Source organism: Candoia aspera, chromosome 2, assembly GCF_035149785.1.
Source record: "Candoia aspera isolate rCanAsp1 chromosome 2, rCanAsp1.hap2, whole genome shotgun sequence".
Taxonomy (NCBI): domain Eukaryota; kingdom Metazoa; phylum Chordata; class Lepidosauria; order Squamata; family Boidae; genus Candoia; species Candoia aspera.
In genome coordinates, this window is record NC_086154.1 from 67,893,065 (window position 1) to 68,037,243 (window position 144,179).

The 144,179-nt window shown below is 38.8% G+C and overlaps 4 protein-coding genes across 7 annotated transcripts in view; 2 read left to right on the forward strand and 2 right to left on the reverse strand.

Moving 5' to 3' along the window:
* Positions 1-8,559: 8,559 nt before the first annotated feature.
* Positions 8,560-78,715, forward strand: CLINT1 (clathrin interactor 1). Of its 2 annotated transcripts, XM_063292130.1 has the most exons (12): positions 8,560-8,830; positions 46,007-46,111; positions 46,887-46,983; positions 48,573-48,681; positions 49,584-49,748; positions 52,905-53,082; positions 59,020-59,269; positions 63,653-63,725; positions 69,122-69,208; positions 74,143-74,438; positions 75,456-75,660; positions 76,936-78,715. In XM_063292130.1, exons 1-12 carry the CDS (start codon positions 8,790-8,792, stop codon positions 77,301-77,303), a joined length of 1,974 nt encoding a protein of 657 aa, XP_063148200.1. In that variant the 5' UTR covers positions 8,560-8,789; the 3' UTR covers positions 77,304-78,715. The 2 variants fall into 2 exon arrangements, with proteins under 2 accessions (XP_063148200.1, XP_063148201.1); XM_063292131.1 differs by lacking the exon at positions 69,122-69,208.
* A 16,857-nt stretch (positions 78,716-95,572) lies between these two features.
* LSM11 (LSM11, U7 small nuclear RNA associated) lies at positions 95,573-112,155 on the reverse strand. Its single transcript, XM_063292132.1, has 4 exons — positions 111,423-112,155; positions 105,083-105,222; positions 104,591-104,674; positions 95,573-101,502 (listed from the first exon to the last, which is right to left on the reverse strand). The coding sequence occupies exons 1-4, from the start codon at positions 112,138-112,140 to the stop codon at positions 101,113-101,115; spliced, it is 1,332 nt and encodes a 443-aa protein (XP_063148202.1). The 5' UTR covers positions 112,141-112,155; the 3' UTR covers positions 95,573-101,112.
* A 5,592-nt stretch (positions 112,156-117,747) lies between these two features.
* Positions 117,748-129,958, reverse strand: THG1L (tRNA-histidine guanylyltransferase 1 like). 3 transcript variants are annotated; one of them, XM_063292134.1, is made up of 6 exons: positions 129,585-129,958; positions 125,807-125,983; positions 123,305-123,474; positions 122,473-122,561; positions 120,942-121,049; positions 117,748-118,091 (listed from the first exon to the last, which is right to left on the reverse strand). In XM_063292134.1, exons 1-6 carry the CDS (start codon positions 129,956-129,958, stop codon positions 117,930-117,932), a joined length of 1,080 nt encoding a protein of 359 aa, XP_063148204.1. In that variant the 3' UTR covers positions 117,748-117,929. The 3 variants fall into 3 exon arrangements, with proteins under 3 accessions (XP_063148204.1, XP_063148205.1, XP_063148206.1); XM_063292135.1 differs by having other exon boundaries at positions 129,679-129,777; XM_063292136.1 differs by lacking the exon at positions 129,585-129,958 and having other exon boundaries at positions 123,305-123,379; positions 125,807-125,978.
* Positions 129,959-130,083: 125 nt separating this feature from the next.
* SOX30 (SRY-box transcription factor 30) overlaps positions 130,084-144,179 on the forward strand; it is a 20,685-nt gene continuing 6,589 nt past the window's right edge. The window contains exons 1-3 of the mRNA XM_063292133.1: positions 130,084-131,425; positions 139,470-139,709; positions 141,057-141,293. Of these exons, the coding sequence (XP_063148203.1) occupies positions 130,444-131,425; positions 139,470-139,709; positions 141,057-141,293 (1,459 nt within the window). The 5' untranslated portion in view covers positions 130,084-130,443. The remainder of the gene's footprint in view (positions 131,426-139,469; positions 139,710-141,056; positions 141,294-144,179) is intronic.

Consider the following 144,179-nt stretch of genomic DNA (forward strand, 5'->3'; position numbering starts at 1 on the left):
AGTTCTGGAAATATAAATTTAATCTATAAAAGCTTAAACAACAGTTTCCATTCCTTTTTAGAATTTATTTGTTCAATTTATAAGATATCTTAACATCCAAGTGACTCTCAGGAACAAACAACATATTGAACTGAAAAAAATAAGTAGAAAAAATTGTAATCAACAATAAAAAAACATAATGTATTTTTAAAACAGGGAATGAAACAGCATGAATGCCAAATTATAATATCCTACTCAGTGTAGGATCCCAAATTGCCTTGTCGCACAACCTCTTGGAAAGCCACATTTTAAGGGCTTTCCTAAATAGCACCAGGGTTGGGGCCCTGCAGACTTCGGAGGGGGGGATATTATTGTACGGGGCAGGGGTGGTAATGGAAAAGCACATCTTTCAAGCTATGCTATTTAGAAGGACCCAACTCTTCTCCCAGGCTTTGGAGTAGGGTGGTTGTTGAGTCAAGATGCGCTTTTCTGTGGCTACCCCTGCCTCGTGCAATAATATTCCCCACTGCAGCTTGTAACTTCCAAGTGGTCTTCAAGGGCAATCTTTGAGTTGCTCTTCGAGTGAGATGTGCAGTGACAAAATTTGAAATATAAAATATAATAAATAAATAAATATCATGCAGAACAGGTTGTAATAGTCCAAATGTGAGATGACTAAGTCTGAGTGGTTGTAAATAGGGCCTCCCAATACAGGAAAGGGCATAACTGAGCACGAGATGAATACCTGCAAAGGCTCTCCTGGCCATGGCTGCCACCTGCTCCTCAAGCAATAGCTCAGGAGAACCTCCAAATTATGCACAACTTCCATCTAGGGGAATGATACTCCATCAAGAACTAAAGGCTCTGCAAACAGGGAATCCATGAATCCACAGCCACTTAGTCTTACTAGGTTAAGCTTAAGGCTTTTCAAGAGATAGAGATTTCTTAGTAAGCAGATCAACTAGGTAAAATTTATCTTAAAACTGGAAATAATTTAAGCTGCTGTACTGGGTTAAATGACTCAGCAGAAGCCAAATTAAATAGTGCTGCCTTGTGGTGGGAGGACATGTGATTATTCCCATAAAGAAAAAGATGAAGAAGCTTGTCTGCCATTTCGTACAGAAAAATATGATTTCAGGGTTAAATTGTGGAAATATCAATGTTGGATTGAAATCAGAGCCCTTGATACTTTAGAGAATTGCCACGGTACTAGATTCAATTTATGAACTGATTATGAACTAATTTATGAATGTATTTATTTATTTATTTATTTTATCGTATCATATTTTTATCACCGCCCAACTAATTTCATGTTTCAGTAGCATTGTCTCCTTTTCAACTAGCTAGTTATCAATTGTTTCTTGTGAACTTACCTTCCACCTCTAACAGTCTTTTGCTTGTTCTAAAAATCTCTGGTCTAACATAAAGGAGAGTAATGGCACAAATATTACTCAATAATTAAATCCCAACATACTCAATAGGAACTACTTTCTAGAAAGAATGTTTAGGCAAGCAGCCTAAAATTACTCAGCTTTAATGCAGTCAGAAGGAAAATATTTATTTTGGCCAGCTTCATACAAATAAAGGATAGGATAGTAATTTTTGTCAGGCCTGGATGACTTTGTTTTGTAGCCATGGATTTATCAGCTACTGTAATTCACTGCTTATGAGTAGTGTGGCATTATTCAATGGTGCTCTGTTTCACCTCTTTCTTCCAATATCTGTCCCATTATAAAATGGACACAGTTTATGTTATGTTATTTGAGAGAATAACTCCACATAGTGAGGTGCAGAACAAATGAAATTTGACAACTGCCTAAGCTCCTGAAAATAAAATCTACAGATATGAACTTCAAAAGCTGCATCTCTTACTGCTTATTTAAAATTTAGATACTAAAAAGTGTATAGAAGGTGAGATAACATTCAGATTTGTTGTTGTTGTTGTTGTTTATTCGTTTAGTCGCTTCCGACTCTTCGTGACTTCATGGACCAGCCCACGCCAGAGCTTCCTGTCGGTCGTCAACACCCCCAGCTCCCCCAGGGACAAGTCTGTCACCTCTAGAATATCATCCATCCATCTTGCCCTTGGTCGGCCCCTCTTCCTTTTGCCTTCCACTCTCCCTAGCATCAACATCTTCTCCAGGCTGTCCTGTCTTCTCATTATGTGGCCAAAGTATTTCAGTTTTGCCTTTAATATCATTCCCTCAAGTGAGCAGTCTGGCTTTATTTCCTGGAGGATGGACTGGTTTGATCTTCTTGCAGTCCAAGGCACTCTCAGAATTTTCCTCCAACACCACAGTTCAAAAGCATCGATCTTCCTTCTCTCAGCCTTCCTTATGGTCCAGCTCTCGCAGCCATATGTTACTACGGGGAACACCCTTGCTTTAACTATGCGGGCCTTTGTTGTCAGTGTGATGTCTCTGCTCTTAACTATTCAGTTATTAACTATTCAACTATTCACTGCTCTTAACATTCAAATAGGTTGTTAAATACAGTAGGGACATAAGTCTAATCCAGTATTATGCTTGATTAGAGTATGCTTAGATGGTAAATGGAAAAACATCCCAGAAGACAGAAGTGGCAAACCATGACTGTACTGCTGCCTAGAAAACTGCATGGACATCTCCAGGGAATGAAATTCAACTTGAAGGAAATTTGACCATTTTAAAGGAATATAAGGCTCTAAGGTTCTTGCATACGTTCTTCTTTCTAAAGCCTCACGTCCTTGGTTTCTCACTGTAGGAAGGCACTCTGAGGCCTCTACTCGTTTTTACTAGAACAGAAGTAAAATCATATGCCAATCAGGAGTTCTGATAACACAGGACCCTAGTTTGTGTGGAAGTTACTATCCATATAGTAACTACCCATACACAGATGTTGTTGTTGTTGTTTATTTGTTCAGTCGCTTCCGACTCTTCGTGACTTCACGAACCAGCCCACGCCAGAGCTTCCTGTCGGTCGTCAACACCCCCAGCTCCCCCAGGGACGAGTCCGTCACCTCTAGAATATCATCCATCCACCTTGCCCTTGGTCAGCCCCTCTTCCTTTTGCCCTCCACTCTCCCTAGCATCAGCATCTTCTCCAGGGTGTCCTGTCTTCTCATTATGTGGCCAAAGTATTTCAGTTTTGCCTTTAATATCATTCCCTCAAGTGAGCAGTCTGGCTTTATTTCCTGGAGGATGGACTGGTTGGATCTTCTTGCAGTCCAAGGCACTCTCAGAATTTTCCTCCAACACCACAGTTCCAAAGCATCGATCTTCCTTCGCTCAGCCTTCCTTATGGTCCAGCTCTCGCAGCCATATGTTACTACAGGGAACACCATTGCTTTAACTATGCGGGCCTTTGTTGTCAGTGTGATGTCTCTGCTCTTAACTATTTTATCGAGATTTGTCATTGCTCTTCTTCCAAGGATTAAGCATCTTCTGATTTCCTGACTGCAGTCAGCATCTGCAGTAATCTTCGCACCTAGAAGTACAAAGTCTTTCACTGCTTCTACATTTTCTCCCTCTATTTGCCACTTATCAATCAAGCTGGTTGCCATAATCTTGGTTTTTTTGAGGTTTAGCTGCAAGCCAGCTTTTGCACTTTCTTCTTTCACCTTCATCATAACGCTCCTCAGTTCCTCTTCGCTTTCAGCCATCAAAGTGGTATCATCTGCATATCTGAGATTGTTAATGTTTCTTCCAGCAATTTTAACTCCAGCCTTGGATTCCTCAAGCCCAGCATGTCGCATGATGTGTTCTGCGTACAAGTTGAATAGGTAGGGTGAGAGTATACAGCCCTGCCGTACTCCTTTCCCAATCTTAAACCAGTCCGTTGTTCCGGTCTGTTCTTACTGTTGCTACTTAGTCGTTATACAGATTCTTCAGGAGGCATACAAGATGACTTGGTATCCCCATACCACTAAGAACTTGCCACAATTTGTTATGGTCCAAACAGTCAAAGGCTTTAGAATAGTCAATAAAACAGAAATAGGTGTTTTTCTGAAACTCCCTGGCTTTTTCCATTATCCAGCGGATATTGGCAATTTGGTCCCTAGTTCCTCTGCCTTTTCTAAACCCAGCTTGTACATCTGGCAATTCTCGCTCCATGAATTGCTGAAGTCTACCTGGCAGGATCTTGAGCATTACCTTACTGGCATGTGAGATGAGTGCCACTGTTCGATAGTTTGAACATTCTTTAGTGTTTCCCTTTTTTGGTATGGGGATATAAGTTGATTTTTTCCAGTCTGATGGCCATTCTTGTGTTTTCCAAATTTGCTGGCATATAGCATGCATTACCTTGACAGCATCCTCTTGCAAGATTTTGAACAGTTCAGCTGGGATGCCGTTGTCTCCTGCTGCCTTGTTATTAGCAATGCTTCTTAAGGCCCATTCAACCTCACTCTTCAGGATGTCTGGCTCTAGCTCACTGACCACACCATCAAAGTTATCCCCGATATTGTTATCCTTCCTATACAGGTCTTCTGTATATTCTTGCCACCTTTTCTTGATCTCTTCTTCTTCTGTTAGGTCCTTGCCATCTTTGTTTTTGATCATACCCATTTCTGCCTGGAATTTACCTCCAATGTTTCTAATTTTCTGGAAGAGGTCTCTTGTCCTTCCTATTCTATTCTCTTCTTCCACTTCCACGCATTGCTTGTTTAAAAATAATTCCTTATCTCTTCTGGCTAACCTCTGGAATTTTGCATTTAATTGGGCATATCTCCCCCTATTGCTGTTGCCTTTTGCTTTCCTTCTTTCTTGGGCTATTTCTAGTGTCTCAGCAGACAGCCATTTTGCCTTCTTGGTTTTCTCTTTCTTTGGGATGTATTTTGTTGCCACCTCCTGAACAATGTTGCGAACTTCTGTCCAGAGTTCTTCCGGGACTCTATCTACTAAGTCCAGTCGCTTAAATCGATTCTTCACCTCCACTGCATATTCCTTAGGAATATTAGTGAGCTCATATCTAGTTGATCTGTGAGTCTTCCCTAATCTCTTTAGTCTGATCCTAAATTGTGCAAGAAGTTCGTGATCGGAACTACAGTCAGCTCCAGGTCTTGTTTTTACTGACTGTATAGATGTCTGCCACCTTTGTCTGCAAAGGATGTAGTCAATCTGATTTCGGTGTTGTCCATCCGGTGAAGTCCATGTATAAAGCCGTCTCTTAGGTTGTTGGAAGAGAGTGTTTGTTATGCAGAGTGAGTTGTCTTGGCAAAATTCTATCAGCCTATGTCCTGCTTCGTTTTGTTCTCCCAGGCCATGCTTACCTGTAATTCCAGGTGTCATTTGACTGCCCATCTTAGCATTCCAGTCTCCTGTGATGAAAATAACATCTCTTTTAGGCGTGTTGTCCAGTAGGTGCTGCAGATCCTCATAGAACTGCTCTACTTCAGCTTCTTCAGCATCTGTGGTCGGGGCGTATATTTGGATCACTGTGATGTTAGATGGCTTGCCCTGAATTCGAATTGAGATCATTCTATCGTTTTTTAGATTGTATCCAAGCACTGCTTTAGCCACTTTACTATTAATTATGAAGGCTGCTCCATTGCTTCTGTGGTCCTCTTGTCCACAGTAGTAGATCTGGTGGTCATTTGATGTGAAGTGGCCCATTCCAGTCCATTTCAGTTCACTGACGCCCAAAATGTCTATCTTTAATCTTGACATCTCACCAATAACCACATCCAATTTGCCCTGGCTCATAGATCTTACATTCCAGGTTCCAATGGTGTGTTGATCCTTAGAACATTGGATTTGCCGTTCACCACCAGCACCGTCAGCCGCTAGCTGTCCTTTCGGCTTTGAGCTAGCTGCGTCATCACGTCTGGGGCTAGTTGAACTCATCCTCTGTTCCTCCCCAGTAGCATTTTGACCATCTTCCGACCTGGGGGTCTCATCTTCCGATGGTATACTGACATATCTCTGGTTGTACTGATCCATTTAGTTTTCACGGCAAGAATACTGGGGTGGGTTGCCATTACCTTCCCCAGGGATCGCATTTAGTCTGACCTCTCTGTCATGACCTTCCCGTCTTGGGTGGCCTTTCACGGTTTAGCTCATGGCATCATTGAGGTGCTCAAGCTCCAGCACCACAAGGTAACGATCCTTTGCTGAAGCATACACAGATAGATTCTCCCTATTCAATAGAGAGAGATTGTGGATGACATGAAAAGGGATAATGCACAGCACAGTGGTAGAAGTAGGTTCATAGGAGGAATCTAGTTCTTGACACCACCTGATCTCATACAGTTCTGTCTTTTGTTAAGATCATCAGCTTTGGTAAGAAAAAGCTGGAAAGAGGCAGGCAAAGAAAGTGAACCTCAGCTGGACTAAGACCATCTCAGATCAATGTGGCTGCAACATTGTGAACAAATTAATGTTTCCAAATACTGTACTTTTCAAACCCCACACAGAACGAGTTCTAATAATCTAATTCAGGAATAACAAAAAGCTCTGGTAATCCTAGGTAATTTTGAAGAGTATGGGGATAATAGGTTTTAGTATAAAATAAAATTTCAGACCTATTAACAACTGGTACTATATTATATGAAGAAACTACATATGGTTAGATTCAGTTGTGGCATAACTATTCAAGGTATAATCCTTAAAAGGCAATTTGTAAAATCTGGTTTTGAAAGCCCATGTATATGGGATATAAATTGGGATGACATTACAAGATACTACTTTAGAATTCTACTTCTATATTTTATTGTATAAAAATCAATCTACTGCATCAGCTGCCTGTTTACAGAATCATACAAGTATGATGGCTGACACAAGAAAGGACTAAGCTGGAATCATCTGAGGTGGAACCTCAGTGAGACAGGCAGCAGGGCAAAATAATAATAGTAGAGGCAAAAGGCAGCTGGAGTGGGGGTGGAAAACAGGGGAGAGATAAGCAGATTGTCAAAATGGTGTTGGTCCTCTGCTCTGTGGTCTTTTGTGTTTGTGCATGGCTGCTTCAGTCAAGTCAAGAGGACTTGGATGGGTGAAGCTGGTAAAAAGTAGTATTTCTTTTCTCTAGCTAACACCCACTTTATCTCAAAGTTACACAGCCCCCTTACTCTGCCTCCTCCTCTTCTTCCTTAGAAAATCAAATGGGCATCAGAGACATGACGTGTGAACCTTCTGCAATATGATTTTTAATTATTTGTCAATTATGGCCCTTTTTAGATATGTCAGCCTTATACTTTAGGAAAACCCACTGCGAGCTTATCCAAAACAACTGCTACTCTGCACGTCTGTGACCTTCTCATAAATTACCATTTTCTTTATGGTAGCTGTTCACTTGCAAGGTCCTTCTTTATCAGTGAAAAGGCCATTAGAAGGAACCTAAAAAGCCTCTGCCCAACTGTATTAAGGGCTAAGAGGGAAATAAATCTTGTTAAAGATGATTCTGTAAGAATCTTGGAAGAATTATTTTCTGTTTGAGGTAGATGGGAAAAGCCTGACATTAGCTCTTCAAGGTCTTCTCATAACTTCTTTCAGCCTACAATAATAGCCTAAGAAATTGAGCCTATTTCAATTGCTGTATATAACACTGGGATCTCTTCTGTGGTTGTTTCATCTAAAAGAAGCAGAAAAAGCATGAAGCTTCAGCTAATTACTTATCTTTACATGTAACTTGTCAAGAATGTGGCCTGAACTAGTTTAGGGGACATCTGATGCTGGGCTTTCCGACAAAAGACAAAGAATCACGAGTCACTCTCTCTCAGCCCAACTCACCTCACAGGGTTGTTGGTGTGGGGAAAATAGGAGGAGGAAGGAGTATTAGGTATGTTCGCTGCCTTGAGTTATTTATAAAAATAATAAAGGCAGGATAGAAAATAAATAAAATAAATAGAGGTAATGTCATTTAACCTTATGAGCAAAACTTATGCATAACTGCTACATATTAATCCTTGTTGAATCCAGATTAGAGCTGGTAGACTTGGAGCATTTCCATAAATCAGTTATCTGAGAGTAGTCTGGCACATTCAGGAAAGAACAATTAAGCTCCTTCTTCACCTTCTGCAAGTAGTATGATAAACAAGGTCTGAATTTTCCCTTGTGATGGCATGCCAAAAAATAACTACTTAAATGGAACAGGCTAACTGGAAATAATTTGCTATCTTTAAAAGTACACATAATTTTTAATATATAAGTATAGCTTTGTGTCCAATTAGCACTAATTTAGGTACTTTAAGAATAAAGATTCTAGTTTTGGATCACTGAACAAGCTTCAGTACCTTAGAAACAAAAATATGAAATTAAACAGTTACATCTCTTCCTTGTAGCTGCTTCGGCAGACAAACATAGTTAGATGGACATTCAGCTGCTGAAACCTTTAATCTACAATTTACTTAAAGCTGCATCATTATGACTTCCCTTAAGAACTACCTTCCTTCCGTGTAACTTCCACTAAACCCTTGCGACTAAGATAGCAATTATTAAAAACTTCAATTCCCAGCAAGCATTGCGGGACAGGCCCTTTTCTAAATCCTTCCAACAGGTACAAGAGCCCGGAAGATTCCCAGGATGCCGCGCGATGGAATGCCCTGCCTTTCCTATTCTCTAACAGGCAGCGTCGTTTCTACAGTACAGTACTGCGTTGCGTCCAGACTTCATGTCCCAGCAGGCTTTGCGACCATGAGCTGCCGGTTTCCGGAGGCAGAACCGAGTTTGTCTCTCTGTGCCGTTGGCGAAACTGGGGAGGTGGCGAGGCTAGACGGGCCTGGCCTGGCGATTCCGTGGCTGAAGAGCTGCTAGCTGGGCTCCGAGTGGAAGGAGAAGTCTGGGGAATTAAGAGGGGCCTAGACCGGGAGAGAGTCTCTCGGCGGCACCACCGCCACGATGCTCAATATGTGGAAAGTACGGGAGCTGGTGGACAAGGCGTGAGTAATATGGGGTGCCAAGGAAAGACCTGGGTCTCTTGTGGGCTCCCCCATCCCTCCTGGGAAAGTCACCCAGATTCATGCCTGTAATTGGTTTACTTTCGTCTCCGCCGCAGCCTCTCTCCCGCTGGCCACGGCTTCAGGTGCCTCGTCCCCAGACCAAGAGAAGATCCCCCTTGTAATGCCTCCTGCTAGGTTCTAGCCAAGATCCCATCCATGCTGGCTCTTTTCTTTGGGTTGCCTCTCCCGCCTCATGTATAGTTTATAAGTCGTCGCTGAAACTTCCTTTCTTTCAGCTGCTGTAACTGATATTTACCTGTTGGCGCTTTGCGTGTCGTGTGGGGTTTAGCCACCCCCACCATCCTATCCCTGGTCTCAGGTCCCATCTCGTTGCCCCTTCATTGACTGAATTCAGTAATGCCCTAGCCACTTAGAGGGTGCTTCACTTGGATTCCCATGGGCTTATCAGTTTGTACCAGTCTCCCCGCTACACACATTGTTTTGGTAGTTGCCTCTGGCTGATCTGAGTATTTTCTCCCAGGGAGGAATCGGGTTTAGCATTATTGTTTCTTATCTTGCCAGTTCCCATCCCCCGCCCAGTATATTCATGTGCAATCCTTCACGGGAGTGTGTGTCTTCCTGAATCTGTGTGTGCTGGTGAGGCGTAATTTCACATAGAAAGATGCCAGTTCATACAGCGTTCAAAGTTTCTAGGGGTATACAGAAATTCACCTCTGGCCTCCATATCTAACATTGTCTCCTTATTACCCTGCTATTCTGCTAAGCCTGCAAAAAGAGAAGGGGGAAAAGGATAGTGATGGCGGAAGTAAAATAACTTGCTATCTTTGGCAAAGGTGTGGTTACCGTGTGTAAGAGATACAGTTATGGGCTTGTTGCATTTCTGTAATTAAACCTTTGGGTTTCTAGCATAGCTGCCACAGTAACACTGATATCTGTCAGTAATGCACAGGCTGGATAAATTCAGTAATGTGCTACCTTTGCTTGACAGAAGGAAGCCAAACTTTCATTGATATCCATGTCACCTAAAAAAAAGTGTAGAATGGAACTTGTTTCTTGAAACATAATTTCAAGATCAGTAGCTCTCAGAAATTTTACATCATTAAGAACTGGTAAATTGTTCCTGCCATCAGCACCTTGTACAGATAAGTACAATGCCCAAGTTTGACTTTTGTAAAGTGAGAAGCAAAGGTGATATTTAGGAACCTTTTGAAGAAGTTGTTGCTGCTGCTGTTGTCTGAACAAGCTACATTTATTTTTGATGTCTTGGTTTTTGATACAAATGGGCATACTTTTAGGGAGTTGTGCATAAAGTACACAAACAAAATACTTGTTTTCTTGTTCTTGAGAAATAGAGTGGATTCATCTTCCAATCTTTGCTCACAATTGAGTTAGGAAGGAAGTTGATTCTGCCAGAAATGTCTGTTTCACAAAATGATTCACTGATGAATTTAATTTAATACCACCTCTTTATGTTCCATATGGATAATATTATAGAAGTGTATTGCATAGAGTCAAATTTAGGTATAATCTTCCCTCCCTTGAAACAGTTAAAATAACACTACAATCTCAGAAACATGGGAAAAAACGGTGTGCTTAAATCTTCACACGGGACTTTGCTTTCTGACAGAAAGCACATGCCCTCTACAAACTCTGTGACAGAAATGTGAGATGGCTAGAATGGCTTCCTGCTGTTAAATAAAAATAATAGTACAGTTAAACCTCAATTTAACAGACATCAATAAAGAGGGCTTAACATGCAGTAGACATAAATGTCCAAATTTACACCATTTGTATCATTCCATTGTTGTTTAAATTATATAAGGTGCACAAATTACAATCTGAGTAATTTACCTAGTGGCATCATTGTGCAAATGGCATAAATTGCTATACAGGTAGTCCTCACTTAACAACCATTTGTTTAGTGATGGTTTGGACTTACGACAATGCTAAAAAACAACTTACAACCAGTCCTAACACTTATGACCATTGCAGTGTCCCTGCAGTCACATGATCACGATTTGGGTGCTTGGCAACTGGTTTGCATTTATGACTGTTACAGCATCCCGTGGTCATATAATAGCCATTTTCTACCTTCCCAGCTGGCTTTTGGCAAGCAAAATCAATGGGGAGCCACACGGTTCATTTAACGACCACCTGGTTTTCTTAACAACTGCTTCAAAAATGGTCATAAAATCGGGTCAGATTCACTTAATGACCCTTTCACTTAGCAACCTAAATTCTAGGCCCAATTGTGGTCATTAAGTGAGGACTACCTGTACTTGTTTACTTTCCTATTTAACAGACATTTGTGAATAGTTGATGCCCTTTCATTAGTCTGTTGAAATGAGATTTTACTGCAGATCACATTTATTCAATGATCATATTATTTCAAAGCAAAATTTTAGGTACTTTTCAACTTGAAATTAGTTTTGACCTTGGAATTCCTTGCTATTGTTCACTAACAATTGATACCTGGATTCTTGGAAACCAAAGGATTGAAAATATGTTTGGAAAGTTGTCATGAAGAATAATTTTTATGAGTTTTATTTTTGTAAAGCCTAGTATCTTTCTTGGTTGTGACTGCCTTAGCCAAAACATGCTAAACTGAAGGTAATAGGTTATTGTAATTTATGTTTCTGAGTTCATATCTTTGAGGCTCATCAACAAGTATAAATGTATTTAGAAATTTCGGTTTATTTTGATTCTCCTTCATTATCAGCCTTATTTGTCCAGAATGTAGTTAGCGTTCTGTTCTGCATTTTTAAAAATCATTTTAATATACAAAAAGAAAGGGAAAAAAGTATAAAAACAAGAGAAAACAAGAGAAATGATGTATGTAAAAACAATCAGCTCAGATTTTAAACCCTCCATTAAACCATGACTGCAAAGAATAATGTTTATCAAATTTTCCATTATGTTCGTAAAGAGCCACTTCTTAAACAGAAAGCAAACATCAATCCAAAGTTGTAAATCTGAGGTAGCACTAACTTTTTACTGCAAAAGAGTAATTGTGTTTGTTTGTTTTTGCTATACCTCATGCTTGATAAGTCGATAGTTCATCACATAGTGATTAATTTAGTGGTAAATTCCAAAATGTTGGCATATAATTAAAATCACATTCACTTTTTAAAATCGTACCAGTAATCCCAAATCTTATTAACTTATTATTAAATTAATAAATATATATTATTAAGGTGTTGGTTATAACCTTTAAAGCCCTACATGGCATAGGACCAGGATACCTGAGGGACGGCCTCATCCCCATCACATTGACCTGTCCCACCCAGTCAGGCAGAGAGGGCATGCTACGGACCCCTTCTGTTAAAGAGCTCCATCTGACGGGGTCACAGAAGCGTGGCTTCTCCGCAGTAGCTCCTGCCCTTTGGAACATCCTCCCCCCAGAGGTGAGACAGACCCCTTCACTCCTGGACTTCCGCAAACAATTTAAGACCTGGTTTTGTCACCACACCTGGGGCGGGAGGGAGAATAGTCACTCCTGGGGATGGCTAGCTCCCTAGAATGGCCCTGTTTTATTTGCAGGTTTACAGAGAACTTTTAGCCATCTGGTTTCCATCATATTTATATTTTATTATACGCTATATTTATTGTATAGCTTTATATTGCATTGTTTTAACTGCTTTATTGTAAACCACCCAGAGTCCGTCCTCAGAGGGAGATGGGCGCTGATAAATTTGATAAATAAATAAATAACCAACTTATGGATATTAAATCAAAAGGGGCAACAGTGGAACAAACCCTTATGATATGTGTACGTGTCTCTTCCATGATTTTACATTTCCAACATAATGAAGTTGACCACCAACTTGAGATGTGTAAAAATATGGGGAAGGAAGTACCTTGTTGAATTAATCTCATCTTAAGATCATAAGAAACATCCTTAACATTTTTTTAGGCCCTTAGTGTTTCAGATTTCTTGCAAATAAGCAATATCTACTTCAGCGATAACTTGTATGCCCTGGCAAATACAGGTAGTCCTTGTTTAGCGACTGTTCGCAGTTACAACGGTGATGAAAAAGTAACTTTGCGACCAGTCCTTCCATTTATGACCTTCTCAGGTCTGTAAAGCAAAGGAAAGCCAAAGTAGATCATAACCACAGTTGCAGTTTCACTTAGTGACTGCTTCACTAAGCAACTGAGTTGCTGGTCCCAATTGTGGTCAGTAAACAAGAACTACCTGTACTTCATTTTTTCTTACCTAGTGCCACAAGTAGATAATTCTGTAGTTGTATGTAGAATTTATATGTCTCATTTCAACATAACTGGTAGGTTAAATAAATTGTAATTGTAAAAATACAGCATCAAAATTAATATATCAATAAAACAGCAGATACCACACGTAAAAATGGCATGCATATATATAAGAAAGCAGAGTAGATTGGCTAGGTTCACAGAAAAGGGTTCATTGTCATTCTGAACAATTCACAATCAGTGGATGGACTACTCCTGTGAAAGAAATAGCTTCTGCATGTCATTCCAGAGTGACAGAACTTCACCAGGGTTTTTTTTTAAGTGTTGCATGTGAACCAGGACTCCCTGTTTGTTCCTCTCCTAACAAATGAGAGTTTGAAGCCAAAATTTGACCTTATTTTCTAAAATTCAAACAACAAGCTAGGAATTTCAGTTTTATTACACAGTATTTTTTTCCCTTTGGGATGAGTTCTTGGTTACATTTCTCTTGTTGGCAGAAAGAAGGAAACTGGAGTATGTTTTTCAGAACCTTTCTAGAGTACAAAAAGGTAGAGTTCACCACAATTCTAGTTTATGAGGTTATAGAACACAGCCTTTATCTACTTCAGCTTTCCTAAAGTTGGTGTCTCTCCAGAAAACAACTAAGGCAACATAGCACTAAACGTGGCAAATTTCTGCCATAGGATTGCCTTGCAGAAAAGGACTTCCTTTCTGGAACTACCCACCTACATTCTTGAAGGCCCATCGATAAGTTTCTCAACTCAAAAAAGCTACTAGGGACTGTAATAATGTCAGATTTAATATAGATTTAACTTTTTCACAAATAAGCTCTATATTTACCTTATTGGGCCTTTCAGCATTGAAAATGTCTTTTCTGTATAATTTGGGTAGCAACTCTTGTCTAAAGATTGCTGCATTTTATTCTTTTTCTGTTTGACAATAAGAATCTTGTTCAAATATCCCTGGGTTTTAAGCACCATTAAATTAGATAAAGTGCATAGAGGTTTTTTATTTGTCTATTTATTTATAGATTAAATTTATAAGCTACCCAACTTATAGTAATGCAGAGTACAAGATAAAAATAATCCAATACAGTGCAAAATAGGTGATAACCTGGAAATTAACGTACCAAACACATGAATAGGATTCCCACAGAGGTGCACACTTCCAAACACCTAGAGAAGAAGCCATGTTTTCAAAGCCCACTTAAAGAATGGAAAGATTGAGGCAAGGGGGATAGTATTTCAGAGGGCAGGTGTCACAGCTGAGAAGACACACCAGTCCCATCCCAGCTGATGATGCAGTTTTAAAGTTGGGACCTGAAGAATACTCACTTTGTCAGATCTTACCAGATAGGTAGAAACAGTGAGAGAAAGGTGGTCCCTTGGATAGCCAGTCCCAAGGCCATGAAGGACTTTATAAGCCACAACCACCACCTTGAATGTCACCTGGAAGAACAAGTGCAACTTGTGCAACAGAAGTGTTACATAAGTGTACCAAGGTGTATCCATAACTTCCCGGGCCACTGTATTCTGGCTTGATTGTAACTTCCAAGTAGTCTTCACAGGCAGTATACTCCTATGCGCTCTATGTGGGGCTGACTATAGTATGAGTGAACATGTAAAGGGATTCCCAATCCAAGAAAGGGCACAGTTGGCACACCATACAAATTTGGGGGAAAGCCCCCTGGCCACAGCTTCCACATGCTCTTTGAGCAGGAGCTGTGCATCCAGGAGAACCCCCAAATTGTATCCTAGTTCTGTCCAATGGAGAGCTACCCCATTTAAAACTTCATGTAGATGGTGCTTCAGACTTAACCTCTCCCACCTCCATCAAAACTGACTGGACCAGCTTCAGAGAAAGAATCACTGTAACACCATGCCTCCCACTCCTGGTCCCTGCATTTGGGCGAGAAGAATACCATAATTGAAGGCTGCTGAGAGGTCAAGGAGAACCAGGACATTTGCACCACCGCCAGAGCTCATCAACAAGCGCAGTCAGTATAGTTTCCATGGCCTGGCCTGAAACCTGACTGAAAATGCTCCAGATAATCTGTTTCCTCCAGGTAGAGTGATGGGAGCCCATGGGTGTTTGTTGGGGCATCCCAGGAGGATGATTGAGGCACTGGGTTTTTATGGTTTTGTGGTTTTATTGTTGTGAGCTGCCAGAAGTTGTGCTCTAGAATGAGCAGCCATACAAATATTTTGAATGAATGAATGAGCAAGACCAACTATTGTATTAGCTATTCAGAACATTTTATTCTGAATGAATTCATCTTGTGCTCTGGCCCAGTGCCCAGGGGAAGCATCATGTAGGATTGGGGCTATCCAAACCTTCAGTGGAATGGTGTTCCATAGGCAGGTGCTAAATGTAGAGGTATTTGGAGTGCTAACAAAATAACTTGCATTGTTCTGCTGCTATATATATAGGTAGGATTTTTTAATTTTTAATTATATACCTTTTTACTTCTAATGGAGTAGCTCACATAGTGTGGTGTTTAGAAATAATTTATCATAGAAGTAGTACCAACTATCACAATAGTTCCACAAGAATTCCTCCAGTGAATCAATTTTATAGTGAGCTATTATCTGCCTTAGGGTGTACTTGCTTCTTGCAGCTCTCTCATTTGAATGTTTTTATCCTTTCTGCTGTCTTTTAAGTTAAGTTTAAACTTTAGTGGTTGAAACAACATAACCTTTGATTTTATGAGCTTGAAAACAGTTCTTCAGTACGTGAAATTTCAATGAAGCAGTTAACAACTTGACTGAAAGACAGAAATATTTACCTCAAGCTAGACAGGACTTAGTTAATTTGGAAGCTAAAATATTTTAATTCTACTTCATCAAAAACTATTTTTTTTAAATGCCAAATTAATCAACTTTGTGAAATACTATCCAAGTATTTTGGCACTTAAAAAAAAATTTTTTTTCACTGAAGTTATTCCTGTCCTGTCCTGTCCTGTCCTGTCCTGTCCTGTCCTGTCCTGCCCTCCTCTTCCCTTCTAAAAACCATGCTGTACTCTAATTCTATTTTTGTTGCAGAGTTATTGCTACTATTTTATATATTGTGAATATTTAGAATTTCTTCCTTTTCAGACTTGTTGAACAAGATACTTTTCATTGCTTTCCCTTAAATTAAAAGATTGTGCAAAGAAGCCTTGGGGAACCTCCCCCCCCCCAAAGTCATTAGCGTTTTCATCTTCTAAATTAATATTCCTTGATTCATTTCACAGCAAAAAAAAAAAAGTTGCTCCAGTGTTATTGGCAAGCTCCTACTAAATTATGTTTCACCTATCTGAATTGGTCTATTCAATAGCTCTGTAGCAACATTAATAGTGAATTGGTCTATTCAGGCTCTGTAGCAACATTAACAGTGGAATGTAGTGACAGTTCAAAATTTACTTAGTGTTCTATTGGTTTTCAGTATTTAAGTGATAACTAGGCAGAAAAGACTAAGGAGTACTAGAGAAATATTAAAGTTTAAAAAATTAAAAAGTAAGAATATTCTTAGTTTGAAATATATATGCATGTATAATTCCCTTGATGATCCATATCACCAACATTTACTCAATTAATTTTGGCAAACTTAATGAATTTTGGCAATGCTCATATTTATTATAATTTAGCTGTTAGATTTATATCCCATCTTTCACACAGAAGGTCAAGATGCTGCCCTCCTCCTGTTTTTGTTTTTTTTTAAATCCCCACAATAAAAACCTTGTTAGATGGGTTTGGCTGACAGAGATTGGCCCAGAGTCACCCAGTAAGCTTCTGTGGCTGAGGGTGTGTTAGAATTTGAGTCTTCCCATTCCTAATCCCAAACAATCACTACACTACACTGGCTCTCTCAATCATATGAAGCTAAACTCTGACTTACCAAATTTAATTAATTAAATGTTCAGGCTTGGTGAGCTGCTGAAGTACAGCAACAAAAAAATGTTTTGGAACTAAGGAGCTTACTGCTTATGAGCTACATCTAATGCAATTGAGTGGATTTGTGTTCATACAACAGGTCTTCCTCTCACTCTTTGCCTACTTGTTCCTGTCCCCAAATTTGACTTTTTTTTTTTTGAGTCCTTGGACATCTAAAACAGATATGGGGTGACATTCATGGAAGAAGAAAAATCCATTATGTTGGCAGATTCAGCTCTGTTGATGGATGGATGTTTGGATGCAATTACATGTCACCATTGGATTGCTTCATAAACAATGACATAGCTTTCCCTGAGGTTTTGACAAGAAAGCTTAGTTTCCTATTATGAGTTATAGTTATACAGGCAACTGAGTGGGTTAGTAAAGGAGAGGTAGAATGTTCCATGTTTTCTGTACGTCCAGCAGAAAAACCAAGCAGTTTAGCTCAAGGTGGAGTCTCAGCCTCTGCATGGGAGTTAAGTTTAGGGGCAAAGTTTCTGAAGGCAGAGATGTCAGTTAGGTCAACAATCAACAATGCTCAACTTCAAAGCTAAGAAATGCAGAGCAAAAAGACCTTTGAACAATGGAAGGGATGGGAGAAAGAAGTCTCATAATTAAACCCTAGTGGCTATAAAATGGGAATTGCACCTTCTAGCTGTTAGATGTCATGTGTTGGAGAGCCCTAAGTCGAGTATGAGCTTAGTCAAATGATGCCAAGAGTTTTGCCAGTGAGGGGGACACTCTGTGCCTGATTTAAATCTATAGCTGACTGTGGCAAGGATGTGTGTTCAGACGTGTGGGGGTGTGTGTGTGTGTGAGAGAGAGAGAGAGAGAGAAAGATAAAAGTCTGTTTGTAATATAATAACTTCTGTGGGCTTTTTTTCCCAAGGTAAAATAAAAGTGTGATTAAGCTTTACACAGAACTAGAAATAATCTTTTGAAGAGTGTAAGGAAACTAAATATGATAAAGATGCATTGGTGATAAGGCCTAAGAGTGACTTGCATCATCACAGTGATGGGTTGGTTTGTTGGTTTTGTTTTTGTTGGTTGGTTGGTTTTTCGCAATTATTTTACTTACTTTAATTTTCAAACTCATATGGGTACTTGTATTTTTCTATTCAGAAGCTGCAGAGAATATACAGTATTTTTTCATTGCATTGCATCAGCACAGTGCTAGCAGAACCATAAAAGTGCTGAATTATTTAAAGCAGTTAAAACTGCAACCAGCAGAAGTGATTTAATATATTAATATGTTAAAATTATAAATAATGGCACACATATGACTATATTATACATTATTTTAGTTTTACAACCTTGGCCTTGCATCTATTTGTCACTGCATACATTTTTTCATACTCCTTATATTTTATTCTGATTTCAATAACCACAGTTTAGTGTCCAAATCTTTAAAAAGTATAGGCTACACTGGAAAATTGGAGGGAAAAGGTTCCAGAAGAAAATAATGGTAAACTACTTCCTTGCTGTTGCCAAGAAAGCTCCATGGATTTGAGCTGGACTCAAAGGAATCTTTGATTTTTTGAGAAGCTGTATTTAGTGTTAAACAATGGCTTGTTAGTTCAGAACACAATAAGCTATGAACTTAAAATAATATCAAAATTTTTCTGAAGGTATTTGCAAGTTTGGGAGTTGGGTATTGAAACAACTAGATAGAGAACATTGACTCCATTCAGAGCTGAACTGTATTGCCAGCATGCTTCTAAACTTGGCCTGTTAAATAATAGGGAAATGAAGATGAGACTGATTAACATACCTTATAAAAATCCTTGGTTTAAAAAAAAATTGAAATCATATTTTTAAAAACTATAATAGAAACTTCTCTGAAATTTTAATTTTAAACTCAGATTTCAACTTACTTTTTAAAGTAAGTTTTTTTTCATAAAATCAGATTTATTTTTTTATGATTTTTTTCTTTTATCATGGATATTTATCCATCAAAGGATTAGATACAGGATTAGTAAGTAAATAAATAAGTTTATTGGTGTAACCACAGGTCATAACATAGGAATGCCATAAAATAATAATAAAACAATAAAATAGTGAAATTATAAAATAGAGTAATAGAAGTAGTATTAGAAGTAAAAAGGTTACAACAAAATAAAGCCAAAGCGACAACTAAGAACTTAAGTATTTCTTTCTTAGTTTCAATGCCAGCAGAGCAAAAGTAGCAACTTGGTTCTTGACAGTTGGAAACACATCTGCAAGAAGATAGTTCAGTTTTTCGAGATTGGAGCCCTTGAGTTCATAATGGATAACATCCTCCACTTGACCACTACCACAAGGACAGGGGCGTTGTTCAACAGGAAGCTTACAAAATCTCCCTTCAAGATATGGGGAGGGCATAGTTTGCAGGCGAAGGCATGTTAAAGCCCTTCTCAGTGAAGCGGTGGTTATGTTAACCAGGTACTGGAAGAGTCTTCAATGTTTTTTATAATGATGATACCAAGATGAAAATTTGGATAATTGTACTGCAATGACATCTTTATTAGCATCTCTTTCAAAAAACCAATCTCTAATATTTTCTCTATTTCAAGATCTAAGTTCTCCCAAAGGTGGTAGGGAATACATTTGTAGAATGGGTAAGGAAAGTTTAGTCCATTGATTCCCATCTGTGTAATGGAGAAGACAGAGTTTGGCAAGATGGGATTCTTGAAGGCTTTCTAGTTGCTTACAGTGCTCTAACAATGCAGGTTGTATTCTAATGGCAATGGAAGATAGCCTTACCTCTTCCTTAAATAGGTAGCAGAGCTGCCCTGGGGGAGGTTCAAGATCTTCCTTATGATTGTTTTGGACTACTTCCAATTGGGCAATGACCTTCTCATCCCACCCCCAAATCTCAGCCCAATACAGCATCTGGGCTATCACCTTGCCTTGGAATATTTTAAGTGCAGGGGCTACCAATTTCCCTCCTTTAGAATAAAAAAATGTCAGGACCTACTGTACACTGGGCAATTGCCAAGACAATAGATAAGTATGCTTTCCATGAAAGGGACTTATGAAAGGTGATGCCCAAATATTTAAAAGAGAGACATTGCTCTATTTGTTGGGCATTAATTGTGCATCTGTGTTAAATATTACTTTTGCCCAAAACTACTACCTTTGTTTTGTTACAATTTATCTTCAGTCTTTCCCTTTCATAGCAGCTTGTCTGGCCAGTAATCTTCAAAGGCCAATCTTAGTACAGGAAATAAGAGCCATGTCATCAGCATATATTAACACTGAAATGTTCTGTCCATTGAGTGAGGGGGAGAAAAATCTTTGTGATTTCATGGCCAGTACAATATCATTAATATAGAAGTTAAATAAGAAGGGAACAAGTAACAATCCTATTTAACTCCTCTCTCAAATAAGATATGGTCTGACTAGGACCCTTGTGGGCCCATTCTTACTCAAGCTGCAATGTCAGTATGTAGTTCAATAATTAGTTTAAGAAAGCGCTTATCGATATATGTCTTAGCTAGTTTCTCCCATAGTCGAGACCTGTCAATGGAATCAAAGGCAGAGGTAAGGTCAATAAAAGCAACATAGTGTTGTTTTGTACGCCCATTGGTATAGTTCTGAATAAGGGCCTTCAAAGAAGCAGTCATCTACTGTGCTATGTTCTTTTTGAAACTCTGCCTGTTCTGGATAAAAGAGTTTTGTTTCTTCCACCCAATCTTCTAATTTATTCAGAAGATGTCTCGCATAGAACTTAGAAGAAATATCTAGCAGACTAATTGGGCGATAATTGGCAGGCTTCTGCCAGTTGCCCTTTTTAAAGATTGAGTATATTATACTTTGTTTCCAGGTACAACACATGTTTTATCTATTTTTGAGAAGAATCTAGTCAGGGTGGGGACTCCCCAGGAATCATTCATCTTATATACCTCTGGAGGAATCATCTCCTCTCCAAGAGCTTTTCCAAGGGCCAAGGTTGAAATCAGCTGTTTACACTCAGATTTTGAGATAGCTGGCCACTCTGGTAGTATGCTTAGCTCAGTACAGGTAGTCCTAACTTAACAGCCATTTGTTCAGTGATGGTTCAGACTTAACGATGGTGCTGGAAAAAACCAACCTACAACCAGTTCTCACATGACCGTCGCAGTGTCCCCGCAGTCATGTGATCATGATTTATGTGCTTGGCAACCGGTTTGCATTTATGACCATCACAGCGTCCCGTAGTCAAGTGATTGCCATTTGGGTCTAATTTTGTGCTGAGATACATGCATGGGGCATAGTGCGGTGTGTGGAACTACCATAATCCACCAGTTCCCAGAATTTCCTCTCATTTTTTGAATTAAGCTGAGGCCAAGTTCCCTCCGTTGATCCCTATAGTAGGATAACTAATTAGTCTTTATTAATTCCTTATATTGGCATTGAAATTGGATCAATAACTGAATCAAGGAATCTGCCCTTTCCTCTCTAACTCTCCTCAATACAGGATTACATTGGGTAGATTTGCAACGAATACTAAACTGTGGATTTATAAGCGAAGATTTGAAGTGAGCTCATTTAAAGTTTTCCATGTTTTTGAAGCATATGGAAACCCACAAAACGATAAAGCATTCAGACAGAGTGGCAAATATGACAGGTAGTGGTAGTATGAGCCTCTGACTTGCAATGTTCCTTCTTTTGTGCTGACAAAGGAAGGCATTTTGAAATTTGATTTTCTACTTAATGATAATCATTGAACAGACCGACAAGGTCTACACATAATGTTGACCCATTATATAGTTTGCCAGATCCTCAGAAAATCTATCACACCAGGACAAAAAGATGCAATATGAATATTTTTCCTCACTACATTAAATCATCGGTTTACATAACATACTGATCGCATGTACTGCTACATAGACCTATCCCAAGTGTAAGGTGAATTTAATCATATTGCTGTAATGCTTTATTCTGTATCATTAGGTGTTACAACGATGTTCCTTCCACTTGCTCTGTACTAAAAAGAAAGTAAACTTTGTTGGTTCTAGATGTAAGTGCAGAGATATATTAATATTTTTGACAGGCGGGACAAGTTTGTTTTTTCTTTTAGATATTACTGTAGTTTTGAAAAGCATATTTTGTTAGGATTTTTAGGGATATTATCACCAATTCAAAGAAATGTTTGTCATGATATGATTGAAATCCTTTTGATATCCACGTATGTAAGCCCACCACAGAGGCGGTCAGACTAAATGATACTGAGAGGATGTGCTAAACAACTATTTTTGCTGGCCATCCTGGGTGCCTAACGGAGAGATAGTAATTAGCCAATGAACTGTAAATATCTTTTTTACTTACTGCTACAATTAAATATACTGAAGTTCAGCACTTGATCTCAAACAACAAAATGAACTGAGGCATACCCATTACTGCTTTAGAATAGCATTCCTCAAACTTGGTATCCTCCAATTGGTGAATTACAATTCCCCAAATTCTCAGTAATGATCATGATGGCTAGGGAATCCTGGGAGGTGAAGTCCATACCTTTGAAGAGCACCAGACTGAGGAAGTCTTTTTTAGGACTTTAATTTCCCAAGCACAAATATGTAGTATGGATATATGAATATCTGAGAGGTTTGGGAAGGACCATTAGTACCTGGAAAAATTCAGAAAACATTTTCTTCTTTTGTCTTCGGACAGAAAATACTTTTTTCTGTAGTAGTAATGAGTGGGGAAAAGAAACTTGTAATCAATATTTTAAAACACAGTTTTAATAGTGAATGCATACCTAACAGTCAAAAGGAGGCAACATTGCTACTCAGTTTGACTATTGCAAATATCAGGGCTTTGTCTCAGTGTTGTGACTTTCTCAACATACATACAACCAGAATGTAAAAAAACTTCATATATATGATTCAGAAGTACACTTTTGGAGTCTGCCAAGCATATTGTTCCTGCAATATGGTAGTTAAGGTTCTGTGCAACATAACCTCTGACTATCATGAGTACTGATGGCGAGCAGGAGGGGGCCCCTATCCAAGGGGGAAAACGCATGCCTGGTACTGAGGAGTTAAGCAGCCATTCAAAGAGACACAGATCAGACCCGCCTTAACTTTGGGGTTTATCTGTCTGGGTTTTCCCACGCCTTTTCAGTTTGTTAGGATTCTGTCTTATGTAGCAGTAATAAACACTAGAAACCTACTCCTCGTCTCAGCATGATTCCTGACTGTTAGGACATCAATCCTAACAAACTCCTACTCCCATTGAAAGAGGGAGGAACAAAGAAAAATAAAGGAGAGACATTTGGAAAATTTCTTCGGAAAATCAGGAATCACACTGAGACGAGGAGTAGGTCTCTAGTGCTTATTACTGCTACATAAGACAGAATCCTAACAAACTGAAGAAGCGTGGGAGAACCCAGACAGATAAACCCCAAAAGTCAAGGCGGGTCTGATCTGTGTCTCTTTGAATGGCTGCTTAACTCCTCAGTACTACGCATGCGTTTTCCCCCCTGGATAGAGGCCCCCTCCTGCTCGCCATCAGTGCTCATGACATCAGGTCTGTTCTGTGTCTCTTTGAATGGCTGCTTAACTCCTCAGTACTACGCAGGCGTTTTCCCCCCCGGATAGAGGCCCCCTCCTGCTCGCCATCAGTACTCATGACACTGACTCATGTTTGTATGTCTCAGATTCCTCTGTTTTCTCTATCAACTGGAAAATTCTGGTGACTAATTACAAATGTTTTGTATTATTTGTGAATCAAATCAGTAGTAGATCTGACTGTACTATTCCCTTTTTTTTTTTCTTTTCCTACATCAGTGACTACGTAAGTTATAGCTCTTCTTGTAATCTTGTTTTCTTTCAGTTACCAAGCCAACATATACTTTATGGCTATATATAATTAGTTACCTGTCTCAAAGTTGATTATTATAAGCTAGTTTTAAGGAGAGCCAGTTTTCTGCAAATTCAGTGGGAGTCAGCTCTGTATTTTCTTCTTGCTCCCTTTTCCATTCATTTCTGGTCATATGGTGAAATTTATTTCAGTTTTACTGGTGAGCAGTTCACAATAACACCACACAATTATTTTGACCTCCAACATAATCTGTAATCATCCCTGTAGTGAGCATGTCCCATGGAATTTCACGAAATTGCCTCTCTGGCATGAGCCATTAGTGATTAAGTTCTATTTCTTGGCCCCCAAAAGTACATATTCAGTTACAGTGAGTCTGTCTGTCTGTATATTTATACATACATACATACATACACATGCATACATGTAAAATGAATCATAAAAGTCAGTTTACATTATTCAGCTAATGGTAAAATTACATCTTCATATTTTATCGCCTGTTATTTGACTTTCCTAAAAACAATCTTTTTATACGGTCATTAAATTTTACCTTGCATTGAAGATTTATTTTAGTTACTATAAACACTCTTAAAGCAGAGATCACTTTGATCATGGTAAACGAGACATTTAACCTTTAACTATATAAATTAACCTCTTCTGGTGCTATATTGAAGAACAGTGACCTATTTTGGTGTTCTGAACAATCATGCATTTATATGCAGAAAGTTGATGATTGGTTTGTCCTGCCTAATTATGTCTCCTCTGCTCTTCTATAGTACAAACTGGGGAGTGACATTTTATAAAGCTAGATAATAAAATAATTCTGTCCTTCAGATTGTTGCATGCAGTGGTTTCCCTAGGCCATTGTGCTCAGAAGTTTAAGAGTATTTGGTACCAAAATAAATATATTGTAAATTAAAGTTTAATTCTTATAGAGAGTTGGTTTAAATATATGTGTTTCTAAAAAAGGAACAGCCAAGTTCTAAACTTCTGGCATTTGTATAGGGGCTGCTTTTCCTATGACTTACTTAAACTTAAATGTATGTATCTGTAACTTCAGTCCCTGCAGCAGGAGGAAGTACACTTGGTGGAATTTTGGCTGATAAGCTAAGCAAAGTTGGCCCTGATTAGTACTTGGGTGGGAGACCTCCAGTGAACACCAAGACTGTAAGTTAGACTGGAAAGTCAGAAGACATCCCTAAAGAAGGCAGTGACAAACCACTTCAATGTAGGTGTCAAGAATACTACATCAACATGTCCATGAAGTCACCAAGACTGAAGTTTAACTTGAAGACTATCTTTTTGCGACATGCATATCACTAAATAAGAATGCCATTAAATTAAGAGGCTTTTGTGAATATCCTTTTTTTTTTTTTGGTGCCTTCAAGTCAGTGTTGACTTCTAGCAACTGCCTGCCCTAGTCTCTGCAGTTTTCTTGGCAACATTTTCAGAAGTGATTTGCCCTTGCCTTCTTCCTTGGGCTGAAAGAGACTATCCCAAGGTCACCCAACTGGCTTTGTGCCTAAGGCGAGACTAGAACTCATAGTCTCCAGCCTGGTGCCTTAACCATTACACCAAACTGGCTTTCTTATGTAAATTAGAGACATTAAAAGCTAATTATATTGTACCTTTCATATATCAGAGTAGCCTTATTGTATAGTCAGATATACGGCAGGCCCCAACACTTCTTGACTTTAGGAAAGCCATTAAGACCTGGCCCTTCCTCCAGACATTAGGGGCCAGCTGGGTGGAAGTCCCCTTGTGATTGTTTTGTTATTGTTGCCATATATTTGGCATTTATACATTGCTTATTGTTATGTGGGTTGTCTTTTTCCCTCTTTGATTTATTGTTTGTTTTTGTGCTGTACACCACCCTGGTTGAGTTGGGCGGCCTTATAAATCTTATAAATAAATAAATAGTCATGGTTCTGGATCAGCCTGTATCATCTTGATGTCTTCTGATGAACTAAATCATGGTAGGTGGATTAGATTAACACCACCGCCACCCATGGTTCCTGAACAGTATGATCAAAAGATGTTTTAGGTCTTCTATCTGTAACCTGCACAACTGTTTAGATACTTGCCAAATTACCACTTGTCTTCTGAGAGATTACCTCTTCTCCCTTTATTGTCTCTTATCTGTGATGATGTATGCAGCCTTTTCTCCTCAATCATTGTGCCTTTTTCAAAAAGTTGAAAAGGTCTGTCAGTGAATTGTTGATGCCCATTGTAAGCTGCTGTTACTAAGTTAATAATCAGAATACAAAAATAAAATGCCTTTGCTGTTTGTTTCTCTGGCCCTAGATGACTGACTTGATTTTATGTACTGTTCATCAGTTGTTCTTTTGTGTGTTCTTTACTATGTAGAGCTTAATTTGAGTTTATTCACCTAAATATCTAATCTTAACTCTGAAACCTATTTTCAGTTACAGGGTTTAAGCCAACTTCATTTTAAAAAAAATAAAAAATTAAACATTTCATTTTTTTTGAATTTTTTTATTTGAGAAATAAAAAATGTACGAGACTCAAAAGATCGTTGAAATATCATAATATTTGGCAGCCCCATCCCTAAGGTCTCCTACAAGAATGCCAAAATCTTGAGAGATTTTGACAATCTTGTCTGAAAATTCTCTTCAATTGTCTGAAATCTTGCAGGGTTTCAAACCAGAACACTTTGTGAGATTTTGGCTTTTTTTTTTTTTTAATGAAGAAGCAATTTCAAAAAATAATAATTTGGAGACTTTGTATGCATCATCCGGGGTATTTTTGCACTGTGTTGGTCACCTATGTCGCCACCATCTGGTGGTCCTAATCTGGTAGTATGAAGAAAGCACTTTTGGACTTTGTAGGTATGAAGAAAAGTATAAGTAACTGAGTGGTTAAATGTTATGAAGCTTGCAGCAAAGCCATGGTTAAAATTCTCCTGAATCAAGAAACTGCTAATTCTTGGTCTGCACCATTTGAACTTCTACTGGGTATTGTAAATAAGGCAGAACACACAATACGGCTTTTAACCCAAAACTAATTACCAGTCTATCTTTCCAACGCATTGTGTAACTTCTAATCAGGTCAGTTCTTTGCTTTCTTTTTTTCTTTTTCCCGCAAATATCTTCTGTATAAACACTTGTGCTGTCTAAATTCTACCTGAATACCACATGAAGTCTATTAGCTGGAATTAAAGGGCAGCATGGGTTGCAGAATTAGTGAAAAGCACTAGCTCTTAAGTTTAGATAAATTGGTATGTGGCAGCATGAGATGCTTTGTTCACTTTAAATGGAGATGTTAAAGGAGGGCATTAATTCTCTCTGGCCCTTTATTGGTGAATGCACTTCACTATTTAGGAGGGAGAGTAGAATTTTTCATGGTCTGTTTCTCCCTGTAGTTTTTGGTAACTACATGGTGATGGTTTTGTGCAGCCAATAGTGAATGCCTCTGAATTGCTTTGAACTGTCTTAACTTTTCTTACACACATCAAGGGGAAAATAAATCCCCCTACTTCTTGCTTAGAGGCTGCTTAAAAAATCAGTCATCTGTTCCAGGCCTCTAGACTTCATGCATTTAATTTGACAGTGGAGAATAAGACTAGTGGTGACACTGATAGTAATGGCTTTGCAGGATAGCGCTGTGGCAATGTGTGTGAGGTGATATTAAAGGCCATCTGCCAGAAGTAACCATTTAAAGAAGTTTAGCGATATGCATTTAATATGCAGCAGCATCTTGAAATGTATAGTTCAGTGCCAGCCATTTCTGGGTCTTAAGAATGCAAAATGCAAAAACATGTCCCAATTCCATAAGCTATCTGCATGTATTTTGCATAGACTCTCCTTTTCTATTTTTTATATTCTTCTTCCTTTTCATATTGCTCCTTGTCCATGTTATAGCCTTCTGGTTTATGAGCATAATTGAATCTAACAACATTCTTACTTGTTTTGGAATAGCATTGATGTACTAATAAGTTCTTACTCCTCTCCATTCGTGTTATTTCATGAGGCCTCTGTATATTGGGACCTCCCCAAAACTAAGCAGTCCTAAAAACCTACAGCACCCTAGAGGGTGTTGCAGCCTTATGGCTATGTACTTATGTTCCATCTTATAACATAAAAATATGTTTCACATAGTAGTCAAGGGAGAGATTGTCTAGTCAATGTATTTCTTCATTTGACTAATGAACACATAGGTGAATGGAAGGGAGCAGTTAAAAGTAGAACATTCCTCCAAGTTCAGTACAAGTTGAAAAAACAGCTGAATGAGGAAGAATTAGGAGTAATGCTGTGTATTATACCCCATGAAGGGAAAAAATGAGGGCCTGAAGTCAGTATATCATGCTGGTAACTGACTGTGACCATCAGATCTTCCCCAGATACCATGAAGGGAATTACCATGAGCTTCACAAATAAATTACTTCCCCTTTGGTGAGGGAAAGACTCCTGTTGGGTTGCAGAACTGTAAGTCTGGCTTACAGATCAAAAGAGAGAAAGACAATCCCTATTATTCTAAAAAGACTATTGTTGTTATTGATATTATTATTACCATGATTATGCATTGTATTTCTAATTGCGCCAATAACCAAAGTACTATTAGTGATTACAGCATTACTTAGAAACATTAAATACATCAAACACTTTTTGGACTTTTTGGTACTCCTGCTACTGCAGGTAGGGATCAGAGAGTACCTTTCCTGAGGACAGTTGCTTTTCCTCACATAGCAGTTTGTACTGAAATGGAAGAGGAGGGCCTCATGCCTAACTGGTGAAAGCCCCAGTATATGGAGATTATTAAATTGAGAAGTGTGCTGTCAGCCTCACTTGTTGAAAGAAGCAGTGACTAGAAAGGTCACTATCTCACTGTCTGCAGCAGCTTCACCTGAGTTGGAGTTCTTATAACAAATGGTCGAAGAACAGCTGTTTTCCATTTTTGTCCTTAGGGAGAGAAAAAAGCAGGGGAAACCCCCAGATCATACACTTTTGCAAAGCTTAGAAAATGTCAACACAATTTTCAGGTAGGAGCAGTGCAGTTAACTAAGTTAATAGCTTGTGAAAGCTAGCAAGAATTCTAGTCAGTGTAAAACTAGATTGCCTGGATTCCAGTCTTAAATTGTCTGGTAAATGGAAAAAAAAAAGTTTTTTTCCCCTGCCACATAAAAAGAGAACTGTGGACTTCAGCCATGATTGCTACTTATGTAGTAATAATAATTCTATATAATACTAAATCATAATGTGGGTTGTTTGCTTTTGGCTTGGCGTGATGTGCAAATCAGGCCATAAATGGTTTCAAAATCTAATTTTTAGAGTTTTGCTGAGTTTTAGGCAGTCACACTTAGAGATAAATTATCACTATATCTTTGAAGATATGTGATGCAATGAGGGGGAGAACTGGTGAAATGCATGCATTTATTTATGCGTTTGTGCTACATATGCATTATTTATACTTATACATATATTTTGTTGTCAAGATGTAAAGTTCATTTTGTTTTCAGTTATCTTTGCTAGGATTAGCAAATGGGCAGTGATAAAGTTTGATAAATAAAATAAATAAATTACAATGGTACCTCATTTGTGTGTACCTACAACTTTGCAATATGATTTTTTGTTTCATAATTATGGCCATGCATTAGATACATGCAGGTAGTACTCGACTTACAACCATTCATTTAGTGACTGTTTGAAGTTACAACGGTGCGGGAAAAAGTGACTTATGATCAGGCCTTGCACTTACAATCGTCACAGCATCCCGTGGTCACATGATCACCATCTGTTTCCAACAAGCAAAATCAATGGCAAACCGCATGGTTCACTTGACAATCACATGATTCACTTAACGACCACTGCTTTGCTTAACAGCGACCACAAAAAATATTATAAAATTGGGTGCAGTCAGGTGATGCCTCACTTAATAACCGCACTGTTTAACAATGAATTTTCTGATCCCTGTTGTTGTAACTCGAAGACTACCTGTATTTTTGTTGGAGTGTTTCTTGGCTGAACAGAACAATCCATTGGTGGGTTAATATACATATCCTTTTACCTGCTTGTCATGGCCAGAGAAGAAGCACCTTTGGATGACTGGGTGAATTGGAGCAGTACCTCTGGACTGCTAAATTAGTGGCAGGGGAGTTATTATTTAGAAATTCAGTTGTGTCGTTTCCCATTTACAGCTCACTTTTCCATTTGTTGAACATTCAGAATGGTTTCCAACATAAAACTATACAGGATTAGATCTTGTCAATATTCCATAAATTTGCAAAAGTAGAAGTACTCCTTTCAAGATGCTTGGTTTTCAGTCATCACATTTCAGTTTATAATTTAGGTAATAAAGATTACTATAAATATTACTATATTTTACCCATGTCCTAGTGGCCTCTAGCATTCAGCTGCTCTCCTTTTTATTTCAATCTTGGGATCAGATCTCTGCATGCAGCTTTGTCTCCATGATACCGGTTTCCCCTTTGAAATGAATGGGGCAGTCTCTAAAAACTATAAAGACAGGCACTCTTGTCTGTCTATTGCACAGCACAAAAGAGACCTTGGTAGGTAGTTTTTACTGTCTTCAAAAGTTGTTTATGCCTTGCATCTCATCTCACATTATAACTTCTTAAATGTGTTTGCTAACAGGTGTCTGTAAATGGAATCATCTCACTGTATAAGGCACAATGGTTATTTGAGAAATGTGTGCCACCAGTCTCAGAAATGATATCTCTGAAACATGTAGAGGCTTAATTAGTTGACCTGGAGATAAACAGGGCATAGCCTCTTAAAGGAAATAGCAATACAAGGAAGTATGGTTGTGACAGACTACTAAAAGGCTAATTGTCTTTTGTACCTGAGTGAAATAATAACAGAATTTGGAATGAAACTTGGAACTTCCTGAAAATACAGTGGCCAGTGTAGTTGTTGCAGCATATGCTTGTATATCTAATGCAAAAGTTGTAAAGGTGCAAGGTATCTTTAAAAATTACCTTTTTATGGATAAACTGTGTGGCAGGCAATGAGGCAGGCCATTATATTAACAAGTTTGCACAGGAATGGCTTTACTGACTGCCTAAGAACTTAAGCCAGAGAAGAGAAAATAGCATTATAGTAGTTAAAAACTAATCATCAATGAAGTTAAAAATAATCTTTATGCATGACATACTATTGTCAGGTTATTTTAATAGCATAATTTTGGATACTTCTCTTTATGGAAATTGAAAGTAAAACTTGTTACCTTTTTTTGGGCAGCATTATAAAGGCCTTATGGAAACCTGCCAAAGACAATATAGAATATATTAAATTTGACCAAGAGATAGTGCCCACCATACTGTACCATTTATTTGCTTTTTAAAAATTAGTTTTATGAACTTAGCAGGATTCATGGCAAGTAAAAATTGACAACAAGGCAGGGATCATTCCTTATCAGTATTTATACAGCTTCTTCCTTAGGCAGTTGCCTCCTTCTTCCCCCCTTCCAGCTTAAAAAAAAAAAGATAAACCACATTAAATATATGATAATAAAGCCAGAATACAGTGTTCAAATTATTTTGTCAACCTTTGTTATTATTTTTTTTTCTTTTTTGGTGCCTCCGAGTCAGTGTTGACTCCTGACAACTGCCTGGACAACTCCCCACAGTTTTCTTGGCAAGATTTTGGAAGTGGTTTGCCATTGCCTCCTTAGGGCTGAGGGAAAGTGACTGGCCCAAGGTCACCCAGCTGGCTTTGTGCCTCAGGCACGACTAAAACTCACAGTCTCCCAGTTTCTAGCCTGGTACCTTAGCAGCGAGTCCAAACTAGCTCTTGTTAAGTTTACTTAGAAAATAATTTCAGAAAATTGTTTTCATAATTTGAATGAGGATTTCCAAAATGTTGTGATAAAGCTACGTGCATGTGTGTATTCTTTTCTAACTCTTATGTATGTATGCATACGTGCATGCATTCATGCAGGATGGAGCGTAGGATGTTCCTTCTGAAATTTGGTAGCCAATTTTTGCAAGGAGGAAAAGCAGTATTCAGAGATAGATTACTTCTTTCTCTCCCTGCGGCTTTGGTATTGGATTTCATAGGCAATTGTATTTCTTTATACATCTAGTCCCATAGCAGCTATTGCCAGGAAGAAAAACCTTTAAGGTCAAATTTTAATGTTGATCATGAAAAGCCTTTTGTTGAAATTTTGTTTTAGCAACATATTAGTAAGCAGTGGTCCAAACACTTGCTCTGTGTGGAATCATATTGCAGATTCTTCAACACTTGAATAGGAAAATAAAGAGCTATGTATACTGAAAGTTCATATGTAACGTATTAGTGCAGCATTATTGGTTTTAGCTAAATTTTAAAAACTCAGTGAAATATTTTTAACTTCAAAGTTATATTTGAATTCAAACTCAGAAAGCTCATCCCATCTCTTTGAGTAGTTCTGTTATATTAGCTTTCTTCTAGGTAATATATTTTAAAGATATTGGCACTACAAATCCCAGAATCCTTAGATAGCTTTACAGTTGGGAATTCTGAGAACTGCAATTCCGTAGTATCTGGAGATCACCAGGTGATTTTACATATTTGAGGGCTTAGAAATATCAAACAGACTATGAAGCAATAAAAGATACCTAAGAATTCAGGCAGCTACTTCTAGAGAAAAAGAAATCTTTACATGGTGGAGAACAGAACATGAAACTAACTAGCTTTAAAATCTTGACTAAATAGGCCATGATATGCATGATTTTTAAACATCCCTTTTCCTGCCATTTTATTCTTTTTTTCTGAGCAGCCAAATAAGCTAGGAAACTGCAATTTGGAAACTAAACTGCAATTTGCCATAGCTACAGCAACCATGTGAATGCTAACTGCAGTTTCTTGGCTTATTTCAGAAAAAGAGAGGAACACTGCGCCAAGGGAATAAAAATATTTTACACAGCCATACACTGATGATTCCTGTGCTTATATGCATTAACAGAATGTAAACTGTTGGGATTTGCATGTAGCGTATATATGAAGAGCTGCCAATGCTTTAGGGAAGAAGGGTTGTTGTAGTTAGAATATGGCTGATTTCACTGTGGTGTGGGTAATCAGCTTGAAACAGCTTTGAATCCCCAGTGTATTTAACTCAAGGAATTCTGTGCAATATTCAAAGTTTATGAATAGTTTCAGTCTCCACAATTTATTTATTTTCAAACATCTGCACTGCCCGCTTCAGTAGCTGGATGGAATTGGGTCTGCTTTGTTATGATTATCTTTGGTATTCTAACAATTCAGCCTATGCTTCCTATTCCTCCCCAGATACTTTTGTTTTAAACTTTATTTGGCTGTTAAATTGGCAGCAGAATATAATGGTCATATGCTCTTTATTTTTTTGAGAAACCTTAATCTACTGTAATCTCTAATGGATAAGGTCCAAGATAGCAGTTAACTGCCGTCAATGAACTAATCCAGTCATTTCAGAAACTCCATTGAACAGCTTAATCCTGTACAAGGGTCAGGTGTTTGGATTAGTCAATACCCTTGCTTTACATTTGTACCATTTTTGTTTCAGCAAATTTTGCAAATTCATGTTGGTCATTAAAAAAAAAACCCGCTAGATTCTTTTGTGCCTTGTGTTTTTCTGAGAAATGCTGTACAGTTAGGAGAAATCAGAAACTATATTATAAAGCCTTCATAGAGTTATTTCAAGCACAGTATAAATAGTTGCAGTACAACTCTGGGTGGCTCACAACAATAAAACCATAAAACGAAAACTGAAAACCCAGCACCTCGATTATCCCCCTGGGATGCCCCAACAATCATCCAGAGACACCGTCACTCTACCCCAGCGCCTGGGTAAAGGGGTGAAGAGCCAGGTCTTGATGGCCTTCCGGAAGGCTAAAGGAGGAGGGGCCTGCTGGATTGCCGGGGGAGGGTGTTCCACAAGGAAGGGGCAGCCACGGTCCCACTAGATGGCAAAATTTCAGGGAAGGAACCTGGAGCATACCTACCCTATCTGATCTGGTAGTGCAAGTGAAAATTGATTTTTACTTGGACTGAGCAAGTTATAATTTAAACAAACCATAATGCTGAGAGTTTGGATTCAGTGAAGCATAAAAGGAAGGGAAGGAAAGCATGCAGTCCTGGAATCTAGGTAGTACGAAGTCGTAGTTTCTCATATCTGTGAACCAGGCTGCTGCTTTTATTTAGACAAGTGGGTAGTTTCGGTAACTTCAAGCAAACTCTCTTGTATCGTGTCTCTGCTCTTCGGCTGTGTATACAATGTTGCTGTCCCAAACTGTGTGACACTCTATATAAAATCCCCAAATAGAAAACATACTGTTATTTCTCCCAGAACTGGCTTCGTAAAAATCCTTGAATGTTACAAGTTAAAAAAAAAAGGCAAAACAGCATAGCTGTAAATTCATTTTAAAAGCAGTACCTTATAGAGTGGGGGAATACATGGTAAGCTGGCATTATCCTTTATCTAGAAAGAGTTCCAGCATATGCAGTATTCTTATATTTATTACATGCAACTTTCTCATATATGAGGTAGCATTAAAGACTGCCCAAACTCCAGTCTTGTCTAGAACCAACATCCTGAACTGGTTATAATAGATTGTATCTAAGCTGTGAAAAATTTGACTTCCTGAAAATCTGAGGTTTAATTTAAAAGATTTTTTTTTTTTTAAGTGCAAGCTAAACTATACTATAATCATGCAAGCTCATATATAGTTCATGCAAGTTATTGAACTCAGGTTTACTTAGTGTATGGATTAAGATTATAGAATCTTAATTATAGACTACTCATAGGCAAGCCACATGCTACCGACTTTTAGCCCTTACATGGTATCCAAAATGCAAAGTGCACTATGCTTTAAAACAGTTCCCTTTAAAACAGTTCCCTCCCCCTTTCTTTTGGAGGTTAGTGCAGACTGGGTTTAAAAGGAATCAGTTCATCTCACAGTGCATCTTGCCTTAGAAGTTTTGTTAGTTCACATGTTACAGAATGTTCCATTTTCATGCTGTACTAAGGTTAAAATGAAACAAAAGTGAATAATGTAGGCTTGAAAAGAGAAAGAAACGAATTGTAGGAGCTAAAGTGTTAAAAAGGACGAAGTTCATATTTCTTGTCCTGTGTTCATTTTCTATTCATTGGAGAAAATGAATTACAATGGGCTAGAGAGATCAATATGTTGGGTTTTTTTTTCCTTCTCCAAATAACATTTAAAGCTTTACCAGCAGGAGGCAACTTCCTACCTTACAATACAGGAAGCTAACCCTTTATGGCCTTTAAAGCTCTCTGGTCTTTAAAAAAAAAAACCCTCACAGCTTTAATTAAAGGGCTATCTAAAAGATCTCACTTTCATTTTTAATCTTTCAAAGTTCTCTAAACCATTCTGACAAACGTGGGAGCTCTGAAGACTGATTCCATAACCTGAAAACTTAACTTGAAAGAAAAAGTCTTCATTAGCAAAGGAGAACTTCTCACACTGTGTGCCAAGACGAGAATCAAACCCATGTTCTCAGCCTTCAGCTGTTCTGAAAGCTTAGAAAAAGAAAGTCTGCATAATGAGCTTTTTTTAAAAAAAAAAAAAAACTCAGTAGATGTGAGGAGTAGGAAATGGTTTTTATGGTTCCTTCCTACCCCAAGTCATAACTCACTTGTGGACATCAGGATGTTCTTATCTTTTTCTGTTTAGTTTGCCTTGCACATTTGACACATAAAGTAATAAGTAAGGTTTGAATATTAAATTTGTACAGAGTTACGCTGAAAACCAAGTTGGTCAGAAAATTTATTTTTGTGGTATTTTATAACTGAAGATTCCTAGCCTTGTGGCAACTAATTTGAGAATTGCTTTGTGACACATTGTCTTGAGGATAGTTTTGCATCAGAAAGGGGAAAAATCTCTAAAATCCAGACTGGATTCTGAACTGGCTCTTCATGGACTGGTTCCCCAAATCTTCTTCAACAGCAGAGATCATGCTGAAAACTGTCAGCAAATCACAGAGTTGATGCAATTTTCCCCAGACTTTTTTTTTTAAGTGTTTAACCACTGCCCCCGAACAAAACAAATCCTGAGCCCATCAGTTCATTATAATAGAATTACACGACAAGCCTGCCTACACTATCAAAAAAGTGATCATGGAATGTGCAGGATCAAAAGGAATAAATTCAATATGAATTGAGTAATCCATGAAAGCAGGGTTACTGCAAACTTAATGTATGGCAGAATTGCTATTTGTAATCTCTTCCAGGAAAACTGAACTTGCTCTCCCTAATTTCTTCCACAAGAACTGGCCTTGACTGCCAAAAATATTCCCAGGCCTGGTTTTAGGGTGCTTGTGGACCCCTGTCATTTTTTTTTAATGTTATTGTTGCTGTTTTGTGCCAAGGGTTATGTTTTTAACTGTGTGTTTTTAAGTTATATATTTGAAATATTGTAAGCCACCCAGACTTTTCAGAGTTGGGTGGCTTTAAGAATCCAATAAATAAATACATAAAAATGCTTTTCTCCTGAAATGCATTTTGGTTTGTTAGAATAAAGTTAACAGACTGTCATTGACTTACTTCCAATTTTGCTACTTGCCAAAAGTATTTTACATTGCCGACAAGATATATATGGGGGTGGGGGAACTTGCTTTGTAAGAGTGGAAGTATTCTTGAAAAACACAGTGCTGGAGAATATTGTTACCTTTGTGCCTATGCTGAATTTTTCCCTCTTCTAACTCTATTCCCACACACTGTGTCAAATTCAGCTCCCAAAGTCTGGAAGGGGACAAATGGAGAACACTGAGAAGAAGAAAGCATGAGAGCGTATGACACAAGCCAGCTGATCTTTTGCTGGCCCAGGTTGTAGGACTTGAAGAACCAAGCAGCACCTGTGCTTCATAAGTCTTAAGGTTTTGGAACAACTGGCACTGCTGCTGCTGATGCAGGGTTGGTGGCAAATGAAGTTATCTGTCATCTGTTACTTTTCCTGATGATTAATATTGTGATTAGTCATTAGGTGGGAAGAAGAATCTCTTTCAACTAAGCATTTTACGGCAGCTTGATAGTACTAGGAGGAGGTACCTACATAAGAATTGAACATGTCTAGGCCTTCAGAAATGCTTAATTTGCTGTGTTAGAATATACAAATTCTTCTGTCTTATTAGTCACCAGAAGCATGGCATATTCTATGAAAGAGTTTTATTAATTTAGCTTTAGGTGACATTGAGGTCATTTATTATATATGTTAGGATGAGGCATTCAAGAAAGGTGGTAGAAGACTTGTTGACTTTTTCAGTGAACAGTAGGTAATTGTACTGAGGTAATGAACCATAAATGCTCCATTCCTTCCCTTTGCTGTCTAGCGCTCTTGACACCCAGGCCCTAGTATCCAGAGTTCCTTCCCGGGGCAGCAGTTTCTTTCTCCTTGAGTGGGCTGCTATCAGTTGAGTGAGGTGCCAGGCAATGGCCTGTATTTTTGCTCTGTGGTCCAGGGTTACAATTCTGGTCCTTGATACTAATACAGTTTTGGTGTAGGATTAGAGTGGAAACTAGATGCCAGATCTTATTAGTGCATGGCTCAGCAATCAGTGAGGCAGATTTTTATAGATACAGCTTGCTGTAGAGTCAGTGGCTCTTTACAATTGTCAGCAACTGATGGCCTGTTAATTGTTTAACAGTGTATGCACCGTTATTTTAAAACTTATACATTTTGTTAGCAGAAAGACAAAAAATAGGAGGATGTGTAGGAAACAAGTGAGACCACATTCTCACAGTGTCAAAAAACAAACTCAGCCTTATACCAGATTAATCCATCACCAAAATGAGAAGCAGATGGAAATTGTCTTTCCAGTCCAAAAGAGAATAGTTTCCTGCCCTTTGCATGATAGGTAGGAGAAAGCGTAATAAGAATGTACAAACTGATTTCACTTGCATTTGATATGCAGCAGTTGGTGGAATTCCTTCCTAATGGCTTCATTGCTTTTCCACAATAAATCTATTTATCTGAGTATTTGTGTTCTTGGAAATCTGTTTTTGAACTTTTTACCTTGCCACTTGAGGGAAGCCTGACAAAACATTGATTGAAGTCATCACTGCCAAAAGAGGTGCCATCAAATGACTAAATCTAGTGTCACACACTTTTTTCCAAGAAAGACTTTGAAGAGCGTTCAATAAAAACACAGTACAATACACTGTTTGGGGTGCTGCTGGTTTAACCAGAATCTCTTTATCTATTGATAAGATTCAAATGGAGCTCTGATCAGATTGTAAGTATTGTATTGCAGTATTGCCAGTAGTGCTGAAGGGATCACAAACTTTTTCTGCCCACTGTAACAGTCTGCCTTTAACAGACTTTACTTTTATTGTATTTTAGGATTCCATGACTACTGTTTGTTCTTAGTATATCTTTGGATGAAGGGCAGTTTATTGATGATTATGATGATGATATCTTCTGAAATCTATGTTGCCATAACAGATAGTCAACAGTACAGCTGATAGGATTTTTGTTTCTTTTCTTTACAGAAGTTAATGTTTTGCATGTGGTTTGCTGGCCTCTGGTGGTTCATGAATGGTGCTGGAATCCTTGAGCCCAAATTGGTTGCATTTCTGAGCAAATACTCTGTTGGACATTTCAACTGGGGAAGCATTACATAAGTTATTGTTATAACAAATGAAAAATACTTCTGGAAAATGGCTTATAATAGACTTTTATTGAAAGAGGTAGCTGAGCAAGCTTATGTTATAGCCATGTAATTTTGCATGTAAGCAAGCTGAAACCTGGAGTAGACTATCTAAAGTTGGTTTCTAATCCTCTAGGAAAGAAAGAGAAACTTTAATCCCTCAAAAGTGACTATAAGGATCCATCAATAGTGACTAAAAGAATTTCTTCCTGGAAAGCATACATTGCATTAGCTGTCTATTACACCACTGAGAATTTTGCTCTGCTCTTTCAGCCAAAACACTCACAGAGCAACTGATAACATTTTTGTACTTTTATACCACCCAATAACAGAAATTCAGAAGATTAGTCATATGGGAATCCCTTCCACAAATTACTGAGCTTTTACTGTATTGTTAATGTTTATCTTGTAAAAATTGTTGTTCTTCCATTTGCTATATTTAAATGCATTCGCTGGGGCTTCTTACATTTGTCTTTCCTCTTATTTAACATATGTGAAATATGTCTTTTGGCATTTCTTAGTATTAGGGTATCAAAATCATGTACTTAATTAAAATCTTACTGGAATCAAGCTTGATTCCAGGTGATTTCCTGAGTACAACTAAGCCTCACAATTTTTCTTGGCCACAGTGGTTTGCATTGTCTTCCTCCAGGATTTTTTTTATTTTTACTTTGCAATCTAGCTTGCAGTTCCAGGTGATCTCCCATCCAGATGCTGACCACATCTGACCCTGCTTAGCATGAGTTTGGCAAGATCATTTAGGTGCTATGTAGCTAACCCACCATAAAAAAGGAAATTAATTGAGCTTTGCAGAAATGCCTTCTAGGCTTACTCGTCTGTTTGGCTTAGTTGAAAAGGGATAGTATTGTTACATTCCTCTTCCAGCTGCCTGGTGCACTTCTGTGCTAGGATTGGAGGATGAGGCTCTCCTTTTCTGTTAGCCTGCTTAATGCAAAACGTCAACTTTTGTATATTTGCCTGCATGCATTTAGTTCTTTTTTGCGGTGGATACCAAGCTAGTGCATAAGTACATGGCTGAAGGAGGCTGATAGCAGGCACCCACACAGACCATTTGGGCCATTTCCACACAAATCCCCTTTTCTGTATGACTGCTTCCTTCATCAAATACCAGTCATTGAACCTTTTTTGGGTGGTGGGGTTGCATTACTATATCGCCCATACCGCAATATGTAATGCAATAGTTTGCCTTGACTCTGGCAGGGAGTCCACCTTTTGGCACAATTGCTTTGCTTTATTGTTCAGAGCTGTAATTTATGCAGAAATGCTTGGCTGAGAAATAGTGACCCAGAGAATTTTATCACTGAATGGAAATCTGAATCTGGGTCTAATCGGTCCTCTTAATCAATATAGCACAATGGCTCTTAAATCCTAGCACCTCTGATATATTTAATCCCTAATTTCAGAAGAGCAATTTTTTCAGTTCATGACAATTACACATAAACACTTTTTTTTTTTCTGCCTTGAGATGCCGCCTCCTTAGGAATGGAGATCTTAACAGAAGTTTCTTCCTTTTAGTTACATGCATCTTTTTGGAGGTTTATCTTCTGAAATTTAGCAGTTTAGGTCATTTTTCAAAAACAGCACTTCTCTGCAAAATCCTGAGTGTGGGACATTTTTTTCCCCTTGAAGGAAGGGGTAGCCCATGTGACTTTTCTAGGAAAGGCAAGCTAGAAAATATATAAAGGTATTTCCAATACAGGCAACTAACTTGCTCAGGGGATTATGGTAAAAATAGTTGCCCCATAAAAATTTTGAGGCTACTGTGATCCTAAATCAAGACTGGGGTTATTTGTACATCCTGCATAACAGATGGAAGGAATATGTAATATGTAATCATTATGCATATGTAAAATATGCATGTTGTTCTTAAGTTCCTAAAATGACAGGCAAACTGTGTATTGGGGTTTAGCTAGCCAGGCAATCAGTCCACTGTTGTTGTTAGAAAAGACTTAAAATGTTCTCAAAGCTGTATCGGATCCTAATATTGAAAGGCACATGTTCTAAGCCTCCACTAGAATAAAACTAGGCAGTATAATGCTCTCTATATATTTGGTCCTTAATTTAATTTGTCCAACTGCCATAACCAAGAGCAAAGGAATAGGGAAATTTAAGCTCAAAATATCTGGAGATACAAGGCTGCCTAGCTGCTTTATCACACCTACAATATTGGTTTTGTGGGCCATTCACCATGTTCTGTTTGTTGGCTTGTAGACAGATCTCCTTGGGGTGGAATCCTGCCCAGTAGGAAGTAAAAGGAGAACTACATTCAACTATTCTCTCTTTCTCTCCCTTTTCCTGCTGTTCCAGCAAAAGCTATTTTGGATCTTGGGAGATTCTTCAGATCAGTGCATTCACTCTACCCAGTGGTTCTAGATGCTTTTTATGCTGGATGACAGTCCCTTCTGTATCACTGGCGTTGTGCTTCTCAGGCTATGTTTCATCTATTGATCTATGCCTTTTTTTCTTAAAGGAAAAGATAACTTTATATGGGGTATGCAGATTAGATAAACAGTAGAAAAGGCTAACTTCCAGAAATCCAGGAGCAAAATTAACTATGAGGGAAAAATAAACTATAAGGGAAACATTAAGCTTCCAAACCCAGCTTTACCTGCTAAAATTTTAGGATGAGAAATGAGCTTTAGGTGAGAATTGGTGGCCAAGCGGAAATATTAAGTTGTTCCACCTTTGAAACTTTCTTGCACCTCAGGAAATATCACTATAATGTATCTTATTTATATTTCAGTGTAAGCATTTTATGTATTATTGCACTTGTATCTTGCATTATTCCCAGGAATTCAGGGCAGGCTAGACTTCCTTTAATTTTTATGCTCAGAACAGTAGTCCTGTGAGGTAAGCTGGACAGAGAGAAAATGATGGTGCAGAATCATTCAGTAAATTCCTTGGACAAGTGACATTCTCCATATTTGAATTTCAATACCTTAATCAGAACCTAGGTCTATTAACAGAAAAGGTAGTCATTTGAAAACTGTTGCTTGAATTCAACTGGTGGCTCCAAATTAGCTACTAAACTTTGGAAGTAGACATTGAAATAACAAGGCAGATCCCAATAGAATAAATGTTTAACATGAGATATATCCATGCACTTCATTTATTTATTTAACAATACAATACTTATAAGATGCCCCAGTCCATATGGACTTTGGGTGGCATACAGTAATTCGAACTATAATCAAAGACAAAAAAATGAAAATAATAATGTCACTGAATTAACTGTGGTTATCATCCAAACAAAACTAAGGGCCCAAATCTTGCTGGAATTGTACCAATTTTACTTGCTTCTGTAAAGCGAGGAGGCTTGGGTTGCCTGTACTTCTGAGGGGGATCCACTACAGGCAGAGAAAGCCTGTTGCTTGGTGCACACCCCTTGAACTGTGAACAAAGTACAAGAACTTTACACTGGTTGTATTCATCTGTTACCTAGAAACAGGTAAAGGAATTTTGAGCATCGTGCATGAATTCTGGGTCATTGACTTATAACCTGCTTGGGGTTTTCCCCGTGTTCATGTTACGTAGGTCTCCAGAACATAAACTTAAACTTCTGTTTTCTTTTACTGCTATTACATCAGTGGCTTTACCTCTGTTTAACATTACTTTTTATTGAAACAGTCCTGGGGTTGGAAATGAGATGTCTCTACTTTTATTCATATGAACATTTTTAGAAAATGGTTTATGACGAAGATTCTAATTGAGGCAGAGAAAAAAAGAAAGTAACCTCTGCCAGACAACATCTTGGAGTGTAGCAGGCACAAAGTGTCCACAGCCCATTTGTCAATCCAGCTATTGTGTAGCCCACTCTTATTTGCAAAGAATTCTGTCTATGAAGTCCAACTGGATTCTTTGGAAGAGGCCCAGAATAAACTAACTTGGGAGCCCCCTCCCCTGGTGTCTGAAAGTGTCCTCAGATATCAAATTTATATCAATCACAGGAAGTCTTGGCAATCAAACCAGTCACTTTTTCCCCTCACATCTGGAAGTAAATTTTTTTCTGCTTTAAAGGTCACAGGCATCATGGGTAGGGCATGGATTGAGGGCCATAGAAAACATGGGAAAGGAAGAATAAAACTAGATTTCCACCTTTTTAGAAACAGTTATTTTTAAATGGCCTGGAACATAGCCAAACTACACAACCCTCTTTCTTGCTCCCTCCTCCTCCCTTCCCGGTTTACATTTGTTGCTGAATGAAATGTGACTGCAAGATTTTTTGTGCTAGATCTTTTCTTGGGATTTATGAGTACTTTCTTTTGTTTGCTGAGAACAATATTTTTAAAGCAAGATGGATTCAGAAATACATTGTGTCCATGCTGTTTGTAGTTTGTAGTAATCTCTTTTTAAGAATGTCACAGATTGCATTACTCAGAGAACTTTTCTTCTAAAGCGACTGATGTGGGTGTGTGTGTGTGTGTGTGTGTTAATGGATGCTTGTGGCTTTTCTTTCCTGCATGACTTGAAATCTTAAGCATTTAACTTAAAAAAATGGAGGAAACACTTCATCTTCCAGTCTTTCCTCCAGCCCTTCAAACAAGAGCTTGGGGAAAGGTTGTAAAAACAGAACCTTTTGCATTTGATCTACAGGTATTTCTTACATTAGACAAGGGAAGTTGTGTGCTGAAAGCTACAAAATCTCTGAAGCCTGTCTCGAAAACCAGTTCCATATGAATGGGAATCAAAACTGGCATGAGGTTAATATGTGCCTGTAGAAAAAGGGGATTGCAGAACTTTCAGCTGAAGGGGTGATTTGATGGCCCAGTTTTAGTGGTGAATAAATAGTTTTAATTGTTGTTATGCAAATATGCTCTATTTTGACACATTCTGAGGTATGTGATAGTTTCCATTTGTGGACTGATTTGGATCAGGTACATTACATATTGCCTAATTATAGTATAGATAAAATTTAATTTCAGCCTTTGACACTAAAAACTTCCTGGTATTAAATTTATTTTTGAGGGGTTTTTTTGCAGGGGGGGGAGTTAAAGCAGTGTCAATCCCAACTGTTACTCTACCATCAAGTTTTAGAAGTCCACAATATGAACAACAATGAACAAATGTGTCTGCAAAATCAGCTATTGGTTATTTAATTATTTATTATTCAAACTTATCTAGCCACCCATCTTATATATATGACTCTGGAAAGCTTACAAACAGAGGCAAATATAAAAACAACAAACAATGCAACAACTTAAAAACAATATAAAAAGCATATAAATAAATCACAAAATATATAACATTTGCAATGGAGGTAATTGCATCCATCAAAACATTCAGGACAGCCACTGCACCAGCTCTACCATTGCTCCCATGGCAAAACCATGTTTTTAAGGCCTTGCAAAAGGCCAGCAGGGTCAGGGCCAATCTGATCTCCAGGGTGATGATGTTTCCATAGGGCGGGTGCCACAGCAGAAAAGGCTTTCCTCCTGGGCCCTGCCAGATGATGCTTCCTGGCTGACAGGACCCATAATATGTCCCTCTTGCCTGACTTGTTGAAATAAATAAATGTCACATTGTTTCATTAGTTTTACAAGATGTGGGGCAAGGAAATTAATAAATCACTCTTCTGAACACTTCCTGCAAATTTGGGGCCATCATTCAAATAAGATGCCTTCTGCGTCCAGCAAGTATCTTTACCTCCCTCCCAAGAGTGACACTGGTCATAACATTCTCAGCTCCTTTTAAGATGGGAGGTGTGGAGGATTCATCAGAGGATGGATTTAGTATGGTTCACATTCAGAAGCTATCGGCTGGCTGTTAATATAAAGTTGTTGCAGTTCCAGAATGATTTTGTTTTTCCCAGTTGTAACTGGTAAAACTTCTGCTACTTGCAGTACCAAGCAGCAAGAAACAGTAGGCCTGACTCTAGAAAAATACCTTTCTGTAAACCTGCCTGTTCAAGGAAAGCATTATTTTGCCCAAAATAGACACAGGGTTTTTTTTAATCCCGTCTACTTGGACTGAATTCAGTTTTTGTTATCTCTCATTAGTGAATGCCCATAAGGATTTGAAGAATTAGAGTTAAGTTTTACTTACAGTTTACCAATTTCCCAAAACAATTTAACAGAAATTGGGCAATGGTATTGAAAGCTACTGTGAAATCAGAGTAGTGTATATATCTACTCAGTCTGTAGACTCAGTTTAGCTCAAGGCTATCTGTGACTTTATATCTAATCTGATTGAAAGAGCTACTGCTGCTGCCTAAATGAGAGATGGAGGAATGGAAGATATGGGACTGGCCTGGAGTTATCAAGATCATCTAGACACATACAAAAATACTGTTTTCTTCAAAGATGTAACTTTACTTTTTTGAAGACAGATTAATTGTCCCTACATCAGAATGCTGTCACTTGAACAAGATAGGCAAGAACTAAGGAGAACATAAGTGGTCATCCGTATCTCCTCTGAGCACATAAATATAATCTCTGTTTTAATTATGATGCATATATCGTATTAGTGATTTCATTTGCAAAGTAATGAGTATGTTGAATGGCAGTAGTCAAGAAACTATCTTGTTTGTTTGTTTGTTTGATCATAAAATAGCTAACTCTGTAGAAAATCTCGTTCTTTCCATTTTGCCCATCACAGAATTTTCTTATTCTCAGAATTAGGACACTGACTACATGACTGTTGGAACGTAAATTAAAAAAAAAACACTTTCCCAATATTAGGATGGTTTAAGAGCACATATCAGTGAAATTTCAGTAAGAAGAATATGAATGTACCCTTTCTTAGCCCTACCTAGAACAGCGATTTGTGTCTTATTCCAGGTCCACCAGCTTCAGCGTGAGCCTTATTTTGAAATTCTTGTGAAGCAGTTGTGAGTCAATCATACTGTTTGTTTTCTAATCTATTTAGCCATTATATTCTATGGAGATTAATCTGTTTTCCTATGCATGTTTGAAAAAAATTAGAAGTATATTAATTAGACAAATTTTCCCTGTAGGGATTTGTGGAGAAATACAAGAAAAAAGGCCATTTTTATGTGGCGTTTCATATAGCTGATACAAATATTCTTACAGGCAAGACACTGAACACAAAGATGGTCAAAGTTTTTCTGTAATGTGTGGTTGTTTGGATATTGCCATACTGTTCTACCTTGCTCAGACTACATTCATGCTGTTACGATGCTCTACACCTCTTTTTCCCCCTTTCTGCAATTGGATGGGCATCTGTTCAGAAGAGACACAAGGTTTGCTTTTCATAATGAAACGGTTTTAAAAAATACCCTTCTCACCTGATTCCATTCAAGATAGGCGGCAAACAGCTATAGTTTTATTGGGGTTGGGAAAGAGGCCAAGTAGCTGTGCCTGGAGCTGCTACTGTCTTCTTCAGCAACTCAGTTTCTCTTTTAATTTTAACCAAAAGACATTTTTTAACTGGGCTGGTTCCATGTAACCCCTTATCTCTGATCTATATTCCGGAAGGTTAATGGGATAGTAAAACCTTCTTAAAGATAGATAAATGTGTTCCAGTTTCCTCAGGGTCGTTCTCCACTAAAGACGTTTTCTTTCCCACCCTGCAGAGGTATCTCATTAAGCTCCCCGCTAGTGTCATTATTAGGTTTTCATGTGTTTCTCTGCTTTGATGCTAATCTTTGTGCTTTCATTTAATTCTGTTCTGTACAGCACCAATGTGGTTATGAATTATTCTGAAATTGAGTCTAAGGTTCGAGAAGCAACCAATGATGATCCGTGGGGACCTTCAGGGCAACTCATGGGGGAGATTGCCAAGTAAGTAATAATTTGATTCAGCATGTCAAAAGGTACATCTTTAAGCATATATCATTGCTGCTTCACCACTCCTGAAGGATATAACATAAATTAGAGAGAAAAGAGTATTAATGATGGAAGATGCAAAACAATGATCACAAGCAGGTAGTCCTTGTATAGTGACTTCCTTGTTTAGCAACCGTTTGCAGTTACAACTGTGATGAAAAAGTAATTTTACAACCAGTCCTCATATTTAAGACCTTCACAAATCTGTAAAGCAAGGAAAGCCAAAGTAAGTTCATAAGCACAGTTGTGGTTTCACTTCGCAACCACTTCGCTTAACAACTGAGTTGCTGATCCCAATTGTGGTTGCTAAATGAGGACTACCTGTACTCCTTTTATTAAGTAACAATATTTCTTTTGCATTAGAATCTTGCAAAACGGTTTTCAAATATAGATATAGATATAGATATATTTAAAATGGTCTCCTTCACAAACATGCTTTCCCACAAAGAGTACATGAATGGCATATTGGACTAAAATAATAAAGGAGTCTTCATTTTTTTGTTATTGCCAAAGGAAGGGTGGAAAGACAAAAGCATTGCTAATCCAGTGAGTAATTCTGTACATGAAATACTTCTGTACAAATGGTCCATAGCTCTGTATTGGTGATGGAAGCTAAACTTAGAGCAAGTCTGCCATCTGCTGTCAAATGCAAGTGCTGTCATAAAGTAACACCATCAATAATTCTTTCTCCTTCCTCCTCCTCCTCCTCCTCCATCTTTTTCTTTTTTAGGGCCACTTTCATGTATGAGCAGTTTCCAGAACTTATGAACATGCTTTGGGCACGGATGTTAAAAGATAATAAAAAGAACTGGAGGAGAGTTTATAAGGTGTGTACAGCAGTGGCTTTTTGTATTAATTTATAAAATCTTAATTTTGGCATTAAACTGTGAATGCTGAAAAACACAGCTGAATGTTTTAATTTTACCACAGTGTCCTCTGGCAATTAACTCAGTTTTGTGCTTTCATTAACATAATATCCATGCTAAACTTCACAGGTTTCCAGATCCTCTGTGTGCAATTAGTAGAGCTTGATTTTAATCAAGTTAATTCTTTTTCAGTATACATTTTTAAGAAACTAGTCTGCTTTGAAAACCAAGGGATTTTTGGGGAGGGGGAGGGGGTTGTTGTTGTTTTTCTAAAAAGGCTCTTAAATTGAATGCCTTGTGGCAATTTTGACTTTTATTGCTTAATAAAAACCAAATAAGGGATCCTCTGTAACTTGATCTTCTAAATCCCTCCTAGCAATCCACTACTGAGAGACCCAATTTTAAATACTTGTTCTGAATGTTCCTTTTAAAAGTTCAATTTGAAGCTGTTAAACGAACATTCTGATATTTATTTCTGATACCTTTTACACACTCTCTTTTCTCCCCTACAATGCACAGGCTTATTTATTACATTTTATATTTTTTATTTTATCTTACTGAACATAGAACCAGTTGGTTACCTCTTATTTTGCTCCCACCATTTGCCCACTTCAGTTTTATTTCTTCTTCTATATTTCTTCTGCTATACTTGCAGGGAAATTCTAGTATGCCTAATGCCATATTATTTCCCTGTATCTTGCAGCCTAAAAGGCTTTTAAATTTAAAACTTACACAGTCAACAAAATTCTGAAGCTGTTACCTTTTTAAAAATAAGAACTTTATACCAGTTTTGTATTAGTGATTATTTGCTCTGAACAAAAAAGAATATAAATAAATTTTATTGCTATTATGCATTTTGTTCAATATTCTTAAGGCTACCTAGAATGATCTGTTTGCTTTCAGTTGTTACAATTTATAGATATGTTTCTGCTGACACTGAATGACTTCTGTGGGTGTGTGGGGGTTTTGTTCCATTTTGTTTGGTTTTAGTTTTTCAAAAAGAGGCAAACTCTGGAAGCTGCAGGAAGTTTAGAAAATTAACATACTTTAAAAACTTATTTTTGTTTTGAAGTTTGCTTACATTTATCTGAAAATACTGAATTTTATACATCAACACATTTCCTGTAGAAAACGACATAGAAAAATTGCTGCAAAATTGCTTTTAAATGGAAAAACACTGGGGACTAAAGTAATTGCAAAAAAAGAGAGACACAAAAGAAAATTGTTTCAGTCTTTAGAGTTCAGAACGTTTTTCCCCAAATTGCCTTAACTGTAATTTTTCCCCTCCTAGGAAAAAAAAAATTCTTCAGGCAAATATCTTATGAATTAATGTTCTCCTTTTATTCCTTTGTCTTAGTGCAAAACATAGATTTACATCTACATACTCTGTTGCCAGCAATTCTCTAACATTCCTACAGTTGGCTCATTTTAACCAGAACGAATCCTACTTTTCTTTCTAATTTTTGCACGTTTAAGCTTTCCTTTTCATTGCAGTTTAAAATACTGATGGCATTTTTCATGCAGTCATAAGGTGCTTTGTATTTTTATAGTCTCTGCTGCTGCTATCTTACCTCATAAGGAATGGATCAGAGCGTGTTGTTACAAGTGCCAGAGAACACATTTATGATTTGCGATCCCTGGAAAATTACCACTTTGTAGGTGAGCGATAGAAGAATCTTATAAGCAAATTAAAGCAGTTGTTGGAGTTGTCAGTCACCTGAACCAGCTTAGAAGCTTCCCTGCTCTAATTAGAATGTGACTGTTGCCGGTTGTGTGAAGAGTGCAGAATCCAAGACGTGGGGCCCTAGAGTATTAATTAGTGAAGACAAGAACTTGCAGAAAAGACTGGCTAATAACAACAGAACCAACACAACATGAGTGTTTGGGTTTATATTAAAATATGCACTAGAGGCTTGTTCCCTGTGGTGTATATAAAGGAATAGCTTTAATCATCTGGGAAGAAAGGTTAGAGCTCCAAAACATACACATTTGTTTGAAGCTAGGGATTTTTTTCCTCCTACCAAATAATATTTACAGTGCACAGGCAGCGAGGCCCATGTTTATTCTGAATAAAAATTAGGCTTAGAGAGGTGGAGCAAATTTTAGTGTGTAGTGCACTCCAGCTGATAAGGTTTTAAAAATACAGTTTTGAAGCAAGATAGAAAGCTAGCAATTAGCATTTTAAAAAATGTGGTTCCTTTTTTTCCCTTTTTCAGATACCCCACCCCTTCCTAAAGACTTGAGAAGCAAGGTTGTTTTAAGTGGGTTAAAACTGACAGGAAATGTGTTTTCAAGCATCATGTTTTTCATTTTTTTTAAAGTAAGCTTTTTAGTAGATCAATGTAGGTTAGAAAACTGTAGAAACTGAAATTGTGCTCTGATGCTATCACTTTAATGTAAGATGAAATATTGGCTGTAAAAAATATACCATATATTCAATAAATAAAATTGCTTTAGAATACATAATCTTAGCAGTTCTTGAGTTCATTTAAATATAGATTTCTCCAAATGCTTAAGGTTAAAACTATTCCCAATTTATTCTTGTGTGCACCTCTTTTCAGATGAGAATGGCAAAGACCAAGGTATAAATATACGCCAAAAGGTGAAAGAAATGGTAGAATTTGCCCAGGATGATGACAGACTCCGTGAAGAAAGGAAAAAGGCAAAGAAAAACAAAGATAAATACGTTGGGGTTTCTTCAGACAGTGTTGGAGGATTTAGATACAGTAAGTCCAGCCTAATTGAGAGGGACAGCTGTTGGCCTTAGTGACATACAGTGGTGCTTAAAAGTTTGTGAACCCTTTTGAATTTTCAGTATCTCTGCATAAATATGACCTGAAACCTGATCTGTTCACACAAGTCCTAAAACTAGATAAAGAGAATCCAATTAAACAAATGAGTCATAAACATTATACTTGTTCATTTATTTATTGAGGAAAATGATCTAAAGCTACATATTTGTGTGGCAAGAAGTAAGTATGAAATATAGGTGAAACAGACACATAGATATACAGTATACATACATAAACACAACATAATTTGAATGAAGTTGATGTGATACACCTAAGCAACTGTATCCAGGGGTGGGAGAGCACTACCGGGAACTCCGTTGCTAAGCAATGCAGTCATAAAGCACATCACATGACCACACCTACAACAGCAGTTCCAGTTGCTGTCATTAGGCAAATCCCATGTGGTCCTTCAGTGTGACATCATGTGATCACCATTTATGACTTCCAGCCAGCTTCCCCATTGTCTTTGCTTGTGGGAAACTGGCAATGAAGGTTGTGGATGGTAATCACATGACCACAGGATGTTGTGACATCTTAATTGCAAGCCAGTTGCCAAGCACCCAAATCGCAATCATGTGACCGCAGGGATGCTGCGATGGCTGCAACTTTGAGGACCAGTTGTAGGTCTCATTCAGCGCTGTCATAACTTAATCACTGAACAAGGACTACCTGTATAGGAAAGGAACTCTCACATTTCTGAAGATGTATTTCCTAATGTTGAAATAATAATTTTTTTCATCATGGCTTGGTATCTGTGAAACCATGTAGTTTTGTGTGCAAGCAGGCATTGGTGATTTGAAATAGCATTTTCGATTACTCCGCTTGGTGATCTTGCGAGAAGTTGGGACTATAATTTGCCAGATTGTTTGAACTGTACTCCTTAGTTCATCTGGAAGGCCACAGATTAAGAAAAGCTGTTGCAGGCAAAAATTACTGAAACAGCTCCTTTATTGGCCTGATTCTTATACTGTCATAAAGTGGCTGCCATAACAGTTGGGGCCAGTCAGAAAAACACACACATACACACAACCATTGAACCAAAAGCAAGCAGGTGAGGTGGCTTTTTAGTGCCACATTTAGCTCCTGTTGATGCTTCCTGCTAAATGCAAACTTTTCCATACATGGATCATTCCATGCACAGCACAGCTGGTTTTGGGTGGTCCATGCCCAAACTGAAATGTTTCACATGTGTGTAGAACAAAATATGGTGAATCCAAGTAAGACATGCCCAGCAGAAATGTGTTTGTTCTAGGCAGGAGTGGGAAGAGTGGGAAAAAGTTGAAGCTGAGCAGCTTCCTTTGTGACAGCAGCCCTAGACACAGCTGACAGAAAGAGAGAAGGGAACGCAGTGGGAAGATTGGGAGGTGGGAGCCCAACCAGAAATGTCACCCTAGGAGGCTGTTCTGTACTGCCTTGCCTTTCCCACCCCATAAACTAACTCAGGATCCCTCCAGACTTTGTTTCATCCAAAACCTGGAGCAACCAAGCCAGTTTTGTTTTGTTTTGTTTCAGCAGCCCATGGGCAGTCCAAAACAGTTTGTCAGAACTTCTGAAATCCAGTGGTTTGTTTCAGGTTTGAGACAGTTTTGTGCATGCTCCTGCTCTTTCCTAGCCTGTCTTTTTTTATTCTGGGTATGGGAGCACATTTTCTAACAAAGCACTCAGCTACTGTCACCAACTGTTTTTTCTTTTCTGAGAATGTCTGTGGGGGGCCCAGAGGCATTCTTGTAACTCAAGATGATACACTGCTTTGCAGTAGGTCAGCTTCTCGTGTTTAGAGAAAAATTAAAAGAATCTAAAAAGAAAATTAAACACAAATGGAGCCAAGGGACAAGAGATAGAATAGTGGGCACATTGTCTCCATGGGCGTTGTATTTCTTATCTGTGGTCATCTGGTCTGATGTATAAATGGAGCTGTGTGAGCAGAGGAGTGGACTTAGTAATTTCAGGTTGGGGAAAAAAAACCTGCCACAAGCTAATGAAAGTGTGCAGAGAGAAGTTTCACATGTAAGTAATGTATGAGTCTTTATTTTATTACTCTTAGCATGTGTGCTTTGGTATAACAGGTTAAATGCTTATTCATGAGTATAAAACAAAGTGATGTTGCACATAATCTAGTATCAGTACAGAATTATCAGTAGGTATACTTCAGCAATTATAACTGATATTCCTTGGGTCATTGTTTGCTGGATTGTCCCCAAAAGAAGTTAAATGAAAAGCTACTCTGCATTATTATGACACAGGTGACAGGAGTTTAATGTGGGAAATGATCTGTATTTGGCCAGTATAGTCTTTCAAATTAAAAGAATTTGGCAAGCAAAATCACAATTTTATTTGAGAATTTTAAATAATCCTACAAAGGATTGTACTCAGTTTTAAATCCCTGTTTTAGCTCTTGGCTACCTAAATAACTGAATGGAATTTAAACCTAACCAGTTAAAACTGTATTTAAAAACAACTGAACAAAACTGGCACCTTCTACTACAGTTCATAGCCAGTTGGCTCTCTTGCCAAGCAAATTTTGTTTATGTAGCTATTGGGGGAATGGGGTAAGGGTGGGAGAACAGAGAAATTAAAAACTCCTAACTAGCACATAAGGGGATAATGTGCTGCATCGTCATTAAAGATTTTGAAGAGCATTTAAAACTGTTAACCAAGGCTAGAAATATTGCCGTCTTGCAGGGTTTGGTATGAGTTCTCCATGACAGCCTGGTTAAAAGTGTACTCATGAACATTTATTATAGTTGTCATCCGTGGTTTATATGACCTTCATTTTGCTGGGCAGAAGGAAAGATTCCTTTCTATCCGCTTTTATAATGTTTGAACTTACCTAGCATGCTACGCATTGGATAGTTGTCATTAATAACATTTTTAAAATATATTTTGTGCCAATAAAATATTAGTGTTATGTGCAATATGATGTATTACATGTTGATTCAGCTCTGTAAAAATGTTTTTTTTTGTTTGTTTGTTTTTAACTCAGATTCAAGTTCTGTTATAGGAATAAAACTGCTCACAAGAAGTAGTATTTTAGGGTTAATTCTTTTTTTCTTTTCTTTCATTCTTTGACTATCTGCCTACGTTACGTAGGTGAAAGATATGATGCTGAGCCCAAGTCAAAATGGGATGAGGAATGGGATAAAAACAAAGGTGGATTTCCCTTCAGCGATAAGCTAGGTGAACTAGGTGATAAAATTGGGAGCACAATTGATGACACCATCAGCAAATTCCGAAGGAAAGACAGGGAGGATTCTCCAGAAAGATGCAGGTATTTCTGACACCACGCTGTTTTTGTGTAGTTCTCATAATAGTTCTTTTAATTATATTCTAAAATATTTAACTGTTTCCTGAAAGATTACATGTTCTGTGTCCAGCATCTTGTCCAAATTGGTTTATAATGTAGTGTTTTAATATAAAACATGTTAGACCTCACTTTTCTTGGCAGTAGTATGGAAGTGATTTGTTATTTTCTTTTTCTGGGATGCACTTCATTTTCCCAATTTATCCTACAACCCTAGTATTTCCCAGAATTCTGTTCATGCACAGATAGTCCCCTGACCATCGTTCAGCGACCGTTCAAAGTTACAGCGGTGCTGAGTGAATGGTGGTTATGACCAGTCCTCAGAGTTCTGGCCATCCCAGCACCCCTGCAGTCACATGATTGCAATCTGGGCACTTGGCAATCAGCTCCAACTTATGACTGGTTGTAGCACCCCGCGATCACGTGATCGCCATTTGCGACCTTCCGTGCTGGCTTTCCAAAGAAGTCAGTGGGGAACTTGGCAGGGAAGGTCATAAGTGGGGGTAAGTCTCCCCTCTGCACTTGCGCCATGCTGGCCACTCACACACCCTTCCCCACCACTCATGCACCCTGCACACCCTCCTCGAACCTCATTGTACCACCCTCACACACCCCAGCACAGCCTCACATATCTTTTCTGAGCCTTGCCGCACCTCCCCCTCAGCCTCGCACAACCTCCACAACCCTTGCCACACCCCTGCACACCCTCTCTGAGCTTCACCCTGCCTCCCTTGCACCCTCGTGCACTCTCCCTGGCCCTCGCCACACCTCCCTTGCACACTCTCCCCAAGCCACACCACACCTTCCTCGCACAACCTCCCTAACGCTTGCCATACCTCCCTCGTAGCCTCGTACACCCTCCCTGACCCTCACCGCACCTTCCTTGCACCCCCATGCACCTTCCCCGAGCCTCACCGCTCCTTCCTTGTGCACCCTCCCCCACCCCGCAGCAGCCATTTATCTGCCTGCCAGCCCGCTTGCAAACTGCCTGGGACTTGCAACTTCCTGCCACTTCCCCACTAACTTGGTTATGGGAAGCCAGCAGGAAGTTGCCTCGTCTAACAACGTGGGATTTGGTTAACAATGGCAAACCAGGACTGCTGTATTTGCTGTTGCTAAGTGATGCAGTTGCACTTTATGACTGCATTGCTTAGTGATGGAAATTCCGATCCCAATTGCTGTTGTAAGTCGAGGATTACCTGTACAGTACTGACCAGGCCAAACCTTGCTTAGCTTCCCAACACAAACAAAGCTGGCCAAATGCTTCCATCTAGTGGGATTGGGTAGACTTTACTAGGTAATTAAACTGAATGGGAAAGGAATATGGGTAGTCCTCACTTAATTATCACAATAGGGACCGGAAAACTGGTTGTTAAGCGGTATGGTCGTTGAGTGGATCACCACAGCCATTAAATGAATCATGGGACGTTAAACAAATCACTGCAGTCATTAAGTGACTTCATCTTTCCCAATGGACATTTTTTGCCAGAGCTGGCAAAAAAGGTTGCAAATTGCAATCACATTACCAGAGGATGCTGCAACTGGTCATAAATGTGAGTCAGCTGCCAAGTGCCCAAATTACAATCATGTGACTGTGGGGGTGGTACAATATTTCGCGACAATCGTGTGAGTACAGTCCATAAAGCACTTTTTTGAGGCTGTCATAACTTTGGATTGTCGTTAAACAAATGAGGACTACCTGTAGGAACTTCAGTGGACTAAGCAGTGACTTCTTGACTCAGCACAGTTCTGTGATTTCTTCAGGCCCTATTGCATTATTTTGCTTTGGAAATCTGAGCTGCATATGTTTTATAAGTCCTTCCCAGACCAGTATTTTATAGTTAAATGGCAAGCCTTTGAATCAATCAAAATATTTTTTTTGGGTGGGGAGGCCTGCCATGATTTCTAAGGGACAAGAAATTTCTAAAATAGCACCTTTTATCGACAAAAGAATTCCATCAACATTATTTTGCTAGTGATAATAGCCTCCAAGTAGAGCTCTGATTGGAATACTTGTACCAGTGGGAGAGAACAGTTTAGGGACAAGTACTATTCTCCATCTTGACTCTGAAGTAATATCATGATCTAATTCTGTTTTGGGAATACTAGAAGATAATTCCGCTACTTTTAACAGTGTTTTTATTAGTCTGAAGGAATTAAAAACTGTATAATAGAGATGAAGGAATTTAAATATTTTTATTTTTATTGTGTCTGAAGTTAAATAGTAGAATAAGCTAATATTTCTCCCTTTACGTAAAGGTACTTACTTTTTAGGTAGTCCTTTTATAATTCATGGTGGCCATATTGCTTATTAGATCATTATATGCACATTGTATTACAGACTGGAGATTTTATGTGCTGAACAAAGTCCAAAGGGATCCACTTGTATGATGAATTTTGTAAGATCTGTGACATTTGAGAATAGCAAAATGCACTTTATGTGTCCCTCTGCTATTTATTTCCATACTGCTTTTTGTTTCTGTTGAAACAAAGTGTAAAACTTACCTGTTTTTCTAGAGCAGTTATAGAATGGCAACAATAGATGGCCTTCTCATTTGCATGAAGAAAAAATTGAGAGCATTCAAGATTATCTTTAAAAACTACGCTGAAATCCAAACTCAGAGACGATCCAAATAGAAAGTATTTTAATTATTTAAATCTGTATATATGTATAATACATTTTAGAACAGAACAAATAAATTTAAGCCATGATGAAATAATTTAAGTGGCATCTTGGTTTTCCGTACTGCTGTGTGACAAGCTGGTTTATATTAAGAAGTATCTAAATGCTTCCATCTGTGGTCTCCATTATTGTTGTATCTTTACGGTAAAATAAATACATGTTCCAGAATATATGTAATCTTTGTGTGTTCGATATGTCTTACAGTAGTCTTTTCCTTTTTTATGAATTCCACAAGTAAGCATATCTTTTGATTTTAGTGCAACCCTTAAGCATAAGTTCTCTTTATCATGGCTAATTCGATCTTCCAAGGCCCTGACAACCTGCCACACTAGATGGAGCAGTTGCACTTCCATCACTCCTGATCGACATCAGCCAGCCTGTAGTCCTAGGCTCTGCCTCAGTGTACACTGTTTTAGGCAGCCAGCCTCTCAACAACAGAAAAATGCCTCAACAGGAAAGGGCATGAACAGAAAAAGCTGTAGCCTACTATTGCATGCATTGCTTCTGCTTCTTCTGCGCCCTAGATATATCCAGATCTGGGACAATTTACCCTACATCTCAGTGTGTGGCAGCATTTGTCCTTATTTGCTCAATTGAAAGCCAGCTCGTAGAAATTCCTTTGTGAGGCTATACCAGTATATGCCCGTACAAATGCTTCCCCATTTTGCATAGGATTTGATCTGGCTACACCACAAAATCGAAATTTCTTACTCTGAACCTGCAGCAGGTTTTGTCCTGATCCTGCTTAGCTCAATATATCCAGGGGTCAAGGTTGATGACAATTACATTATTGCAGGGCCTTTCCTGTAACTCACTCCTGAATCTGGAATGTCCCTTGCCTGGCAGTTGGGTTAGGGGCATTAAGTCTAAGTCTGATCAAGTTAGCTGGGCTTTTAATGAATAGTGACTTGGGCTGATTATTTTCACCTCCTTTCTCTATTCCGGTTTGATCTTTTATTGGATACATTTTAAAATTGCTTGTTTTAGGATTATCTGTTTTAATGCTTCTTACTGAGCAGCTTTGGAGATGCTTCTTGTATTTAAAAGTAGGATATGAATGAACAAATAGAATCACTGTGTGGCAGTGTGTCTACATATGCAACTTGGCGTGGGTACAACAGTGCATCCATAATGCGGCTGGAACTTTCCCTATATTTTAGTAAGGGCTTGAGCTTTTTCTTTCAGAACAGATGAAGTATGCTTGGTGCATTTACTCTCTTTTTCCACGGTGCTTGCTGTTAGGCCCTCATGTTGCTCTGCCTCTGTAATCTGTGTTGGGAAGTACTAGGAATTTATGATCGCTGATTTTAATGAATTAAACGACCTTTGCTGGCAAACAGCTAATATACAGAGATGCAGTGGGAAGTGTAGCTAAGTAATAACCATAATAATGGGCAAAGCCTGAATCACTGTTTAGTAGAAAACAAAGACTTTCCCACAGGGGATACAGCAGTTTGTGTGCCTCCATGCTGACAATAAGACAACCTTCTTTAAAAGAAAGTGGCTTAGTGCTCTGTTGCATTATTCAACACAGAAACCTTCTGCAGCTAATTCTTGTTTGAGAGCAGGGTTATCTTTCAAAATACCTCACAGTGTATTTTTATTATTCAACGAGGCAGCCTTCACCTCTAACATGAATTGGCATTTTGCCTTATCCTTTCTTTCTGGCAAAGCCCAAAATGTGGGTGAATCAGCAAGCTAGGAATCGTAATTGCAACCAATATAATATTATACAAGTTGCATCTTGAGTAAGAAATTATAGCATATTTTCTAGAAAAAAATGAATTATCTTCCAAGGAAAATATCAACAGTAACTAATAAAAGTTTGGTGAAGATCCATTGCAGGCATAATAGTTGTATCCTTTCCAGTACTACCTTTCCTTTTTGGCTCCGATTATTAGTATTGTTTCTATGTTCAGTGATCAGGATGGGGAGGAAATACTTGTTTTCTTAGTAACTCTCATTTTGGACATCATGGCTTGCAGGAAGCTAGTATTTTTATCAATAGAAGAGAATATCTGTAGCTCAGGGTTGAATTGTGGAGTTCTTGGTGATCTCTGAGCTTGGTTGTTTCCTTGAAGACATTTCGTTACCCGACTAGGTAACATCATTAGCACCGATACAATTTAATGTAAATGAATTGCTCTCTTGCATAATGTATTATAGGCTTATATTTTAAATGATCCCTTCCTGATTCCCCAAATACTAAATAACAAAATATTTTCCATTGCTTGCTGGAAAAAATATTAAGGAATTAATTAAGGAAAGGATTAAGGAAAGGATTCCAAATAGGTAGAAAATATTAAGAACAGTTTGTGAAGAGAAAACAGGGTAATAATATGCTGCAAAGAATATTATTAGTAAGCTGCTCTTAGCCAACATTGCTTCAAAGCAGCACTAGGATAAAGTTGTATAGAAGTTTTGGGAGGCCTAAGAGACAGAAACGAATACCTTGAATCGTTCCTAGAAAGCTTATCAGGAAGCAACCTATAGGAATTTTCAACCAAGGAATTATTAATGGCTATTCTACAGAATAAACATTGTAACAATCAAGCCCCATGATTTTGAAAAAGCAGTATTTCCAATGTCAGTGCCGTAAAGGGAAAAGAGAATTTCTTAATCAGTAGAATTGATCACGATAGCTCTGGTAATGATTCGGTTCATCTTACTTGGTTAGCTATCCCAATCAAGTGTACAGGTAATGGGATTTGATATCTTAAATAGAAATTATCCAAACAGAATCCTTAGTACCTGAACTCAGCACTTGATGCCTCTATAAGGTATCATGCATTGAAATTTGATCAGGATGTTGCATAATTGTCAGATCTGAAAAATGTTATAATTGGTAACCAAAATGTTATAATTAGTTAAACAAAAATAATAGCTCTACTTTCAGTAAGGACTTTAAGCAGGAAATCCCACAGTAATAAGTATAACAACAGATCTGAAGAGATTTTGGTTGTTTAAAAATATATAACTCGAGTTCCTTGATTAAAATTCAGGTTTGGAAGATGAGGCTCACAAAATAATTGTAGCACTGAATAGTTTCTAGAAATGTCTAAGACATTTCAAAGAGGTGTTTCAGACTTGGAACACTTCCAGGTGGTTTAAACAATTTCAGAAATAAAGTTGGAAAAGCTTTTTTCAAGTGGACATTGTGCTTTCCAAACTGGTTCTTCATATAATATCTAATAGTTGTGTTTTGGTTTTAATTTTCACAGTGATAGTGATGAAGAAAAGAAATCCAGAAGAGGTAAATCACCAAAAAGTGAATTCAAAGATGAGGAGGAAACAGTGACTACAAAACACATCCACATTACACAAGCCACAGAGACCACCACAACCACCAGGCACAAACGCACAGCAAATCCTTCCAAAACCATTGACTTGGGAGCGGCTGCCCATTACACAGGAGACAAAGGAAGTCCGGACCAGAATGCTGCAGCTTATTCTCCACAGTCAACAGCCAAGGTAAGAGAGTAACCAAAGAGACTACTGTGCATTAAGAATTCTCATTCCTCTTAATCAAAGTTGCTTTTGCTTAAAGTAATAAATTTGAAATGTTTTGGCTTTACTGAAAGAATAATTTATTGAAAACAGCAGGACTATTTTTGTGTTGAATGATCAGTGGTTATTGAAAGTCAAGGGCATAAGAACTAAAACTTACCAGAAGTAGTACATGTGATTCACAAATGTGAGGTAATTGTCATAGGTTTGACTTAGGTTGATATCAAGGTTGGTCACATGATCCTTCCCCAGACTGTCTTTTAAGGGTCTAGTCCTTCTGCCCAGTTAAGTATGGAGGTCCTGCAGGCCCCTCTACACACTGCAAAAATTTAGTCCTTGAGCTAGCTAAAATTTCACTAAGGCTACCTGGGCCTACAGGGCCTGGTACAAGCTTTCCCAAGAAGTTCAGTCTTTGCCTGGCTTGCCACTGGTAGTCACTCTCTACTGCAAGACTGCTTAAGTGGTCATCTTTGGTAGGCCATCTACGGGGGGGGGGGGGGAGTAGACCAGACCATACTGCTGGGTGGATGTTGGCTGCTGCACCACTTACTGTCCTCCCCCATTGAGCTCTTTTGATCTAAGCTGCCAAATCCAATCACGGGCCTCTTCAGAGGCCTCTTGTTGCTTGTCTCGTTTCCTTTCCTTTCCTTTCCTTTCCTTTCTTTTTCTGCTGTACATATACTCAGCCACGCTGCTGTTTTTCTTTGGCTCTTTAGCTCTTGAAACCATTGCTTTATTCAGCTCTTCTGCTCGAAGGAAAAACTTTCAGTTCCCTTCAGGCTCCAGCAGCATCTCACTCCTCCAGCTGCAGGAAGAACCTCCCCCTACCTCTTTTGGAGGGACTGTATATTCCTTTCTCTTATCTTGTCAAGGCCATCAAGTGCTGGGAATGGATCCATTTAAGAGGAACGGGGAGAAGGAGAATTTGGTGGACATTGCTTTCTCCATGCCATTCAGGCCTGCCCTTCCACTGTAATTTTAATCACATCTATAGTGATTACGAACCTGTTTTCCCATAAACTAATATATTAATTTTGTCTCTAAGACTTGTGTGTGGACTTTCAGACTTTTATGTGTGCATTTTTATTATCAATTATTGATTTACTGTTTTAGCTGATTTGTTATTAACTGATGTTAACATTATGTTTAAAACAGTTCAGTGTTGTGCTGTACATCACTGCAAACTGGCATTCCAGGTGCATGTGGATATAAAATTGAAAATAAATTATTTGATTCAAAGCTAAGACTTTGCAAACACAAGAGAACAGGGCTCAGATTGTGGATTCTGTACCAATGTTGCCTTTGTCTTATGTAGTATTGCAAATCAAATTTAGCTTTTAGCTTCATAAGATTTTTCATGGGTTGGAAAAATGAGAAATCTGTTGGTATTCTTTTCTAAATATCTGCAGTACATGGCCTTAACTGTTAAGGGCTTAGCATCAGAAGTTGCTGTTGTTTTATGGAATCAGTCAAGCAGGCAAATAGAGAGAGACTGAAGGGATCAGAGAACAAAGGGGCAGCCTTAGGGAAGTTAAAATACTAGAATTTTTATCTATGCTATACTATTAAGTACACTGAAGCATAGTTTTGTTTCTGCCATGTGTGACTCTTTTTCCTGCCTGCATGACAAGAAAAAAGACAATATATAATGACTTCTCTGGCACCAGCCCTAGCAGGTATAGGCTATAATAAAGGGAATTCCATGTCATAAAAGAATCCAGAAAATAATGAGGAAAGGTTCTAGTGTTTTTCCTCCGACTTTATTTAAGTTTATGTAACCTCACTGGAAATTAGCCCAGTTGTAAAGTCAGCCACTGAGACATAATATTCTGGAAGCTAAGCTGAATAATAGTATAATCAGATGGCACAAAGTTTAATTATGTCCTAAACTAAAAGAAGCTTTGTTTATATCTCTTTCGGCCACCTGAAAGCAACCATAATTTAACAGACAACCATATGGTAGCACTTCTATCACCACGAAGCAGATCCTTTTCATCTAAATTGTCTACTGTCAAATATATCAATTTAGCTTGTTGTAGAATAGTTTTCTGTTAAATCAATTAATTTTAAAAATGACCTAATAAAGAAAAAGGTATTTTATTGGTTAGAATTTCACCTTAGAGAGGGAAAAAGCTCAGACTCTGGTCCAAACAAAAGCCTTAAAATTGCCCTAGATGTACTAGCAATGAAAGTCTTGTTTGATATGGAGTCTTCTCTTGCTTTTTTTTTTTCCTTATGGAAACAACCAAGGGTACAAATAAATTAAAGTATACAAACTGTTTTCAGTCACATTCCAGAAAAAACTCTGTTGAAGAATTATCTGTGGGAATTAAATCATTTCCATAGTGCTTGTTCATATCAATGAACAGTGGAAAAATTAAATATTTCTAATATCCTGAGCAATGTTTCCCCAATCTTAGCAACTTCAGATCATGTGAATTTCCATTCCACAGCTAGCATGGCCATTGCTGAGAATTCTGGGAATTGAAGTCATACATCTGGAAATTGCCCGAGTTGGGAACCACTGGCTTACAGTTTCACAGTACATGTCATATGAAAGAACCTCTGTGCAACTGGGCTAGAAGAGAACAAGATCAATTTCTTGAAGGACCGATATTTAGTGTCTATTGCCCAGCTAAATGAAACACTGGATACATATATTCCTGAAATAGCTAAGTTCAGTCACTCCCAGATCTATGGTTATATTGGCACTAAGTGTTAGAACCTACTGCATAGCTAGGAGCATACACTTTTTAAATCTTGTTCTCTACCTCCATTTTTCCTTAAATCCAGAAATCAAACAAGCCTTTGCATGTTTTCTCAGATATAGGAACCACTATTCTGGTGTACCTTTCTTCCACAAAATGGATTGAGGATGATGTTACACTTTGTTCTCTTGTTATCCAGAATGGTTTTTTTTTTAATTTCAATTATCCTCATCTATCTAAGAGTATACAACTAAACTAATGTATTGGAGGAAACTTCTTAAAAGAAAATTAAAGTGAGCCATTTGTCTACTTAATAATGCTGTAATGAGCAGGTTTTCTAGAAACTCATCAGGTACACAGAGTTTACTGTAGGTGTACTTTACTTTGTGCCAAGGTTCATAGACTATTAAAAATGATAAGGTGCTGCAGGAAAAGCAGCTTTCCATCCATTGTTATTTGTGACTATATAGAAAAATTTACATTATCAGATCAGACTAATGGCTTTATGAAATTATTATCTTGTGATTTAATCAGTGACTTATTTCAGTAAATTCAATGCCTAGTGGTAAGAGAAGTCATCACAGTACCTTTAATTCTTGATGGAATTGAGTATTTTGGACAGTATTCTAGAAATTAATTTTCTAGCTTTTTAGTTTTACCAAACACATAGAATCTAAAATATCAGTATTTTTTTTTAATTTATTTATTTATTTATTTATTTATTTATTTTTACATAAGAGCCAGTTTAAACCAACACATTTTCCTTGGACTAAGAGGGATGTCAAATCCCTTATTGATTTTTTTTCTGTTAGTTGGAATGTTTTTCTGGACATTCATTGTTCTTTTCTTGTTTTTACTATTTTTAATGATCTTATGGAGTTGGCCAACCTTCTAAAATAAATAACATCAGTATCACACATTGGTGCACATGAGGTGGGATGTGATGTTAGCTACATGGGCTAGAAAGTAAATACAATAGAATTAAAGATGTTACTTCCAAGTTTTGAATGCTGAATCTAAACCACAAGTCAATTTTCAACAGTTTTACCCACACACACACACACAACACAGAGCACCCACTATTTCTGAACATTTCCTGAATTCAGGAGTAACATTTGTAGCTGCAGAGGGCTGTTTGAGAAGAGATAATGGGAATACCTCTTTGTGAGGTGCTACAAGCAGTTTCTGATAGACTGAAATGACGTTCCTGGTGTTCTTCATGCCCCACTATCAATTTTTAAGGATCCAATTTCATTTAGGCATTTCTGTTATCTTTAATTATTTATTTTGAAACTTTTTAAAAACAATTTCTTCCTTTTTACATCTTTGCAAACCCTAATGGGAGGTACTTAGAATCCTAATAAAATTTCGTAGTGACATGTTGATTTCTAATCTTCCATTTTCTAATGCTTTTTATATAAATTGATTTCCAATAATGTTTCTTGGAATGTACACTCACTGGTTAGATACGCTCTCCCAAAGGCCATATTGGCTCATGGTTATTTTTTTTTTCCTCAGATCTTTTCTAGATCTTTGTCATAACCTGTCTCCAATACAAAAAGGGCTTTGTAATGCTACTATTTTCTTCTGTTCTGTTCATATCATCTGTCTTAAAATAGTTCAACTGTGCTTGTCCTAGGTTCCTGGTAGCAAGTCATCCAATGACCTGGTTGATCTTTTGTTCGATGGTACAGACCAATCTGTTTCAACAGGTAAAATGCATTTTCTGTTTTCTATTTGAGCAGTTGCCATAGGAAAATCATGAACCGCTAAAGAAGACAGTGCAGGAGATTCAGAACTACGAAGATACAGCATCCAAATTACCTTATTATATAGATTAACACCAACATGAACACTTAGGACTCATAGTTAAGTTGGTCTGTCAGGAACTATAGTGATTGGAATGCGGAGTTGTTACTAATTATGATTATAATTACCATAATATTATGAAAGTATGTGATCCAATCGAGTTTCAGCCCTTAGCATGCTACACACATTGAGAGCAAGGAAGAGGAGAAGTGGATGAGTTATACAAGTTATATTTATTATTTGCAACGAAACTGAACTACGTGTTTTTATACCAAATTGTCCAGTGACTCTTGTCTGGTCTGTCTCTAGAAGCAGAAATATTAAATCTCTTATTTTCTAAATCTGATGTTTGCTATTTTGTAGGCTGTTAACTGAAAACAAGATCAATTTTAGATCAAAATAATAAGGTGAAAGTAAAATCAACTTTTAATTTCTTGTCTTTTTCTAAATAACCCTTTCATGACAAATTACATTATATGTAATTGGCATGAAATATTAGCACCCAGCCAACTTTAACTGATTTTTGAAAGCTATCCATTGTTAACCCAGTTGAGCACGTGGATAGAGGATCATGCGGAAAGGCCAGGATTGTAAGCTTTGCTGGGAAAAATCTAGGAGGCAATAGAAATAAGCTCTATATTTCTACCAAGTAGTTTTATACAAAATATGTCTTTCAGATTTGATTGTTAAGATTTGCAAGATGTGCAGCCTCAGGTGTAAAATGGGCTGTTTCAAATACTTTGGAGTGTTTCAAACTTGAAAATGTCCCATTGGTATTCCAGATGCCATTCTTTCCACCCTCACAGCAGAAATGTCCCAGTTATGGAAGCTGGGAGACTTGATTTCCTCACCATGAGTCAGGACGATTGGCAGAAGAGAGGATGATCTCATTCCCCTTACTGCAGGAGGAAATCATTCTGCCCGTGTGTCTGATTTGGCCCAACCTACTTAACATTATTCTTCATGCCTCTCCTCTCAAAACATAAGATTTGGCAACAAGTACCAGAAGATTCCCTGCCATCTGATTTAGGCCTTTTTCTTTAGAGAGAACACTTTAACAGAAGCTGAATGTCAACATGCATATTTAGGAAGCTTTTAATAATGTGCATATTTTTGTGCATGACTTCACTCTTTATCACCAAGCATATTTTCCTGAAATGTAATAAAAGCAGCTTGTCTAGCAACTAGAAAACTTCGCTGAGATAGAGGTATTCTAGTTTAGTTTCAAAATATAATTCGTATGTTTGTCCATGTATACATGAATACATGCATGTGTATTTTAAAAGACTATTATATGTGGATATGCCCATGTTAACAAAGATATACAGTTCAGTCTTAGTATGCTCTAATCATTCCCCTTTCTTAAAACATATGCATCTGCCTATTAATGCAAGGATAGTGTCAGATATATTTTATTTTCTTAATCTTGGTTATTTCTCATTTTTTACAATTTACTTTCTTAATTCTTCCTAAAACCAGATCATGTTTGTATTTGGGTAAACATTGCTCTATAGTCTGTCTAACAATAATGTCATAGTGTTGTAAAACAGCATTACCTATTAAAATCTTCCGACTTTTTAAAATATACCATCACGTAGAGATACAAAGGCACAAATGGTGCCTTCATCCAAAGTTGTTTTCCCAGATAATATACAATTCATAAAAATGTGCTGCAGCACATTACTTAATACAGCAGCAGTATGAAATAAATATAGATACTTCCAAGAACTATAATTTGTTATCTAACCTATAGCTCGCTCCTGCTTAAAAATTAGAGGGCTTCCATTAGTTCCTGGGGCTCACTGGACTTCTGCCAATCGGTTAGGCACAGAGCCATCCCTGCAGATGTGCACAAGAGATGTAAAGGGAAGAAGAAGCATACTTTCATGTGCTATTGGGACACGTTAGGCACATCCTTTAGTCATATGGGAGCCACTTCCCTTTGAGTGAATCCTGTGCAGCTGGACCTGAAGCAGAATGGGACTCCTATGTTTAAGGGTTCATCTAAAAGGCACCTTGGTTCAAATACATTAAGTTTATAATGCTTGTGACTATGTCAGCTCACTAACTAATATTCCTCTTAAAGCAATTGGCAACCAATATTGTTTGAATGATTGTGACGATTGACCATACAGGTTTTAATTAATGGGAGCTGTAGTCCAAAATGTCTTTCCCATGCATAGGTCAGTGGCAGTCACAGAATGCTCTGCTTTACATAAAATATTGTTAAGAATATGCAAAATGTGTATTTAGAAAATACAAAATATGTGTTTAGTAAAGGTGGAGTAAACTTCCTTATAATGTTGTAATATGTATGCGTTGAAATGGAATGTTACTTTATTATTTCTAATGATGTAGAAAAAGACAATCTCTTCAAAAAAAAAAGTTTTTCTGTTCACATTCCTGAATTTGATGACTTGATTTAAGCCACTTGAAATCAGACAAGTCACTCACATAGGAGCGTTTCCCACAGCGATGACATGGGACTTCTCCAGAAGTGTTAGCTGAAAACACCTTATGGGAACAAAGCATGCAGGTCTTTCTTCTGAGCTCTGCTCCTGCGGTCGAGAAATCTTTTTAGGTATCTAGTTTAACTAAGTTGGAAAGCAATCCGTTCTGCTTTCTGTGTTCTGATGGAAATTAGACTTACCCTTCTCTCCACACCATGTCAGCATTTAGGAGATATCCTCGGGATTAGATGCATTACCAGCTTGCTACCACAAATAACGTCTTTGCTGTCCTAAGGGGAGAGAGAGAGTTACTTTGTAAGGACCATTGTCACTCAGGAGTCTTTGTATGTAACTGCTGTTCTTCATAAGCAGACAAGCACTGTCCTTGGCCAGTGTGTAACTCGCTGAGTGTGACATTGGACCATACCGTGTGTCATGCACAAAATAAGTCTAAAATAAGCTTTACTTCCTTTTGTAAAAGAAAGGGCCAGGAAAATGTATGCTGCGAAGAATTTTGCATATTTTCCCTTTGCCAGGGATTTTCATAGAGATTTAGCAGTTTCCTCAGCAAGTTCACCGTGGTATGTATCTGGCATTTGTCATCCTATGATGACATTTAAGTTGGTTATTTAGTTTCTTTTGCCTATATTGTCTTAAATCTGTGTTTAAGACCATATTTTTTTGAAGTTTCTAATTATCAGACTTTCCTGAAACTCAAATACAATGCAATGCATGTAGATGTGCTGTGTACCATTGTGCAATGATAACTCCTATTCATCTTCATCTTTGTGTCTGTGTGTATTGTATAGCCTCTAGCTATTTGAATGATTAAGATGATGCCCAGCTTTTCATAGATTGCTACCATGACCCCCCCGCCCCATCATTATTTTAAATCAGCACTGGAAAACACCAGTGATACTTATAGAAAAGACACCAGGGTGTCTTTTCTATAAGTATCACAAAATAATTTACAGTATAAGAATTTGAGACAGATCTGGAGACTATTCTCAGTATTTCCTACTTAATAACAAATCAATGTACATTCCAAAGATAGATGCTTCTGTTTGAGAGGCAAGCCCACCTAACCTTGACTGCAAATGGCATTAAAAAGAAATACAAGTACACATGTTGTAGAAAGGGAATTGTTCATTTTATTGCTGCTAGCCATTTATTAAAAAGGAGATGGTTCGAGTTTAATTAACTGAGTTGAGAGCAGCAGATGGAACAGAATGTCTTGCAGCAATAAGACAATTCAAAAATGGTACCAGATGTTGGAAACTGTCCCTGGTGTTGTTTGAGTGCAACACAGATGTTACAGTCCCACCTGGCTAGTTTCTAAGCACTGCAGGCTAAACAGCTGTGATGTAACCCATATAATGTACACAGGCACTAAAAGTAGAATAATTGAGCCACTGCTACTTCCTAGAAGGGTGTGACCACTCAGAGATGAAATCTTTTAAGGACAAATGAAGATTAAGGCCAACTTTTTTAGTACCTTCAGGGGAAGAAAGGAACTAATTAATTCATTGCACAGGAAGCTCCAATTCCTGTATTAATGAGAGGTTGATTGTGCAACAATGAACACAGGCTCAAATAAACACTCTGCAAAAGCTCATTAACAAATACAGGTTTAAAAAATTAAAGAACAGCTTTTCTCCTGGGTCTAATAGCGGTTTTAGGGGGGACTCCGATTTTTGTTCCAATTATGGAAGTCCTCCTGAAGTATCACATTCCCAATTCTTGTTGGTCAATCTTGTCTAACCTGGACACCAAATGCATAGCGATGCTATGCTACAGGAAGACAGCTTTTTCTTCTAGACTCTCTGTGAAATGCTTATGCATTATGACTATGTCCAATTGAATTTTATTACATTTTTCTATTTTGATTTATAAAATATTGTTGGGAAGAATAATTGAAGTACTGCATTTTGAATTAAATGGTTTTTAGTAGCTTGTCTTGTGGAAAGGAAGTATATCAACATATAAAAAATAAAATCCAATTTAGATTATATGTCTTGAAATGTGGAATCTTGTGTTTATCATTTATGCTTTCATTTGCGCAAGATTTAATGTGTGCAAAGTCATTTTAAATGTTTTATTGTTGGCAGCATAATAAGCAAAAAGAGGGGGATTATATTTTTAATTATTTTTTTAAAAAACTTTGTTCTGTATCCTGTTTGAATTAGAATTGTTTTAACCCTTGCTATTATAATAACAAGCCTTTGTCGTCTATGTAATTTTTATGAATTATGACAAGCATTATATCATGTGGGCTGGGAAGTTCTTTTGCATTGCTATGTAAGTGTTAAGAGAGACTTGAACTGTATAAGAAAAATGATTCAGTTTGATTTGGATCAATAATGTACATAAAAAGGGGAGAAATGAAGAGTTGAGCCGTTTATGGGCCTCATTATATATTTAGCTTGGATTGGCATTGTTTAAGAGTAGCTTCTTTATTCTCTCTGCTCGGCCTCTTCTGGGTTTTCAGCATTAGTAAGGATCTTCCATTTTCTACGTCCATTCTGAGTTGCCTGCTGGATCCCTCGTGGTTACAGTCTCTCAAGTTCTTATAAAAAGTGTGTGTGTAAACCAGTGTTTCTCAATCTCGGCAGCTTGAAGATGGGTGGACTTCAACTCGCATAATTCCCCAGCCAGCCTCTGGAAAGATTTAACACATCTACAGTGTAAATCAAAATCAAACACAGAACAGGTTGGGGAATTCTGGGAGTTAAAGTCCACCCATCTTCAAGCTGCCACGGTTGAGAAACAGTGGTGTAAACTATACCAAAGGAAGCATTTCTTTCTGTCCCACGTCACTGTAACCTGCCTTTTGATTCCTCTGGCTTTAGGTGGCTCCACTGACCTCTTTGTAGGCTTTGCTGACTTCACCTCTCCTGCAGCTGCTGCTGCCTCTGCAAGCTGTCCTTCATCACAAGGTAGGAAAGGGAATAGAATAGACTCCAAAACTGTTCTGTGCTCTTTTGCGAGAATCGAAAGTCAGGTACGGGCCCTTTAGTTTGAACAGAGATATTTGTTTGATCGTTTTTTAAAGGCAGTTGACCTGAGGAGGGGTTGGGGGGGCGAATCCACTGTTGGTTTATTACAGTAACCAAAAACTTTAGTAGGCAGGATAATTCACACAGACGGGAGGAGGTTCTGTGTTTGATTTTGATTTACATTATAGATGTGTTAAATCTTTCCAGAGGCTTATAAAAACTATCTTCTTCGGTTTTTCCCGAAAATCTGCATGAAATCTCATCTCTGCTATTTGGCCGTTTGCCACTCAGTGTTAAAACTGCATTTTTTAAAGAGCATCGAGCCCCACAGTAGGGGATTTGGGAGCCATACGTTTCCCACCCCTGCTTTAGGCCAACCTGTTAGCAGTTCAGAGGAATATTGATTTCTGTCCTTTCTGTAATAGAGTATTTACCCCACTGTATTAGTTCTGCTTCTTATAACATAAGAATATAGATTGTTTTGAAAATCTAGATTAACAAGATTTAAACTTATTTCCTCTCAATCTCTTTTGAGTATTTTTACGTTGATCATGTCATTCAGAATTAGGAAATATCAGAGTTCTTTATTGTGCCTCCATGATGTTTGATGTTATGCTGAATCAAACAATTTCATTCCTCAAGTATTTTTTCCCCTTTTTCTTGTGGGGATGTGTGCAGTTTCTCTGTTTCAGTGATCGCAGGTTTCATGCCTCGGTTTCTTTTTCTCTCTCAAGGAGACCAAGAATTATAGGGGTTCTCATAGCATAAAAATGTAATTGGTGCTATTTGTCTTGATACGATGTTAGAAGAGCTGGTACTTGGTAACAGGAAGTACCATCATTTCTTTGGTCATGTGCACTACCTGAAATTGTCCAGAGAACTATTCACTGCTGAATCCCAGGAAATATTAGAAGCAGGTCTATCTATAATGCCACTGTCCTTTAGAACGTGAAGGCAATTAAAAAATCTTAGCTTTAGAAAGCTTTCAAAATCTTATACAATTTAATTTGTCTCAATATTTATGTAACGTTTGCAGTAGTTCTAGATCCAGTATTTTGATTTTATAACCATTTGGTTTCTTTAAAAAAATGTTTTATAATCTTTTATGAATGCCTTAATAGATTTTAAAGCAAGGCTGTGTAGAAATGCTTTATACATGGTGATAGTATATAAAAAGTTGAATGGCATGTTTAGAAAGCCATCTTCAATAAATGATGTGAACCTATTATTCCTGCTGTGGATTCCATAATCTCTGCTGCATCATCTGAAGAAATTGATTGGACAATGGCAGTCAATGCACTTTGATGCCAGTGTGTAATCTGATCTTATCCCTACTTATTAGAAGAGATTTAGACAGTCAAGCACCCAGAATTGTCTTAGCAATGACAGTAAATGGGTGTGCGATAACATGTTTGTTGTTGTGCACCATATTCACCATCTCGTATCATGTTCAATGTTTTGATTCCAATTGTATGTTTGGTATTTTGTTTTTATGGTGTGAGATGGCCAGAGCTGAGTTGGAGTTGGGCGGCACCTAAGACTAAATAAATACATACATACATATTTCTATGCATAGGAAGTGTTTGGACACTTCATTCTGTTTCCTATGGTATCTATAAAATGGTGCTTATGTAATATACCCAAAAAACTCTTTAAGAACTATAAACCACTAGTTCTGTATCTTGTGGTGTTGGAAAATATCCTAAAAATAGTTGTATTGTTTTAGACAGAATAGCCACATGTCTTAGAAGGGAGAAGAGACAGAATCGCTTATTTTCATTTATTTAATTATTTATTCAAGATTCTTGCAAAATAAAAATTGCCCAGTGGGGAAAAAAGGCCTGAAATTTCTTATTACTGATGATACCAGATCCCAAGATGATGGATTATCTCACCCAACAGTTTTGTGTACACATTAAACAAAAAAACCTTAGTCTAACTACTTTCTCAACAATCTTCCCTAAGGTGGAGCAGTAGTTACTTGAAACCATTGAGTCCAAGGATGACCTCTTGAAGAGAGAGCATACCACTGTCTCTTTCAAGGCTGGATGCACCAATACCGCCCCCCCCATCCCATGTCTTTAAAGAAGCTGACACATAACATGGACCCAATCACAGGTCACCTCCCTGGTTGTTTTCACAATCCAGGAGGGACCCAGGTCCAGCAAACAGGTGATTAAACTAACAATGTCAAGAATCCTGTCCAGTTCTTCAGGAGTCCCAGTCAAACCCATTCCAGATCACACCACATGACTGAACCCAGGCACCTCAACCAGGCCTGTCCAGTTGGAGTCCAACTTGGAACAGATGCAAGCTGCTTTATCCACCATCTGGCCAGAATATTCCTTGCAGAGTCCCTGAAGATGGTTCTGTGGCCTATCCCTATACAGTAGGGATCGGGTCACCCTAAGTAGGGTGGCCACTGGATACAAAAAGGGCAGAGAAATATTGCCATATTGCCACCCTTATTGACATGAGGTAGTCTTTAATATCGTAACCATGTTTGATCAGATTCACTCTGAGTCTGTCTCCAGTGGCGTTCTGTGTGTCCCTTAATCTCCTGGAGCACCTAGGTAATCCAAGGTATGCCCTGGATTCAGCATACAATGAGAGGCCACATAGGGACAATGCTGTCCAAGACCCTTGCCACCCACCCATTACAGGCAGCAAATGGGGCCTACCAGTTCCTTGGGAAAAACCCCAAGCTCCCTTTGGAACCCCATTGGGTCCATCAGTTGTCTGGAGCAGGCCCTCTCTTTGTCATCTTGGTGTAGTACTATCATAATTGCTATATTATCCTTAAAAATACTCATAATTAATCAATTTTTCTTAGCTGATCAGTTAGTGTAGAAAAAAATTAAAGAGCATGTCCATTAGATAAACTGATTTTTTAAAATCATCACTAAAAGTATATTATATGGGAGAAGAAGATCTGAGTTGATCTGAGAACTGGGCCTTTAAATACTTTAAGATGCACGATTCTGCCTAGATCTTTGCAGATTATTAAAAATGTTGTTTTGGATATTGTTGTTATGCAAATATTGTATAACTTGATAATATTCCTTTATCAATATTACTATGATTAATCTGTACTGATCACCATTATGCAAGCAGGCAATTACGATTAATCATTCTTGAACAACAAAGCCTCTCTAGGTCTCTTGGTTGATTCATCATCTTTGGTAAAGTTCCCCAAAGAATGGCAACAAACACCTCTCCATTTCCCTACTTCCTTTGTATGTGTATTGGAAGGAATATGAGCATCCAGTAACTGGAGAATCAACATATTCAGCAGTTAGTTACCCATCAGGAATACTTTAAATGTGCTTACATTTTTAATAGGCAAGACTAATTGAAACACTCCCAATAAAGTCCTTTTTCTAAGGGAGATCAAAGCAAATGTTTCATCATAGCCCCAAGCTAATGAATTTCAACCTGCTACTTGCATTAAAGTGCATCATTGGGCATAGAGGTGTGGATCTTCTTTTCCCTTTCTGTCCTTGCTTACTTAAATTTTAATCCACCTCTGGAAGTAAAATTAATTAAAATAAAGGGTTTTATACCCAGGTGCACAGGTAATATTAAGAGTTACTGAAGTGAGGTTTAAATTATTGCAACAATTTTATAATTAAGCACATTAGATTCTAGATAATCTGCAAGTTAGTCAATCACTAATTCCTTATTATCAGTACAGGTTGGATTTTTCTGCAGTCAGAAGGGTCTCATCTCTGTGACCTTATATTTCCCAAGTCTTTCATTGCTCACTTCAAAAACTCATCTAGTGCAATTCATGAAAAAGTCCTGAATTAATCCCTTTTAGTCCTGCACTGACATTAAATGTAACATGTTAGTTGCAAGGTGTGAATCTGTGTAATAAGCAACATTGGTGTCCATTCCTGGTTAAACTATGGGACAAAAATGATTGGTTAATCATTTATTAACCAACATTTTGTTTTATTATGTGTTACTGAAAGCTATAGTATTCATCAGTGGCTAGTGAATGAAAATTATTACCACGTTAAAAAAAGAGTATGCTTCACTTTCATCACCATTATACAACTTGCAGGTTTGCTTACAAGTTTATTCAAGTAAAATATGTATTTTTATAGAGTATGGAAATAGATTCCTCTATAAAAGGAAAGGAAGCAATTGGAGTGCTACTCTCTCTATATTTTCTGTGGAAAGATTTGAGTGTGTATGAGAGCTTTAAATGCATATTTATCAAAGCACCCGCAGAGTGCTAAATAAATACTATATAATGCTGTCAACCACCACAACAGAGGTGAGATAAACACCCAGAGGCAGTTGAATTTGAAAGCCATGATTTTATTGGTATCCCACTTAGCTATACTGATTTAATAACTCTTTGTACAGCAAGTAATTTATATGTAATCAGATGAGTTTGAACAAATTGCTGTTTTTATTACTTATGACTGTGACACCATTCTTGTTCATAGTGATTGATTCAAAGCCTAAGTTGGTGTTTTCTGTTTTACCTAAGGCTCTCCATTTTTCAGTACTGACAGTTTAAATACTGAACCTCTGATGCCTGCTATATCCATCATGTGCTGATTGGGTTAGATGGTATACGGATCTTGTAGGTTTCCCTGTCCAGGAATTTGCATCCACTGATAAAATGTCAACAGGTGTCACACTTACTAAGCCATACTTTCTGCCATTGGTGAGGGAATTTCTCATTTTCTTGCTACCATATTCAAGTGGTTAGAATATTCATGAGGGAGAACAGTGCCCAAATGGAGATTCTACCTGCAGATGTTAATCTGGGTGGACAAATGTCAATTCCCATTTGTATCAGTTCATATAATGGAGCATTTGTTTGCCTTACAGAAGGTTTCTTTCTTTTCCCTCTCCAGGTACAGTTACAAGTGGGAATGGAGAATTTGGTGACTGGAGTGCCTTCAACCAAGCTGCTCCATGCCCAGTTGCTCCCGCTGGAGAGGTTTTCAGTAGCTCTGCCCAGCCAGCTGTTGAACTCTTTGGCAGCTCTGCTCAGCAGTGTCTTGGCCAGTCTCCAGCTGCTTCAAATTCTGCTGAGCTCTTTGATTTGATGGGTACCTCCCAAGCCACTATGACCTCTTCTCAAAGCATGAATTTCTCTATGATGGGCTCTAACACGGTCAGCATTAATCTACCCATGTCAAGGTCACAGGTATGTAATTGTTCTGCAAGCCATCAATGTCTATTTCCTTAATGTATGGAATGGTATCTGAATAGTTTGGACAAATGCTCAGCTTCTTTTATTTGTGTTCTCGAGTATTTTTTGTTGCCTATTTTGCTTTGATGGTTATTCTTTGAGATTCATTTAAGTGGAAAGAAAGGACATCTAAAGTCATTCCAGAGCAATAGAACATATTGTAGGCTTCATAACTATGACATTTTAATGGTTCAGAAGAAGTGTCATTTGCTTCCAACATTAGAGTTTGAAGAAGGGATTGCTCAGTTGCCAAAATACTTGTGCTTTAATTAGGTAAATTTCCATCTAATTTCCAAAGATTTCAAAAATAATTGGGGAGGTCAGAAATGTGGATGGGAGGAAGAAGATTTTTCTGAGTTACTGGTCATGGCATAAACTAACAATTCAGTTCTAGAATCCTAAGAGTTGGAGGGACTTTAGAGTCATATATACCAACCATTTGCTCAATATAGGATTCAAGAAATTGTTTCTGACTGATGACTATAAAGTCTCTGTTTGGAAACCTCCAGGAAGTGAGAACTCACCACTTCATGTGGCAGCCTGTTCCACTAGCTGACAGCTCATATAGTTAGGAAATTCTTCCTGATACCCAGGCTGAACCTGCTTCTTTGTAGCTTTATCCCATTGGTTCCTGTCCTCTTCTTTGAGGCAATAAAGAATAAGTCAACTTCTTCCTCTATGTGAAGAAAAGTCCACTCTGTCTTCAGATATTTGAAGACTACGATCATATTGCCACTCAAGACATCTCTTCTACAGGTGGAACGTAACTCAGATCTTTTAATTGCTTCTCACAGAGCTTCATTTCCAGACTCCCTCACCATCCTGGTAGCCCTCTCCTGAACTAGATTGTCAATGTCCTTTCTGATCTGCGGTGCCATACTGTGGGAACTGTGTTGCTTATCCCCTTTCATATTCTAAACCATTAAGGCAATGAATCTCACAATTCTAAAACTTTCTTTTCAATGTTTCCAGCCTTTGCAAAGTGTTAATCCAATGATACAGAAGCCAAATCCACTGTATAATCTGGGCACAGAGATGGTCCCCAAAAATGTAAGCAAAACTCTGCCTTCCACTTGGTCTGATCCCAGTGTAAATATCAGTTTGGACAATTTAGTTCCTGGTATGCAGCCTTCAAAACCCCAGCAACCATCACTGAACACAATGATTCAGCAACAGAGTAAGTGATCAGTCTCTCATAACTTGTCATGCACGTTTTTAAAACAGTTCCCTTTGAATGAGTTTGTGTATGATTAAGATTATCGTCATTTAAAAAATATTTTATATAACTTCAGCTTCAATGCTTCTACTCTTTTCTGTGAATAGAGTTCATGATGCATTTAAAATAAATGTAGGGATTTGCTAGTTCAGTAGTCAATCATGATTTTGCACCCATAAGATACCAAATACAATCTCAAGGGAAAAAGGTCAAATGTTGATTTTTCTGGCTGGCAAACTACAAGTAAAAATAGGCAGTACAAAGCTGAATTGACTAATGGCCTGATAATCTTTTGATTATCAGGCCATTAGTGAATCTGATGCTTCTTTCAAAGCTTGTGGTCACCTAAGTGTAGAAATTTTTATATAGGAAAAGGATAGGCAGTGGTGCAAAAGGAGGCTGGGGTTAAGGACTGTGGGGAGGTGAGAATGAAACTTATTCAGGAACTACTGACTAAAGTGTACTGGTTCCCACATTGTCATAACCTGCTGTATAATATGAATTGGTAGTACTCAACAGCTACATGGTTGGTTGACTTGTGCTAGCTTTGACATATATATCTTTTAAATGTTAAGAATGCACAACGTCAATATGAATGGCATTTCCAAATATCAGAAAGTGGTAACTCTTTGTTTCTCTGTTTTGGATTTGAACCTTTTGTGATCCACCAGTATGCACAGGCAGCAGGCAAACACAGTTGTAAATAATGAGGTGACTTCAGTTTGAAAAATCACAAAAGTGTATATAGACTGGCTAGCCATCCTAATCTAGTGATATATATCATGTCCATTTACTTCTTTTGTTGACCTCTTCTCCCAAACCCTTAGAATCCATCTCTCCAGACAATAATTGCCTTTCCTCCTAATTATGATGCCTTCCATTCAGAGATTAGGGAAATTCAAACTGAAAAAGAAGTAACATTAAAAAAAAGTTGTTGGAATGTGCTATAGATGTAGATCACTCAGTACAAAAGCTTCTAGGTGAGTTGATAAGGGAATAGAAAGAGAAGCTGAAATTTGGAGGCGGGAAAACTGCAAGAAGTAGAAGTTATATACTATATAATATTAGAAATTAGAAATGTATAGAGCAATGCTCTAAAGGTTGTGCCTTAAATTTCAACTTATTTGAAACTTTGATTTGAATACATCTCCAGGGATAAGAGAGAAGAGAGTTGTGTTAAATAAGTAAGAAAGTAAACATCTAAAATGTTTTATTTAAACATTTTTTTTCTTCTAGATATGCAACAACCTATGAATGTGATGACTCAGAATTTTGCAACTTTGGGCCTCAACTCACCACCCGGCATGATGCCTCTTCGACCTCCAGCAAATCCATTGATGGGAAGCCCTGTTCCTGTGGGGATGGGGATGGCCACTCAGATGACTAACACAATGGGGATGGCTTCCATGGGAGGCCCTAACCCTATGATGAGCCAGGGCATGATGGGAATTAATGTGAACATGGCAATGCCAACTGCTGGAATGGGTTTGTCAGGTACAATGGGCATGGGAGTTGCTAATATAGCTGTGGCATCCTCCATGACTCCTGGAACCGTGCAACCTAAGCAAGATGCCTTTGCCAATTTTGCCAATTTTAGCAAATAAAGATTATAAACCAATCAGATCGAATGAAGGATTTTAGCTGCACAAATAAAGCTGGGATAAGGGTGGAAAATGCTGATCAAATGCTTTTTTTCCTTTTTATTGCTTACTTTAAAGGAACCCACATAAGAATCCAAAGGTCATTTTTTGAACTCTAAAACTACTTTTGGTCAAGTTTTGGAAACAAATGTTCTTCCAGTGAATTGACACTGCAGTGACTAGGCCGTGTTTTATAACAGGACAATTCAAAGCCTTTCTGGGAGCAGCAAGTTTTAACTTTGAAACTTATGGGAAGAATGGAATTTGGGGGTAAATACGTGTGAATCTAATTTTATACTTGATTTCTTTTTTTCCCCCATTGGAATCTGTTTTATCTTAATTGGATCCATTCCTTTTCCTACCACTGAGTCAAATTTGAAGTCAAAGTATGCTGATCAATTTTTTATAAGAATATATATATATTTTTGTCCAAAAATGGCTTACATATGTGATTATGGCTAATTCAAAGAGACCTGGAATGTATATATATAATTTTGCTACTCTTCCAGCAACACTGCTGTACTATCCAAATTTTTATTATAGATCTCTTCAAGCAATTTGCCTATGAATAAAGCTGGGGCAGGGAGGGACGTTCCTGCCACTTTCTGCTATATAATATTCAGCGCAGGACTGGTGGAAACATTGTCCAGAGCTGCTACATGGTTTCCTTTTGGAGAACTCTATATATCATTTGGATTTCTTTTAAAATTGTTTTCTGCAGTTCAGCATCATTGGCCAGTGGCACATTCCCTAGCACTCTCTGGGGTCATTGTTTACATCACTGAGAGTCAAAAGACAACAATATTTATTTTTCTTTCTTGCAACTTTACAAAGAAAAAAAAGGATAACTGTCTTTTAAGTTAATGATAATCATCTTCAAATGTTTTGTCAAGCCAATAACATTGAATTTTAGATTTTATACGATCGTTGGCTTTGTTTTATGTAAATATGGCCTTAGCAATTGCAGAATCCAATAGAGAGGAGTTAAATATATATAAATATATATATATATATATATTATTATTATTAAAGGAAACCTGTAGCAGTCAGATTTTATGAATCAAATGAAAATAAAGGAAGTGAATGAGTGAATTAAAGACTTTTTTTTCCCTTTACCTGTTTAAAAAAAGCCTCCATTTAGGATCACCCACATATCATGATTTTTAATCTGGCATGCAGAAGTTCAGTTTATGTTTGCAGAGTCAGGGCTGCTACTGAAATAAGTACTATATTCTAGGTATGAAACTTCATTGCTTCCCCTTTTCTTCTGTTGGTTATTTTATTTTTTTATTGTTACTATTAAATTGATTAAAATTTATTTCCATTGTACTCATAATGTTCTGTTATGCATAACATTAAAGTGTTCATTAAAAGCACTGTTGGGGCTGTTCTTCCTTTCATTCCATTTGATGTTTATGAGAGCAGTTGGGGGGAATAAGGATCATTTGGGTAAAGTAATTTTTATAAATAATTTAAAAATGTTTAATGACTTCTTATCATCCACCTTTTCTATCTGACTCTACTGTTAAAAATTAAAAATGAAGCAGCCAAGATATCTTGACCCACTCCAGCCTTGCTAATGCTCCATCTACAACATTTCTAATTAGGCAGAAATTCATGTACTTCAGCTAAGTGGTAATGAAAAGTGATTCATTTGCTGAATAAGAGATGAGAGTGAGTGTAATTAGCTGACTGCGGTTTTTAATCTTTCAACAATTCAGTGTGTTTAAATTAGTTTCATAAAATAAGAGCTTTCAAGTGTTGTTACATCAAAGTAATCAAGACAAGCTTTACTGGCTGAGCAGGACAGATCTTCAGTTCCAATTTTGAAATCCTTGAACTTTTTGTGGGAATTGTCTTCATAACTTCGGCTTGTGACAGATGTCGAGAAGCAAAAAAGAAAAAGTAAGCATGCAAACAGAACATGAATTGCAAGTGATGGCAGCAGACGGGTTCCATGGAGGAATGGAGAGGTTGTCAAAACTGTTTTTAACCGCTAGGATGGCAAGGTCCCAAAATCCAGGAGTATAGTCTGCATATTAAATGAAAGGCCAAGTTGTGTCTCTTCAAACTAGAATGTTTTACAAGAAATTTGGAACCAAGCTGGGTTGAACCTGGACTAGATTACTGTTTTGGAACATATTGTGAAACCTGTCAAATATTTTGATAGAAGTATTACAATTTGATTGTATCCTGCTGTACCCTTTCCATGGACACTGAGACACACAACAATACTCTCAGAGCAGGTGGTAAACATAAAAGCAAAGCTTTTGGCATCTTTTCAAGTCTGAGCCTCTTGAAACCTGGTCACCAGGTACTGGACTTGGATATGATTATAGAATACTCTATTCCAAGAAAGAAAATGGAAAGCAAATACAGAGACAGAGAACCTGGGAACATTTCCCTTCCATATGATGTGAATATTTTTCATGGATGGTGGGATTCAAAATATCCTCCCAGTAGGCAAATGTATTTTTTAATTTATTTAAATTTGATTCTATTTCAGGCAATTTAATGGCCCAACTAATCCAGCCCCAAAATGATGCTCTAAGAAAACAGAGATAGCAGATAACTTGCAGAATAAATTTTCAAGGGCAGGTGATGGCATGTATTTGGGGGTGTTCCTGTTCATGAGCAGTAAATCCATCCCTAGAGTCCATCTCACAAACTCCAGAAAACAGATTCTTTCCCAAGGAAGCATTGAGCAAAAAAGTAATAAGAAACTTCATGTATTTCCAACATACAGCTCTCACCCAAAGTCTAGGCAACAGTGATGCTGATCATTAAAACAATATGTACCATACCAAGCTTTTTTGAATGCAGGTAATTTTATAGCCAGCAGCACCATGACATTTTAGAGTATTGGGAAACCTCAACATTTGTATTTCTCCCCAATAAGGAAAAGATTGGCTAGAACTGAGCATGCTCAGTAACCACAGAAATCTGACAGACTCGGGACAGAGGATAGACCATGGTGGGAGGAGAAATAACATTGGGTATTTTGGAAAAGAATATCAACTAACCACAATTTAAAAAAAAAAACCTCACATGCTGCATATTTTGTTACATGTTACCTTGTAAATGAGTATTTGCCTATTGCTTGGTTCTGGTTTAAAATTTTAATATATTCTTTGGAGCTGCAAAATGAGATTTTTTTTAAAAGAAAGTTTACTTATATTTGATCCACAATAACTGGGGAAACCAACGTTTTTCAGATTTTCTCAGCATAGCAAAGATATCTCTTGAGTTCTGTCAAGGATGGAAAATTGATTTTGTAAATGGGTACAGCAAGAAAAGGTGACTCAATCACACAAAAATAATGGGGGGAGTCAGTCGAACAGCTAATTACACTTTTAATAGAGAGTACAAGAACCTTTTGCATAATCTTTGCAGAAAAGTTGGCCTGAGCAAGCCCACTTGTTCAAAACATCTTAGGTCACTAGCTTCTCATGATTCCAAAGGAGACAATTATATCAACATCCTACTGGGGGGGTGGGGGGTGGGGGTTTAAATCAATGGAACCTGGCCATTTTCCTGAGATGGACCCTGATTTGAAACCATGTCAAGCTAAACTCTGTATCTGATGATGATGTATGTGTCAGTCAATTAGAAATTTATTTATGAAAGTGGAACTATCCTAGTGTTTGTGGATTTTCATGAGAAAAGAGCCAGGCAATTTATACCACTTTGCTATTATAAAAAAGGAATTTAAATTGCAGATGGGATCAAGAAGACAACCGGAGTTCCCGACATTCTAAGTCATAACATTGTTGTCTGTTTAGAAGTTCCTCATTGGAGATAATCAGGGAATGAATCTCAACAATTGTACTTGGTTATTCATACTGTGATACTTCTTGTAATGTTTCTTGCAATTTAAGTGCTAGTAATACTCAGTGGTTATATTTCCAGCAAGATACAACAAATTCTGTTGTCTATAACAAGTGCCAAATATTCATGTACCGTGTGCCTCTTTAAAGTAGCTGTAACTGTTCCTACAATAATGATCAAGTGCAACCACTGTATTTGATGATTTAAAGAGTTCTGACAAGGTAGTATGGCATGAAAATGCATGGAACAGAATGCTGTGTCTTACTTAAAACCCATTGCAATAAAACTAGATTGCAACTAAAATTTCCCTCAGCCAGTGCTGCTAGCATAAAAATGGAGCAAACGATTTCAGGGAAAGGATTTTTACCTTGCCTAGCAGAGAACAACATTGGTCTAACATTTCATTTCTAATTAGTTGCAAGATGTGGTTTAAATTCACATCCAGCAATTTGGACATTACAGTATTCCTCTTCTCCTGCAACTGAGTCAGAGCCCCCATCATCCATTCATGATAGTTTGCAGTGAACCATGCCACCCATGCACAAGATGCACCTTACTTCTGCTAAGACCTAGGAATTGAAAAAAGCCATAGGTGAATCCCTGGAAAATAATATATGGCTAAATTATTTTTATGTGGGATAAACTTTTCTGAAACAATACTTCCTAATGGGGATAATACCCAATTGGTTGTCTAACAGTTTCTTTGTGGGGTGCATCTAGTGATTGATTTTTAAGAATGATTGAAGCAAGAAATACTGAAGACGTTTTCAGCAGAGCCTTCAGTAATACTGGTTAGAAAACCATTTCTATGCTAGAGGCTGCTGTCCCTGTACAGCTCTCCTGAGATTTCTCCTCCATCCATCTATACTGAAGCGAGGAGGACATGCTCTGTTATTCTCAAAAGTGGTACAAACTCCCTCTGGAAGGATTGGCCTACTGCAAGTTCCTTCAGCTTAAAAAAAAATAATTCTAAGCAGTACAGGATGCCGGTGGCCTCCTCCTTGTACTTCAGGCTTTGATGGGTAAGTCCCAGGACTCTTAGAAGAATCCATGCCACCTCTGACCTCAGGCAAGATATACACCATTCAACCGTTTCACAGTAGTGAGCTCTGCTTGTAGATACAATTGTACAAAGAAGCCTAAAGCTCAGTAACATTTCATTTCAAAGTGCTAAACAGTTCTTCTAGAAATCCCAAGAGTTTTATGACCCAAATGGTTATAAAAAGGGGCAAAAAATTAGCAGGTACCATAAGGTACTAGTTTAGTAATTAACCAGCTCTTTTAATAGACCCTCAATTATTTTGTTTCATAATACAGCACCTTTAACAGAGCACGCACACACATGAATGCATGGAAAGATACACAAACATTTTAAGATAAAGCTACATTCGACATTTGGGAACCTCTGAACAGCTGGCTACCTAATGAATATGCATCTGCTTAAGAGGCTGTAGTCCATTAATAAACCAATAGATATAAAGCAGAAACCATCTTCATCAGCTTCAAATGAGATTGGATGCAATGTGCTGTGAAGTGTCATTGTCACATTGAATTGGGCTGCTGAGGTTAACAACCAACTCTTTTGCACCCATGCCTTTGTGACTGCAAACAAAGCTCCATTTCCCGACCGTTGCAAGGCAGGGGTAGTGAGGACAAGATGTTTTTTGCTGCATTTTGTTTCTCTTTTGTTATTTTCTGATGCCTAGCTGCATGATGGAGACCGATTTCCTTTCCAGTGAAGACTTCCCTTTTCCCTTGCACTACTAAAAACTGGTCCTGCATTTCAGAAAAACAGCAGCTGATTTTAGTAGTGCAAATTAATTAAAGAACGCTTAGCTTTCCACTGTGCAAATAAATACATTGCTCAATTGGGTGGACATTGATATGTGCACCAGAAGTCCAGCTTCTAGTTGGGATCCCAGGAGTAGCATATTTGCAGAGGCAATCAAATGCTTTTTTATTCTTATTTTCTTCTGAAGTGCATATATATTATTCCGTACCATAGCAGAGGCTCTGGTGCCAGCATCTTATCACTATGTTAAGAGCAGTGTCTATGGTGGGTGTGTGCTCTCTCTTTGCTTCTTTTCATAATTTCAAACAAATAAGATTTCACATAGACTAGCTGTTACTTTTTTCTCTTAAGGAAAAAAAATGCTATGTATCAAAGGTGGGCTGTGGGCAGAAGCTGATGCTAAAGAGCTACCAGTAGATCTCTGGATAGTCAGTAGTTGATTGGGAAGGCTCTTTTACTACAATAAACTAACAACAGAAATGACAACATGTTTTATTCTTTTATAGGAATGTTGAAATAAATCTAGTTTATAAAGGAGTTAACTAGATTGCTGTCTGAAACAAATTAGAACTTTATTGTAGTAAAAGGTAAAGGTAAAGGTTTCCCTTGACATTAAGTCCAGTCGTGTACTGCAGTTAAATTCTTGAGTCCAGGATGTGCTCAGACACCTTTTTTTTAAATTTTAAGTTTATGCTTTTTTTTTTACTGGTCCAGTTATAGATTTGGTGGTTCAAGCAAAATGGAAACAAATTTGATTTTATAAGCCTGTCCAACAAATCTTCCCTCTTTTTCTTCAAGGCAGAGATTAATACTTTATGTTTGTTTGTTTAGAAACATGTGCAAGGACTAATACAAATTTACATAGTTATGACATTACCTTTATATAGATTTCAAAGGCTGTGTTCACACGACATTCTGAGCCACCAATTAATCAACTATGTTTTAGCATACAGTGTTGTATGAACTTAGCTTGTGGGGTAAGGTTATGCTTTAGCATACTTTGCAAACTTAAAAACTGAGCAAACCATGATTAACCATGGCGGTATTAGACAAAAACTGCCAAAGTGATTAATTTTATGTTTTATTGGAACAGCAGCTTCCATGGTTCAGAAGTCACATTAGGAATAATTTTCTGAAAGCAAACATTATTTTAATGTATTTAAATAGTAATATTGAGGTAGAACAAGAGTACAGATTATTGATGTTTTCCATTTAAATTAGTAATTGAAAATACAGAAATAAGAATTCAGTCTGGCCATTCAGTATCACAACATATGGGCAGACAGCTTAACAATACAGTCAGGTCTAAATTTTAATTCTTTGCATGGGATCTGTTAGAAAGAAAGCTACCACCATAGTTGGCACAGATCTCCTGTTTGTCTAAAAACAAAAAAAAAATGCCAAACAATAGAGTTGAGAATGCTCTTGTACATGTAGAGGAAAATACATATATGGCCTTATGGTGGTTCAAAAAGTGAATTTGTTCCATTGAATTTATTTTAGGGTAGGTAAAGGTAAAGGTTTCCCTTGACGTAAAGTCCAGTCGTGTCCGACTCTAGGGGGCAGTGCTCATCTCCATTTCTAAGCCTTAGAGCCAGCGTTGTCCGTAGACACTTCCAGGTCATGTACAAAATAACATGATGACACAGAACGCCGTTACCTTCCCGCCGAAGCGGTACCTATTGATCTACTCACATTTGCATGTTTTCGAACTGCTAGGTGAGCAGGAGCTGGGACTAGCAACGGGAGCTCACCCCGCCGCGCGGTTTCGAACCGCCGACCTTCCGATCAGCAGCTCAGCGGTTACCCCGCAGCGCCACCGTGTCCCATTATTTTAGGGTACATCTCCAAAAATTAGTTTTTCTCATTATATTGCACAGTAGCTGAATCCCTCAGACAAGCACATAAGCACTAGGGGGAAAAAAAACACTACCCATTCTACCCCATATTAGTATAACTTACTAATTTCAACCTTGCTTTGATCAGGATTTCTATATGTCTACAGTGACAGACAGATTTTGAAATATTCAGCATAATGTGTAGTTTAGTCCTAAGAATCCAAGCTTATATAGTTTTTGTTTACAAAATTGCAGCAAGTTCAGGGCTGCATGTACATTGGGTATTCCTCAAAGTGGGGGCTGCTACGGAGAAGGCCTACCACCTCACCCATATTCCATGAACCTGGTAATTTGGCTAGAAAGATAGAAGGTAGGGACCTGCACTGGATTTGGTTGATGCCCAACTCCATGTGGAAAGGAGTAATTTCAGAAGAAAACATCTGGACAAAGGGGGAAAGTCTAAACCTGCTTAAGTTTGGCCTCAAATCCTGATCTGTTTCTTTGAACTTCTGGAGTGCTGCAGAGGGTGGTGCTATCACACAGCTGCAGCAGAAACCAGCAACAAGTTGTGTCATATAATATTGTGATGGGAAGGAGAGGGAGCATTACATTCAATTATCAACCTTACCTGATCTCAAATCAGACAGACCATTGTACTTAGATCATCTCTGTTCATCCACTCATAGCCTTGGGGGCAGAAAAGAATCCCTATTTTTATGCATTGCTCTACCTCATGCTGAAAGGCTTTGTGATCTGTGTTAGTAGCAGACCTGGTTTAGTGACTGATTTATTTTATGCAAAAGATGAGTGAGTTTAATCTATTTCTTCCACAGGATCACTCTTCAATTAATCTGTCTGAAAATTGGCATGGGAATTTGCTACTGTGCAAGGGGCTACTATTGCTATAAATTTCATCACTTGTCCCAGGACAACTAAGTTCCAGTATTGACACTGTAAGAAAATCAAAGTGGAAAAGAACCACAGTAGGTGAGCCTAATGAACAGGTAGGTGAACCATCTCCACAGCATTGTCTGTGAAATTTGGAGAGTTCGTAGTTTGGTTTAAATCTACTGTACAAACCTTGGGCTCATGCATATCAGTTCCCACTTTTTGTGGCAAACCAAATCATTACATCCTAACAGGCAATTATGACTGAGTTCACACACTGGATTAAGCCCTAATATCAAGATCATTTCAAATTTAAGGTATGTGTGGGGTTTAACTAACCCAGATTTCAGGGTACAAAAAAGGCCGTGATCAAGGATGTCCTAGACTTTAGTCATGAACAACAGCAGTGATTTGCTTTTTTTTTTTTTTTGCGTTGTTGAACAAAACCAGAAGCATGGTTGAGCTTATTAATATGCCCTCTCATATGCCAATTCAGTCAGAAGGATGTTTCTTAAACATATCATCCACAATGTCACTGCATCTTGTCAGGCCAGACCCAATCATACATGTACCTTAGTTTTTCTGATGTTTCAAAAACAGGGTGTGTTTGTGTGTCCGCATGCACACACACACATACATACACACACATATTAATCAACTTGCTTCAAGTTTTGTTTTCTTTATTGAGAAACCTTTTGGCTACAGTATAAAGGCATATTTTAATAGTAAGGTGGCCACAGATCCAGCCAAGAAAATGAAAGAAAAAACACCTTAGACCTGTGCCATGTCAAGGTCACTGTCTAACACCTGCCAGTTTATTCTCTAAACTGAGGTCTTAGGGCAGACTGAACTAAAGGTGTACAAAAGTCACTGCCCAAGTATTAGAATGTTCCTGTGTTCTCCAGAACATTCTGTTTTTCTTCAGGACCCGGCTGTTCAGATTGGTACACCCTATCGGATAATCCAAACTCCTTCCTCTTCTGGAAGATTTATTCCTAGAAATGATTGATCTGTTTCCAGAACATTCATCTAACAAATGAAAATGATGCCTAAATAGCAGCTGAGAATAGAAGCAAATTCTAGTAAAAGTTTAAATGGTAATTTGAGGTGGAGTAGAAGAGAGAGGAGAAAAAATCTAGAGTGATGGCTTATTGATGATGTGAACTCACATCAGCAGAATGGGAAAAGGCTGAGGGACGCGGTGGCGCTGCAGGTTAAACCGCTGAGCTGCTGAGCTTGCGGATCGGAAGGTCAGCAGTTTGAATCCACGTGACGGGGTGAGCTCCCGTTGCTAGTCCCAGCTCCTGCCAACCTAGCAGTTCGAAAACATGCAAATGTGAGTAGATTAATAGGTACCGCTTCGGCGGGCAGGTAACGGCATTCCGTTTAGTCATGCCGGCCACATGACCACAGAAGTGTCTACGGACAAACGCCGGCTCTTCGGCTTTGAAACGGAGATGAGCACCGCCCCCTAGAGTCGGACACGACTGGACTTCATGTCAAGGGAAACCTTTACCTTTACTAGAAGAGAGAGGAGAAAAAAACTAGAGTGATGGCTTATTGATGATGTGAACTCACATCAGCAGAATGGGAAAAGGCTGAACTTCGAAAATGGAAACTACTGTCTCTTTCTGGAGCTAAATTTATTACATTAAATTTATTATATTTCCCTTCCAATTCATCTTTAGTAAAATATTGGTCTGAGAGTTTCGGTGTAGAAGGAAAGAAAGAAAGAAAGAAAGAAAGAAAGAAAGAAAGAAAGAAAGAAAGAAAGAAAGAAAGAAAAGAAAAGGTCAACTAGAAAAAGGAGTGTGGGGGGACCCTCTTGATTATCATTTTTATTCCATTTGGTTTAGATAGGAAGGTTACTATCAGCATAACATCTCACTTAGTTGATACTGTTCTGATTTTTGTCTTCAGGAAACCATGGAAATGATCAAGGGAAGTCCTTCGCCTGGGCATTCATATTGGACAGATCCTCTGTGCCTTTCCAAGGCTGAAATAGAGCCTCTCCTACATACTAGCTCACTGTTCCACAAAAGAGAAAAATATATGTCTGCTTTGTTACAGCTTACCAGAAGAGTGGTCTAACACCCCTTCTCATAATTAAAATAATCTAGCTACTGGCTACTGACTATACTTGCAGGCCTTCCCTTTACCAGAAACTCCAGGTCAACTTTCCACAACCTGGTGACCTGTAGGTGTGTGGAGACCTACATTAACATTATGATGGGAACTACCCAACCTCTTTATCCAGAAGCTTTCCAATCCTGTACCCATTAGACACATGGCCACTCCAGTGGGTAAGACCCTGGATGCAGGAGTGGCAATTCAGTTTCTTGATTTCCCCACTTTAATTGGTTTATTAATGACAGCATCTTAATGATCTGTTTAAAATAAATAAACCATTCTCACCATGTCAAAGGTTTTTTGTGAGGCTCAGCTGATATTAAAATAGCACCAACCTTATGTGCTTTTTCAGCAAGTGACCTAATTAGTTAATAAAGTAATTGAATATTAAAAAGGATGTTGCAAGTGATTAAAATTTAAGAGCCTTCAGAACATTATTAAAGCTATAAATCATACATCACTGTTTTAATTTGCATAGCTATGGAATTACTAATGGTCCCACATGGATATGGTACTTGGCAATTAGTCTTTTATACAAAATGTTGGTGATGCCAGGATAGTTTACCAAAATTGTCTCTTTTGCTTATGTTTTTGGGCTAAGTTCTGGTTTGAATGTACACTGGGTGTGTGTGTGTGTGTGTGTGTGTGTTGATTTTTAGGGATCTAGATCCTCAGATGCAAAGGCACATTATATTCCTTTGTGTGCCTGAACGAGGTATCTCAAATGACTCTAACACATTTCTGAATCCCCTTGACATTGATTTATTCACAGCCACAGCTGTGAATAAGGACACAATCTCTGCCATGCTTTCATTTTGCTTAGGATGTGTGGATGGATTTCCCAAGACAGCCCTTGAAAGCTTGCATTGGTGAAGTACAAGCAAGGTAGCCCACAGAGTTGCCAACAACTTTGTTTCATGCCATTCCATGCAGCTGGAGGCCTGTTGTCCTTAATGAAACTGCAGCTCACAAAACCCTGCTGTAGAGGGATCTACTTCCAGCTCTGTTGTTTCCTGCCTGTTCTTTCCAGGATCAAGGGCTAGGCTTTCAAGGGGAGATTTGTGCATATGATGTGTGACCTCCATGTATCACAGCTACTGTATTTCCAATGTAGCATAATGTTCTAGTAATGTTGCTATGGGCATCTGAAGCATCCCTTTTTAAATCTGTATTTATTTCTTATCTGTAGATTCCACCTTTTCTCCTGGAGCTCAAGGTGACACGCACAGCACTCCCTCCTTCCATTTTTCCTACTACTCCTAGATTGGACTGAGAAACATGCCTGCCATCCGGCTTTAGCTATGCATCGTAGCCCCCAAAGGGAATATGCATCCCCCTCAAAGTGATGAACCCAGCCGGTTTGACGAAGTCCAGGGAGCACTGTGCTGCATTTGGACATGCAGATACACAATGCACCCTGACCCTCCCTATGTAATTAGACATTGTTTCTGCAGGAGAGCCCCTTCTGCACTGAGATGTGTCCACCTTCAAAGAAAAGTCTCTATGCGCTTGATTTCAAATCACCACTCCATGGTTTTGCAAAACACGACATCAGCATCCTCCTTTCTTGTTTTGTTGTTTTATGGACCTATTAAACGAGCAAAATGTTACCGAAACTGTCATTCTCTAGCCTGAATGCTGAATGGGGATGTGGGGACGTAGATGTCTTCTCATCTATAACTGGTGCTTAATTGCTCATTCCTCCTGTGGGATGTCTCTCACTTGCACACCCACCTTCTACTCTCCTTCAGAATCTCTCATGGTGAAAAAGGTTGTGCTCCAGGCATTCTGTATCTCATCATAAACTTGAAGGACCAGAAGCCTAACAACATTCATTTTACATGCCATAATATTCCCAGCATGATATTGAGCAGCTATTTTGTTTTTGCACAGTCAATGCATTTCTTTCTGAAGAGCTTATGGAGGCCAGAAGCTACAGGCAGTTGCCTTCTTCTTGAAATGCCTGCCTAACTCTGGCTATTTTGACAAAAGCCAGCGCTTCTTGTTCATTAGCTGATGATGGCCAACAAAGGCAAAGCCGAGTGTCAGAGCAGTTGCTAGAAAATGATGCACACTCGGCTCCCCACCAGTACTCGGGGCAACGAGGCACTGCAAGCCCTGGTTTAAGGCTGAGGTTTTAATGAGATAGCAGTCTAATGGAAGAAGCAAATGCTGAGAACCTTTAGCCCAGTGAAGAATGATAAGCTCCACACTCCCTGTGAAAGAAATTAATTCCCACAGTCTTACCCTACAAGGAAGTCATTCGCCAAGATGGGAGGACCAAAACCTGCACACACCTGAATTGGGTAGGAGCCATCACAACAGCCAAGACTTCTGTACAAAAGAAGTGGCCAGGTCCAATCTAAATCAGTCCAAATCACTGCCATTTTCATTTCCAAAAAGTAGGGAAATTTATCTCAGAGGAAAATAGGGTGGCCTTTTGGTAATTTTTAAAGGCATTTTTATTTTAATTACAGAGGGGAGGGCTATCCAATGGCAAAGTGATTGCCATCTCCATTGCCCCCACTGCTCTTCCAAACATCTCACTAGAGGGGTTAAGGAAAGGCCTGGGGGCAGGGGTGAAGTAATATCACCCATCCCGATGACAGAATTAGCAGAGATGGTAAAATTGACTTGTTTGATTAGAGAAAGGACAATAGCCACATTTATTACATTTATGGCTCCATTGTGATTGATCTCTTTACTCTCTGTGGTTTGTCTGTTTTAAATTTTTATAGTGTTTTTTTTTTCATTTTTAATAATGACTTGTTACAGTTTTATAATTTTTTTTTATAAATTTGTTGTTTTACTGCTTGTTGTATGCTGCCCAGAGTTGCTTCTTGTGTTATGGGCTGCCATATAAATGTGGTAAGTAAATAAATAAAATAATAATAAATAAAATAAAATAAAATAAAATAAAATAAAATCAGTGACTGGAAACCCCTTTTGGACTTTTTGCTGAAAAAAGAAAAAAGAACGAACTTGGGATTTATGGGTTTGAGGATTAGAAATGGTAGGCAGGTAAGAAAGAAGGAGATTATTCTGTAACCTTAGGGAGAATAAAACAGAATAAAACAGAAATGTACTTGTAATCGCTGTTAAGAAGACCAGGAGCTGCTTCTTTATAACTTTTCTTTTTTTTTCTCTTCTCTATTTCTTTCTTTGCACCTTTTTTCCACTTATTTATTAATTTTCTTTACTTTCCTTAGTTTTATCTTTCAAAGTTTGTCTTGTTTTTATTCTTTTAAAAAATTCATTAATAAAAAATCTATATATACAGTACACACACACACACACACTGTATATATATAAAACCCATCCCCACAACTGGTCAATTATTAGGCTATTTTTGCACATGTGTCACACCTGGGGGAGGCTAACAGACCCCACATATCCATTCATGTCCAATGGTTTGTCCCCTCACCCCAGAGGATATTTCTTAATATCTACAGCACTAGAGCTTCCCATCCAAGTTCCAGCAGATACAAGGTTGCAAAAATGATGTAACACTGATGTGATAGTTTCTTGGCCAATATAGGATAATTCCCTTCGTTGGGAATTTTAAACCTTCAGTCTATCAAAATCTTATGCTAAATATAAACAATATTTAGATGTATCTATACTAAAAAAGGAAATAAACACTCAGCAACAAAATACTAAACATACCTTCTATAGCAGCTAAATCTAAGCCAAAAAAAAAAAAAAGGAAGCAGAAAGGAAGGGCAGGAAGCAAAGATGCAAGTAAATAAATGCTAACTAAAACTAAGGAAACCAAAAATGTTCTCAAGGATTTTAAGTAGGAATGGCCAGCCAGCAGGACATGATCTACAGATGGTACAAAAAATTTGGAGTGAGTTAAAGAATCTGAAGGCATGATGCTAAGTTAGGGTTCCTCAACCCTCCCAAGATGATGTGTCCACTCTGGGCATTGTGGGCACGTGTCCAGGGTTATACATGCTACAGAAGACAGCACTCCTCCTTGGCTTCCCACACTTTTGTTCAACCCCTACAACTCCTCCTACCCAGTTTTTTTTTTTCCAATAGCAGGGTCACCAAGGGGGAGTCCTGCCCTTGAGAAATTGTTGGATAATTCCTCCTTCCATTGGAAGGTTGTCCACCCCATTTCTCTGCCCACCAATTTGGCAGAGCATTTCTGAAGGCAATGAGCATCCAGCTCTAGTTCACATTTGTCTCCCCCTTTACTGATGTGTTCCTATGATATGGATGGTATTTGAATTCAACTACCACTTCTTCCTCTTCCTCTTCCTCCTCCCCTTAAAACAAGCTGAGGGATGATTGGGGATACAGTAGCATCATTTTCTGACTTAAAACCTCTCCTCGCCTTAACTTGGAAGGGAAAAGAAGGTGGGAGTTTGAGACATGTATCTCCCACATCTCCTCCCAATTGGTTTACAGATGAATAATAGGTGGGATAACACTAACAAATCAACGATGATGACTTTGTGCTATCCATATACTCCTTCCTATCCAGGTCTGCCATAAATCCTAAACTGAATCTTTCTTCTGTGGACAGTAACAGTTATGGGGAAGATGGGTAAGAGATTTAAATGTGTGTAAAGGGAAAGAATGAACATTCATTTTTGTTCTCCATGACTAATGCAGCTGTCTAGGATCTGTACCATTACATGTAAGCAAAAATAAACATGCTGAGATCTCATAGATCTCATAGATCTCTGTAGACCTTGTAGATCTCATGTTGAGTTTAGCTCTTCATATATTTCTCCAAGACATAGACCAGTGTTTCTCAACCTTGGCAACTTTAACCAGTGTGGACCTCAACTCCCAGGATTCCTCAGCCAGCTAGATGACCTTTCAGAAAATATGGAGACTACAAAGCATGAAGAACAAAAGAATCTTGAAGAGCCCCATTGCATAACACCATGGTACACAGTAAAATCCCCCCATCTTCCCCCTGGATTTAACTGGCTGGGGAATTCTGGGGAGTTGAAGTCCACACAGGTTAAAGTTGCCAAGGTTGAGAAACACTGACAGACTGTCCTATGTACCAGCAGGGGGCACTAGAGTGACACTTTCTCTCACTTAAGTGTTCACTTGTACCACACTTCCCACCATGAACTTAGTTGTACAGTACCCATTATCCAAGTCCAGAAGCCTGCAGGGGGACAAAAGGAGTTGCTTAAAATGTTGCACAAATATCACCCAGTTCCAGTAATGACTTTATCCAGCAGGCGCAATGCTGTGAGCAGCAGGTCAAACGGAGAAAAAATAGATTATAGGAAGTGAACAGAAAAACAGGAGGAAGGAGAAAAGATACTCAATATTTCCAAACTTTTGCCTTAAATCTGAAATTGTGCAGCTCTAATGGAAACGTTTACAAAAGACCGGTTCTCATTAATAATTGCCCTAATTATTTGAAAACAATGGGCTCCCTTTTAGATCCCGCTAAAAGATTTTCTAATGAAGCACTTTGTGTTATAAAACTAAAGGATGTCCCTGCTAAAAGCATTCAATGCTAATTCAATTATATATGTTTTTAAGCCACCTGCTCCAAAGGAAGCAGAAAAACCAGCATTCCCAGAAGGTTTGTACTTTCGATTTCGTTCGGACTGTTGGCTGGAGCACCAACGTGCATTACTCGCATCCAACTCGTTCCCTTCCTCCCCGGTTCAGTTATCTTCCATCTCGGCTGCCTCGGAAGCGGCGGACCCCATCCTCGCCAGAGGAGCAGAACGTACACTTGCTTTACACTACCACCATCTAGTGGACACTTCTGGAGATCACAGCAGATTGGTCACAGAAGCCGCCTGCAGAAATCAACGTTTTGAAGCCTTTTGTCCAGCAGCAAAGCTCATTCTCTAGCCCCAAGACAAATATGCACAGTAGTGGCTGAGGCAGTTTGGGTAACGGACTTCGGACACATTGGCAATATACTAAGGCCCGTGTCATCATGCTTGGCATGGCTCCTGCGGCTGGCTTTTTGGGCTGCTAGGTTTCAAATATGCAGTAAGGCAGAACAAGCAATTGGTCTAGCTAGGAAAAACAAGCACAGGGTCCTCTGTTATGAAACTCTTCTCCTTGGTTTAGATCACTCCCCTGCCCAAAATGTGCCCTGTGCAATGTGGCAGAAACAAGGAATCCTTTGTCTCAATTTGCTGGCTTGTTTTCTTTCTGCAAGTGACTGCTAAGTTCTCTCTCTCTCTCACACACACACATGCACACACCTTGCAATCTGAAGTGATTTGGGGTTTACCCTCAGTGATATCTTGGCTGATGAGCAAAGGAAGACTTTACACAAAAACCTTCTCATAGAAAGGACCATGCTTGGCCATTTTAAGCTTACTGAAGAAGCGTGCCAAGAAGCCAAATGCCAAAAGTGGAAGGGGACATTCAAATATTAGCCAAATGCAAAATTGTTCTAGAGCTGTTAAAAGAGGATAGGCAGCTTGAGGTGGGCTTGGAGGAATGGGTGTTGCTGAAAAACTCTGACTTGGGGAGGCGGGAATTGTCCCTTTGGGACAATACTTCAGATTTCTAATGGATGATCATTTGCTACAAACACATGAAAGGTCTGAACTTCTCAGATCTGTCCACTCTGGGAGGCCATAACAAGGCATTCAAGGCAAAAAAACCCGAAACAAGCAGCAGTATCAGCTGATTGTTGGAAAATTAGACAAATATAAACTTGTGGTAACCAATAAAATTCACAGCCCTGATATAATTTGGTTAACTGCAAAAGTAATGATGCCCACTTTCTCCCTTCAAGGTATTTCAACCAGAGTAACTTTAGCTGGATTAAGCCCAGTATTTAGCTGAGAAAAAAAAATCCACATGTATTACTGAGCAAGTAAAAGGGCCATTGTGCATTTGGGTAAATATCACAACTGCTGAATAAATTGTTGACAATCTACTTTAGGAAAAGCTAGCATGCCAATGTTTCTTTTATACAGCAGTGAAAGGAAATATAATGTATGCATATGGACCCCAAATAACTACCCACAGATCAAGCAAAAGCTTACAGATAAAGTCAGTATAAAAAAACTAGAAAAACATAAAAATATTGGGTGGCTTGCTAACATGCAAAAAGTTCTTAACAGGGATCACTCTTCCTCCAGTCAAAATAGTCCAAAGAAAATGGCAATTTGTACGGGGAAGGGGAAGTTTCTTTTTATCCAGGGTTAACAAAAGAAAAGGGTCCCCCCCCCCACACACACCAAGATTTGGTTATAGACCCAAACCTTGTTACCTCCCATTTGGCAGTGATAAGAACTATCCTGTCTTTACTATCTTTTGTTTCAGTCTTGCACAATCCTCTTAAAGAACCCAGCCTACTAGTTTCCGGTTCTCTTGGCATATCATCAGATCTGGGCTGCAGGCCCCACCTTCTTCCTGCTACTGATGCAATCCTTCCGCTCAAGTTCTGTGAGAGCTCTTAAGTTCCCACCGATAGTAAGGAGATCTCTCTCTCTCTCCCCCCATTCCTAAAAAATGGAAAAGTGTATGCAAATGATTGAGCTGCAAAAACTCTGGCCGCTTTCCCAGCAATTGTGACTCAAAGGCTGAGCTTTCCTGTGGATTCTATTCTACAAACTGCTCTTTGCAGTTTGCTTTTTGTATTTTCCTGCTGCTGGCTGACCTGGTTGTTTCACTCTTTGTTACTGTTACAGGCATGTTATTACAAATGTACTATATGTATGTCAGTAGAGAAAGGTTTAAGATTAAAAAATAAAACATTGCTAACAATGGTTTTGTAAAAAAATGACTCTGGAACAACTTACAATTATAGTGAGACATTTATTGCCTTAGAGACTGAACTCCTGGTAGAGATGCTTACATCCATCAAGCATTTTTTTTTTTTTTTGGAAAAAACACACATGTACATACATTGCAGGGGTTCAAGCAGCAATTCCTTCTTGGAAATAAAATCATTAGGAAAAGAGGCTAGGCGGCCATTTGCACATTCTTTTGACAAATATTGCAGGGCCAAAGCGTAGACTTTCAGCCGAGTGGTGCTTTTGCCTTGCTCAGATACCGCATGTAGGTTAGCTGTAACTTTTCCCAACTGTTCAGACCAAAGTCAGAAGGTTGGGGCATTTGCACCATGCAGGCTCTGTCTGAGTTTATACTGAACTTGGCAGCTGCCCTTCAAATGTGCCAGCATGATCCAAAAAACGTCTGCAGAGAAAAAAGCAAGCAAAGGGGGGAAAAAATCAAGTCCTGTGCCGGTGCCTGCCTTACAAATGTGGAAGCGTTCAGAGCCTGTCATCTCCAGCCAAGAACCACAGATACTGTATTTCAAATTGTACCACATAGCTGCAAAGCAGAGTTCCCAAGATTCAGTGGAGGAGCTGCAAGAATAAAATTAGTTCAAAATGTGTCACGTCAATGATTCATTTCTCTAACATCAGGCATCGAAACTGAGGCTCCAAAATCAGGATGTGCGTGAACCATCAGCCCAGTGGTTTGTGATTTCTAATGGCTGCAACAGAAGTCGGAGAAGTATGTTCTACTGACAGTGAACTGTAAAGGAGAAAATGAGCAGGCCTGCCTGTACTTTCCTCCGAAATAGTGAACTCAGAAGCCAGGTGTGGTATTCTTTCCCTTCTCTGTGACAGGCTTTTACCTCTGTCAGCCGAGGAGCTGTTCTGTTCAGTTTCCTCTGAAACATTTGCATGGATCAGGGAGAAGTGTTTCGCGCTTACTCCACCAAACTAGACCTCTGTCATTCACTTTGTGGAACAGCTTCACCAAGGCACTGGGGTATTTCTACTGCTGAACAAAAATTAAATTCTATTCATCTTCAGCCCCAGTGGGGTTTCTCTGAAACCAGAAATGAAATCTTTGACAGCATGAGCCATGTGAGGAGAGAAATGGATTGTTGACTGACGTACAATAAATTAGTATCAACAAAATTGTAAATATTCATCCTTGCACCATTGACTGAAGGTTCAGAGCTCAAAGTGACAGAAAATCTTCAAGAGAAAAAGGCTGTTTTAAGATGTGCTAGCGACTCTTCACATCAGATGTCCAAAAATCCTATCCAGTGAGAGCCAATATGTCTGCTGTTACACAGGATGACCAACTCTTCATAAAAGAGAATAGCTGCATAATATGACAGAGATTAAATGTAGCTTCTCTCAACAGATAATGGAAGGAAGACTGCTTGTAAGGAGGAAGAGGAGGGAGAAGACTAGGAGAAGCAACTGCCACCACTTTATAGCTGTCCTCCACAGCCTATTTCACAGCACTGATGCAAAAATCCTGTAAGCAGCTAGACAACTCACACAGAACCCAGTTCACAATGTTAAACTTACCAAGTAATATGTTGTCACAGAGAAGCGTTTTAAACCCTGTCCAGATGGAACTTCTATTTAAAATCAATCTTAGCTTTTGACAACAGACAACCTGAGTTTTAAGATTCCCTCCACAGATTTTTCTTCCAACAGAAATGCACAGAATAGGAAAACAAAGAGCCAATTTGGCTAAGTATTCCACATCTGAAGGTAGGATTTTTTTCCCCCTATTTTAGTTCTGCTTACTTTTTCTTTTTCAGTCAAACTGAGGAGTAACCATTATTGTAAATTTAGCCATTCATAGGTTATGGACTGTCTGATAAAGCAATCAGAATATTAATCCTTTTCCTCATAGCTAAGTGTTCTGCCCGTTGTATCTGCATGGCTTCTAGTCTCAAACTTTCTTGTTCAAGGTTTTATGCATATCCCTACTGGCTGTTAAACTATGCCTTGGTAGCTTTTAAAGATTTTTAAACTATGGTTTGGTAGTACACTTTCCATTCTGGCAAACAAGCAGCAAGCCCAAAGACATTACACATGAATTCACCTGAATTCATGCAGAAATGAATTAAGCTGCTATGGGTTGAGGGCAGAAAGGAAGACAGGCTGTTTTCAAATACACTGCCAAGTAACACCTTGGAAATTAAGCTTAGCACCAGAAGTTTTCAAGTAACAACAGCCAACCAACTATTTTAAGATTCGTATGATTTCAAAATATGAATGGTATATAGGCTTTAGGCAGAAACAAAGGTCAAGGAATGAGATTATTCCAGGACTACATCTACCTGCAAGTTCAGTAATGACGCTTTAGAAGCTATGTGAAGAAAAAGTAGCAAAGGAAAATAAGAGAGATGTTCTGATCTTCTGAAATTAAGTTCTAGCCAACAAGGAAACCTGATACGTGCAAGAAATTCCTGCACTCAAATAACTGGCAGAATATTCTAGAAGACAGAAACAGTAGCAACAAAGATAGTGATGCTCAAGGTAGTAAAGGTATAGAACCAAACGAGCAAGCAGTACACCATTTTACAAATGTGAATGTACCAAGAAAGTTTGTTTTTTATCACACAGAAACAAAATACTAGGTATTAAACTTGGTTTTCTTAAAAAATCACAATAAAGAGCTGAGAATGAAGCAAACAGGTAGAGTGAATCAAATCACTAAAGTATATCTTCAGCTTTTGATGTGGAAAAAGAAAAGAAAAAGGAAGAATGCATTGTACTTAATATAAATGTATTTGGTTCAGGTATTGAAACGGACCACTAATGGAAAATCATACAACTAAATTTGAATAATCCATTCTAATACTAACTTTTGACCCAATCACTGAAGTAGATGAAACTGTTCAAAGTTCCAAAATAGATATGGTACTGACCTTCAAAAAAGAAGGAAAAAATTGATTTTTTTTTAAAGCAGGAGATACCTATGAATCTAGTGAGTTAAAGAAAATCATCCTGAGCAACAGTCAAACTTTGTGCCATCCAACAGAAGTCAAAATAGTTATCAAACACTTTGGATCCAGCCATAAGACTCTTACAATAAAGAGTCCACGGGAGTGGATGATGTAATGATGCCCCTGATATCACTGCAGCTTCTACTGGACACCTATGAGCCTACTCTAACTAGGTGAAATCTAGATGGAGGTCCCAGAAAATATATCTGAAGGCACCAGAGAAGACTATCTTGGAAAGAACCTTGTGATGTTGTACACTACAAAGAGGAGAAAGTCACATTAGAAAGGGCAACTAGAGATTGCTGCAGAAAGTAAAGCTAATCTCACACCAAAAAAATTACTGAAATTTAAAAAAAACATAGAATGGCAAAGAAGGACTGAAAGAATGAAGACACCTTGGAAGACACACATTTTGCATATATCTTTTCCACCTTTGTTGAAACAAATACAATTATACAAAACTTTGCTTGTATCCTATGCATATTGCTTCCTAGCTCCGTTCCTTGACTGTTACCATATTTACTCCCTTGCCCTGGATTACACTTGACTACATAAAATATGATGTTCTGAGTCATTCAACACTGGGGAAGATTAAATGTTATGTGGATTTTCACACTTTACCTAATTTAAAGTGAAAGTTGAGGGTGAGAGCCACTCAACATTCTCCTCCTGCCTTTGCACTGAAAATTGACTTATATGATTATTTCCCCCCCTTTTGAGGGAAAATACAGGCTCCAAAAGGGGTGGACTTCCTGTGAGTCAGGAAATCCTCTTCCCAGGCTGCCCTGTTTTGGGTTATTATTATCATGCAATTCAGGGCTCCAGCATCCCAAAAGAGAATCATTTTTCCATTAGTTCTTGGTGGAGTGGGGGCAAAACCTTCAGCCAACCTAGGAAGGAGTTCAGAAGAAGCAATGAGGCTTTCCTTTAACTGCCTGTTTTGCTTCCAGCACAAGTATCAGATGCATCACCAAAGCTTCTAAAATGCTCCTGATACCCCAAAATATTATCTGTACAAAAAAAAAATCTTAATGACAAGATTTCCCCATCCCCCAAATGCTTGATTTTTACCCCTGGAGAATATTAGGTAAATTACACTTGATTTTGCCATTCAGACAAAAATATATCACAATTGATCTTTGTGTAATGCAACTCAGTCATTAGAAGATTGTCCAGTTATTCTAGAAATGCAGAATGACTCACTAAATGTATTGATTATGTTTTTATAGGAGTTTTGGAATTCTACATAAAATTGTAAAAGACCTCATGGTATTTCCCCTACTTAAGGGAATCTTCTCTAACTACTGATGTGTTGAACACATTTCGTATAAACAGAGGTGCTATTTTATAGCACCCTAAACATTTCATGGCATGGTCCATATACATGCATTGTTACATCTTGCACTGTTCTGACAGATGCTGAATGATACACGGGTGCTGTGAATAGCACTGGCTTTTGAAATAATCATCATGCATTCTTTTCATTTCAGCAGTTTTAAACATGCTTCTCAAGAACAAGCAGCATCTGAAAAGGATCACTGAGAGCCAAAAAAGAATTGGAAAAATCCTTGTAGATATTGCAAACAAGTATTTTCTGTAGTTACTAAAAGTTCCTGGAAAATCAGCATCCCAAAGCCACTAGATAGTGCACAGCAACAGCAAGCATACATTCAACTTTTTCTTTTTTTAAGCCAAATATGTACATCTCAGTCTTTATTGTTAAGACACAGAAATGGATGAAAAAAGCTGCAATTTCTGGGTTGTTGAAAAATACACTGAAACCACCTCAAATTAGGGAAGCCACACATATTGTTTGCAGGTAGAAATGGATGGGGGGAAAAGTAGAGAAAAAATGGGTTGAGGGCCCAGTTTTTATAAGTACCAAACCAAAGGTCAAATGCAACTTTCAGTCACTGAAAAAGGAAAAAGAAAAGATGAATTGGTGAGGAAAGGCTTTTTCTAATTACAGTAGTTGCAATGCAAACTCCTTCTTTCTCTTTCCATTTGTTTCTGTGAATGGAACCTCTTTAGACATCAGAGGGCCTGCAATGCAAAGCTGGACTAGAGTTTTTGGCCCCACTGCGCATAGTGTGTGGAGAAGAGGACATGGCTTCAGGCAAGCTAATTCCTACAGCTGTAGCTCCTTTTCACAGGCTCTTCATTCCCTTGCTATGTATTAACACATTCTGTCCCATCATTTAAATTGATTCTCATTTCTCACAGAAGCGTCCATGTCATGACCATACAGCTTTTCCAGAGCCGCTCAGCCAGCTCTATATACTGTATATCTTAAATAGTTACTGTACAGCGATAGTTGCTCCATATCCAAGCCACGCAATTTTGAAAGCCACACAGCCCATGTACCTCCCAAAGCTTAGGGTGTCTGTTTTTGGGGAGGCCGCATCAACTGTAGATCAATTCCAGTCCACCCAAACAGACCATTGGCTCAAGATGCTCTTGTCTCTGTGTCTAGAATCCTTTCTCTCTTTTGGACAAAAGAAAGGAAGAAGAGTCACAATACTACCCCTTTTCACCCACTGCGGTGCTATTGCTGGAATCAGTCCAGTGAGATCAATGTGCTAAGTGAACAAGCAGGACATTCTCTCCCCGAATGAAAATCTGGTTTATGTGTCGTGTAAACACTTGCTGATAATCCACTTTGGGCCTCTGCTTTTTTCGTGAACGGCCTCTTTTGCCACCTGTGCTCTTCTCCTCTGCTTGGGAGATTCTGCTGGACAAGTCCGTGTCCCGCCCAGAGACTTTAGGCAAACTACAGCTTCGTGTCCTCTCTCTGCTGGTGTGCTTCTTTGTTCCATGTTCCTCCTCTGATCTTCCCCTCCCTGACTCAGATTTCCTCCCCGGTGTCCTTGGATCATACGGAAGGGCTGGCAAGTCGTCAGTCGTCTTTGAATCAGCTTCTTTTTTAACCAAGGATTCCTGCAACCTCAGTCTGTCAAAGAGCTATAGAGAAACATTGGGAGTTAATTCATAAGTCATAATAGATGGCATCACCTTGTTTTATACTCAGACTGACCTGTTCAAGCAGTGGATGAGCACCGGAAACTAATCTCTTTAAATGAGATCCCAGTGCTCTTTTGTCCAATTAAAATAGATTTAGTAAGTCCTCTTTTGCAAAACAGAGGATCTATTTTTCCTCAGTCAACAAGTTCTCCAGACCTTGCATTTTCTATAGACGTGACCATGCATGATTCACACACTTCTCGCACAGTACACATACTGCAGATCTGGCAGTAAAAAATCTGCCACAGTTTTGTTCCATTTTATTATGTCCCGGAGGCTAAATAATTGATACAACTGATTTGAATTAAAATCCCTTTGGGGCGGGACTGTATCATTTTAATTTTATATAGTAGCCAGTGCACTGCCAACATTAAATGTTAAATGGTAGTAATGTACATAAATTTACACTGGAAAAATCTAATGACGATTTGTCACAAACAGCAACGGCTGAGGAAGAGCGCAAGCTCACCCTTTCAGTTACTGCTACAGAGTGGTATCTGCCCACAGAAAAAGGCTATCACAGGACAAATACCCCCGACAATGATCACTGCCACAACTCTTCTCAATCAAAACAAGCCCTGAGCCATTAAATGCTAAGTTATTAAGCAACGTGTGTCAACCGCTCCTGTGACTGAGCTTAGAATAGCCCTCCTAAAGCAAGCAAAATTTGCATCAATATAGCCAAAGCAAGATCTGCATTTAGGATTTTTACACTTCCCACGAGAAGAGACAAAGGTAGGAACTGAAAAGAAGTGGCAAACAGGGTTCTGTCCCGTATGAACCGTAAGGAAGCCAAATGCTAGATCACTTTCTGACTTCTCCCTCTGACAGTTCGCGAGTGAACTCCCTCCTTGTTTTTATTTAAAAGGCTCTTGTTTTGTTCTTATAGGCACGTTCATTCTTTACTCCCGCCTTCCAACATCTATCAGCTACTTCTTTTTCATAAATAGGGTTTGCCAAGGATGGTGCTGGTGAGCGTTCAGGACAAGTCCATTCAAATGTTGAAATGATACATGAACAGACAGCAGTCTGTAGAGCTCCCTGCACAAAGAAATGCCGTTAGTATAAATAGCAGGCCTGCCTCTAGACGATGACAAACCTAGTCTGCTCAGCAGGCCCTCTATTTTCACTAGCAGGATTTCTTTGTGCAGCGGGGCTCGGTCTTCCAGCCTGTCCTGAACGTGTGGCAAACAGGTTAGTGGCAAGTTAATCCTTCCAAATTGCATCCCCCATGCATCCTTTGGTGCATGTGCAGTAGGACTGTCTGAAGTAGTCAGTTAATAGAAAACCCATACCAAGGACTGCTCAACAATTTTTTTTTAAAAAAAGAAGCTTGCCCAAGAACAAATACACATACACACTTTTGTTTCCCTATCTGTATCTATGTGTGTTGACAAATATGCACTTTTGTGCAGAGCAGTTGTGTAGTTGAACCAGTTCTGCCACTCTTTATGGTCTTCACAGTGTCTTATGTCTTCACCATAATTAGAGAACAGCAAGCTCTTTTAAATTCCTATATCCATTTGCCAATAACTGAATATTTCTCTCCCATCTCCCAAATATCAGAGAATCTGCTCATCCACTCCCTCCCAGAGGGAAGAAAGATCAGTGAAAAGGAAAAGAGAGCCAGTTTATTTTAGCTAGCAAAAAACGTGTCATAGAAAGCCTCAACGGCCTTTCATCTAGTGTCGCTTCCCACAACAACCAATGAGAGGAATGAGAAACAATCTCCTTTTTCCCCTCCATGGAGCATCTGGAATGAAAGGACGGGTGGCAACTCTTATTTTCTCCTACAATTTGGCAGAAGGCAATAGAAACAAATTCCTACTTATACTCTGCAAAATGCCTGGAGCAAGGTCAGAGACCCAGCCTTTCCTAACTTTACAGACCTGGGGAAGGACAAGCTTAGAAACTATCCTGGTTAATAGTCAGCCAAGCCAAACTTTGTGGACTCTTGGTGGTTAGTTCAATCTTCATCCCCAACCTTGGATCAAATTATCAATGAAGGAATATTAAGAAGAATATTAAGAAGAGAAAAACTAGCATGTAAGATCATCCTTGTTGGATGATCTTAAGCCTATTTAGTCCAGCATTCTGTTCTATAGTAACTGACCCAAGTGTCTTTGAGAAGCCCACAAGCTGGTAAAGAAAGCAACAGTGCCTCCCCTCACCAGTTGTGTTCCCAAGTCCTGCTACACAGACATTCTGTAAATTCTGATACTTTGGGTAGACAGAATGCTAGTTTCTACAGCATCAGAAGATGGCTGAAACTCTGAAGAATCTAGAAATCTGTTTAAATGTAAATCATCATGAGTCTCTGGTAACTGGTATAAACATTTAGTAATAAACAAAACAACAATAAGGTGAGAGCCACTGAATCAAACCACTGGAATGATATCAGGTCTTTATACGGCAGGGGAAGATAGGAAGAAGCCATCTAGCCATTTTTAAATAATAGAGTTTGTAACAGATTGACACAAAACTAAATACTCTTTTGCCTGAAACACAGGTAGTCTTCACTTAACAACCACAATTGGGACCGGAATTTTTGTTGCTAAGCAAAGCGGTCATTAAGCAAATCCAACCCAATTTTACAATCTTTTTTGCAGGGGTCATTAAGCAAATCACAATGGGCATTAAGTGATCCACATGGTTGTTAAGCAAATCACACAGTTCCCCATTGATTTTGCTTTCCAGAAGCCAGCTGGCCGGGAAGGTTGAAAATGGCGAACATGTGACCACGGGATGCTGCAACGGTCATACTGTAAATGTGAACCTGTTGCCAAGCGCCCAAATTGTGATAATGTGACCGCGGCGATGCTGCGACGGTTGTGTGAGGACCGGTCATTAGTCAGTTTTTCCAGCACCATCCTAAGTCCAAACCATCAGTAAATGGTTGTTAAGTGAGGACTACTTGTAGCTGATTTCAGGCAAAAGAGTGTTTAGTTTCAAGTAAATCTAAGTGTCACTTCCAATGTGTCTTCTTGAAGCATATGTGATACTGTGCACATGGAGAATGGAAACTTACTCTGGTGAGGGTCAACTGTGGCTCCACATAGAAAGCTTTACCCAGCACTGGTTTTCGGTATGTCTCGTCTACATCTGTCAGGGCCTAGGGCGAGGGAAATAGGCACAAAGTCTTAAAACACACAGGATCTTCTCAACATAAATTTTGGAATCGAGGTGGGGAAAGACAATAGCAGTCAGAAGGATACTCACATGAAACAATGATTTAATACTTGTTCTCACTGGTTGAGATATTATAAAAGAGAAAGCAGGAGGATGTCCACCTTGCTCACCCAGAATTTTTATTTCACTCTGAGAGTAAACATTTAACAGCAGTTCCATACACTTAAATTGAAGATTCAAAGCCAAGATTCTTTGACATTTTCTTGCATTGGAAATGCCACACCCGAAGGTCCTGCTTGCTCTCCCACCTGCTTATGTTCACACTCTGGGTGGTCTGAAGCTTTCAAGTAAATGTTAGTAAAGACCACAGAAAGGAAACATTCATCATTACCATATTCCAGAACTTGTCAAATGCAACCAAGAATCCAGTGCAGACACCACGAAGCCCCTTGAATGTTCGGATATGGACATTGACCTTTACACCATCACGGACACAGCGGTGGAGTTCCCCAAGTGGACTGCCTTCATGAACTGGAAAGATAACAACCGTCATTTGCCACAGAAGCAAAGAGTTTGCAGCTATTATTGCTATTATTATTTTGAATTTTACTTCTGCCTACAAGGCGTAAGAGGGAATACTGGCAGGATAGTTTTGAATTATAGCATCAGGAACTATCCATCTAAAAGTACCCAATTGTTCTACCATCTTACTGAGCATTAACTGGCACAGTTCTTTGATTTTATCCTCCTCTACAAACAAAAAGTGTAGTACATTCTTATTCTGCGAGAATCATTTAACCAAATACTGTATAATGCTTCTGCAGACATTAACAAGTATTATTCTTAATTTCATGGAATTTATTTTTCTCTGGCTTTAGGCACTACAGACTTATAATCAATCATTTACAGAGCCTATGGGGATGTAATTGGATATGCAATAGTGGCGAAATGGATTTTTAGCACAGAACACACGCTTAATATCCTAGTTCTAAAGGATTATTAAAAGGCTTGTCACTATGCAATAGTTAATATTTCTGGTTGATAGTCATGTCAGTAACCAAACAACAATCAACACAGTTAAATTCTAATCTTGCAAATGATTAGTCCTCTGTATCTCATCATTTATTATGAGTGACTATAAATAAATATACCAGCCATCTGCCTTGATGACATTAAAGGATCATGTTAGCATTAAAAGGGTACTAAATTATCTAGTGCAGAGGTTGCAGTCCTGGACCTACCCTTTTCTGGAGTGTGGATTCTGTAAATGTGTCACATGCACACAGATATTGGGAAGGAGGAAATGTCCAGGACTGGTACCAACTGGAGTTGGCAACAACGCTTTCTTTTGGGGAGAAATCATCTTAAGATACAATCAACTGTAGATTCTCTGAGCCGGTTCCAATATTCTTCTTTTCTCCAGCTTCCTATCATCTGAGCATCCTTCCACAACCTGGATATATCCTGTACTGTGGATTTCAACCGTGACTATTCTCAACAAAGTGTAGGCTGGCTGAGGAATTCTACAAGTTGAAGTCAACCCATCTGGAGGATGCCCAGGTTGGAAAGGAGTGCACAAGATCATTTAGGCACACCTACTACTTGTAATTTTGGCACTTCACTGCAAATTTCCACCACCATGGCCTTTGGAATATGGAATCCCTTGGAAGATTCACTGAGACAAGCTCTATACTTTGTGAGCCAGATGAGAAATAGATGATAAATCTTTTTTGGTATTATCTCTACATATCAGTCGGAAAGCAGAACCCAGCAACTTAACTCTCTCTGTTCTAAATTGATAGACAGCTGCAATTATTTGGTTCACATTCAATTCCAAACTCCAGTAATTTCATATTTTTTCACAACAGGAAATAAACAAAAAATAATAAGATTAATTCAGAATTAAAAGAAGAGGGAATTCAACATCCCTTTCAATGAAGTTTTATGATTTTAAAAACCTTTGTATCTTTATCATTCTTAAAACTCAATTTTTTAAACAAAGAATTTTCCTAAATATTATCAGGATGATGCTTCTAGAGTCAAAAATCAGTAACATAAAATCAGACCTTTTGCATTTCAACAATGGATTAGAATCCAATAATAAAAGAAACTGCCTCTTCTAATTATTAAAAAAAATGTAAAAATAATTTTGTGCCAATCTACAGAGCTTAAAAAATCCAATCAAATATTCTTCTAATGTAAATTAATGTTTATCAACAATCCATAAAATTATATATTAATTTTGAAGCTTTGCTGCCTAAAGTGGTTTGATGCTATTAAAATATTTTACCAAGATAACATTGTGTGTGTGTGAGAGAGAAAGAGAGACAGAGACAGAGAAAGGGGAACATTTACATAATACTGCCATATATCATACTAAAAACAAGTAATGCAAAATAAACAGGCAGCACATTCTTCAAACAGCATGGTTAGATCTGAGAGTACCATTCAGTTAAGTATATATAAAATAGGCTCTACGTGAAATGCAATTCACTGATCAAAGAGTAAATTATTATATCAGAAACTTGCATTAATATACCAGGATACACCAGCTTGCATGCTGAATAAACTAAAGAAATGTTTTGGCAGTTGCTCCAGCAAAATGGCAACATAAGGTCCCAATTTTGACAATACAGTACCAGTGCTGACAAAATGTAGTTAAAATTGTTGCCCGGCTCCATACAGTCTCAGTACTTGGATAGAAAAAGACAACATATCTTTCCCAGTGAAGCCACAAAAGAAAGAAGTAGTGATGAACAGATCAATCTAAATCTGCTCTATCTCAGTGTTACAGATTTACACTTTTTTTTTAATGCTCCTTCTTAAACGAGAAAATTCATATCTGTCATCATGTCTACTTTTCCCTAATAAAGAGACCCCAAGTTTTATGTGCAACTTTTCCAGCTTACACTTTAAAAAAAAACCAAACTATTCCTAATAGGTGCTGTTTTTGAGATGCACATTTTCCGAATATACACTATTTTAGTACAACTTTCCCAGATGTATTTTCTTCTATTGGGCAACAGTTTCCCAGCGGTATGGTATTTTGTACAAATTCTGGAGCAGAGAGCAACAAGTATTATCAGGCTTCATTCACTGCTACCCAACTCTGCCACAAGGAAGTTGCTTTGGGCAGACTGTGCTCTTCCACTCCCCACAGAAATCAGGGGCACATGTCTGTTCTGTTCCTTGTGATTTCAAGGCAGGGAGGCAGGCCTGGCTTTTATGATGCAGCAACAGGTAGACCAAGGGCCAAGTCAGCATTTAATAACATCTCAAGAAGAGGGAAATCTGGATTTTTTATTTAGGCTAAATAGCCTAAATTGTACTATTGTCTGATATGAATAAGATATCACATGATATCTTATTCATATCAGGCCAGGCTACCTGAGGGACTGCCTCTTCCTCGTTATGTCAACCTGTCCCACCTGATTTTGCAGAGAGGGCATGTTGCGGACCCTGTTGGTAAGAGAATTCCGTCTGGCAGGGTCCAGGAGGCAGGCCTTCTCTGCAGTAGCTCCCACCCTCTGGAACATCTTGCTGCCAGACGGGAGATTGGCCCCATCATTCCTGGCCTTCTGGAGGAATTTGAAGACCTGGCTCTGCCACCTGGCTTGGAGCGGGGAGGAGGGTTATCATGTTTGGGGATGGCTAGTGCCCTAGAGCACTCACCGCATACAAGGACTGAGTTATTATCAGCCATTTGGACTCTATTTTTATCTCTAATTATTGTTACTAGTAATTGTTTTAAATACTGTATTTTTATATATTATACATTTATTGTATATTTATTGTTTTATTGATTATTATTGTATACTGCCCAGAGTCCCTCCAATGGGAGGGGTGGTGACAAATTTAATTGATAAATAAATAAATAAAAGATATTTATATTTATGATATGATGTGAATGATATATTAATAAAATCATTAATAGGAAAAAAAGGTAGCAAATACACAATGTGGGACTTTATGAATGCAAAAGATAAAGCATACTTCCCAAACTTAATTATTTTCTAAACAAAATGCTTTCACTGAAAATATTTTACCATATTAGCCATGTCTTCGAACACATTCTCCTGCAAGCACTTATTTCATGCTTAGATATGGGACAGAGTTTATTTGTTAGGTATTTGATAATGTAATTTTTGTCAGTAACATAAAGCGCTATTCAGGGATTGGCAACATGGCATCCACAAGTGCCAGGACATTTGTTGCATCCCAGAATGCAGACTGCAGCTCCCTAAATTAATGAAATACACTAAAACTGTCCCAAACTTGTGAGATTGCCAAATCTCCAAGCTTTGGGCAATGTCACTCAAAGGCCTTGTGAAATGTTGGCTAACAATAACAACAACAATGTATTTAATTGTGTGAATGCACCTGTCATCTGAAAAATTGCAGCCCCTGAATTAAGGCTTAGCGTCTAATTGATATATTCCATTTTTGCCACTGTTCTCACTCCTAGTACAGGTATTCAGATCATAGCAGGGAAACTATGATCTCTGAAAATAATGGGAATGTGGTGAAAGCAGGCCTGCAACTAGGGTCTGTGTCACCTGGGGCAAACATGGATTCCGCGCCCATTTTGCCACCTCCCCAGTGCTCATTTTGGCACCCCACCAGTGCGGCGACCAGGGCACATGCCCCGGTTGCCCCCCCCCCCAGTTGCAGCCCTGGATGAAAGGATTTAATATACAATCTCAGAACAAATAACAGACATCAGCATAGATGCTTGCTTATTAGTCTATTACCATAACTTCTGCACTGTATTTATAACTCTGGAATATAAGCTTAAGAACCAAGATCATAATCTAAGGACATACTGTTGCTACATCAGCTGCAAAAGACAATGTCAAAATCCAGGCTTAAAAGCAGCATTTTCAAAACGCTGCTTGAAGCTTTTTCTCCAAGTCTAGTCATTTTAATTCAAACCTAAAAGAAAAAACTAAGCTTTGGAAGAAAAAAAAAGCAAGCTGCTGCAAATTATAGACTTGTGTCAATTAGGAGGCTGCAAAACATTCCGAATTTGAAGCAGTATAATTTTGAAATGAGTAGTTACAGCCTTACCAGGATGATCAACACAACATAAGAACACTTCCAGTAAGGTTAGAATAGCTGTTTTGAACCCAAAGAGATTATTTCAAGTCTGAAACATTTCAAATCCAAAATCTCTTGCACGTTATCAGGGTCAGCTACTAATAGCCAGACTCCTCAGCACTACCCTAGAGCATTATTTTAGAATGCAGACTAGAAGTTTATACATGTGTTTCTAAATGTGTTTTTGAAAGTTGTTTGATGTATATGCACAACATGCTGGAAAAAATACAGGCAGTTTGTATGTACTTCATGCTGGACCCATACTAGGGCTTTTACTTCAAAGCCACTCTCAATCCCATCTGAACAGGAATGCCCAACCTTTACTCAACATCCAGAATATCTAAACCAGTGGAAACTTCAGATCCTTTATTTTCCACCCAGCTATGAGTCTATCACCAGAAATGGTTCCAAGCCATTCTACCCCAATTCCTTGTGACAGCAATATTTTTTGTTCTTCTCCAAGAAAATATCTTGGACAGTTCCCTCACTCTTCCCATTGCTATTAATCAGGAAAGAAATGTGCATTGGCCAACTATGACCATCTCTTTAATCAATTTTCAGGTGGTCCAATAGCTGTGGCATTCAATCTATTAAAGCTCTCTGGCCCAGTAATGAAAGTGAAGAGACACAAGTGACCTCTACTTTTCATTTAACACACGTACATCCTCCCTTTCTTCTCCAGGCAGAATAGCAATGTGGTAAGCCAATAATGAGATAAACAACTTCCGTCACTCCTAACTACTAGTCTTGCAGGATGACCCCAGGTTGTGGTGGTCTGTATTCTCTTTTTAAATCTCTCCAATGCCTTTCTTTCCTAAAAGATCAAAGCACCTACCTCCAGGATCCTCCCTCACTCCACCTCAGTTTTCAAACTCCTTAGCCAGGTCTCTCCTTGGCCCACATTTACTGGCTAATTATGACCCACATATTTGAAGTCAGCCTAACTAAGGTTTAATCAAGTGATCCCATATTGTGGATTCACACAACACAGTTAACAACAAACTAAGCACATAGGCTAGATTCACACAACAAGCTAAGGGCAAATGTAGGTAACTAGTTTATGATTCATTGTGGTGGGTGACACATCCACTAACTCTCGCTGCAGAATGGCTTGTCAGGACTCCTTCCATACCACCTACCTTCAGAATAGGCCATCTTCCATAATTCTGATTTCTCACCTTTCTTTCACTCTCTCCTTAGAGCTTACTCTTAACTTAAACCAATTACAGTTGGAAAATAGAACTGTTTTGGTGAACGAAGAATATTACTTCCAGAAACTAACAGACAAACCTCTCTCTCTCTCGAGCCACTTCACCCACCAGCTTGTTCTGCACCCACTCAGGTTTTTTATTCCTGCCTGTCAGTGCCCAGCGCACAGAGGCAGGGCCATGTCTGCGGACGCCTGATCAAAGCCAACATGCACTATCTTCTGGACTTCATAGCTCGCCCACATGCACAAACTGCGTTCAGTACCAGGTCTCCCGTGCGGGATCCCACCCCCAAACCGCTTTCCAACAACGAGGGCTGGTCTCTGACATGAGCAGACTGCGTGCCCATCGGTCAGCTATTGGGGGGCGGGGGAATCAGGTATTTCGTCCGAAAGGAGACGCCGCGCCAAACGCGGCTCAGCTTACGGGGCATCTTGGTGAGGACGTTGCGCGGCGCCCTCCTGCCCCGCGCCCTCTCGGCCGCTTCTGGCCTGGGCTCCTTGACCATCATGAGGCTGCGGAGCCGCTGGAGGCGTTCGGGGTCGGCGGCGGCCCGGCCGGCTCGGCTCCGGGCGCGCGCCCCTGCGGAGCGGCTACTGCGGCCAGCGGCTGCTCGCGGGCGACCCGGGGCGCGGAGCAGGCCGCGCTGGAAGCTCTCGTACTCGGCCAGGTTGTTGAAGCAGGGCGCGGCCGGGTAAGGCAGCGGGGTGCGCTCCGAGTACAGCGCCAGCAGCGGGTCGAACCGCGGCGAGCTCACGTCCAGGCGGCCGGGGCTCGGCGATCGCTCCGAGCTGCAGCGCCCGCTGGAGCGGCGCCGGCTCCTCAGCCGCCTGGGCTCAGCCCCAGCCTTCTCCGCCTCCTCCATGTCTCTCCCGCTCTTGCCCTGGCCCCGGCCCTGCTGGGAGGGGCAGGAGAAGCCGCCCGCAGCGCTCTCCTTCGCCGCTAAGGGCCGCCCCAGCCCCGCGATTGCACGACAGGCCCCTTCCCGCCTCACGGCTCCTCTTGATGCTCTCGGCAGGCCGGCGAGAACTGCGGTCCCGCCTGCACGGCTGCGGAGATGGCCCTCCGGAAGGCCGCCCCTGGCTTTGGCTTTCCCCCGGTCGGCTGCTTTTGGAGGCTGGAGGTCGCCTGGAAGGAGGGCCATTTCGCGCTTTCATAATCGCGGAAGGGCTGGCGGAGCTCTCGATTCCCGAGACGTTACTCTTTGCGCTCTTTGCATTTCCCTCCTGAGGCTGCGGAGTGCCCCACACGTGGCCGCGTGGGCCGGGAAGGGTTCAGACATCGCTTTCAGCCGTGGTTGGTTTGCATTTGAGTTCGTCTTTGGTGAACCCAGCCATTGGGTTTATTCACTAAACCATAGTAGAAACAAGTTAGGGCTACTGTAAACCATGCTATAACAACATCTGCAGAGAATCAGGTGCAGTAGAACAGTCAAGGATAATCCAAGCTATGCCTCTTGGCAGACCTTGGATGCGAAGCAGGTTCAGGCCTGGCTAGTGCTTGGCTAAACCCACCAGAAATTTCAGCGCTGTTGCCTTGGGCAGTCATGCCTGGGCTGCATTGCACCAGATGATCACTAGATGGCAGTTTTCTAAGGTTCTTTGCTGCCATCTAAGAGTTTTCCGGATCCTTTGCTGCTCAGGTAGCTATATGGGGGGCGGGATTAAAAATAGTGGATGGCAGAAATGTCAAGCACTTCAGTAATGCTATCAAATGACTGCATGGATACGGTCAGCAGTAGTTGAGCTGGACAAGGGTCTCTTTAAATGTAGTAGGTTAAAATAGTCTTGTTAAATATGAAGTATTAACAACATTCGTTTTTCTGATTTGCTTCTTGTTACAGGGAATTCTATGTAGGAATGGAAAATAATTATTGTATGCTAATATAATGTGCCATTGATCTTGTATGAATCATTTGCATATATGTATTAGTAAAGGTCAATAGCTGTTTTTCACATAGACTTCGGAGCTAAAAGTTTACTAAAGGTTATTTTTTTTTAAGATATTTTAAAAAGAAGGCCATTTGCTAAGAGAGTGATAAGGACACCTTAAGGGCTAGTTGAGCAGTTCAGCAGGAACCAAAATAGTGGAGATGCTAGACCAGACCTACTAAACGTGATATGATGTGTGCTGATTCCTAGAATCTGCGAAGAGGTTGGATCCAAAGTTATGATTCAATCAGCTGTTGACAAGGAAATAAGTGGTTGTGCATAGACAGAGTGTGAGCATTAAATATGTAAAGAAGGATAATCCTTTGTGAAGATTCTAGAAGATGACCAACCACAAAACCATACAGTAAGGACTTTAGCCTGGTCTGACAGGAAAAAAAAAGCCTTCATTAGTAGGTACCAAGGAATAGCTTGTACTCACCTTCCCGATCCTACCTCATAGTTATTTTGACTGGCTGTTCAAATTTGCAAGGTGAATATGAATGAACACAAATGAGTAGGCAATTAGAAATTAGGATTGTTGTATTTAGGTCTATAAGAAGTCTGTCATGTGATTCACTTTCTGCTTATGTCTTGTATGTTGATTACTTAAAAGTAGACAAATTAGTGAGCCAAACATATTCCATCTTCTGATCCTCAGTATGGCTCGTTTAACAAACCATGATTCAAACAAGTCTGGCTAGTGAACCCAGCCAGAGATCTGTTTTGTACTGTGGAAAGGTGGTAGAATTAATAATTGGTTCACACAGCCAGTAGGCTAAAATGTGGTTGGCTTGTTTTTGCTTCACTGTGTTGCAAGAACACAGCTGCTGGATCATTTCTAATGGGACCTTTCTCTGACTACACACAGACTTGATTCAAACAAGATGCTAAGCCATAATGTGACTTCAATTGTAGCATGGCATATTGCGTTAACCTAGTGTCGTGTTCAGATTATGTGACAGCCAGGCAGAATTACTATTAAATTCTTCATGTACAAATAAGTATTTACAACAGTGAAAGTCCTTAGAATAGATTAGGCAGCGCAGTTCAACCTAGTCCACCCAGGCAGTGGAGGATAACAAGGCAAGGCTGCAGATTCAGACGTAGAAGGAGATTGTGGCAAAACAGCAAGGCAGAACTCAGCTAATCCTCTCAATGAGGCAGCAAGACCCGGTGTAGCTAGAGCGCGTGGCAAGGGGGAGGCTTGTGGCACGAGTCTCGGACTGGGTGCAGAGGCTAGACTAGGCTTGGCAATGGAGGCTAGGCAAGGCTTGACTGGAGCATCAAGGCAAGGCTCAGATCTGGAGACAAGGCAGGACTTGGCTGGAGTGTCAAAGTGAGGCTTGGCTCTGGAGACGAGGCAGGACTCGACTGGAATGGCAAGACAATGGCTTGGAACTGGACGCAAGGCTGGACTTGGCTGGAGCAACAAGAAAGGCTTGAATCTGAAGGCAAGGCTGAACTTGGCTGGAACAGCGAGATGAGGCTTGGAACTGGAAGCAAGACTGTGCTCAGCTGGAACGGCAAGACTAGGCTCGACTGGAGTGCTGTGTGAAGGAAGCAGGCCTGCGATGGCAGGAGCAGCTGGCTCTGGTTCCATGCTGGCTACAGATAAGGCTCCCAACTCCGGTAAGGACTCTTCCGCAGATGCTATGAGCTCAAAGGATTGGTTGTCTCCGGCAGCTTGCTCTTGGCGCACATGCCTTTTTAAGTGATCCTTTCCGCATCTTTTCTCACCTGCAACCAATCGGGTTGCCTTCTGATTCGCACGCTTCTCTGCTCTTCTCTCTCGAGCACTGATTGGAGGATTCAAACCTCCCTCCAAAGTTTGTCCAATCAGCGTCTCTGATTTCTCCTGCTGTGCTGAGTCACTCCTGGTTTCTATTTCCCCAATTCCTTAGGGTCAGACTCAAATCTCACACCTAGTCAGAGAGAGATGAATTTAAAAAATCTAAGCTTGCCCGAGCCGTATTGTCTGATGGCATATAGATTAAAAAATCTGTGAAAAAATTATATTGGTTATTAGTATTAATGTGATGTCTAGGGTCAGGGTCATGTATTTACCAGTGATTCTGCCCATGTAACTCACTACCCATCTAGTGTCTACTTGTTCAAACAAATGGAATGGTTGCACCAACATTATTAGGGCTGTGTTCACAGTGAGCCATGGTTTACTGAATTAATCCTTAGGTTCATACTCACAACCATAAACATTGGCTGGGCTTGCATAATACACTTAGCCGCAAATAACTAACTGCATTTTGGCCTATTGCATTATGTAAATGGAGCAAGTAATGGCCATGTATGATGCCTGCTACAGTGCATGGCCTGAGCTGGCTACCTGCCTGTGTCACCACTTGCCTGTAATACTTTGGGAGAAGATAATCACACCAGACAGGCCAGGCAAAAAGTAAGCATTACTGTTTCCTGTATAGCAGGTCAGAACACTAAGGAACCTGGGCAGAAGACTTGAAGCTACTGCTACCCATTTCCGTTGCCAGAGACTAAAGCAGCTGCCCGATGGCACAACCAGTGCTGAGTTTGAAATCAGGCCATGCGGTAGAAAAGGACAGGAAACAGATTCAATTTAAGTACACTGAATCCCCTTTAAGACTCCTCAGCTATGATATGCCTGTGGAGTCAACTGTGAACCTGCATACCCAACAGAGTCATTTGCCAATGACAAAGGCAGTGTTATGTATTTATTTATTAAATTTATATGCCACCTGACTGCCAGGAACTCTGGCAGTTTACAAATTGTAAAAAAATAAGAAATCAACACAAAACAAAAAAGAGCAAAGATGGCAGAGATAACAAACCCAGATGGAAACAAAGGAAAAAGAAGAAAGGGGGCTTCAGTTGTATTTGCCAAAGGCCCAGGCGAAGAGCCAGGTCTTCAGGGCTCACTGGAAACGGCAGAATTTATTATTACTATTATTATTAGATTTTTATCCGACCTTTTTTTTCTTGATCAACTCAAGGCAGAGAACATACCTAATACTCTTGCCTCCTATTTTCCCCACAACAACAACCCTGTGAGGTGGATTGGGTTGAGAGAGTGACCGACCCAAAGTCACCCAGCCAGCTTCCATGACTAAGGGAGGCCTAGAACCCATAGTCTCTTGGTTTCTAGGCCAACACCTTAACCACTACACCAAACTGTCTTAGAGTGCAGGGCTGCTTTCATCTTTCTGACGAGAACATCAGTTCCTATGTATGCTTTTGATATTTGTAACAATGAGGACTTTTTCATAGATGAAGCTTATTATACAATCTTAACCCAATCCTGGAATGGAAAAAATGTGATCATAGTAACACAGTTTGCATGTTTGGACCTCTATCATGCACTCTTTGTTTTTAAACAGTTTGGAGGCTTCACCTACTTCAGACTATGGTTTTGGAGACTGACCCATGCTTGTTATAGGGTGCACGTGACTTGCCACATTGCAGTACCTCCGCTCAACTCTCAGTCTGTTTTCGAGATACAATTAAAACCGCTAAACTGTATATTATGTACAGCCCTGCCCAGATACTAAGATGTTCAGGAGAGTCCCTTCTTTCTGTCCTGCCAAATAACTGATGCATGATTAGCAAGAAGAATCTCACCAATTTAATTGGCTGTTGTTCTTGCTACTTTTTATTGTTTCTGCTAATAACGAGAGTTGCTTTATCCGTTGCCTGTTATTCCTGCTAACTTCACTAAAAGTATTGTGGGTTGCTGAGACGTAAGATACAAGATTACACCATTCTTGGAATGTTCGTTGCTTCAAAGTTTCTTTTTACCCTTTTAATGTTATCTTAACTATAGTAATGATGACATTTGCCATTTCAGAAAAAATGAGTACAACTTGTTCAATGGCTTTAAAAATTATGCTGAATGCCTATTGTTCCAAATGATCTCCTCTTAGAGCAGATTAACAGAGAAAGGCAAAGAACTAAGATAACCCCTTAAAAAGTCCTATATAAAAACCTATCTGTCATTAGACACCAGAAGCCTGTATTAGGCCAATCTTTACACAAATCTTACATTCTATCTATCTATCTAATTTATCCCCGCCCATCTCCCACCGGAGGCCTCTGGGCGGTTTACAACAATCGATTAAAACCATCACAATAATACAAAAAGTAAAATACAGTAAAAAAATACTATAAATAGAAATAAAAAATAAAGAATAAACGTTTGCTTCAAATGGCTTCATCCATTTTGCTCTAGGGCAGTTTGGCCTTTAAAAAGGCAGAAGAGTAACACAACTCTTTGAACTTCACATCCCAGTACAAGACGCAGTAAGTTGGTTGCCACAATTCTCAACAGCAGGAACTGGATAGTTTCCCAGGCAGCAGCAAAATGAGAGCATGACCTACAAACACACCCTGCTGCGCTATCCCCTTTATACAATAACGTTATTGCTCTCGGCTGGCCACCTGAGACCTTGTCTAATAATCCGAAAAGCAGCAAGGAGAGAGCCCAAATAATAAACGTTCGATTACAGAGGGAAATTATGTTTCCATAGCTTTCAAAAAGGCCGGAACTAATTTACACTTGAGAGAAAACTTCCTAATTACTTTCTGCTACTTGCCAGGGTATTTTGTTTATCACTCATATAATCCAGAGACATTAGCAACTAGGATAATTTGTAACTTGGCTCCCTGATGATAGAATTTAATTTGAAGGAGTAGTTTAAATGTTTTTGGAGTTTTAAATGGGCAACTTAGCATCTCATGAGACCTACAGCAGTAGAGTCCTTTTGAGGGCCAGAGACAAAATTAAAGGCATTCCTTTTCCAGTGTAAAGTTTGTTAAAATTATTATCAACCCCCTCGTAATTTTAATAGAAAAGTATTTATTTATGAACAATACCTGGCTTTTTCATCCATTTTTCCTACACTCTAATAAAATGGCTATTACAAAGTACAGGGATACATTTATCCTTTTTCCACCATGATGCAGTCCTTGTAAAATAAACTATACACAATAGTTCATATTAAAATCCAAATAGAAAAAGTCAGCTGTCATCAAACAGGATTTCAGGATACTGTTTCCAAAATTGATCTCCAATAATATCACAATACAAAGGAACTGGTGTATTTCTTATCTGGGTTACTTCGATTTCCTTCTCTTCTGTTTCCCCTGGTGTTTTAATTTTTTTCCTAATGATTTCATTTACCTAGAAATACAAATAACAGATTAGTAATTGAACTTCTTGAAGCCTATTCAGAATTTACTTTTCTTAGAGTTGCAATGTGTAATGTATTAAAGTGAAGTATCACTTTAATGTATTAAAGTAGCACTGTAAAATGGCAGGGTTCATCTTCAAAGCAACCTCATTCTACCTCAGCCAGAAGAGAATGGTTTTTTCAATGTGCCTCTCACTTGCAGTGGCTTGACTGATGCATAATGCTAAGCTATAGGCAGCATCCTCCCCTGAACCTGTTTTGCAGTCTTCAAGGAATCCCTCCCCAAGACCATGCTGTCCAAATCTGGCATCAAATCATCAACAGCACAATTTTCAATAGGGGCAGAAGGAAATAAAAATGAGTTAAATTTTCAGAAAACCTTAGCATGTTCTAAAGAGTTAATCCCTAGGAAAGTAAAAGAATCACATCCTGAATGCCAAGGATGCTGTGTGTCATTATGTTATCACCTTATAGCCCGATCGCAGTAAACAGGGCAGAAAAAAAAGAGTCTTGTGGCCAAAAAAATGTTCCCTGGTTGTTAATGAAGCCATAAAATAGTTTGCTTGCTTTTGGCTTGGGGGATGCAAGAAGCTACACCATGGCTTAGTACTATATATAAACAGGCTGCTATAGTTTGTTCCACAAACCATGATTTAAAATATTGACTTAGTATATGTGAATCCAGTCAGTGTGTTTTTAAATAATACCTGGAGGGGGAAATAGTTTACAGACTTGTACATGTAATCAGATCAGCAAGACAAACCTACACACTTCAACATAGTATTTAGATGTTGGAGGCTCCTTATGCAGGGCTGGGGAATCACTGTCCTGTAAGATGTTTCTTAATTGTAGTTCCCATCATCTTTCATCAGAGGCCAGATAAGCTAGAGCTGATAGTACTGGTAGTCCTCAGGTTACAATGGCAATTTGGACTGGGATTGCTGTCCCTAAGCAATGTGGTTGTAAAGCACAAGGTCACGCGACTGCATTGCTTAGGGATGGCAATCCTGGCAGTCCCGGTTGCTGTCGTAACCCCAAGATGCGCAGGTCGTTAAGGGGGAGGCAGAGTCCCAGGTAAGGAGCACAGGGGTTTGGGGGAGGCTGGGGGAGGACCTGGGAGGCCCAGCACAGGCTGCATGTGAGTTGAGGGAGCAAGGGGGTGGAGGGCTAAGAGGGCCAGCACAAGCTGTGCAACTTGAGAGAGGCCAGGGGCAGCCTGGAAGGTCCAGCGCAGGCTGCACGTGAGTCAGGGGTGGGCCTGGGAGGGCTGCTGGAGGCTGTGTGTAGGCAGGGGGCTGCTGTAGGTGAGAGCAACTCACTGGAGCAACTTGTGACCTTCCCTGCTGGCTTCCCTATTGACTTTGCTTGTGGGAAGCTGGCAGGGAAGGTTACAAATGGCCATCACATGACTGTGCTCCCTGTGATGTAATCGTGAGCCAGACAACTGAGCACCTGGACCACAATGGCCAGAACTTGGGGGACCGGTCATATGTCAATTTTTTCAGTGCTGTCATAACTTTGAACAGTCACTGAACAAATGGATGTAAGCCGAGGACTACCTGTGATTGGAATTGTAGATGTCATTTTCCTGAATCATATTGAATGCTATGACAAATAAAAGTTGAATGAAGACAGAGAGGTACTTGGAACTCTCCCTATCCCCTTGTACTTAAAAATCTTTCTGTCCAGTGTAATTAATGGGCAGGAATGGGAATTCCTTCAAAATAGCCCAAAGACTGATCTAAATCCTGCCTAGTGTTATGTATACACTAGGCTATTATTAATAATAATAATAATACTTGTATGCTGTCCGACTCTCAACAACTCTAGGTGGCTCACAACAATCAAACAAAGCAATTACAATAATATAAAAGATAAAAAAATAAAGATAAAAGATGGCAAGCACTATGAAGTGAGGGGTCTCATTCTCCCTTTCCAAAGGCTTGGGGTAAAGAGCTAAATAGATAAATATGTAAATGATGGTAGCTGACACTAAAAGAAATATATAAATTTACACAAAAGGTACAAGTACAAATAAAAACATCTGTAAACAACCAAATAAGTTTTGTTTGATCTTTTCACTGGTAATACATAGGAAAATGAAAGTAAATAATGGAATTCTCTCTTTCATGACCAAAGAAGGTGAGCTAAGGAAGGAACAGAGTCCTTCAAAGCTGAAATAAGGTGGCATATTATCAAAAAAATACTTGGTGTTGAAAGGAGATATAATAATGAAGAAATGAATCACCTTTGGGAATAGTATTGAAAGCACACCACACATCAGTACAATGTCACAAAACATGAACAGCATAACAGTGCGTACTCCAGTGTAAATGTACTACTACATTGCTAAAGCCTGCCTCTTTTTTTGAACTTTATTTCACTGAACACTAAAATGGTATTCAGTGATATGTAATGCCTAATATTCTGGGTAGATCAAACTTAATATTCTGCTTTACACCAATTTTTGAAAAGACCCAGCAATAGAGATAAATCATGATTTGATTTCATGTACAGACAGACAATCTGCATAGAGACTTCATAAGCCCAAACTTTTCCACCTTTGGGAGCAGGGATAGTTAATACACAGAGATCCAGCATTTAGCTAAGTTTCAAATCGGAATCACCACTATGTCGCTTCTGGTCGTCTGGTGACAGGAATAATTCCTGCAGTAACTTCATCATGGAAAAGCATGATCAACTGACAAGACAGATGTCTCTGGTAACTCAGCACAGATGGACTTTGTAAAAACCACTATATTGTCTTAAAATATTTTGTATAATTGCTTATTTAAAATATGCTTGCTGCCATTTTAAAGACAAATGAGAGTATGTTTTACCTTCTGCCATACTAAAATAGTTCCTTTCCTATATATCAAAGGTTCATTGTTGTAGTTAATGTTGAATTCTGAAAATAAAATTTCATTCTTGTCACTTGCAAGAGTTCCCTGAAGGAAAAAAAGGAAAAAATACATTTCATATGGATACAGAAGAACATAGATAATTTCAAGTGTAATAAATGGATACTGCTCTTCATTTAAGGGTTGAGCATGTATCTAAGAACAGAAAGGAACCTACCACACTTCTAAACACACTCTCTCCCCAGAAAGAAAATCATCTCTTGATCACCAGTTTCACAGACTGTTCTATATAGCTGCTCAATGGTAGCGCTTAAAACCACATTCGTCAACAGGTCGCTAACATGCCATCAATATGTATTAGCAGGCAAATGGTTGGTGAAATAATGTAATACAGCTTTCTCCCAATTTTGTTGCCTTCAAATGCACTGATACTATAACTATTCTCTGACCACATACATATTCATACAATACGGAGATCTAGCACATCAAGAGGGCACCAGATTGGAGAAGGCTGATTTAGAATTTGGAAAATTGTTATTTTTATTCCATAACAAAAACTTGCAAAAACCAGCAATTTCAGTGTATCAGTTTATTCTGTGGACTAAACTCACGGGGGGGGGGTGTTTGTAAAATAATCCCCTTCTCACGCCTATGGGTGCTATGTGTCTTCCTCAACCTCGGATCCTCTACCAGTGGCCTGGGAGTTTGAGGGTTCTGTGCAGTATCGTAGCTGTCCTTAACAAGATTATCTAGAGCACATGGATGCAGATTATCTAGAGCACATGGATGATTGATCCCTTTCAAGTGTTCAGTCTAGGTTACATTCCACTAACCTCTACACATGGGAAATGAACCGTAGGAAACTAAAATTGATCAGTAATCAAAGCTTCCTGAATGCTAGGAGGTAATGCTGAAAAATGAAAATTTAATTAGTGCTGTCAGATATGACATTTCTCCAAATATGATTCAAGTCTTAAAATTTTAAAAAGCCAAAGAAAATGAATCCAATCACAGCTTACAAACATTATTTTTCTAGAGGAATTAAACTTTGTATCATCATAGTTCTCCTGTAACTCTAATTAACTGAATTCAAAGTTCATAATTCTGGAGAAGAAATCCTAAGGTAGATGATTCCCTGGCAAAAAATTACTATTCTTTAAGTCCTGCCAACTAGCATTAGCTAGAGTAGACTTATTAGACTTTTTTCCTTTTTCTTTTTTTCTTCCTGTTGCATCTGATGTTGATCAGTTGCTATACTTTCATCTTTTCTAAATAACAGCCAATTCTCTGTAGGCTTAACCTTACTGCCAGAAACTAAATCCAACCCATGTACACAAGCATTCTAGCAAAAACAGCAAATGTAAAATAAAGTTTGGAATACAACACAAATGCACAAATACATCTGTCCCAGTATGACAAATACTCTGAATGCTATATATGCTGCTGGAACTAACACAAGCTATGGAGAATGTGCTCTTCAGGCTGAGATGTTTGGAATAATGTTTCAAACCTGAAGTCTCTCTTGGGCTTCTACAGATGTCAGGCCACTTTTCTGCACAAGAGTCCAATATACTGTATTGTAGAGGTTATTGATGTGACCTACAGAAATACCAAGTGAAATAATAATCATTACAGAAGAATGGGAAGTGTATTAAATTTTATTTCCACAGCAATATCTACTATAAGATTGGTTTTAGAAGTGGTATTATAATTATTACTACAACTATTGTTACTGTTATTATGTAACCTAATACAACAACATCAGAATTTCCTACAATGTATTCTTATAATAAATTCCTACGTCGTACAGAGGTTTGTTCTTCTTTCTTTTCTTTTACTTTCTTCGATTTATAAATTAGGCAATCCATCTAGTAAGAATCCAATAACCAGATATTTCGGGGGGAGGATCTCATCAATTGCTAGACACAGGAAACTAAAGACATCACTGATAATCTTGAATGTCCAGCAATATTAATACCTTTGTGCTTGTTGACTTGAATAAGGCAGAATCTGAATCATATTTTATGGAGTAATTGATTATAGTGCAGCTGCATTTTTGTTACAGAGAATTTGAGCTATGTAGAGAGTGATTGCCTACCCAATGTGGAATATTCCACATTCCTGCTCTCTTTACTTATTTCTAAGTAAGAATACAAGTTTGAGATAATACTTGACTACTGTGAGGAAGAGACCCGTCTCTACTTTTCATCTCTGTAGTCATGATGATAGCTCAAATCAATAGTCAGATACTTTTAAAGTTTTTTGAAGTAGAAAATCAGATTAAATGTCTATTCTTAAAAATTACCACACTACAACCGCCACCTCACTCCTGTGATACTTACAATCAGCTTGTCGCCAACTGAGGTAATCTTTTAGATTCTGGTCACTAGGAAACAATACCACACGTCCATCAAATCCTGGTGGATACAACAGAGGCTGGTCCTTAAAATAATCCTTCCAATAGAAAACATAGCTGGATGCAAACTGGGAGACCACGAGAGTCATTAATTTACTTGTGAACATAAAAAAAAAGGGGAAACAAAATATAACTTTTTAGTATCACCACAACAGTTAACTAGCCTATATAAGAACAAGAACATGTCCCTTGTTCACAATCTTCAGAATTTTTCCAAAGTATAACTTATTCTCATAGTTTATGAATCCAAAATGTTGAGAGCATAATTCTGAAGCAAGTAAGATTTCCTTAGAAAAAGAGTAATGTCTAGTTCCAGTTATTCCAATGTATACGCTAAGTATAAAGTCCAGATCCAACATGATTAATTTTGTCATGTATCTATTTTATGTTAGGCAAGATTGACTGTCAGTATCTATGATTCTATTACAATTAACCTCTCGTAATAGTAAAATCCAACTCTTATTTATGCATTGTGTAGAAAGCATCTTTTACAATGTGTTTTTATTCTATCCTATTAAACTGATTTAATATCTTACTATATTTTTACTATAAATGAATTGAATAATCTGTTGTCAAATAAAGTGCTTCAAAAATAATGTTTGGTATACCACAAGGATTCACTTACAGACTGGAATACACACAGCAACTCGCATTGCTACAAAGCCTTCATGTGCTAAATGAACTGTAATCCAATATTGTACAATCTCTGTGCAACTGAAGTACTAACGTTAACAATTCTGCAGCTTATGAGAAGCAAGAATATGTAATAAACAGGCATATTGTGAGTCTATCACCTCTTTTTGGAAGGTTTCATATAGTTAGACCACTTCGAAGACTGAAATATGGGAATGAAGGTTAAAGTATCTTGCCAGTCTTTGACTTACTCCAACAGCATTTAATGGCCACTTACCCATCAGTACACTAGTATATACATGCAAAGATGTCTCATATATAATATGCCTGTGTGTGTTTGTGTATGTGTCCCTCCCTCACTACACATACAGTATACGCACACATGCATACATGCATTTGTATGCAAGTTATACCACTTCACAAGTTATACATAAATGTTGAAAAACTAAAGCAAATAGATAACTTTTTGTACTAATAGGACATTTACTAAAGATGGGGAAATGGAGAAATTTTAAGATGTGGAATTCTAGTAGAAAAGTAATAAGTAGAGTCCCCCTTTTGGGGGAGATGGGCGGTAGCAAAATTTGAATTATAAATAAATAAAGTAATATATGCTGTGTTGTGAGAAATGAAAATTTGTAGAAAGAAGTGAAAATGGCTGTACGTAAGAGTGTATTCTATCCCTTTATCACATGAAAGTGAGACTAAATATGTCAGGAGAAACATTAAGTTGGAGTAAGATATTTGTAGTAAAACAAAGGACGATAGAATCAAGAATGCTTGGGTGCTGATGAATATGGAGAATACAAAAATGAGTGACTAATATGAAACAAGTGTACTGAGTCATACAGAGGGAATCAATGAGGATCAAACTGCAAAACAGACATATGAAGGAAGAATGAATGGATCAAGAGGAAGGGGGTGATCAAGAAAGTCATGAATGGAGTTGAGGAGATCCATAAAGAGTGAGATGTGAAGTTTAAAGAACAAAAGACAATGTATGAAGCAATGAATGCACATGATGGAAGGAACGATGGTTTGCATGGACAGAAATGTATAGAGATGTATGCTGAATGGTGCTGGTGAAATTCAATTTTAGCTATGTTTAATTTTCTTATTGCGTGCCTTTCATTTATTTGAATTATTATATTTTAATCTTGTTATGTGCTATGCATAATGTTGCTTATCTTCAAAGGGAACAGCATGATGGAAATGTACAATATGTATATGTGTAAATTTTTATATAAGAGTCCCCTTTTGGGAGAGTTGGGCAGTGATAGAAATTTGAAGAATGAATAAATAAATTATACATACATACATACATACATACATACTTGCTATTACCTTTCCTATCCTGTGAGCTGAATGCCTGTTCTCCCCTCCCCACAGCTTTTGTAACATTCATTTTCTGCATCATACATAAAACTAAAAGGAATCACTACAAAAAAAAAAAACAAATGCTAACATATATTGCCAAAACACAACTCTTTCCAAGTCTTCATAGGCTTCTAGAACTGTATGAATTTAACATACATTGCCTCTGAATTTTCCTCAGCCTTGGTTTGGGAACCCATGAAACTCTCATCCCAGTGTATCAACATTTTTTAGAGTTAGAGCAATTTTTCTCAAATTGGAGTTATTCAGATAGCCAGTATTGCCATTTCTAAGAGTGGAGATACATGCAAAAACTACTTGCATAAAATAAAAAGTAATCAAATTGTACTATTAAAGCTTATTTTAGAAAGGGTGTATTAATGTGTATTGGGAGAGGGAGAAAAACGTTAAAAGTAATTACCTTGCCCTTCTCTTAAACAACTTGGTTTTCTTTTTGAAAACAAAGCTGTATTCATCACTTTGTCCATAGGCAGTGACAATATTCTCCAGCTCTTGCATCACTGTCTGTGCACACTTGTTCATCAAATTAAGAGCACGATCATCATTAGGTTTCTTAAAATCATGTTGCTCAACAAAGCTTCAAAAGGAAAAACATATAACACTGATTTGTCACATCCATTTAAATGATTCTCCTGTGTTACAGATACTTTTTTTTTGAAGGACTTAACCATAAATGCATGCTGCATTTAATTTATTTATTATTTCTTATTTATTTAATTTCTGCATTAAATATAAAGGTAGAAGGTAATTTTTCATGTACTAGGAAATAGCCTATTTCACATAAGACAGTATGAAGGCTGCAAACTATAACTCACAAATAATTAAATGCCCTCTACAAGAAGAAACAATTCTTTCCTGGCCTTCCACTCTTCCTTCAGCATGTGCACACCACACATTTATACTTATTACACCGACGTAATTCACTGTAGTTCTCTGTATCTTTCTATCCTTGCAAACAATCTGGGTCTCTCTGGTCCTATGGCAGCATTTTGGAACAAGGCACAATACCAGGCAGAAGCAGCAGAGCTAGGAAATTGCTGCAAAAGGACCAAAGAGACCCAAATTCAAATCTGCACTCAACTGGGGAAGCTCATTTGATGGCTTTTGACTCATCACTCTCTCTCAGCAAGATCCCTTCTGTATTCCAGGCCTTGTCACTGTGCTAGTTTTGGAAGTCCCTTGATTTTTAGTGCTGGAAGACATCCATTCCTTGGAGTCAGGTTCAAGGAAGGCTTTAGAGTTCATGGCTTCCACAGCAACCATGGGCTTAACCCAGATAATATCCGGCCGTCTAAACATAGATAGACCTACGCTCACTGAGGTAAATATGCTCATCTGAGGCAGAGCAGTTAGTGTGCAATCTTGATAAAGAGAATATTACACTGATTTTTTGCAATGCACAGATCACCCACTCTGATCCAAATAACATGCACTATTGCCTTGTAATTCCTACCAGCTGAATACATCTGTTAAGATGGCTCACCCCAGGTGCCTAATAGATCCAGAAGGCACGTCGGTTTCCTAGCAAACTGGCAGGCAGTTCTGCTGAAAAAAAGGTAGACTCCTGAATTAGGATGTGATCTGAATGCTTGACATGACTGCTTCCGAGTGGCCTCTCTCTGGTGGTAAATCATGGGGAGGCTCCTTGATTTACCAGGGACATCTCAGAGATGATGTGACAGAAGTGAAACCTGGAGCACCGGTGAAGCAGATCTGACCAAGCAGGAACAGGAATACAAACTCGTTTGAGCCCACAGCAAGATAAAATTGGTGAAAGAAACAATGTGATTACGTTGCTTACATTCACCATTGTCTTCAGGGGAAAAGTTTTCCTGAGAAGAATTTTGTGGTGGTATCTAGGATTTCTTTCAGCCTATGAATTCCAATGAAGTGAGCAGGGTGCTTTCTAACATGATCTCTGACGCCCGTGGGCTGGATCCATGCTGCTGCTGGCTCCTTCAAGTGGCTAGAGTATGTGACAAGCTGGTGTCAGAAGTCAAAGTATCTTGGACGGAGAGAGTGATGCTGGCTACCCAAGTTGTATGCCGCCCCCCGAAGCTTTCCCTGGATCAGGCTGTTTTAGACAACTGCTACACAAACCCTACACCTTTTGGGAAAAGTTGTTGAAAAGATCAGGAGTCCGTTACAGAGGACCTTAGAGGAAGTGGATTTTTCCTTTTTCAGTCTAGATCAAGGTTTCTCAACCAGGATTCCATGGAAGCCTAGGGTTCCACAAGAGGTCACTAAGGATTCCCTGGGAGATCATGATTTATTTAAAAAATTATTTCAAATTCAGGCAACTTCACATTAAAGAGGTAAGTTTCATTCTTTATTTTTAGTTTAAGAATACTGTTAATGCATGTATACAGGCCTACACATGAAATGAATATAATTTTGTAACTTGTGGCCTATGTTTGAGCCTGAATGTGCAGGGGTTCCCTGAGGCCTGAAAAATATTTCAAGGGTTCCTCCAGGATCGAAAGGTTTCAAAAGGCTGGTTTAGATTCAGACCTGGCAATTGAACAGAAATGGCATTAATTGCTCTGATGGATGACCTTCATAATGATCTGGCTGGGCAGAATATACCAAATAAAGTCTTAACTAGACCTCTCAGCAGAAATTATTGTTCTGTGAGAGTTGGAAGTTGCAGGCACTGTGTGGTTCTGCTTCTTCCTGAGTAGGTGGTTCTAGTCAGAAGTGGTGGAGGAGAGATCAACCCAATACATGCTGATTTATGGGATGCATCATGTTTCAATGCTCTCCCCACTGCTGCTCAACATCTACATAAAAACACAGAGATAGATCATGGTGATATACCATCAATATGCTGATACGGTTTTACATCTCCATTCCAGGCCCAGGCAGAGATACCATGGAAATCTTGACCCAGTGTCTGGAGGCTTTTAGGACTGGATGGGACAAAACAAACTGAAGCTGAGCCCAAGTAAGTCAGAGTAGCTTACTTTTCTCAGAAGGGTTATCTGCCAAGTTATAATATGGATAGAGTCTCTCTCTCTCCCTCTCTCCACCATTATTAAGAAGTTAAAAGGGCAGATACTTGCAGACAATGTTTTTCAGTTGTAGCCCCTACATTATGGGCACACCTCCTCATGGTCAAATCAACATCCAATTTAATGACCTGGGAGCTTATAAAAACAGCTTTTCTAGAGAACATTTGAGGCATGATGAATGCATGCCATCTCTATAACTGCAATATATTGTTTTCTTTTTTATAAACTGCTGGTAGTCTCCAAATTATGGCAGAATATAATATAAATATGAAAATACAGTAAGCAGCGATACATCTGATTTTACATAATCTGAATTGTCATTTACGAAGTGTTAAAAAGTAATCATTAAAAAACTAAACCAATGCCATTTTAGAAGGGAAGTTAGTGCTTTGCCATTACACAGAAGCAAGTGTCAACACAGGTAAGAAAAGAAAGCAAGGACAATATGCTCATAGCAACAGAGATAAGATATACCAATTAGAAAGAGAGAAATTAGGCCTTGTTAGGAAAGTAAAACTTGAAAATTCTAGAAGTAGACATGCACAGACTAGCTGTTTACACCTATAAAATAGCTTTGCACCCCTTGCAAGGGGTTGACCGGATTCAATGCTTTCACCTTGGATGCTAGTAAGTTTTTGAACCCTGGATAATGGTATCTGGTGTTTTGACCTGAACGAAGAACGAACTATAGGGAAGGAATTCTTCCAAAAAAAGTGACAAATATAATTTAAAGGATATTTTGATGAGGATTTGATTCATGCTACCATCCCCCACAATAACCCTCCTGATACCAAAGGTCAGTTATGCTATTAAACACACGCACGCACACCCACGCGGTGTCCTAAATTTGCAGTGTTTTCTAAACTTGGCAACTTCCAGATGTGTGAACTTCAATTCCTAGTATCCCCAGCAATGCCCGTATGAACTGATGAATTCTGGAAACTGAAGTCCAGTATCTGGTAGCTGCCAACGGCTGGGAAACGGTATCCTAAAGTGAAGTCAGCAAAGCCAAGCGCCCAGCGCGAAACAGATTCCACTTTGAAGTGGCGCGGCCGAGGCTGGAGCAAAGTATTGGCGCAGATCCTCATTCCTATTGGTTGGCCGGTCGCTAGGCGACCAAGCCTGTTAATCCACACGCTGCCGCTAATGGTTAGTGTGTGTCTTTACCGGTGGAAACAGCGTCCGTCCAACCGGACCACGATCCAGCAGTTGGGTAAACACTTATCCTCCGCTTCGAAGGCCCGGACGTATTCGAACTTACTCTTCGCCATGGCGGCTCGGGAGTAGCAACGAAACCTTGCGCGAAGACGCAAAACGATGGCAGTGAGAGCGCTACCAAGCCGAGGCTGCGGCAACATTACCGGAAGGAGCGCTGGGCGACACCGGAAGAGGCGAACTCTAACGCCGCTCTCTATGATACCGCAAGATCGGTCGGAGTCACTATCGGCCGCTGCCTCTTCCAGGTCTACGTAGAGCTGTCCGAGTAAATGCAGAAGGATCCGAGGCTGAGAACCACTTCCTCCGATAGCGAGCCCCCTCATCCCCCATGTTCGTAGACTGTTCTGCTTGCTCAGTGGGGTGAGGAGATACACATTTTAAAAAAAAAGTCGTAAACCACCTTTCGCTCAGTGGCAAACGGGTGCGAGGTCCAAACTCGCCCCTCCGCAAAAAAGCGGCGCCATTGACGTAGGGTCGGTGCGCCTGTTCCTCCCTTGGTATCCAGGGTGACCTCATTGTTACGTGGCGCCCAGGGTAACCATGGCAACCTCCAGGCAACAGTCCAAGGAGGAAAAAGTGGGAGGCACGTGGAGCCCCACAATTGCCATTTCTGGCCGACGTCCGGGAGGCGCGAGGCCCTTGCGAGCCGGAGGGCGGGGTCGAGCGCGGCGCGTGCACCTTGGAGTTGGGGGGAGGGGGAGCGGAGAACGTTTGCAAGCCAACCGCAGCAAACAAACGGGCGGTAACAGAGGACAGGGGCTGAGCTCACAATCCCATAACAATCCTACTATCAAGGGCGGGCTGCAGCATGGAAAAAGGGGCGCAGGAGGAAACCCCAAGAGAGCAGCACCGGCTCCTGCATCCCACGGCTTGGCAGAGCACTGCCTGCATGGACCATCTTCTCCTGCACCCTCTGCCAGGCCAGGGGGGCAGGGACTCACACCTTCTGCTATTCCCCCCCAAGCAGGCTCCCCAGCACCATCTCCTGCACCCCCTCTCTCCCAAACAAAGCGTTTTGCACAAGGAACACAAACTTCCACAGCCTGGGGAAGGGGGTGCCTCTAAAGAGCAGCAACATATTTTGGAAGAGCGGATTTGTCTTGGCAGGCAGCTTTCCCAGCCTGTCATTGGGATGGAACCTGGAATCTGTGAAAAGCAGGAAGAAGAGGAAGAAAACGAGCACCAGAAAGGGCTACAAGTGAAAGCAGAGGAAAATGAGCCAGAGAACCCATTGCTCTTTATGGGAAGCAGCAACAAGAAAAAAAGGCGAGAGCCCAAAACTCTTACAAACCGCCTCAGTGGCAAAGATGAATGTAGCAGCAATGTGAAAGGTGTGGGGGATGTCAAACTGGGGAAAGTTGAAGAGCCTGAGGAGATCAAGAAAGAGGCAAAGATGAAAGAAAATTGTGATGCCAAAGCTTTGGGGTCTGCAAAAGAAGGGGCCATCAAAACTGAACTGGTAGAACCTCCTGAGGATGATTGCAAGGGAAGGGAAGAGGTGGCATCCAGGCCTCGACCATCCTCCAGTGGCCCAGCTCACATCAGCAAGGATGTTAGTTTGTCTCAGCCTCTTGGAACACAGCATTCTCAAGAACTGAAGATTCCTGTTACGCTCCATCCAGTCCCTCCTGGGGCTAGGATCCAGTTTCAGGGACCACCTCCATCTGAGCTTATAAGAGTGACTAAAGTGCCAGTGACACAAGTGCCCCTTAAAATGCAGTCCTTGCTGGAGCCTTCAGTCAAAATTGAAACTAAAGATGTTCCTCTCACAGTGCTACCCTCAGATGCAGGTATTAGATAGAAATGAGTCAGATTTTATCATATTGACCATAAGCTGTTATAATATACACTGGGATCAAACAATAAGAGCACCATTATTATTTGAAAGTATAAGACAGTGCTCCCCACCCCTCACACTTTCTGAGTCAACAGATATTTCATATTCCAGCTGCAGGTAATAAAAAAAGCAAATTGCACAAAACCTTTTTTTCCCCCTTTTTTTCTGGAGTTTCCTATTGTGGAAACAAGCTATTATTCATTCCTCTCTCTTAAGCATCTAAAATTAATACACAGTGATTATTGTACTCCTCAAACTATGTTTGACGGAGGCAAAGAAATAAACAGCTTAAAATGTAACAGGGTTATTCAGCACTTCAGATTTGATTCCAAAAGATGCAGCTGCTTTAAAGAGCTGTAGACTGGTGCTGCATTGGTACTCATGTGAGATTAACTTTTTGAAATTGAATCAAAACCCTGCACAGGCCTAGAATCTAACATTTATTTCAAGATTTACTTTCACAGAATAAAGCCTACATTATCAATGCATAAAACTTTATATTACTATAAAGGAGTTAGGCCGTAATTGTTATTCTTTATTTATCAAATCTGTATAGCCACCCATCTTACCAATGTGGCTCTGGGCAGTGTACAATAAAAACAATGATAAAACGTATCTTAAATAACCATTAAAAACAATAAAACATACATATAATAAGGCCATGGGAGAATGTCAAAACATTCATATGCAATAAAGCCATCTTGGGGGCTCCCTGTTTCCAAGGGATCCCCAGGCCTGCTGGAAAAGCCACATCTTGAGAGACTTCTGGAAGGCCAATAGGGTTGGAACTAATCTCACCTCAGGGGGGATGATGTTCCAGAGGGTGGGTGCTACAGCAGGTGAAACTCCTTAGCAGATTATATCGCCTCTTCCTGATTACATCTACCTGTCCTATCAGGTCAGGCAAGAGGTGCATGTTACGAGTCCTGATAGGATGGGTAGGTGTAATCGGGAAGAGGCGGTCCCTCAAGTAACCTGGCTCCATGCCATGTAGGGCTTTAAAGGTCAAAACCAGCACCTTGAATTGGACCTGGAAGCAAACTGGCAACCAATGCAGCTTTGGAGCAGAGGTGAAACATGTGCCATTCTAAAGGCACATGTAACTGCCTGCTCTGCTGCATTTCGCACCAGTTGAAGCTTCTGAATACTTTCCAAGGGTAGCCCCATAGAGCACATTACAGTAGTCCATACAGGAGGTGACCAGGCCACGAGTACCTTAGCAGAGCCTCCTGACCCAGGAACAGGTACAACTGGCGAATGATTGAAATTATTTTTATTTCTATCTTCTGAGGAACTAGAGTAAGTGAATAGTCCTCCATTTTATTATCCCAACAATCCCATAGAATAAGTTAGGTTGAAAGAAGGGCAGGTAACGGGTCATCTAGTGAGTGTTGTAGCTGAATATGGATGAGAAGTTCATTCTGTTGGAAGCTTCACATTCTAACATCTGTATCAAATCTGCTGGTTTTGGTGACAAAAGACGGATTATATTTTTTCCAATGGGGTATCTCTGCAATTTTGGTGCTTAAAAATAAATTTGTCCATGTTAACTGAATTTGGCCAGATTGCTAATAAAATGCCTTGTCAAATGATACATGGACGGAATCCTCAATTATCTAGTGTGATAGTGGAAACTGAGTGATGAGATTAAAACCAATCCTTTGAATTATATTTCATGGTCAAAGAGAAAGAACAAAACTATATCCTGACCACAGCTTCATGTTTCCTTTTTGGTGGATATGTAATGTTTATCATAGATTAATAGGAGCCAAGAATGTTCTCTCTTGCAACACTAAAGTTATTTATTTATATATAACTCTCTCTCTATAATTCAGATAATTAAATGAAGGCTTCTGTGCTTTTGATAGTAATTTCTTGAAGGAATAAAATGATTTAAAACTTACTGATTTTATAAAGAGGTGAAATAAATCACAGATAGTTCAAGGATTTGAATGGGAATTGAATAAAAACGTTTAAGATTAGAATTTCACAGTAACTATATATGAATTGCCATAAGAGTTTTTTTTAAAAAAAAAAGATCTGTCCATTTCACAAGTTTATTACAGTATAACATGAGCAAGATAAACAAATCAGCATAGGGCTACATGATTATGAATAGACTTTGTCCTGTTGAGTTAGGGAACAAAGGAAAAAAAATCTCCTGTTTGTAATATTGGGAGGGAATATGCTCCTCCTCCAAGAATACAGTTGCTACAGTTTGGCAAGTTTGATCCCCATCCTAAGAGAAATCGTGAGTGCAGGCATTTATTTTCACTCTCCTGTGTAAAAAGTTAAACAGTGCTGTTGTAAACACCATTGTGAGAAGAAAATTCAACATGTCCCATCACAAAGACCTTTACCTCAAAGCTGTAGAGAATAACTGGCTGCCATTGAAAGGGTTCCAGTTTTAGGAATTTTATATTAATCTCCATGGGATCTTTCTCAGGCTCAAACACAATCATTTTATTAGCAAGTAAATAATCCTACTCTTTTAAGTTATTTTTAAAATGTATAAAGTACTATATTTGGGGAAAAGACACATTTGTAAAGGGCAAAATTTTTAGCTCTGTGGTAAAGTACATGTGTTTTTATGTGTCGAGGTCAGAAGTTCCACTTCTGGCAATTTCATGTGGGAAGGTCTCCTACCTGAATTTCTGAAGCACTATCTGCTATTCAATGTAGGCTAGATAATAATATTGAACAAAAAAAAATAGTCCAACTCATTATAAAGCAACTTTCTTTGTTTATGTTGTACTTGTAAAATGAAGCAGAAATGAGACTGAAAGCTTGATAATTTTTCTTTCAATATACTTTAATATGGAATCTGTTATATAAATGAAAACTTTTAGTTGAACTTTGTTATACTGATTTTTTGTTTTTGGCCAATTCTAGCAGTTCAAATATATATTGATTTAGATCCTAGGAAAGCTCTTTTATAACCTAACGGGAACTGAAAATCAGATACATATTCCAGTATAAGGTTACAAAAAAGAAATCATTTTTTGTACCCTCAGAATAAATGGGTGAATGGAATCATGGGTCTTGAAAGGGACAACATTATGAATTCTGTATGAACTATAACAGTTACTCTTGGAATCGTTCCCAATTTAATATTAAAATATTCCCAAAGATATTGGTGTTATGGTGAAATCACTGAAAAGTCACTAGTACATTGCAACAATGAAAAGAATAAATCCACTGGATTAGATGCAGGTCTGGCTTCCAGACAGAAGGTTTGTTGTGTTTGTGTAAAGTTTGTGATCATAATTAAAATATGATCTCTAAGTCTATGAAAGCTTTAGAAACAACCTCATATATTTATTTATCTCAACGTTCTTACTACAAAATTAGAAAATATGCAGAGCAGCGAATTAAATTCTGAGCTATAACATAAAAGGGTTGGACTTTTCAATTAAGGAAAAAAGAGGATTGAGACAGTGTGTAAATTGGTGTCATAGAATTTCATACTGTGTAAATGGATAAAGAGACATGTCCCTTTCTTATACTATACTAGACTGGGATTTGTTACATTTCTATCCCTTCTACCTGTTCCCCAAGGAGCTGTGGGGTTTTTTTCCTCACAAAACTCTTTGAGGTGATTTGAGCTAAGAGACCCTACTGGCTTACTGAGGAGTTGCAAAGATTTGAACTCAGGTGGTCTCTCAGTGTGCTATAACACTCCTCTTATCCTGCAGGAGCTTTCCAAGTGATTGGCAGTTACATTTAAGAAGATGAAAGACACTGCTTCACCCACTACTTGTTCAAATTTGGAATTTGTTTCCATGAGATACGGTGTTGCCTGCTAGCTTAAAAGGGAACTAAGTTGGCAGATTCCTAGACTGTAAATTTAGTGGCAGCTATTTTCAGTTATAGTTAAATTGGATTTCAAGTTGTTGGTTGATTAATAGAGGTGGGGGACCAAGAAACAGGGCCCTGGGCACCTGAGAAGAAATATTGGTCAAGATGCTCAGTTAACAAGGCTCTGGTCAGAATGCTATTCAGCTGGTGACAGCATAGTTATTTGGAAATATATCTCACTGATTCCAGTGGAAGTTGCTTCTGGACAGAAGCCTGATCCATATAGCAAAATATAATTTGGCTTGGTATTGGTTTAGTTTATTATTTCATTCTATTTATGTGGCTGCCCATCTTGCTACCACAGATCTGGCCAGCTAGCAGAGTGTAAAAACACCAGTGCAATAACAAATGACCTTAATAGCAAAACAACATACAGTAAAAGGCATAAAATGGCAACCAAGGGCAGACCAAGCTGCAATAGATTAACAAGACCTCACAGACCCAATTATCCTGACCCCCATGCCTGGGAAAACAGCCAGGTCTTAAGAGCTTTCCAAAAGGCCCGCAGGGTTGGGACCATCTGAATCTTGAGTGGGCAAGCTGTCTGAAGGGCAGGTGATGTGACAGAAAAAGCCTGCTTCCTGGGTCCTGCTAGATGACATTCTTTAATTGACAGGACCTGGGATGTGGTATGATTTGTATGCTGTTGTTTAAGATACAGTCCGTTATGTGAGCCCAACCAACTGGCTTGTTCAACAAGCCATGGTCTAGCATAATGTTAAGACAGTCAGTAGGACCATGTTTTTACATCCTGATTCAATATTCATTCATAGCCATGACTGTTTTCATCTGAGGTAAACTCAATTTACAAACAAAACACCAAAGGTTGGAATTTTATTTACCTGGAAATATTTTTACTTCTGAGTAGATGTTCATAGTTTTTCATTCAAATAAAAAGTGCTTTAAGATAAATCAATCTAGCAGGAGAAAAATTTGTTGCCTGTTGCATATGCTTTGCTTCTTTATTTGTAGACAAATCAAGTGTTGCAAAGGTACCATGGAGCTCAATTCTGTTAATGTCTACTCAAAAGTAAGTCTTGTTGACTTGTATCTTAACTTTCAGCAAGTGATGCCCATTTACAGAATAACATGGTAGCTGCAGTTCCCTTGAAAGATTCCTCCAGTCTGAGGGCATCCTCTAGAACAAAAGGCAGGATATAAGTCAGATAATGGTCGGGGGGTGGGGCTGGAGAAGTGGGAGTTTCTAAACATTGTTTCTCATCTCTCTGTTGGGATGAGAATCTTTGCTGGACTGGAGTCCCTTCTGTTTTCAAAAAGATCTTTTAAAAAGGATTAGAACGAAAACATACAATGAGAGTTACTCCCAAATGAGTGTGCATAGGATTACTGTATAACTTAACAATTGGCACACCAGCCACAGTTGGGCAAAGGCCCCCTGGCTGCAGCCTCCAGCTGCTTATCTAGCAGGAGTCATGAGTCTAGGAGAACCCCTAAGACCCCCATTTAACTGACCACAAGAGAAGTAAATATATTTGGATGATATTTGTTGTGGGGCAAAATTTGCCTTCCGTACAAATAGCAGGTGGTTTCATTCACAGTGCCATAAATTGGATCTCCATTATGTCTCTGCATTCAAAAGGCAAATGTATTTCATTCCAGGCAGTCTGCATAATATACAAGAGTTATTACATATTTATGCTCTGCTAGAAATTTCTTTGGCATTTTTACAATTATTTTTATTTATTTGATGAAAAAGAAATTGCTTTTTTTTTTCAAGGAGCCAGTTTGGCCTAGCGGTTAAGACACCAGGCTAGAATCCAGGAGTCTGTGAATTCTAGTCCCACCTTAGGCATGAAAGGTGGGTGACTTTGGGCCAGTCAACTCTCTCTCAGCCCAACTCACCTCACAGGATTGTTGTTGTGGGGAAAATAGGGGGAGGAAGGAGTATTAGGTATGTTCCCCGCCTTGAATTATTTATAAAAATAATAAAGGTGAGATTAAAAAAATCTAAAAAAAAATCAGGTGAAGATTTCATGCGTGGGATATAGTCTTCTTGCATTAAGAATGTGTGAATGCCCTGTTTTTCATTGTAGTTTTTTGTTTTTTTTCCAGTGCCTTGCAACTTTTCTGGCTTCTTACATTTCACTAAGTGTAGTATAGTGATTAAGAAGTTGAACTATCACTGGAAAGACCAAAGTTTAAGTCCACTATCAGCCATGAAAGCTCACTGGGTGACTTTGGGCTAGATATACTCTCCCTCAGCCCAACCTACCTCAAAGGGTTATTGCGGAGAAAAACTGGAGGACGGAGTGCTATATATCCTACTTTGAGGAAAGATGAGATATAAATCTAACAAATAAATAATATTTGAAGAGAAGATGTCATAAGAGATGTCTTTCTGTGGGTCTTTTTCAAATTAGAAACGGTGGGTAGTATTAAGATGCTCCAAAGTGATGGTAAAATTTGTAATGAAAATAAAACCCTCTGCCATTTCATATTAATATATTAAGTAAAAAAAGAAAAGCAAGTGTTTTTCACAAATATAACTTTGGGGCAAATGGAGGATTTTGGCATAGCATTTTAACACATTGTTCTTATGATAATTTGCTGATAAATATTTTTAAATACAAGGGAAATATATAGTTTATTACAAAAAGACAATTTATGATGAATTATATGAAAAAGTTTCATACTAAAATAGTAAGATTTTATATTACAATATAATTATTTTGAATGTTAATATTTAATTGCCTCTGTGATGAAGAAAACCACTTAACAGTATAATACATTGTGTTGTCTAAATATAATTCATTCCAGTCTCACCTAAAATTCAGGAGCATTAGTGGGTACATATTGTGCTTAACTGCTGTAAGTTAACATTCAGATATAAAATATCACCAATAGCTATGCTTAAATTGTGGAATTGTATGGGCAGGAAAATTTTGAAAGTTCTAAAGTATACTGAATCAAACTAGATGAGATGTTGATCTCTAATCTGATCTCTGCTCTTTTTAATCCAGAGTCACTTGTTGAGATGGGCAGCTCTACAAACTGATTAATTAAATAAAAAATCTGTAGTTCCCCATTAAAGGGACTATAGGGTACATTCTTAAACACACTTAATGGATACATTGAGACTTTATTCTGACAAATCACGGATAAACTTGTGTTGTTCACAATGTAATTAGTAAATTCCAAGGGCAATTTACAGAGGGAAACATGGGATATTAAAATAATTAATCCCCCTTTTTTTGGATTGGAACCTGATACAAGTGTATTTTTTTTGTTTGTTGCTTTTACCACTGGGGATATAGATACTGACCTCTCTCCTCTCCCCCTCTCCCCCCCCAGTGTTTAGTTAGGTTCAAGAAATTCATGCAGAAGTGTTGTACCCACCCAGTGGAAGTTTTACTTGAACTTCTAATCCCTATGCCATCTTGCAAATTGCTCCTGACACTTCACTCAGTTTCAAATTCAGCTTGCCCTCTGGCAAAATAGAAGTCAAATTGACACAAAGTAGGTAGAAAATCTCCTTGTTATTTAGGTAGGTGCTGACCTTTACCATGCTGCAAGTAGTGAGAAATACTTAGAGAATTATTTGTAAAATCCAGCAACTTGTGTAATAGGATTTTCCTCTCTTCTTTTACTTCCACCAATTCCTTAGAAGAGGTCCCCAGTCTAGGGTAAAGAGTTCTCCAAAATACCAGTGCAGAGTTTCAAGATGTATAAGGGCTCCAGGAGGAATCACACTCCTACCTGTTCCACGATATGGTAGAAAAGTAAATTATGCTATCCTCACTGCCTTATATCAGTGGGACATTTTAGTGAATATAAACACATGTCAGCATAAATTTCACCTTATATAAGATAATACTACACTTGCCAAAAATGGTCCTATTCCAGTCCCCCAAATCCATAAACTACAGCCAGATGCAATAATCATTAGAATTAAGAATTGGGGTATCTTTGAGCCTCGATGTTTGCTTTTGTTGCCAGAACTAAGCAGTGCTCGCTGTCCTTTCACGCTAGATTTTACACATTTCAGCAAATGAGGTGGAGAAAAATAGTTTTATTGTTACTATTAGGATTAGAATTCGATGCCCACAGAATACCACAAAATTAGCAGTATGTTCTACCCATCTCTACATTGCCTAAACATTAATATTATTTTATCGTAGGGATACCAGATACTCCATTCAGCAAAGATAGAGATGGCCATGTCAAGCGTCCTATGAATGCATTTATGGTATGGGCAAGAATTCATCGGCCAGCCTTAGCCAAAGCTAACCCTGCTGCTAATAATGCCGAGATCAGTGTCCAGCTTGGATTGGAATGGAACAAGCTCACTGAAGAACAAAAGAAACCTTATTATGATGAAGCTCAGAAGATAAAAGAAAAACACAGAGAAGAATTTCCTGGTACTAGAAAGACATTCATTTATACGTTTCTAACTATCTGATCGCCATTGGGCAATCTTTTGTGTAATCCACAGGTTCATATATGGGAAGATGGTGTTTAATTATATTCATCTGGGCAATAGAATCCTAGGAGGACAGTACAGATGAAAAAAACCTAGCATGTTTAAATAATGAGGCAAATTCCTTAAAATAGTATTTTTTCTGACCTGTGCATCTTCCCCCAAAGACACTGTATAAGGTAGCCAAATGCATTATGGCGTTGTGCCACCACACATATAGATCAATCCTCTCTATACTAATATGAACACTATAAGGTTTTCCCATTTTGTCAAGTGGAACATATTTAGGATATCGAAATAATAATTTATTAAACTTGTATGCCTCCCAAATCTCAGTGACTCTGGGTGGCTCACAACAATCAAAGAAAGCGGCAACTTTCCCCTCATCTGTCTTGTGAATGTGTACTCCCACTGATTTATTTAAAGTTTCTTAAATTATTTGAAATTAAATCTGGGGAAAAATAAAGCTTACTTAATGGAAGACATATTTTAACATTAATTTACCCAACTATATTAAAGCTGACCATTTCTGCTGGTATTCCTGTTTTAAATGTATAATTTAAATGCTTTAAATTGTATGACATTTCCATTACTCCCAGTAAAATACAATTCAGATAATATAATAATTTCCAGGGTTCTGATTTTATATACATATTTTAAAAAATAATCTTATGCTAAATTCTGGGATATTAAAGCAAATAGAATGAATAATAGAATAAGAAAGGCATTATCTCTATTCAGTATGAGCAGAAATAATGAAGTTTTATTTAACAAAGTTGGTATTCTATAATTGGGTGATAATATTGAAGGCATGAGAGCCAGTTTGGTGTAGTGATTAAAGACACTGAGCATGAGTTCTAGACTTGCACAAAGCAGCTGGGTCACTTTGGGGCAGTCATTCCCTCTCAGCCCTAAGAAGAAGGCAAAGACAAACCACTTCTGAAAAACATTGCCAAGAAAATTGCAGGGACTTGTCCATGTGGTTGCCAGGACTCAAAATTGACTTGAAGATGTATGTATGTATGTATGTTTTGTTGGAACTAAAATCTGTGGAAAAGAGAGGTGTTACAAATAGAAAGAAACAATATTTCTCTTTCTGTCTGAGAGAGTGTCAGCTTCTTGTTCATGCTGTACTTACATGTGTGTCCTTTTGCAAATACAGTCTTCTGCCTTTACAGGAGAAAAGTTTATGTTACCCTTAAGAATGCATAACTTCATTAGGTAAGAATTTTTAAAAGGAAAACAACTCAATATCTTTCAGCTGGCATACTCTTTAACATTTCTGCAGGTTGGGTTTACCAGCCAAGGCCTGGCAAAAGGAAGAGGTTTCCATTGACAGTCTCCACTGTATTCTCGGGTACAACTCAGAACATCATAGCTACAAGTCCAATGACGGCCTCTACTGTCTTTACTGGGACTTCTCAGAGTATTATTACTACAAATCCAACTACCATTTACCCTTTCCGATCACCTACCTACTCTGTGGTCATACCCAGCGTACAGAACAGCATTGGACACCCAGTCTGTGAGTTCATTTCAATTGTTTACGTTAGTGCTTTAAACAATAGGAATTTCAATCTCTATAAGAATATCGATAGCATGGTTTTGTAGAAATCTTTAAAGTAGCAACTAAATATTGCACATAATATCTAGAAGTCTTCAGCAAGTTAAACAAGCTGATAAAATATGACCATACTTTTACAATGCTATTTTTTCCAGATTTGTAAATATGATTCTTTATTAAGTAAAATTGCCTTTGAATAGAATTCACATGGTGAGACTCACACAGTGTCACATTTCTCTGCCAGCAGTCTGGACTGAAACAGTTCACTTTCAAATGAGACACTTAACACATAAGCAATTTCTGATGACAACACTCTGGTCTGCTTGCTCACACTTCTTTGGTAAATGGAAGCAGAAACGTGCCTCTTTTATAAAGGCAGGTATCGGGTTATTGGCAGCTGGCTCAAATGAAACTAATTCTTCCAAATAAGAATCTCAGTCTTTCTTAACTAGATATATTGAGATGAAAGAAATAGGGTTACAAGAATTTCAGCAAATGCACTATTTCCAGTTTAGAACCAATTTATCCCCAATGCATTAGGGTGGAGGTTTCCTTCGGGGGTTTTTTTTGGTAACAGTTTTGTTGTTCCCAATTGAGGAGACAGTTCTTTTCATAAAGGGGAAGTTTGCAGGTGTCTGTCTCCTAAATCTGTATCATTCTTTGAACCAGTGTTTCTCAACCTTGGCAACTTTCAGATGTGTGGACTTCAACTCCCAGAATTCCCCAACCAGCAGTCTGGCTGGGGAATTCTGGGAGCTGAAGTCCAACATCTGAAAATTGCCAAGGTTGAGAAACACTGCTCTGAACCAACCATTATATTGGGACATTATGTATCTGTTCAGTGTTTTTGTAAATGATAGTCTTTTTATCAGAGGGAAAAGTAACTCTCAGACATGGACATATTCTCCACACAGTTTTCTTGGCATGAAATGGAAGTGATTTGCCATTGCTTTCTCTCAGAATGTTTTTTCAGCTCTCTAATCCGACATACCTCCCAGGCTGTATCAAATATTGACCAGGACTGATCCTTCATAACTCTCTAGATCAGGTGACTGGGTACTGCCCCCTGCTGAGGCTGATTTTCTATTAATGTGTGACATTAGCAGTGGCATCCATTGTGTGTGTGTGTGTGTGTGTGTCAAAACCTGCAAAATGGTGGGTCCATTATCACAAAAAAAGCCCATCTTTTGGACATGCATCGATGCATTCACATACAGTGCCATGCCCACCAACTTAACAGATTTTGGCACTCATAGATACCTTAGAAGATTAGTAACATGTAGAATGATCTCTTCATTTCCTTGCCAATTACCATGGGATGCTACCATATCACTATTTTCAATCAACAAATCCTCAGAAGCAATTTGAAGGTGATCTGTAATCATTTTCACTTCTGCCTGCTCAGAAATGCTGTAGAAAGAAGAGGGTTTTTTTTTCTGCCACACACTGTTGCAAGTCCTGCGGCAACAAAAAATATCATTTCCTATTCTACCCAAGTAGAAGAAAGAAGAAAAAACAGCCTGCTAAAGAGAAAGGGGAAACTGAAAAAATTCCTGTCAATTTTACCCCTCGAAGCAAATATTTGTAGCTCAGGGTTGAACTATGGAGTCCTTGGTGCTCTCTGAGCCTTGTTGTTTTCTTGCAGACGTTTCATTGCCAGACTAGGCAACATCTTCAGTGCAAAGAGGGAGTGGGCCTTGCTCTCAGTTTATATACCGTGGCTTGCCCTGCGTGTGTTGGTAGGGGTATTGGGAACTCGTTGGGAGTTCTTTGATTGGGCTGTTGTTTGCTTGGTTGATTGCCTGAGTTAATAATTCCTTGATTAGGATGTATTGTGCTGTTAACACCAGATGAACCAGCAAACAGCACAATACACCCTAATCAAGGAACTATTAACTCAATAAATCAAGCAGCAAACAACAGCCCAATCAAAGAACTCCCAAGGAGAGAACAACACCCCTACCAACACAAGCAGGGCAAGCCATGGTATATAAACTGAGAGCAAGGCCCACTCCCTCTTTGCACTGAAGATGTTGCCTAGTCTGGCAAAGAAACGTCTGCAAGAAAACAACAAGGCTCAGAGAGCACCAAGGACTCCACAATTTTACCGCTGCTACTTTGGCCTCCTGGATAGAAGGAGCATCCAGCCTGCCAAGAGAGCGTTTTCTTTGCATAATCCAAAGCTCAAAGCCCAGAGGAGTAAGGCAACTGTTCTCTTAAATGGGGAAACAAAATATAGCATCTTTTTAAAAAATCACACATTAGCCTGTGTTTTATAGCTGAAACAGCAGTTTTAACTGTACCAGACCACAGTTGAACTGGAAATAAATCAGCTCAGCTCTCCAACATTGCTGACCCTGTAGGAACATACAGGTCCAGAGCTGCTTTCAAACTGGTACATAATTATTGTGTAGAAGTGCCCACTGTCATTTTTGGAAAAAGTTATAGAACTGTATTCCCCTTAATTTCTCTTCTATTACCCACAATCTATCCCATATACCAGTTCTTTTACTTTGTTCTACAGATCTCATTGGAAACCATAGTGAATAAAATAAACTTCTATCTGCAGATCCCCACTTAAATTTTATTCTGTTATAAATTTGGTCCTGCTTCCAGCTAGGTAGTGCCTATACTAATACATCACTGTACTTCCATTTTAAGCCAGAACGCTGTTGGAGTATATTTTGTATTTTCTATGGATAATTTCCTTCATATTCCATCCATGCCTTTTCTGTATTTTAATAGGATATAATTTTGATGTGGGCAGTGATTGATACAAGAACTGAATCTAAGGTCATTTTCACTTTAGAATGAATGTCATTTTTATCATCTGATTAACTTTACAGA

Coding starts and splice junctions, on each gene's coding strand:
- CLINT1 (XM_063292130.1), top strand. CDS start 8,790: ATGCTCAATATGTGGAAAGTACGGGAGCTGGTGGACAAGGC. Junction 8,831..46,006: donor CGGGAGCTGGTGGACAAGGC/GTGAGTAATATG, acceptor TGTTCTGTACAG/CACCAATGTGGTTATGAATT. Junction 69,209..74,142: donor AAGCTGTCCTTCATCACAAG/GTAGGAAAGGGA, acceptor TTCCCTCTCCAG/GTACAGTTACAAGTGGGAAT.
- LSM11 (XM_063292132.1), bottom strand. CDS start 112,140: ATGGCCCTCCTTCCAGGCGACCTCCAGCCTCCAAAAGCAGCCGACCGG. Junction 105,223..111,422: donor CGTCCTCACCAAGATGCCCC/GTAAGCTGAGCC, acceptor TTATCTTTCCAG/TTCATGAAGGCAGTCCACTT. Junction 101,503..104,590: donor CACAGTTGACCCTCACCAGA/GTAAGTTTCCAT, acceptor GTTTCTCTATAG/CTCTTTGACAGACTGAGGTT.
- THG1L (XM_063292134.1), bottom strand. CDS start 129,958: ATGAGGGGGCTCGCTATCGGAGGAAGTGGTTCTCAGCCTCGGATCCTT. Junction 125,984..129,584: donor GACGGACGCTGTTTCCACCG/GTAAAGACACAC, acceptor TTCCTTTTGAAG/CTTTGTTGAGCAACATGATT. Junction 123,475..125,806: donor TTGTTTAAGAGAAGGGCAAG/GTAATTACTTTT, acceptor TATGTTCACAAG/TAAATTAATGACTCTCGTGG.